Source organism: Staurois parvus, unplaced genomic scaffold (genome assembly GCF_062004578.1).
Source record: "Staurois parvus isolate SC_StPar_1 unplaced genomic scaffold, SC_StPar_1.0 ptg000498l, whole genome shotgun sequence".
NCBI lineage: Eukaryota > Metazoa > Chordata > Amphibia > Anura > Ranidae > Staurois > Staurois parvus.
In genome coordinates, this window is record NW_028318294.1 from 1,592,595 (window position 1) to 1,736,773 (window position 144,179).

Sequence of the window (144,179 nt, forward strand, 5' to 3'; positions counted from 1 at the left end):
CTCTGCCAATCCCTCCACTGGCTTCCAATTGCCCAACGGATAAAATTCAAAACACTAACACTGAGGTATAAAGCCGTTCATAACTCTGCCCCAAATTACATCACCGATCTTGTCTCTAAATATGACCCAAACCGTACTCTCCGCTCCTCGCAAGACCTCCTACTCTCTAGCTCCCTTGTCTCCTCCTCCCATGCTCGTCTCCAGGATTTCTCAAGGGCTTCACCCATCCTCTGGAACTCCCTACCCCAAGCTATCAGGCTATCGCCTACTTTGCTCACCTTTAGGCGCACTCTGAAAACCCATCTCTCCAGGAAAGCCTATCCCGCCCCCCAGCTAATACTAGAATCCACTACTCCTCCTACCACTCCATCCCCTACAGCTAATTACCTCTTGTACCACTATCCCTCCCTCCTAGATTGTAAGCTCCAAGGAGCAGGGCCCTCTAATCCCTCTTGTATTGAACTGTATTGTTATTGTACTGTCTCCCTCCATAATGTAAAGTGCTGAGCAAACTGTTGGCGCTATATAAATCCTGTATAATAATAATAATAATAATAACCTCAGAGCTGTGTCCTCCAGATTGCAGATGTCTAGCAAAACCCGGACACAGGATTGAATGTTCCGATCCAGAGCTGCAGAATCCAGAGAAAGCCCGCACACACCTGTCACCTGTGCCATTAGTGTGCTTACCTCTTACAAAATCTGGCGTAAACTGCCTAATCATACAGTGGCATGGCCTTGCCCTGCCACAATATAGATAGATAGAATTTACAGTTATACATTTTTATTATTGTTTTTTCTATTGCAATTATAAGTTGTATGATGTCAGGTGCATGAAAACGATTTAGCTTATGTGGCACTACACCCTTAGGAGTTGCTGAGTTTGGGGGTCCCCCTATAGTCCTGCACAGCTAGGCAACATACATTTTCCATTCAGACTTAAATCCAGGAGACAGTGACCAGTCCTTGGGCTAGTTTATTTTTAATTTTATTAAGAGGTAAATAACTTGGATGGGGTAAGGGGTGTATGGGATGCCCAAAGGAATGGCAACAGAGGACAAGCTTCCTGGAACTATATACAAGTCTCTTTAGCAGCAAAAATCCTCTTCTGGAGAGCTAGCCAGCATCTCATGTTGTACCACCCCAGAGCCTAGATACTCCTTTATCCAGCTGTTCTGGGGGAATCCCTGGGCAGGAGATCCAGTGCCTGTCACTTTAAAGGTAAGACAGTCCCAGGTAGCAGCTAATCCAGTTGCCCACCAGAGGTTACCTTCGCCTTACTGGCCCAGGAGGTGCAGGTCTACTCAGTCCATGTCCTATGAGCTGCTGGGTCGGTGGCTGCTCTCAGGCCTTCTGCTGGGCCACTCCTTCCCTACTGCATAGGTGGTCTTCGTTCTGGGAGCTGTTGAGGTCCTGAGCTTATCTCCTTCCAAGCTTCCCTGCCTTTAGGCGAGCCCCTTCACATCTGGGCCTCCTCACAGGCTCCTGATCTCCAGCCTCTCACTTCTCCATCTTCCACCTAAACTCTTCTGCTGCTGAGCAGGCTCTCTCACTCATAAGGGCTGTCCTGACCTCATGCCAAGCCTTCTGTTGGGGATTGGCCAGGATCCCTTGAGAGTGTAAACCAGCCCCTCCTCACTCCCTCCCACTGCTTCTAGAATCTTCTCCAAAATTCCAGAGCAAGGGGAAGTTCCAGAGAGTTGGTCTGAAGAGCCTCTCAGCCCTGACCTGAATTTGACCTTGCTCTATTACCACAGGCTGCTACTCAGCCTCTGTCTAACAATTAGACTGTAGCGCCCCCTAGCAACTTAGGCGGGTGCTACACTTATAACAGGTCCAGTCATTCACATCTATATGGCTGAAGCAGGCTCAGTTATGCTGATGGAACACAACTATAGCCAACAGGCATTTAACCACTTCAATGCCGGCCACTTTAACCCCTTCCTACCCAGGACAGTTTTCAGCTCTCTCACACTTTAAATGGCAATTACTCAGTCATGCTACACTGCACCCAAATGACCTTCTGTATCATTTCACACAAGTAGAGCTTTCTTCTGGTGATATTCATTCACCTCTGGACTTTGTATTGTTTGCTGGATCTGGGATGACTGCCTCCTATGAACACTTTTAGTTTGTTCTGTAACTTGCAGAGCCCAGCCCAGCCCTGTAATCCCTGCATTAGCACACAGCTTCCCTCAATAACATCCCCTCCCTAGAACTGGGCCACTCCTTGCCTTGTCATGAGGGTGTATCACACACACCACAGCCACAGCATGGCGCTACACCAACGGCTGGAGATCTGCAAGACACACCGAGCCTGGCACAGGGGCGGGCACAGCCAATGAGCTGAGTACAGGGTGGGGCTAGAACGCTGAGAACTGCAAGAGAGGCGGACGTACATGTGATGGCCCGTAGAAGGCCTTTACTGGCCCCGCCCCGTTCTCTCCAGTCGCCGGATTGTGGCTCCATGGTTTCGGGCTGTGTTTTGACACGTGGGGTGTGGGACGCTCCGTGATGACGTCATGCAGGCTGGTTAGGAAGTCTTGGCTGCTGCTGAGCCGGGGACAGAGGTGTGAGGAGGAGAGGAGAGGAGCCCGGGGTGAGGAGACACAGCCTGTGTGAGAGAGGAGCTCTGCCCGGGACTCTGCTGACTATACAGCGGCCACTGTGAGACTCTGCAACACACTTCTCTGCTTCCTCTGTCTGTCCATTCCTCTGCACAGACCCTCAGCCATAGAGATCTGCAGCCTCCCCAGAGGTCTCCCAGCCTCTCTACAGAGCCCCGGTCTTCTCGGAGATCCCCAGCCTCCTTACAGAGCCCTAGCCTACCCATAGATCCTCCAGCCTCCCCCTACCTGCCCATAGATCCTCCAGCCTCCCCCTACCTGCCCATAGATCCTCCAGCCTCCCCCTACCTGCCCATAGATCCTCCAGCCTCCCCCTACCTGCCCATAGATCCTCCAGCCTCCCCCTACCTGCCCATAGATCCTCCATCCTCCCCTACCTGCCCATAGATCCTGCAGCCTCTCCCATATATCCTCCAGCCTGCCCATAAATCCTCTACCTGCCCATAGATCCTCTAGCCTCCCCTATAGATTCCCCAGCCTGCCCATAGATCCCCCAACATCCCCCATCCTCTCCCATAGATCCCCCAGCCTCTCCCATAGATCCTCTACCTGCCCATAGATCCTCTAGCCCCCCCCTATAGATTCCCCAGCCTGCCCATAGATCCAGCCTCCCCCTACCTGCCCATAGATCCTCCAGCCTCCCCACTACCTGCCCATAGATCCTCCAGCCTCCCCCATAGATCCTCCAGCCTCCTCCTACCTGCCTGCCCATAGATTCCCCTCCTCTCCACAGAGATCCCCCAGGTCACCACAGATCCCCCATCCTCCCCTAGAGATCCCCCATCCTCCCCAGAGAGCCTCCTTACCCAGCCTTTGTGTATGACAGTGGCTGCTCATAGTCTCTGTGCTCTTCCCTATACAACCCGATGGGAAGATCGTTGACACCGCGGGACTTGTATTATTCCTGTGTCTGCTCATTCCTGTACATGTAATGCACAGCCTCCACTTACCTGTACACATCGGCTTTTCCTGCATGCATAGCCCTGTCCATAGCCTGGACTTTACAGTACACCCATCCCTACCCATATCCTGTGCATCAAGCCCCCTCCACCACCTGCTCAGACAGGATGATCCCACTGTCCTAGTGCTGTCAGTCCCTACGTCTGGCCTCTCTCCATTGCACTCATACCACTCCCCATCTGTCCATTCTTATACACAGAGCTCCATTACTCTATATAATGGTCCACGTGTGCTGCACTTCTAATCTTCCTCCGCTGTATATGTGTTGAGAGTCTTCACTTTCACAGTACAGACTACTATAGTTCTGTATCTCCTCGTTCATAGTGACTGTTAATGGTCCAATATTTCTTATACAGCAATCCACCTATCCCCGAGACCAGAGACTGTCTGTAGTTGTAGCTTTACTGATCAGTTCTTCCATAGTGTCCTGTATATGTCTCATAGTCTGCTGTGTTAATATTCTCCCTCTCCATATACATTCCTGTACACAGCTCATTATACAACTTGTCCAAAGGAAAAACTCTCTGCCTGCTTCTGTACAGCTCACTATGCTCATCGTGCCTTTTTATCATCATTCTGTTGTTCCCTGCACAACCTTCCAGTAGTTTGGATTTAGCTCAAAGTGCCTACTACTTACCGGGACACAAAACTCCTCAGAGGCTTACTTTTTTTTTTGCATCTTAGCAGCCTATGATATTGTAATGCTCTGAACATAGAGACCATACATAACACAGAATGCATGTTACTTATGTCCGATCAGTGTTAGTAGCTCAGTATTGCAGTCCATGTACAGGTTAAGTATACGTTGTATGACCACATCACACCCCGACCAAGATAGAACTATACCAATTCTTTGCCCCAGGAATATTAAGTATCTAGTCACCGTCTCATTCTGATTCAGCTTTGCATTTTACGTGCTCCTTTCTTGCACACATTGGTCCAAAATGGCAGATTCAAACTCCTTGACAGTGGTATCTGACCCCCAACATGCCGCCAAGCTTCTCCGAGCTATGAGTTCATTCCGTGAAGAATCTGACTTCTGTGATGCCTTGCTTATTGTGGAAGAGCAAGAAATTCCTGTGCAAAAGAATATTTTGGCAGCTGCTAGTCCCTACATAAGGTAAATAGATTTTTATTTTATTTCAGGTACTTGTATAGCGCTGTCAACTTACACAGCACTTTGCATATATATATATATATATACGGACTGACCATTTGGAAACTCGTGCACTGCCCGAGGGCCCAGGGTCAGTTGGGGGGACCATGAGATGCCCCGGGTACCTTTTTCATGGGTTTTTTTGAGTTTGGGCAAGGACACAGGGGCCCCATGATCCCCTATTGCCCAGGGGCCCCATGAGTTGTCAGTCCGCCCCGATATATATATATATATATATTGTACATTCACATAAGTCCCTAACCTTCAAGGGGCGTACAATCTAAGGTCCTCACATTCATACATACACATACTAGGGCCAGTTTAGACAGGATCCAATTAACCTACCAGCATGTCTTTGGAGTGTGGGAGGAAACCCACGCAGGCACAGGAAGAACATGCAAACTCCAGGCAGGTGGTGCCATGGGTGGGATTTGAACCAGCGACCCTAGTACTGCCAGGCGGAAGCGCTAACCATTAAGCCACTGTTCTGCCCTTTTTTTTTTTTTTTCTTATATGTTAAATATTTGCATATTGTCATCGGGACATTCATAGTCGTATTAAACCCAAAACCTAAATTGTAATATATTGCAGTTTACCAATCATTAGATGTGGTGGCTACATTAGTTTTCTTTCTTAGGCTTTTTTCCCCCCTTTGTTATCACTGGGTGATCTGGCCAGTAACACACCTCCTGTATTAGGATCCTTCACTTTGGATGAAGGAGCACAGAGGGAATCTGTGGACAGCAGCATTGTCAGTCTGGGTGGAGGGGAGTGTTAGATGTGCTAGCAGATTTGGATGCACTAACCAATTGAAGCCAAATTCCCACTTATACTTTATAAGCAGTTATAAGAAACAGTTTTTTTTTTACTTTTTGGGATAAAGGTTTTACATAAATAAGATGACCATTGTAAGCACCTCTGTGATTGGTAAATGGTTTGTTTCATCTCTGTAACTGATACATTCTGCTGGAGAGCTTGTTCTTTTGAAAAACAACAAACTTACTGGCCTAATCACCAGATGAGAATAAAAGAAAGCAAGCCTAAAAAAAGAAGACAAATGCAGTCATCACATCTAGTTGGTAAGCTGCAATATAATACGTTTTTGCTTTTGGGTTTAAAGTGGTTCTAAAGGCTCAAGATTTTTTACCTTCATGTATTAAAAAAAAAACACGTGTGTACCAGCCCCCCCTAACGCTTATCTGAGCCCCATCCCAATCTAGCGATGGCCACGAGAGCCTCGGTTCTCTGGGAACACTCACTCATGATTGGCTGAAGCAGCAGAGGGAGCCGTTGGCTCCTGCTGCTGTCAATCATAGCCAGTGAGCCAATTTGGGGGGCTCGAGCTACGGCTCTGTGTGTGAATGGACACGCAGAGTCGCGGCTCGAGAGCACGCCTGCTCGGGTACCCCCATAACAAGCTGCTTGATGTGGGGGCACCCACCAGGAGGGAGGGACCAGGAGGACCCAAGAAGAGAAGGATCCAAGCCACTTTGTCCAAAACCACTGCACAGAGCAGGTAAGTATGACATGTTTGTTTTTTTAAAACAAGACTTTAGTATCACTTTATTACAACTTTAAAGTGAGTTTTTGGGAAGATGCTATATGAGTAACAAAAGTAAAAAATTGGTGAGATATATATATATATATATATATATATATATATATATATATATATATATATATATATATATCTATATATATATAGATAGATAAGGAGACTACAGGAAGTAAAGTGGTATTTTGTGTGTGGCCTGATCTATAGCCAGGGGCGTCCCTAGGATTGGTGTCACGGGGGTAACACTTGGTGACACCTCCTCTGATCCCCGCAGAATGGATCGTATCTGCGGATTGAGCATAATGTATGGCTCCAATCGCACCACACACAAATCGCATGTGATTTTCACAGGAATGCGGTGCGGTTCCTGTGTGAACCTAGCCTCAATGTCGCATGCATTAGCTGGTGAAGTCAGCCAGAAACAAGTTATCATTGCAGATTGTGTTACACCAATATCTGCTATTACAAAGACTGCATATGTGTCCTATGATACTCCCAGACTGGGTAATCTAAGTAATTCCTTTTAGTGAAGGAGTTAACTCGTAAAACTCAACCTACTATTTTGGCTTACTGCAAGACTATGCATTTTTTAGGGCGGTTCTGTCATTCTGCCCCTTGGGCAATCCCTGGGATATTTAGCATTCTGTCTCAAATTTCAAGCCGTCTTGTCTGTTCTGCTGCCTTATTATGATAAAAGCCTGAACACTTGCATTAAATTGCTGAATTTATTGTTAGTAATTATGTGAAGGTGTGGGTCTATACTGGGCAAAGAATAGTTTTCATGTTGAAAATCAAGATCAGTGTAGGTGCAAGAAACCAATGCAGTGAGCGCACATTGGATAAGGTATGTGCCAACCACATTCACTTACTGATACATCCCTTGGGTCAGTGTTTTGTTTTTTTTATTACCTGTATGATAGAGATTGGAGACTTCCATTTTCTGCTACTTCAGGTATTTATTTGGGTAGTACCTTCCTACTGATATGTGCCAGAAATTTGACTGACCTTTCACATGCTATCTAAATGCCTCGATTCAGCATCACTGTGTAAATGATAAAACACTAGAAGAGCTTGGAATAGGATAGACCAGGGGTGGGCAACTGTGGCTCTCCAGCTGTTGTAGAACTACAAGTCCCATGAGGCATTGCAAAACTGACAGTTACAAGCATGACTCCTAAAGGCAGAGGCATGATGGGACTTGTAGTTCATCAACAGCTGGAGGGCCACAGTTGCCCACCCCTGGGATAGACTATATATATGATACCAAGTGTATGGTGGCCTTTGACCCTTCTGTCTCAATTTAGTAACCAAGGCTGGAAACACCCACTGTCTATCTGAGATAGAATATTCCTCTGGAAATATCATATAAGAGCAAATATGGGTGCTTACAAATGTCACAGTTTAAAAGAAATCCTTCGATTATAGAAATATTGGATCTACCAATGCTGATGTCTGTTTAAAGGTGCAGATGTCACCCTGATCCCTGTTTGGTTACCCACTGAGCCTCTGACCTGGGAAAAGCATCCAGGAGCGAAGATGTGACTTTACAGACTTCTTGCTGCACGCTTGCTCCAGTTCAGTGACATTATAGGCAGTTAAGCTGGGATGCAGATGACAATCCTGGAGCCTGGACCTTTAAAAAAAAAAAAAAACCAAAAACAAATTGGAGATGCCAACTCCCTTATATCTGTCTGTAGAGAACATAATCCCTGGGTTCACATATATCCGGTGCTGCATATCGCATGTGATTCACACAGGAACTGTACCGCATTCTTGTGCAAATCACATACGAATTGTGTGCAGTGCGAATGGAGCCATACATTTAGTATGGCCTAAATCGGACCGCTTGCACACAAAAAAGGTGCAGGACCCTATTTTGGACCGTACTAGAATCAGATTGCATGGGTATTCACACCCATGCAATCCGATTCTGCACATCGCACCGCGTTTTGTGGAGTGATTTTGGAGTGCTGATAACATACATACCCGCAGCGGTTCGCATGAACGGGGGGCGATTCTGATGCGGTGCAGAAATCGCTGCAAATTCTGCACCGTATCAGTGTGAACCCAAGCTTAAGGCCGAGGGGAAAAAAATTAAAGGCATACAGAACCTGGGCAGAGTGTCAGTGTAAACTTGGACCACTGCGTGTTTTTACAATATACATCAATCAGCCATAACATTATGACAAACATCAGGTAAAGTGATTAAGATTGAGTATCTCGCTACAATGGCATCTGAAAGCGGGTGATATATATCAGCCTGCAAGTGAGCATGTTGTCCCCGAAGTTGATGTGTTGAAAGTAGAAAAAAAATGGGCACGATTTAAGTGGTTGTAAAGGCTGAAGGTTTTTTACCTTCATGCATTCTATGCATAAAGGTATAAAACCTTCTGTGTGCAGCAGTGCCCCCTTCCCCCCCCAATACTTACCTGAGCGCCATCGTGATCCAGCGATGTGAATGACAGCCTCAGCTGCCCCAAGTCTCTGCCTGCGACAACAAGCAGGAGCCATTGGCTCCCGCTGCTGTCAATCACAGCCAGTCGGCCAACGAGCAGAGAGAGGGGCGGGGTGAAACTGCGGCTTTGTCGGTGAATGGACACACGGAGCAGCGGGTGTCCCCATAGAAAGTTCCTACAATGGGCATGTGAGCATCGGAACCGGACAATGGAGCAATTGTGTATGTATACATGTGTGTGTGTGTGTGTGTATGTATATGTGTGTGTGTGTGTGTGTGTGTGTGTGTGTGTGTATATATATATATATATGTGTGTGTATATTACATTCACATCAATCCTTAACTCTCAAGGAGTGTACAATCTAAGGTCCCTAACTCACATTCATACATACATATACTAGGGCCAATTTAGACAGGAGCCAATTCACCTACCAGCATGTCTTCAGAATGTGGGAGGAAACCAGAGTACCTGGAGGAAACCCATGCAAGTACAGGGAGAACATGCAAACTCCAGGCAGGTGGTGCTGTGGTTGGAATTTGAACCAACGACCCCAGTACTGCCAGGCAGAAGTGTTAACCATTTAGCCACTGTGCTGCCCCCAGCAATGGAAGAAGATGGCCTGGTCTGATGAATTCAAGAATGGTTTGGGGAACTCAACAATGAATTCAAGATTTTGACTTGACCTCAAAATCCTCCAGATCTCATTCCAATTGAACATCTGAGGGATGTGCTAGAAAAACATGTCAGATCCATGGAGGCCTCACATCGAAACTTGCAAAACTTAAAGGACCTGCTACTGACAGCTTGGTGCCAGATACCATAGCATGCCTTCAGAGCAGAGGCGGACTGACCATTTGGAAACTCGGGCACTGCCCGAGGGCCCGGGGTTAGTAGGGGGCCCCATGAGATGCCCCTGGTACCCTTTTCATAGGCTTTTTTGAGTTTGGGCAAGGACACAGGGGCCCCATGATCCCCTATTGCCCGGGGGCCCCATGAGTTGTCAGTCCGCTCCTGCTTCAGAGGTCTAGTGGTGTCCATGCCTTGACAGGTTTTGGTTGGTGGTCATAATGTTATGGCTGATCAGTGTATTTTATAGTGTGTTTGTTTGTTTTTTTTTCTCCTTGGTCCTTTCTGACTTATAGTTATTCTTGGCGAGCAAATATTTAATATTATTAGTACAGCGCTGCCAACGCTTTGTTTATGTTATGCTCTGTGAATACTCTTCTACCATAGTTGATGATGTTTATTATTATTATATAGTATTTATATAATATGATGTTTAATATGTTTACATGTTGATAGGAATATCAAATACACATGATTTCTACAGACCTGTGTGTACATAAATACATTTTGAAGTTTCTGCCTGGATTGTACAGGGTGTCCCTAAAGGTTGAACACACAGGAGATATCACTATATATTTATAATTAGGGATGCATCGAAATAAGCCCTATCGGCATTTTGCTGATCTAAAAAAAGAACCTATACAGGTGCCAAAAATGTCCTTTTGGCCAGTAATGTAGAGGAGAGGAGATTAAGAGAGTGCCGCTGCATCTTGGTTCCGACCCGGCCCCTTTCTGACTGGGAGAGATGTGGGTTGCGCTGACCCCCTCCTCCTACAGGAGGGAGGCACGGCTACGCAGTGATGCATGTGCAATGTTGGTGGCCGCTTGATGGACCGAGCTGGGCTACTTTTAAGTGTGCTACACGGTGAAGGGTGCAGGCTATGCATGGAACTGGCTAGGCATAAAATGGGTGTTGGGGGGGTCATGATACCCATCCATGCACAGCCTGCGCACCTGACACCTTGACAGTGTCAGGTGTGCAGGCTGTGCATGGGATGGGTGTTAGGTACGCAGGCTGTGCATGGGATGGGTGTTAGGTGCGCAGGCTGTGCATGGGATGGGTGTCACCTACGCACCTGACACCTATCCCATGCACAGCCTGCTCACCTGACACCCTGACAGTGCCAGGTGCGCAGGCTGTGCATGGGATGGGTTTCAGGTGCGCAGGCTGTGCATGGGATGGGTTTCAGGTGCGCAGGCTGTGCATGGGATGGGTTTCAGGTGCGCAGGCTGTGCATGGGATGGGTTTCGGGTGCGCAGGCTGTGCATGGGATGGGTGTCGGGTGCACAGGCTGTGCATGGGATGGGTGTCGGGTGCACAGGCTGTGCATGGGATGGGTGTCGGGTGCACAGGCTGTGCATGGGATGGGTGTCGGGTGCACAGGCTGTGCATGGGATGGGTGTCGGGTGCACAGGCTGTGCATGGGATGGGTGTCGGGTGCACAGGCTGTGCATGGGATGGGTGTCGGGTGCACAGGCTGTGCATGGGATGGGTGTCGGGTGCACAGGCTGTGCATGGGATGGGTGTCGGGTGCACAGGCTGTGCATGGGATGGGTGTCGGGTGCACAGGCTGTGCATGGGATGGGTGTCGGGTGCACAGGCTGTGCATGGGATGGGTGTCGGGTGCACAGGCTGTGCATGGGATGGGTGTCGGGTGCGCACCTGACACCCATCCCATGCACAGCCTGCGCACCTGACACCCTTTAATTTCTTCCCACCAGGCCTATTGTACAATTACGGCCGAGCGGAAACCCTCTGGTGCGATCTTTCACTGGCTGTGTCCATGAGACACAGCCGATGACGGATCACTACACCAGCCCGCTGCCAGTGTTGGTGTCCATTTCGGTTTTCAGCCAAGTGCATCCTGAATTTTCGGTTTTGGCACTAGAATTTTCATTTCGGTGCACCCCTATGTATGATATACCACTATATAAGCTCATCAGGCCTTAACTCCCTTGACTTCTTTTTTTTTTTTTGGGGGGTATGCTAAAGGAGAAGGTGTACTCAATGAAAATCACAGGTATGAATCACCTGAAGGAACACATCATAAACGAATGTGCTCAAAATGATGGAAATGCGGAGTTAACTGCATTGGATTCATGTGAATCTCGCAAAGCGCATGGAACTGTGCATCACAAATGGTAGAAATCACATTGAAGATGTTATTGATTAATATTCCAATGAAATATGTTGTTGAAACATCTATTGCAAGCATGTATTTTGCCTATGTGTCCACACAAACCTAAGAAACGCACAGCAGTCCATTTAACATGATTTCCTATGGGACACATTCACATCTCAGTGTTTTCACCCGATGCGGTTTTTGGAAAGGGTCAGGGACTTTTTTTAAAAGCAAAAAGGTGCATTTTTGGTTCTATAGACTTCAATGGAGACACTGCAGAAAAGCACGTAGTGTTTTTCCTGCGTTTGTGATGCGTTTTTGATACGTGATGCATTTTAATCTGCCTAGCAGCAAGAAAAACATAATCAAAAACGTGGCAAAAACGTTTGCAAAAAGCACTGCAGAAACAGATCAAGCGCAAGCTGCATAGGTGTGAACCTAGCCTTACGGACACTGTATATTAGTGGGGAAACCACTGCTTTGTCTGGGAGGCTGCAGTTAGATCAAAGAAATGAAAAGGGTAATATATACCATTTTGCTTTTTTTTGCTTTTTGCTTTTTTTTTGCTGTGATCTGCACCATTTTTCCACCAAGTACTTCTTCCACCATTTCAGTGTGTTTTGCTATGTCTTGGGATTTGTTCCATTTACACCTTTTTGCCTCCTCACCTGTTGTCCTTATTGTCATGACCCTGTTTCAGTGTATGATTGTCCTCCTAGTAGTCATTTGGGAATGATTAAAGTGTTAGTCCACATAAAACATTTTTTCTCACAGTTCTTTTGCAGACTTTGTTGGTGTGACCATGGCAGGCTTCCAAGCTGCTGACACCTACTGATTTCTTTGCAAAAAAAGGTTTCCCTGTATAGGCTCTACTCTTTCATTTCAGTAAGTGCAGTGGATGTGGCTGGGAAGGCTTAAAGGCCTGTGACTGCTAAAGGCCCAGAAAGGTGAAAGGATTTAGCAGGTGGTTCAATCCACCAATAACTGCACATAACTAAAATCTGTTGATCCCATTTTAGTTGGTTTCAGCAGTTGAATTGGACTTAGCAATGCACTGTACAGAGGTTGTAAACCCTTACATACACCCAGTGAAGTATCTGGCCTCAGGTGACACACAGAGATGAAACAAATCCTACTACATACATTGTACCTGTTTATCTGAAGCCTTCTCTCCTCTACATCTGTTCAAAGTCCGGAGCTTATATATCTTATCTGAGTTTTCAAAAAACATGGCAGAGAGTTTAAAATACAGACTGCAAAGTTCAGTGAGTAGAGCCCTGAGAGCTGATTGGAGGGAATATACCTCCCCCCCCCCCCCCTTCACACAGGAACAGAGCTGAGGCTGTCAATCTGCTGGAGGTCCCTCCCCTGTCATTATTGTTCTCTTAGTGTCAGGAAAACTTGTCAGAAGTGACTCATTCTGATAGAGAATGAAGCAGCAGACAGATATGACACTTAGTGCTCTGGATTTAGACAAACACACACCATAGAGGGATATGCTTTGTTCATATTTCTTGTCTGAGGTTTACAACCACTTTAAAGCGGAGCTCCGCCCAAAAGGAGAAGTTCCTCTTTAAAGACTGGTCCCCCGCTCCCCAATTAGGTTTGGCACCTTTGGGGGGCGGGAGCGGGTACTCCTAATTTGACAAGTACCCACTCCCACTTCCGTTCCGATCACCTAGGCAATCGGAAGGGGAAGGTGTCCACTCTTTCTCCCTCCCTCCCTCCCCGTAGTCTTTTGGGACACGTAACAGGTCCCAGAAGACTACAGGACCATTCAGGAAGCGCAGCGCTACTCGCGCATGCACAGTGGGTACCCGGCTGTGAAGCCACAAGCTGTCACAGCCGGGTGCCCACACTGAAGATGCCGGTGCCCAGGAAGAGAAGACGGCCGGTAAAACAGGCTGCAGGGGACACACCGAGGGACAGGTGAGTGCATGTTTTTTTTAAGTCCGCAGCTACAGTTTTTGTAGCTGCTGACTTTTATTTTTTGACAGCATGAGTGGAACTCCCCTTTTAACTTTTTAGAAGTATGGCATTTGACACTACAGACTTGTTTTTAGAGGGCTTTCATTGATATAATTGATTCAGAGTTTGTCCTGACCAAGGACAAACATGCAGGTCCAATTTCTGGGCATCTCACTGGTTAGGATGATTCTGGGTTAGTAACTTGCCATATATTAAAGCAAAGATAGCGATGAAGACTTTGCTGCATTATTGAGTGTTTCCTTTGCATTTGTTAATGTTGTTGTGTGTGTTTGTTTTCTTTTTTTTTTTTTTTATTTTGCAGAGCCAAACTCAACTACAACCCTCCAAAGTACGATGGGTCCATCTACCGCATTGAGATGGAAGGCATTTCAGTGACAATTATGAAAGAGATACTAGACTACATTTTTAGTGGACAGGTAGTGTGTCTGCTATGATGATTTATTGGCATGGTGGAGACCCTTCATGCAGATAGCAAAGAAAAGGCTCCAAAACTGACAAATCATTAAATGTGGGGTAACAAGTTAGAAGTCAAAATAGGACATGCTAGGATCTCTTTGTATGTTTCGACTTTATGAAAAATGAAACCTGCGTAAGGCTTGGCAACCTTCTGTTACCTCCCTGGGCCTGGCCATTGGCATCTTGGTAACCCAGTAGTTAACTCCCATACAGAAAATTGTGTATTTCTCGGGGGACCAAGGAAGAGTACAGCCTGTCAGAGTGTCTCCTGTCATTGTGTTAAAAAAAAAAAAATCTCTCCCCCCCCCCTCTCTCTCTCTCTCCTCCCCCCCCCCTCTCTCCTCCCCCCCTCTCTCCTCCCCCCCTCTCTCCTCCCCCCCTCTCTCCTCCCCCCCCTCTCTCTCTCCTCTCCTCTCCTCCCCCCTCTCTCTCCTCTCCTCTCCTCCCCCCCTCTCTCTCCTCTCCTCTCCTCCCCCCTCTCTCTCCTCTCCTCTCCTCCCCCCTCTCTCTCCTCTCCTCTCCTCCCCCCTCTCTCTCTCTCCTCTCCTCCCCCCTCTCTCTCCTCTCCTCTCCTCCCCCCTCTCTCTCCTCTCCTCCCCCCTCTCTCTCCTCGCCTCTCCTCCCCCCTCTCTCTCCTCGCCTCTCCTCCCCCCTCTCTCTCCTCTCCTCTCCTCCCCCCTCTCTCTCCTCTCCTCTCCTCCCCCCTCTCTCTCCTCTCCTCTCCTCCCCCCTCTCTCTCCTCTCCCTCTCCTCCCCCCTCTCTCTCCTCTCCTCTCCTCCCCTCTCTCTCCTCTCCTCTCCTCCCCCCTCTCTCTCCTCTCCTCTCCTCCCCCCTCTCTCTCCTCTCCTCTCCTCCCCCTCTCTCTCCTCTCCTCTCTCCTCCCCCCCTCTCTCTCCTCTCCTCTCCTCCCCCCTCTCTCTCCTCTCCTCTCCTCCCCCCTCTCTCTCCTCTCCTCTCCTCCCCCCTCTCTCTCCTCTCCTCTCCTCCCCCCTCTCTCTCCTCTCCTCTCCTCCCCCCTCTCTCTCCTCTCCTCTCCTCCCCCCTCTCTCTCCTCTCCTCTCCTCCCCCCTCTCTCTCCTCTCCTCTCCCCCCCCTCTCTCTCCTCTCCTCTCCTCTCCCCCCTCTCTCTCTCTCTCCTCTCCTCTCCCCCCTCTCTCTCTCTCCTCTCCTCTCCCCCCTCTCTCTCTCTCCTCTCCCCCCTCTCTCTCTCTCCTCTCCCCCCTCTCTCTCTCTCCTCTCCCCCCTCTCTCTCTCTCCTCTCCTCTCCCCCCTCTCTCTCTCTCCTCTCCTCTCCCCCCTCTCTCTCTCTCCTCTCCTCTCCCCCCTCTCTCTCTCTCCTCTCCTCTCCCCCCTCTCTCTCTCTCCTCTCCTCTCCCCCCTCTCTCTCTCTCCTCTCCTCTCCCCCCTCTCTCTCTCTCCTCTCCTCTCCCCCCTCTCTCTCTCTCCTCTCCTCTCCCCCCTCTCTCTCTCTCCTCTCCTCTCCCCCCTCTCTCTCTCTCCTCTCCTCTCCCCCTCCTCTCCCCCCTCTCTCTCTCCTCTCCTCTCCCCCCCCCCTCTCTCTCCTCTCCTCTCCCCCCCCCCTCTCCTCTCCTCTCCCCCCCCCCCCTCTCTCTCTCCTCTCCCCCCCCCTCTCTCTCTCCTCTCCTCTCCCCCCCCCCTCTCTCTCCTCTCCTCTCCCCCCCCTCTCTCTCCTCTCCTCTCCCCCCCCCCTCTCTCTCCTCTCCTCTCCCCCCCCCCCTCTCTCTCCTCTCCTCTCCCTCTCTCTCCTCTCCTCTCCCCTCTCTCTCCTCTCCTTTCCCCCCTCTCCTCTCCCCCCTCTCTCTCTCTCCTCTCCTCTCCCCCCCCTCTCTATCTACAGTTGCAAGAAAAAGTATGTACACCCCTTGGGATTACGTGGAGTTTCGCATGAATTGGGCATAAATTGTGCTCTGAACGTCATCTAAGTCACAACAATAGAAGAACACAGTCTGCTGAACATAATACTACACAAACATTAGATGTTGCCATGGTTTAATTGCACATAACATGTAAACATTCACAGTGCAGGGAGGAAAAAGTATGTGAACCTTTGGACTTAATAACTGGTTGACCCTCCTTTGGCAGCAATAACCTCAACCAAACGTTTCCTGTAGTTGCAGATCAGACCTGCACAACGATCTGGAGTCATTTTGGACCACTCCTCTTCACAAAAAACTGTTTCAGTGTAGCAATATTCTTGGGATGTCTGGTGTGAATCGCTCTCTTAAGGTCACGCCACAGCATTTCAATCGGGTTGAGGTCAGGACTCTGACTGGGCCACTCAAGAAGGCGTATTCTGTGCTGTTGCAGCCATTGTTTTGTTGAATTACTTGTATGCTTTGGGTCATTGTCCTGTTGCATCACCCATCCTCTGCGGAGCTTCAGTTGGCAGACAGATGGTCGTACGTTTTCGTTTTCCTGCAAAATGTCTTGATAAACTCTGGAATTCATTTTCCCATCAATGACAACAATCCGTCCAGGCCCTGAGGTAGCAAAGCAGCCCCAAACCATGATGCTCCCTCCGCCATGTTTTACAGTGGGGATGAGGTTTTGATGTTGGTGTGCTGTGCCTTTATTTCTCCACACATAGTGTTGTGTGTTCTTCCCAAACAACTCAATCTTGGTTTCATCTGTCCACAGTATATTTTGCCAGTAGTGCTGTGGAACATCCAGGTGCTCTTTTGCAAACTTCAAACGTGCTGCAATATTCTTTTTGGACAGCAATGGCTTCCTCCGTGGTGTCCTTCCATGTAATCCATTCTTGTTTAATGTTTTCCTTATTGTAGATGTGTTAACAAAAATGTTAGCATGTGCCAGAGATTTCTGTAGGTCTTTAGCTGACACTCTGGGATTCTTCTTTACCTCATGCAGCATTCTGCGCTGTGCTCTTGCAGTCATTTTTACAGGACGACCACGCCTAGGGAGAGTAGCAACAGTGCTAAACTTTCCCCATTTGTAGACAGTCTGTCTTACCGTGGACACATGAACATCCAGGCTTTTGGAGATACTTTTGTAACCCTTTCCAGCTTCATGCAAGTCAACAGTTCTTGATCGTAGGTCTTCTGAGAGCTCTTTTCTGCGAGGCATGGTTCAGTCAGACAGTGCTTCTTGAAACCAGTAAACCCAAAACAGGTGTGTTTTTTAAGGGCAGGACAGCTGTCAGCAACACATCCAATATCATCACACTGATTGGAGTCAAGGTTGGCTCACTCCTGGCTCCAATTAGCTCTGGGAGAAGTCATTAAGCTAGGGCCTCACATACTTTTTCCTCCCTGCACTGTGAATGTTTACATGTTATGTGCAATTAAACCATGGCAACATCTAATGTTTGTGTAGTATTATGTTCAGCAGACTGTGTTCTTCTATTGTTGTGACATAGATGACGTTCAGAGCACATTTTATGCCCAATTCATGCAAAACTCCACGTAATCCCAAGGGGTTCACATACTTTTTTCTACAATCAATATTATCCAGATCTTTAAATATAACTGCTACTACTACTTAGTCCCACAAGAAGAATAATATGTTTGTTCTTGACCTGCTTTAAGATCTCTTGGAGTTAGTGAAAGACATGGTCTGTGCTCATTCTCTGCTATGCATCGTCATTTTGTAAAACGCTGCGCAAACTGTTGGCTCTATATAAATCCTGTATAATAATGGTGACAGGAAGTTATATAAAAAGAAACTTAAAATAATTGTATTTTCAAACCAAAAACTGAAAAATCAAAGTTTTATCCATGAGGTACATTATACAGGGGTGTTCGATTACTATCGCCCGACGCCCGGAACATGTAGTTCTGGGTGCCAGGCAGGTAGTTTTTTTTCCTACCTTTAGCCCTGCTGCGGGCAACCAGCGGTTTCACCTGTCAGGTGTAAACATTCCACCCCCATATATATGCACGTACAAACATAAAAGCACACGCTGGGGCACCTATGCATTAAAAACGTCAATTGCAATACACATGTCGCATATCGCCACGCACACCAAAATGAGAGCATTCATTTTAGCATGAGACATCCTCCGTAACGCTAAACTGATGACCTATAAGGAGCTTTAAAAGTGTTGACCTATAGAAAATATAGGGTACTGAAGTTCATCGCCATTTCATGAGTGCACACAAATTTAAGGTTTGACAAGCTGGATATCTATTTACTTGATGCAACCTCATCTTTGTATTTTCTACTGAACTTTTGCGGTAATATCATGCGACATAAAAAAGTTGGAACTACCACTATTTTATTCTCTAGGGTCTCTGCTTTCAAAAAATATATCATGTTAGGAGGTTTTATGTGATCTTCAGGCCTAAAATGATTTTTTTAAACTTTGTGCAAAAAATGCAAAAACGGCTCTGACAGCGAAAGGGATAAAGTATAAGCCCTGACCCACCCTTTCCTGAGGAGCAGCCAGTCATGCTCAATACACCGCAAGGTCTCTCCCCTCCCTGCTCGTCCCCAGGTGCGGTGCTGGAGAGAGGCGGGGAGAGGAGATAAACAGCGCAGTGTTAAAAATATTACACGTTTTAAGTCGCCATAAAGCCCCTTTTGTTTTTAAAAGCCGCAGACATCCCTAATATCACCTCCGATTTAAATACAGTTTTTGTTAAAAAAAAATTATCTGGACAAGTAGATTGGGGCCTCAATTTAGTCCCTATACAAGTAGTTTTTTCAAAAATGTTCACACCCCTGATTATACATAATATTTTTCCCCATTGACTCACTTCTAGATACATCTAGTAGTAGTACACCTCTAGGTTGTGGTTTAAAACTCGGTTACTAATTTGTTTTTTAGTGCACATATATGTATATAACTGAAGAGCAAGTTGTTTTTTTTTTTTTTGTTTTTTTATGTTCAGTTAAATGGTTGAACTCCAGCCTTACTGTCTGAGTTGTACAGGCTCATCTTCTCTCCTGTACTGTAAATGCTTATTCCATTTTCACAGTACATTGTGAGCTCACAGCGTGCGTTAGAAGCCACAGTAAGTTAGTCCCCACCCCTTTCATTGGATCTCAGGTCTGTTAGACCTGGAGGCTCAGCTTCACATGTGGGTGTTACCACGGTATTCTGATTTCAGGGTATACAGCACCCTGACTGCTACATAGCAGTATATTTAGTTCTGGATGGAGTTGAGCTTTAGGCCCCATTCACATCTTGCTATTTGGGATCATGGGCAGAATTGCCACAATTCTGCTCAGGATCCAAAATCGCAGCAGAACGCTCGACACGCTTTTGGGTTCCATTATTTTTTAAATGACACCCCAAATGCGATGTGATTCTGCCACAGTCTTTGCATGATGATTGTGGCAAACCAAGTTTTTTTTAAAAATGCTCTACAGTTGACGCTCAAAAAGAAGCATGACCTTCTGCTCGTGCAACAAATGCACATAGGGCAGCCTGTGAAGTAGACAACTCAAGTAAATCCACAAAATCGCAAGTGGGAAGATTTATTCCCACTGCATTAAAGTGTGAATGCAGCCTTGAGGTGACTGACACTCAGGTAACCAAAACACTCAACCACAAAATGAAGAAGAGAATAGAATGTCCTCAATAATTTGGATGTTACTGATTCTGAGAAAACTATCTTCTTACGTCTAAATGTTATATTTCTACTGAAAGCAATATGCTTTGGAGTTATAAAATTGTGTTTTTTATTTTTTTTTTCTCCATGGCTAGATCAGGCTGAGCGAAGAAACCATCCAGGATGTGGTACAAGCAGCAGATCTTTTATTACTTACTGATCTCAAAACCTTGTGCTGCGAGTTCTTGGAGGGCTGCATTACTGCTGAAAACTGCATAGGCATCCGAGACTTTGCATTGCATTACTGCTTGAACCACGTGTATTACCTCGCCACAGAGTACCTGGAAACCCACTTCAGAGATGTCAGCAGCACTGAGGAGTTTTTAGAACTGAACCCAACCAAAGTCAAAGAGATCCTATCCCTGGAGAAGCTAAATGTAGGCAATGAAAAATATGTGTTTGAAGCAGTGTTACGCTGGATTGCCCATGATTCTGAAGTGAGGAAGGTAGGTCCTTTATTTTAAAATATTGACTTTGCAATTCCTTCTTCAGTCACTAGATGTTAACCTCTGTTTTTATTGTGAGTAGCTGCAACTATTTAATTAGGTTAGTGCTGGGTAATATGCATTATAGAAAGGGGGCAGAAGGCGCTTTTTTATTTATTTTCCTCATTGATGTCTGCAATATGCTCAGAAGCACTGTGGCAGCCATTCTGTGACAATTGGCAGTACAGAGCTGAAGGAGGCAGATCTTTATGACAGGGAAATGTTCTCATAGTGCTTGTTTGTCACATTGGAGCACTCCACTGTAAACTGATGTATTTGGCTCCCAGCACTTTTACTGTAGCCATGCCTGATCACAGTAAGAGAATGCAGTCTTCAGCACGATTCCCCAGAAGCATTTGTATGATTGTCGAAAAGGGCAGCATAAAAATTGCATAATTGTTTGGGGAAAGCCCAAAATAATTAGCGTAGTTAAATCTGTATTTCCTGATCATTACAGTGTATGTAAAGCCCAGCAATGAACTTCTCAATGTGCTTCCTCTTGGGCTGTTTAATACCATTGAAAGCATTTTGTTATATCTGTTTGATAAGTGCAAAAACAAACATTTTGATCCTGCCAAAAATGCAGTGGGTTCTAAGTTTCTGAGAACTTTGCATTGTTTTCTTAAGGAGAATTAGTCATCTTACCCAGTTTACCTCTGGACTACAGAATGCCCCCATGCTATATGGATCAGAAGAAGGGAGGTGTTCTGTAGTTTAAAGGATAAGTTCACCTTTCATAACATGTTACCCTCGAGGTACCATGTTACTAAATAGGCAGTCCTCTCAGCTTTCCGAGCCCCCATTGTGACAGCAGGCCAGGGATCTTATTCTTGCACCCGCTGTCACACCACCAGGCCACATCTTTCATTCACAGAATTCTGTGAATGAGGGAAGTACAACTACCGACAGTCATTACAGCTGATGGCTTATAGTTCTAAATGAACTACCAGGGCACTGGTGAGCGTTCTAGTAGTTCATTGATTCTTCCTGTAATTTTAGTAACTGCCCTCCTGTATGAGGTGCAGGCAAACAGGTACAATGATGGCCTGCTGGAGTCTTTCATTGCGCTATCTGCTGATCGCTGGTGCAATGCTTTACTGTCTTCAAATTTAAAAAAAAAAGAGAAAATACTTTTTTTTTTTTTTTTTTTTTACTTGCAAAAAGATGTGTATTATATATATATATGATATTATATCACCTAATAGTGCCTCAGAATCCATGATGTTTAGTTAGATGAGCTGTGTATATGGTAAACACGGAGCATTAGTGGAATCCCTCAGAACGTCGTCATAGTTGTATTACTAGACTGAGTGGTGTTAAAAGTACTCAGAGTGCATTATGACTCCTCTGAGACCATTTTATCTGCGATCTGTCCTTGTTACTTGAGCTCTTGCAGCATTTGTGTAATGTAGCTTTCATTGACTGATCAGTCTGAACTACTAAACTCTTGATGGCATGGTTTGCTTGCTGTATATGAAAAGAACCTTGCCTCCCTTTTTATGCCTGTACTCCTATTAGTTTTATTAGTTCTAGTTGTGGGCAATCGATTTTCACAGATTGTTTGTTTGTGTCATTTGAACTTTGTTAAATACCCAAGTAAGTTAAAGCGGTATTAAACCCAAAATCAAACATTTATTATATTGCAGCTTACTAAGTCTTAGATGTGATGCTGTATTTATTTTTTTCTTTTACAGGCTTGTTCTTTTTCACTCTATAAGCAGATGACTAGGCGTCGGTACATAAGCCAGATTGATATAGCCACTGTAAAGCAGATAGCATAGGACCCTATGTCCCACCTTGTCCTGAATCCCCTTCTAGCACTTTTTCTCCTCAACCTTACTCACCCTGGCCTACCCCTTTCCATCATTGATTTTTTTTTCCAGCCCTCTTATCGGCTAGCTTGGAAAAATGTTTTTTTTTATAAAATTGCATTTTAAAAACTGAGGTTTTAGTTGCACAACATTTTCAAAATATATGTGGAAGCCACACTGCCTCATCAAGGCACCCCTTACATCCTGGTAAGCCCAGGACCCTTTGATAATGTGCATCGCACGAAACACGTCAGGGGGGCTACAGTATCCGGACGTCTGACCACCGCAGGTGGCCATCCTGAGTAGTATCTGGTCAGTGTTTACTTTCATTTTACCTCTACAATTCATGCTGTTACCTTCTGATTCAATAAACTCAGTGTATACGGTATCACGCTATGTGGTGTCCCTTATTGTGCTCTCTTCAATGAGAGTCCCCACTTGCAGAACCTGTTCAAAAAGGGGACCCCAGATGGTGACACGCTTGAGACACGTTTAAGAACTTTGGAGTACCCACCCCGAGTTGCAATTGGCAATTGATGACCGCTACCTGATACTACAGGATAAATCTTCCATGCGTATTTTTGACGCACTTCTGGTGAGTGCGCAATTTTTACCCCAGATTCACCGTGTGGTACACTGGAACTTTATCCCACGCACCCATTAAGATCTATCGGATCCCCACGTTGGGCCTTTATTTTGGGACTTTTCATTTCACTCAATCTCACCTCAGTGTGATCTGATATTTGCATTTGATTTATAATATGTTATTTATGTTATTTTAGCGCTGCACCTTATATATTACAAGAGTTACACACAATGAACATAAAAAAGAACAAAAAACAACACGGGTTCACATGCATTATACCCTCGCAGGGGTGGAGTAGTGTAGAGCTTCACATTCAGCAAAACTTACATATGAAAACATTACATAGAAAATATATATGAAAATCTATCGGAGATGCCTGGATGGTCACCGCTATTACCTGAGGGGTATATGAGGGAATGTAGAATGTCCGCTGTAGTACAAGTTGTGTAATGTATGCCATCCTTGGGACTGGGAGAGTATACGGGGACGCCTTATAAGCTGCTCAGGTTTTCGGAATGTCAAAGGCAGTGGAAGGTTCAGCTAACCATTTGGACCATACTCTGTCATATTTTTTGGGGCAGCTTCTGTGGATATAAGTGTTCTTATAAAGTGGCAAATTATCATTAATTATTTGCTTCCAGAATGTAAGAGATGGAGGTGCATGATTTTTTCCACTGCAATGGCTTTTATAGCATGGAACAAAAGTAGGCTAATCATGGTGCGCTCAGAAAGGAGGAAATCCAGTCTTTGGTAATGTCCATGGGTTCCAGACTTCAGGCAGTCATTGCCAGTAAAGGATTTTCAACAAAATATTAAAAATGAACATTTTATTTATGATTATATTCATTTGTCCAATTACTATTGGTACCTTGAAATACAGGGGATGGCTACTCTTAAGCGCTGTAATTCCTAAACCCTTCCTCCAATTTGGATGGATATACCCTCAAATTAAACCTGAGAGTGTGCACATTCAGCCCATATCCATTATATAACTCTAGCTAGAATATGTTTTGGTTAATACCTGAATAAGCTAAAATTTTGTTAAAACACACACACACACTAAAATGGGTATTGAACACGACACCATTTTTCTAGGTAAACCTATATCTAAAGGTGCTATTGACATGAAATTTTCCATGCATGCAAAGAAACCAAAACAAATTCAGAAATTAGGTTATGTGTAATAAAATGGAATGACACAGAGAAAAAATATTGAACACATGAAGAAAGGGAGGTGCAAAAAGGCATGGAAAGCCAAGACACCAGAAATCTCAGAAGAGTTGTTCAAGACCCAAGGACCATTTGTGGAGAGCTTCAGAAAGACCTAGAATGAGCAAGTACAATTGGTTCAAAGAAAATAAGTAATGCACTTAACTGCCATAGGCTGTATGCACGCTCACCACGCAAGACTCCATTGCTGAAGAAAAAGCATGTTAAAGCTCGTTTAAAGTTTGCTGAACAACTTTTAAAAAAGCCTGTGAAATACTGGGAGAATATAGTCTGGTCAGATGAGACCAAAATTGAACTCTTTGGATGCCATAATACACACCATGTTTGGAGATCAAATGGCACTGCACACCATCCCAACAGTGAAATTTGGAGGTGGGAACATCATGGTGTGGGGTTGTTTTTCAGCATATGATAATGACAAACTTCATTTGAAGGAAGGATGAATGGAAAAATGTACCAAGACATTCTTGATAACAGTCTGCTGCCATCTACCAGGATGATGAAGATGAAACAAGGGTGGACATTTCAGTAAGACAGTGATCACAAACACAAAGCCAATGAAGCTCCATCGGTTTCAAAGAATGGCCCAGCCAATCACCTGACTTGAATCCAACAGAAAATCTATGGAAAGAATTAAAGATCAGAGTTCATAGAAGAGGCCCACAGAACCTTCAAGATTTGAAGACTGTGTGGAAGAATGGGCCAAAATCACACCTGAGCAATGCATGTGACTAGTCTTTTCATACAGGAGATGTCTTGAAGCTGTCTTTACCAACAAAGGATTTTGTATGCCGTATTAAATTTCAGCGTGTTCAGTACTTTTTCCCTGCCATTCCATTTTATTACACATAACTTAATTTCTGAATGTTGTTTGTTTTGGTTTTTGTATGTATGGATTGCATGGGTTGTTACCGACATGAAAATTTCATGTCAAGCACCTTTTTAGATATATTTACAGAGAAAAATGGTGACATGTTCAATACTTATTTTACCAGCTGTATATAAACTGTGTGCACAATTATTAGGCAAGTTGTATTTTTGAGGATTAATTTCATTATTGAACTACTACAGTTCTCTCGGTCAATCCAAAATGTTAGTAAACCTCAAACCTGAATATTTAAAAAAGTAAACGTGAGGTTTTGGCTTTCTTAGGAGAATATCTGTATGCACAATTATTAAGCATCTATTAGTGTGCAGAATTATTTTGCAACTGAATGAAAAACAAAAAATTTTCCTTCTCACTTGTTTGTTTCATCTGTTAAAGTGAGAATAATAACTCAATGTACAAATAAACATTTCTGACATTTCAAAATAAATATTCGTGACCAATATAGCCATTCTTCTTTTCAATAAGAGTCATAAGCCTTCCGTTCATGGAGTCTGTCAGTTTCCTGATCTGTTGACATTCAACTTTTTGTGCAGCAGCAACCACAGCCTCCCAGACACTGTTCAATGAGGTTTACTGTTTTCCTTCACCATAAATTTCCCGTTTTAAGAAGGGCCCACTAGTTCTCAAAGTTTTTATGTCATTTGAGGAAGGGGGCAATGTCATTATTCTTTCATCTTTAACCAATTCAATACTGGGCAATTTTACACCTTCCTGCCCAGGCCAGTTTTCACATTTCAGTGCTCTCACACTTTGACAATTGCGCAGTCATACATCATTGTACCCAAACTAAAATTTTATCATTTTCTTCACACAACTAGAGCTTTCTTTTGATGGTATTTAATCACTGCTGGGGTTTTTATTTTTTGCAAAATTAACAAAAAAAGACCAAAAAGTTTGGAAAAAAACATGTTTTTCTTTTGTTTCTGTTATAAAAGTTTGCAACTAAATAATTGTTCTTCATAAATTTAGGCCAAGATGTATTCTGCTACATGTCTTTGGTGAAAATAACCCAAATTAGGATGTATTATTTAGTTTGTAGGAAAGTTATAGAGTTCACAAACTATGGTATAGATCTAAATATTGATCAATCCTGAAGTACTGACAGCTAATCTAATTTCTTGAGGTCCAAGAATGTCCGAACAGTACAGATATCCCCCAAATGACCCCTTTTTGCAAAGTAGACCAACGTACTTCATAAGAGGCATGGCGAGTTGTTTGAAGTTGTATTTTTTTTTGTCAGAATTTTTTGGAAAATTAAAAAATTAAAAAAATTAGTTTCACTATTTTTTTTTTTTTTTTTTACATACTGTCACCAGTGCAGTACAGCGTCATCATATAACTGGCATGGCGGTGATCAGGGACACTGACTGGTGACAGTATGAAAAAATATATATATATTTTTTTATTTTTTTTATAAAAATATTTTCTTTTTTTTTAAGATTTTTTTTTTCATATTTCACTATGACCAAAGTAGTACAATGTTACCATAGTAACATTGTACTACTTTGGGGAAGTGATCAGTATTTTTTTTTTTTTTTTACACAATTTGCTTTTAGCAAAGAATTACTTTGCTATAAGCAAGCATTTACCTGAATGACATCGATTCATTCAGGGTTTTTTTTTTGTGCTTAGCTGTGATTTGGCCACAGCTAATCACATGACATGTGCATGTGATTAGCTGCGACCATTCACAGCTAGACACTAGTATACAATGGATGGCATGAATGAAGCCATCCATTGTATACAACTGTCATGTGACCTGCTGTGATTGGTCACAGCAGGTCACATGGTACCGGCAACGGGGGCCGATACTCAAATCTGTCATCGGCCGTGTCCGAGGTACACGGCCGGTGACAGATCGCGCCGCTGCGCGGCTCTGCAGGGGCGCAATCTGCGCATGTGTGGGAGGACGCCATATGGCGTCCACCCGGAACGCTGATGACATTTGCCAGCCGCCATTTGGCCATAGGGCGGGCGGCAAATGGTTAAGGCCTTTACTGGCTAGCCACGCAGTGGAGTACTTTGATGCATGCAATGGAGCATTGTCCTGCAAAATATCATGGTCTTCTTGAAAGATGCAGACTTTTTCTTGTACCATTGCTTGAAGAAAGTGTCTTCTAAAAACTGGCAGTAGGTTTGGGAGTTGATTTTGTGTCCATCTTTCAACTAGCTCATCTTTAATAATACCAATACCCCACCTCCACCTTGCTGGTGTCTGAGTCAGAGTGGAGCTCTGTGCCCGTTACAGGCCTTCTATCTGGTCCTTCAAGAGTCGCTCTCATCTTATAAGTCCATAAAACCTTTGAAAAATCTGTCTTCAGATATTTCTTGGCCTAGACTTGATGTTTCAACTTATGTGTCTTGTTCAGTGGTGGTTGGGTTTCAGCCTACCTTACCTTGGCCATGTCTCTGAGCGCTGAGCACCTTGTACTTCTGGGCACTCCAGGTAGTTTGCAGTTCTGGAATATGACAGCACTGGAGGATAATGGGTTCCTGGTAGCTTCAGGTTTGATTCTTCTCAAATCTTTGGCGGTTAATTTGTGTCTTTTTTTTTTTTTTTTTTCTCAACACGTTTCTTGGAACCCTGTTTGCAACAAAACGTTTGGTTGTGTGATCACGCCCCAATATCTTATCAATTTCAAGAGTGCTGCATCCCTCTGAAAGACTTTACAATTGTTGACTTTTCAGAGTCCGTTAAATCTTTGGTCCATTTTGGCTGCGGAAAGGAAGCTGCCTAATAATTATGCACACCTTGATATATGGTGTTGATCTTCTTAGTCCACACCCTCCCTCATTACACAAGTACACATCACCTGATATGCTTAAATTAAATAAGCATTCAAGTTTACAGTACCTTGAAAAAAGTATTCATACCCCTTGACATTTTCCACACTTTGTCATGTTACAACCAAAAAATGTAAATGTACCGTATTTTATTGGGATTTTATATAATAGACCAACACAAAATGGCACATAGTTGTGAAGTGGAAGGAAAATGATAAATGGTTTTCAAATGTTTTTACAAATAAATATCTGAAAAGTGTGGTGTGCATTTGTATTCAGCCGCCTTTCCTCTGATACCCATAACTAAAATCTAGTGGAACCAAGTGCCTTCAGAAGTCACCTAATTAGTAGAGTCTACCTGTGTGTAATTTAATTTCAGTATAAATACTGCTGTTCTGTGAGCCCTCAGGTTTGTTAGAGAACATCAGTGAACAAACAGCATCACGAAGGGCAAGGAACACACCAGACAGGTCAGGGATAAAGTTGTGAAGAATTTTAAAGCAGGGTTAGGTTCTAAAACAAATATCCTAAGCTTTGAACATCACACGGAGCACTGTTCAATCCATCATCCAAAAATGGAAAGAGTATGGCACAACAGCAAACCTACCAAAACATGGCCATCCACCTAAACTGGTAGGCCGGGCAAGGAGAACATTAATCAGACAAGCAGCTGAGACGCCCATGGTAACTCTGGAGGAGCTGCAGAGATCCATAGCTCAGGTGGGAGAATCTGTCCACAGGACAGCGATTAGTGGTGCACTCCACAAATCTGACCTTTCTGGAAGAGTGGCAAGAAGAAAATTGAACTGCAAAATGCTATGTGTAGCAGAAAACTAACATTGCACATCACCCTGAACACACCATCCCCACTGTGAAACATGGTGGTGGCAGCTTCATGTTGTGGGGATGCTTTTCTTCAGCAGGGACAGGCAAGCTGGTCAGAGTTGATGCGAAGATGGATGGAGCCAAATACAGGGCAATCTTAGAAGAAAACCTGTTAGAGTCTGCAAAACACTTGAGACTGAGGCGGAGATTCACCTTCCAGCAGGACAACGACCCTAAACATCCAGCCAGAGCTACAATGGAATGGTTTAGATCAAAGCATATTCATGTGTTAGAATGGCCCAGTCAAAAGTCCAGACCTAAATACAATTTGAGAATCTGTGGCAAGACTTAAACATTGCTGTTCACAGACACTCTCCATCCAATCTGACAGAGCTTGAGCTATTTTGCAAAGAATGGGCAAAAATATCCCTCTTTAGATGTGCAAAGCTTGTAGAGACATCCCCAAAAAGACTTGCAGCTGTAATTGGAGCAAATGGTGGTTCTACAAAGTATTGACTCGGGGGGGGGGGGGGGGGGGCTGAATACAAATTTATCATTTACCTTCTACTTCACAATTATGTGCCACTTTTTGATCGTCTACCACATAAAATTCCAATAACATACATTTATGTTTTTGGTTGTAACATGACAATGTGGAAAATTTCAAGGGGTATGAATACTTCTTCACTGCACTGTATAGAGCTTGGAGTTGGACAATGTGCATAAAAATGATGATTTGATCGAAGCACTCACTTGCCTAATAATTGTATGTGTGTATGTATATGTTTGTATGTGTGTGTGTGTATATATATATATATATATATGTGTGTGTGTGTATATATATATATATATATATATATATATATATATATATATATATATATATATATATATATATATATATATATATATATATATATATGTGTGTGTGTGTGTGTGTGTGTGTGTGTGTGTGTGTGTGTGTGTGTGTGTGTGTGTGTATATATGTGTGTATGTATATGTGTGTATATATATATATATATATATATATATATATATAGGCCAGTATATATGTGTGTGTATAATGTTCTGTTAAATGTGGTAATAGTTACTGGCCTCTGATGAAGCATGAATCCAATTTCCAGTGTTGGCCAACACCTCTGATGAACTAATTGTGACATGAGCTGGTTGAATACGGATTCCTGAGCAAAAACGTTATGCTTCATCACAGACCTCATCCAAAGTATTTCATAGACTATTTTTATCTGTGAAAGCATCAGCTGATGGATGTGGGACTGGCACCATGCCTGCACAGAGAACTGCCATGACAGTGCATTTTTTATTTGTATGCTGAATAAATATTAAAGGGGAATGCCAGCTTTTTTATGTTAACTTCAAACAGTTCAAAATGCCAAACTACCTGACTGCATTGTGCATGACCTTAATGAAATAAACCTACTAAATGAATTTCTGAAGACCAATCTGTATTGTTATCTGCAGCTTTGATATGACACCTGACGGGCACCATCAGATCTGCCCCATATGGGCTACATAAGATTTTCTAACACTACTAAAGCGTTTTTGTCCCTTAATATACTAGCTAATTGGTACTCTGTGACAAAAAAAGAGACAGCTGCAATATATTAAATGCACAGTTGCCACAATAACTGTGCTTTTGGTGCCAAGCAGCTGCAAAAGAGCTGATGAAGAGGAGGAAACCTGTCTCTGAACTTTAAACAAGAAGTATGGTATTTATTTACAAAAAAAAAAAAATCATACTTGCCTTGGTTGATGCAGCATTGGTCCCCCTCCAGCTCCAAGTGTGAGAACTCACTGGAGCGCTGGGTTGTGGAGGGGGAGGGAGCGGTTGGCTCAAGCTCTCAGCATTTTGCTGAGAGGCTGAGCCAGGTGCCGCTCCAGACTCTGGGGCGGATCCCGACTTTAAAGTCAGAGTCTTTCCCCAGCCTGGACCGGTTGAGTGACTTCAGCCTGCTGTCATATGCATCCAGGTCACAGGAGTGCAGAACAAACTGCACTTCTGTGATCCCTAGAAGAAGTACAGCCAAAAGAGCTTTGGCTGTACTTCTCCTTTAAGCAGAAATACACTGTATCTGAGCACCACAAACCAAAAGTGCTCTTAAATTCATTTTTAATATTCAAAGCAAACTCCCCCATCCATCCATGTCTCCATGCTTTTTTTTTTGCTGGGAAATCACTTTGAAAAACACCCCCTTAGCATATCTGGCTGTGGCCATTCTGAATAAAGGCAGATTATTCATGTAGCAGCTACTTACTGGAATCCATCTGTCCTTACTTCAGACATTCAGGCAGGATGGGGTGCTTAGCTTACCTTCCTGAAGACTCCTGGGATGTATGACATAATTTGCCTAAGCCTGGAAACCAGGAAGTACGTTAAGAAATGTAAAAGTATAAAACAAGTAATATGATCTACTTTCCTATCCATTTATTCTGACAGCATACGGATTCAAAATGATCAGTATTGATTGAGAGAGTGAAGTTCCCCTTTACCAGTTTCCGACTGCTCTATAGCCAAAAGACGGCTACAACGTGGTCGACTAGTTCTGAGAGGGGCATCCATGGACGTTCTCCCAGAACCACACACCCCCACATGCCCGATCTGTGATTGCTGTGCCCTTCGGACACAGCTGATCACATGACTAAAGAACGGGCCAATCACAGCCTCTTTTACCATGTGACCAGCTGTGTCCAATCTTATGTATCAGCTGGCTAACCTGGCAGCTTGTTGTCCTGGAGGCCATTGTGAGGCTTTCTTTATGTGCTTCTCCCTCACACCTGGTCATGCAGTGATGACAAGGACTTCTCTTGTGTGGTTGACCCTTGGGCAGATGTGTCATTCACTTGAAGGCTTCAGCAGCCCTGACATACGAAAGAGATAATTGTGCTTCTGTATTGTTTACTTAGGCATTACATTTTAGTACATTTCTGACAGCTAGAAGCCATCTTTGCCTGTACTGTCTTTACCTCTACCATGGTGGTCTCTACTGAAGAAGGAAAATGATTCAGAGAAGGTTTAGCTCTGTAGGAAGACCTGTCGTCCATTCCTTTTCAACAGAGATCATGACTATTACTATTGCAAGCTGTTATTTCCAAAGCTTTTTTTAACCTTAGTTTTATCAAATATGGTAAAACCCATCAGTTTCTGTTTTTGCTTTTCAGGCTTTTGGTGTCTCATTGGGCAGTTTTCCTTCCACCTCCTGTCTCAAAGTCACAGCTGGAAGTAATAGGAGACCTCTCCAAAGTGAGGAAAATCCTCTTACAACTTTCACCAGAAAAGATGACCCTATTAGAGGATTTCTGTTCTATTCCTGTTTGGTGACAGCTTTATTTCCCATCACTCTGTCTTATGAATCTCCTAAGTGAGGTCACTTGAGACAGCTGTTTCGGTATTTTTTCACTTTACTCCACTTTAAACTTGAAATGACTTCAGCTGAATGAAAGGTTTTATAGGATTGAAAAAGAAAGGTGTTTGGCATCCTTGACATGCATATAGACGGCTGAGGGGAGGTGATTTTAGCAACCCAAACTTATCTAGATTACATAGATCCATGCTCCTTTTTTTGTGTGGCTTTTTCCTTTTTGTTAATTATTTTATTTATATAGTTTTAATAAAATGTATTAATTCCTGTGCCATAAAAGGCCCCTTTATCACACAAAAGGTCCTATCAGGTCTGCTTGTCAGTTTTTCAGGCGTACCTTATTGGACAGACTATTCACCCCATGGACCTGCGGGTGTAAAGGAACTTGTGTCAGTTTACACCCGCCTACCTCTGGTCTGATCTGGTCTTCTAAAAAAAAAAAAAGAAGAAAATAAAACACGTAGGGGGATTGATCCCTTTCCGTCTAGGTGTATTGGATTAGAGGGCAGTTGCATGTAAACACATCTGAGTCCGTTTACTCCTGGCATCCTATAGAGTAGAGTGGGTTCTGTCCATGTCTACTCTGCAGAAACTGAGTAGATATTGACCTGTCATCCGCCCATTCAGCTCTGATCAGAAGGGGATCTGCAGACAGATCTCCTGCTGAGCAAAATGGAGTCCAAATAAATGGCCACTGCCCCAATCTATAACTGTCCTTTACAGCAAAGAGCACATGGAAGGGAGACGCATGTCAGACAATAAATGAGAATAATTCCCAGCTCAACTTACTGACCAATCTGCAAGGAACCAAATTGTCCTGTCTAACAGTTTGCATTAAAAACAGGGGTTTAGTTTGCACACATTTGCATGAGCTAAACAGAGTCCAACCCAAGTAAACGGGGCCTAAGGCATTTGTTTTCTGCACATGAACTATATTTGCTGTCTTCTTTGATTATCATTCACTGTAGTTTTTCATTTATGCTAAACTCTCTTCATTCTTCAAGAGCTTTGCGAAGTTCTTCCCGGTACACATTTATCAGCAGAAACTGGATGAACTCGCAGCAAATATATCACTGGCCAAAGACATCTCATACAAAGAACTGTCTTCTTTACCACACGAGGGAGCCAAATAGAACTACTTTTTATAAGTGCCCGTTTGTTTCTGATTGACAGAATCTGTCTGTAGCCAATTTTGGAATAGTCAGAAGTGATTCCCAAAATGTTTTAGCTGCCATTTAGTAGCTTGTTGGCTACACTTCAAAGATTATCTGCTGCACTTATCGAGGAGACTAGATAATGTTATAGGTCAATGAAAACTTTAAAGTACACATCTATCATAACACAAACCTGGAGGATGCCATTTCTGGTCTAAGGATTTCAGTTCAGGAAGGACCAGCTGAATTTCTCTCCGTCCATGGCTATTCCCGCTCGTGAGAAGTGGAGGACTGACTTTTCTCGAACAGGAGTGCTGGAAGTTTTTCATTTGATCAGTGCTGCAGCGCTGATCAGTGTATTCTGATAGCAGAGGAGTCCCTGTTGTCGGAATATAATAGCAGTGTGAAGGATTTCTCTATCCACCTCACTTGTGTGGATGAGGGAATTTTTGGTGTGTGTGTGTGGTTTTTTTTTTTTGGTTTTTTTTTTCTTTTTCTTTTTTGATCAGCGGGCTGATTGAAAAAAAAAAACTGAACAGATTCACCTATCCATACAAACAAGGTGGTTGAAGGAATCCTCCCCGCTGTGTTGTTGTATTGTATTGTGAAAGCAGGAGGCTCCTTCACTGTCAGAATGCGCTGATCAAAAGAAAATTTCCCAACAAGCCAGTTCAAGAGAAGTCTATTAGATCAACTTCTGTGGAACAGGAACAGCGATAGATGGATCAAAATTTTGTCCAGTCCCTGCTGAACCAGTTAAATTTCGATCCATCTATGGCTAGCCCTCCTTTATATCTTTTGCTGCCCATTTCAGTCTCTCTTGTTCTGGCTTCACATCTCTTACTCCTTCCTCTATTCTGGTTTTCCCATTTCTTAAACTGCTCTATGTCCTGTTCTTCACATCTCGTTTGTTTTATTTTAAGTATTTAGCACAGTCAATTAAGGCAGAGATTTACATACTGTACATTCACATGAGCCCCTGCCCTTAAAGAGCTTACAATCCAAGGTCCCTATCTTACATGCATACAGATACTGAGGCCAATTTAGAAAGGAGCCAATTAACCTATTAGCATGTATTTGGCATGTTGCAAGAAACCCCAGACAAGCCCAGGGAGAACATGCAAAAACCATGCAGGTAGTGTCCAGGTTGGGATTTGAACCCTAATGCTGTAAGGCATAAGTGTTAACCATCAAACCATATATTTTTAACAATGAAAACCAGCGCAAACCCACATGATCAATTACATTACTCAGTTTAAAAAAACATTAATGTGCTAATAAAGTAAATTATATATAAAATATATTGATATATAAAAATTTAAAATTATAAGTCCAGTGACAAAAAAGCAAAGTGACAAAAAATCAAAAAAAAATCAAAAAAAACCCCAGAAAATATATATATATATATATATATATATATATATATATATAATTACAGTCCCGTGACAAAATTAAATCAAATTAAATTATAATATATTTTCCATTTGATTCTTCCGTGTTACTGATCCCTTCACCATCCACCAGTGCAGAAATCAACATTAACCGCACTCACCAGATACTGGTGAGTCACACGCCTTTCAGGATTGTTAAGGGCTCCTGGACCCCCTTTACTTTGTCTGAGACCTCCAAGTGCTGTTTCCTCTTATGTCTAGGTACCTCTTCTGCTTACTCCTCTCACCGAATCCCCCAAAGGAAAATCAGGAAGAAGAAAAGACCATAGCGTGATACCGCAGTAACTTCTCCTCAAATTAATCTCTCCAGACCACTCACATTCTTTTGCGGGGTATAGCCCACTTTTTATTCAAAACAACAGCGATTCTCTTCAAGAATGATCCACTTTTCATGTACACCGATTATACAAGGACCCCACAGTTTAGTGTGCAGCAGGATGGCAGACCTCAGCTACAGACTCATCTACTAGGCTAAGATGGCCCCTTGGAACGCACCGCTCGGCATGCGCTCCACTCACTGGAAATGACGTCAGACGACGGACCAGGCAACCGGAAGTGCGTCAACGCGTTTCGCCCCACCCACAGGGCGTTATCAAGACGCTCATTACCACTTCCCAGCCGCTTATAAAGCTTTGGGAGATCCCTCCCACTAATTCCTCTGGCACAAAAACCTGGATACAAGCATGTCAATCACCGCCATCCATCTGCACACCCATGTGGGGTCCCTTTACATCAGAAACCATTACAAGAAATATATTGCTTAAAGGACACATTACTTCAAAAACATACTTTACTTAAAAAACATTCTTTAGATAAAAAATAATACTTTTAATCCTAAGTCTTCAACCACACACACAAGGGAGAAGACCAATAAAAATAAATGCAAGTAAAAATAAATAAAAATAAAAATAAATATAAAAATAAAATAAAATAAAAATAAAAGTAAAAATAAATAAAAATAAAAATAAAAAAATTTTTTAAAATAAAAAAATTTAAATAAAAATAGAAAAAAATATATATAAAAAATAAATAAAAATAAAATAAAATAAAAATAGAAATAAAAATAAATATAAAAATAAAAATATAAAAATAAAAAGAAATAAAAATAAAAATAAAATAAATATAAATCAAAAATAAAATAAAAAAGAAATAAAATAACCTAATTAAAATAAAAACCTAATCATGAACACGCACTACGGACCTATAACTGGATATTACCAATTCGACAAGAAACAGTTTATATCAATATCTACATTCAACCCATTGGGATGCAATGTACCCATTTGATAAATCCACTTCGTTTCATTTTGGGACACATTTATTACCATATTACCTCCCCTCCATGGGGCTTCTACTCTATCTATCCCACAAAATTTCAACGATGCCGGATCTCTATTATGATATCTTCTAAAATGATATGATAAACTATGATGTTTGAATCCCTTCTTTATGTTCCTAATATGTTCTCCCAATCTGGTGGCAAGTTTCCTAGTTGTTCTCCCTATATACTGGAGCTTGCAGGGGCACTCCAGCAGATAGGTCACATGCGTACTATCACATGATATGAATTTATTGATCTTATGGGATCCTCCATTATAACAGGATTGAAAAACCTTTATTTGCTTCTTTTTATCCCCTTTCAGGGTTCTACAAACCAAACACCTCCCACATTTGAAAAAACCAGCCCTATCCAAGAAAGTAACCAATTTTTTAGGTACATCTGGAACATTTTTAACAAGTCTAGACCTTAAAGTAGTCGGTTTTCTATATATAAACAAGGGTTTACTAGGTAACACTTTCCCAAGCGTTTCATCCCTCATCAAAATAGACCAATATTTTTTAATTATGTTTTCAACTAATTTGTAATGCTTAGAATATCCTGTGATAAAAGCCACATCCCCCAACTTGTTTTTACTTGCTTTTTTCTTAAGAAGTTCATCTCTACTAATCTTTTTAACCTGTTCTAATGAAACAGCCAAATTTTCTTCTCTATATCCTTTCTCCCTAAACCTTTGCAATAACACCTCAGCCTGTTCCAAAAAAACACCTTCATCATCACAATTACGTTTGATCCTAATAAGCTGACTCTTAGGGATGGATTTGAGCCAATTTTTATGGTGACAACTAAAACTTGGGATATATCCATTCCTATCTACTTGCTTGAAATATGTCTTAGTGTAGAACCTGTCATCTTTCTTGTAAATTGTCAGATCCAAAAAATCAACTGCCACCTCACTAATATTTTTAGTAAATGATATGTTATAAGAATTAATCCCCATTTCTTGGATAAACTCCTCCAGTGTCTCTCTTGTACCTCTCCAGATTATAAAGATGTCATCGATAAATCTTCTATACACCAGCAACTCTGTGGTTTGTTTCTTAAAAATAGCTTCATTTTCCCACCTACTCATGAACAAGTTAGCCACCGATGGTGCATACTTGGCCCCCATGGCCACGCCTCTTGCTTGCCTGTAATATTTCCCAGAGTACCAAAAGTAGTTATGTGACATAGCTAAATTTAAACTATTAAGTAAAAATTCAGTTTGTTGTGGTTTTAAGCCTGCCTTAGCCTCCAAGGCCCATCTAACAGATCCTAATGCATCCGTATGCCTTATGTTAGTGTACAGGGAATTAACATCCACACTCGCCATCACACATTTCCCCTCTTCCCTTATTCCCTTAATCAGATTAATCAGATCACCACTATCCCTCAGGTACGCTGGAAACATTGGAACTAGAGGTTGTAGAAATTTATCCACATATTCACCCAGTCTACAAAACAATGAATCTATCCCACTAACAATGGGTCTCCCGGGGGGTTTATTAAGATCTTTGTGAATTTTTGGTAATTGGTAGATCACAGGTGTTATTGGAGCAGAGGGTACCAGATATTTAATCTCTTTTTTGTTAAGTATACCTTTTCTACCCCCTTCTTTAACATGTTTTACTAACAGACTCTTATATTTATTGATAGGGTTACCCCTTAACAACTCATATGTTTCAACATCATCTACCAATCTACTTAGTTCTTTATAGTAATCCACCTTGTTTAGTACCACCAGGCCACCACCCTTATCGGCTGGCCTTATAACAATATTTTTATTTTCCTCCAGTCTTTTTATACCAATTTCTAAATCTTGTTTCTTTCTCATAAAGGGAATGGCTAAATCCTCCAGATCATGTTCCACCATTTTTTTAAACGTTTCTACACAACAATTATTAGAGATTTTCGGATTAAACACCGATTTATTCCTCAACTGCGTATGCAGAAAATAATCATCTCCTTTTACACTATTATACCCAAAATTAGTTTTATTCGCCCAATACTTCTTTCAATTTATTTTCCTTACAAACTTATGTATATCAATATAAGTTTCCAGTTTATTCAGTTTTTTGTCCGGTGCGTATTTCAATCCTAATGCTAAAACTTTTAACTCTTCTTCATTTAAAACAGAATCACTCAAATTGAAGATCCCTTGATTTAAGTTGACCTCTTTCTTTTTCCTTGTCCCCCCTCTGCATCCCCTCCTTTTGGCCAGTAGGGTTCTTGTTGGTTCATAGGAGGTCTCCACCCTCCTCCTCCCCTCCTCGGTGGATAAAAAGGTCCACCTCTTCCCCTCATCTGAAAAGACCCTCTTCCTCCTCCCCCTCTCCATGGGGGTCCCCCATACCCCCCCCTCTGAAAATCCTCCCTCATTGGAGGGTAACCATATTCCTGAGGTGCTAGGTTGCCCCAATTGTTAAATGGCTCAAACCTATTATATACTGGCACATTATATTTTGGTGTCCCATTTTGTCCCTTGTTTTTTATGGGGGATTTTCTTGTATCCTGAGGGGATTTATTTTTATTTTTGACCATAGGTGATTTCCCTGTCGTCCTCTCATTTCCTGTTCCTGGTGAGGAGCTCCTAGATTCACTATTAATACTTGTAACATCTTCCTGCCATTTATAAACATTATTATTTTTATAATCCTGCATATCCCGATAATATTTCTTAATTTTCTTTTTCTGTGTATCTTCATCCACTTTTTTAACATATTCCTGAATTTGTTTAACCTTATCTCCAAACTCACTGGAATTATTGAAAGGTGTCATTTTATCTTTTAATTCTTGAATTTTCTCATCCAATATTTTAAGTTTCCTTTTCCTTCTCTGTACAATAAGTTCCATTAGTTTCATTTCCACATTATTAAAAAAAGAAAACCATTCCTCATCCAATTCTTTACTTATCAAACCATCATTTGGTCCCACCTTAACCTTCTAGGCGTGATCCCCTCTTTAATATATTTTTCTAGAGTGACTACATCCCACCATGCTCTAATCTGTTTATCCAATGAATTCTTAAGGTGCCTGAAATCTTTAGTTAAATCCATGTGCTCATAATTCTGTGAAAAAACATCCTCTATATTAACTCTTTTCTGAGATGCAAAATTAAAAATATCCATAGCTGCTAAGTTTCAAAGATGTGATAACACCTCAAATATGTAAAAAAACAAAACCTCAGCGCTCAGGACTTCCTATTTACCATACAAATCCCCGTGAGATGCTGCTGTGCACAGGTACAAAGGACCAAAAACTTTTAACAATGAAAACCAGCGCAAACCCACATGATCAATTACATTACTCAGTTTAAAAAAACATTAATGTGCTAATAAAGTAAACTATATATAAAATATATTGATATATAAAAATTTAAAATTATAAGTCCAGTGACAAAAAAGCAAAGTGACAAAAAATCAAAAAAAATCAAAAAAAACCCCAGAAAATATATATATATATATATATATATATATAATTACAGTCCCGTGACAAAATTAAATCAAATTAAATTATAATATATTTTCCATTTGATTCTTCCGTGTTACTGATCCCTTCACCATCCACCAGTGCAGAAATCAACATTAACCGCACTCAACAGATACTGGTGAGTCACACGCCTTTCAGGATTGTTAAGGGCTCCTGGACCCCCTTTACTTTGTCTGAGACCTCCAAGTGCTGTTTCCTCTTATGTCTAGGTACCTCTTCTGCTTACTCCTCTCACCGAATCCCCCAAAGGAAAATCAGGAAGAAGAAAAGACCATAGCGTGATACCGCAATAACTTCTCCTCAAATTAATCTCTCCAGACCACTCACATTCTTTTGCGGGGTATAGCCCACTTTTTATTCAAAACAACAGCGATTCTCTTCAAGAATGATCCACTTTTCATGTACACCGATTATACAAGGACCCCACAGTTTAGTGTGCAGCAGGATGGCAGACCTCAGCTACAGACTCTTCTACTTAGGCTAAGATGGCCCCTTGGAACGCACCGCTCGGCGTGCGCTCCACTCACCGGAAATGAGTGGAGCGCACGCCGGTGAGTGGAGCGGAATGTCATTTCCGGTGAGTGGAGCGCACGCCGAGCGGTGCGTTCCAAGGGGCCATCTTAGCCTAAGTAGAAGAGTCTGTAGCTGAGGTCTGCCATCCTGCTGCACACTAAACTGTGGGGTCCTTGTATAATCGGTGTACATGAAAAGTGGATCATTCTTGAAGAGAATCGCTGTTGTTTTGAATAAAAAGTGGGCTATACCCCGCAAAAGAATGTGAGTGGTCTGGAGAGATTAATTTGAGGAGAAGTTACTGCGGTATCACGCTATGGTCTTTTCTTCTTCCTGATTTTCCTTTGGGGGATTCGGTGAGAGGAGTAAGCAGAAGAGGTACCTAGACATAAGAGGAAACAGCACTTGGAGGTCTCAGACAAAGTAAAGGGGGTCCAGGAGCCCTTAACAATCCTGAAAGGCGTGTGACTCACCAGTATCTGTTGAGTGCGGTTAATGTTGATTTCTGCACTGGTGGATGGTGAAGGGATCAGTAACACGGAAGAATCAAATGGAAAATATATTATAATTTAATTTGATTTAATTTTGTCACGGGACTGTAATTATATATATATATATATATATATATATATATATATATATATATATATATATATATATATATATATATATATATTTTCTGGGGGTTTTTTTGATTTTTTTTGATTTTTTGTCACTTTGCTTTTTTGTCACTGGACTTATAATTTTAAATTTTTATATATCAATATATTTTATATATAATTTACTTTATTAGCACATTAATGTTTTTTTAAACTGAGTAATGTAATTGATCATGTGGGTTTGCGCTGGTTTTCATTGTTAAAAGTTTTTGGTCCTTTGTACCTGTGCACAGCAGCATCTCACGGGGATTTGTATGGTAAATAGGAAGTCCTGAGCGCTGAGGTTTTGTTTTTTTATACATTTTTTATCAAACCATATATGCTGACCTTCACTTTGCTCTCCACATCTTTTACTCTGCCCTCTTCCCTTCTTTCCCCATTTGTAAATCTCCTCTCCAAGTCTTATTCTTCCCTTTTTGTCTCTTAAAATTTCTTCCATTCTCCTCTCCACACTATTCTACCCCAGTGCTATTCTCCTTTATTAGTAATTTATCATGCATACTGTTAATCTTGTTGTCTTCTTTGCTACTGTATAATTCAATCATGGGGTACGTAGAAAGACATTATAATCCATAGATTGAAGTGCATCACACAGAGGGAACAAGTTACATGGTTAGATTAGATCATATATGACCTTGTCATACTGTAATTCAGCAAATGTTTTTCTCTTTCAAGGCTATTATATACTTCCAGTTTACTAATGGGGTTTTACATGCACACAATTAAAATTGTGTTTTCAGGGCACCACAATGTCTTTTAACTGTTTTATTGTCTAGGGGATTTCAGAGCAGAGATATACTTGCCTAATCCGCCCATCCTCCGGACACAAGACCGGTCCCCACCGGTCCTGCCCCCCCCTGCATGCTAGCAGTCTTGTGAATGGACTGTTCCTGACATCATCACAACCACAGACCAGCTCTGGACATGAGGACAGCAGGAACAGTCCACCACTGGACATGGGGGAACGCAGTTTTCTAGAGGTTAGCAGGATCTGGTAAGTATAGCCTTTTAGTGCGCCTCTAGACAAAACGAGTAGTTAAACCATACAGTGCAGACACAGCCCATTACATGGGGGGAAAACATTTTTTTTTCATGGAGTTCCACTTTAAAGTACCCTAACAGAATTATTTTTGTTACTTCAGGTTTACATGAAGGATGTAAGCTCGGCCTTGTGGGTGAGTGGCTTAGACTCCAGCTACCTCCGTGAACAAATGCTGAATGAGCCACTAGTACGAGAAATGGTCCGAGAGTGCACTAACATTCCCCTGAGCCAGCCTCAGCAAGGAGAGGCTGTCCTGGCCTCCTTCAAGCCCAGAGGTTATTCGGAGTGTATTGTGACAGCAGGTGGAGAGGAACGTGTGTAGGTTACACTTCTATGCAATAAGGCTATTGCTCTGTAATGTACCCCTCCAATGAATGCTACAGCTTTACTGTACTTAATTTTTTGGAATTTTCTTTTTTGTATTAGTTTTTTAGATTCACATGTAAAAAAGATGAACCTGCATTAAAAATACTTTATCGTGTGCTAATGTTTTTAAAAACTTTTTTTTCAATATATAATTTGCAGTTGTGCATGTGAGAAGCTATGTTTGCTTACTACATATTCAGGCTCTGCTTCCTGCTTTGTAGTGCTACACATTGCAAACGTATGTCAGCCAACAATGCACTCCCCATGTAGCTGATAGTCTGTTTGTTAAGTAAGTTTACCTTTTTAAAAAATAATAATTGTGCATCTTTTTGCAGGTAAAAAAAAAATGTGCATTTATTATTTTTTTTACTAGGAGCCTAGAACGCATACCAGAACTGGACTCCTGCAGACCTGTCAGTGTGCCTCTGTGCTGATACCTCATACAGGCAAATAGATACACACTGACAGGAAGAGAGAATGAACTACCACATCGTTCAACAGTGCTGTGGTAGTTCATTGAGAACTGCAAGCCAACAGCTGCAAAGGCTGTCAGGACTTGTAGTGTTTTCATTCACAGAATTCTATGAATGAATGATGCGGGCAGAGCCCCGTACGGCCATGTTTTTTTAAGAGACAGCAAGTAGGGAGAGAAGATCCCTATGCTAGCTATACAGCAGAGCGGAAAATTTTTACATGTTCCACCCAAAGAACAGGTGGAATATGTAACCTTCCCAAAGGTGAACTTCTCCTTTTAAGAAGTAATTTGTCAGTTTAGTGTTTGCTCCTTCTAGTTCGTATTCTGCAAATTTTTATATTTAATAACAATAATATGTAAAAGCAAATGTAAACTATAAAAAGCCACTTAACGATTTTGGAAAGAGTGGCGAGGGGCTAGAGTGTCCCTCTTACGTAGAGTCGTCCTCTCTAATTGATAGTGAGGGAAATGTCTGAATTTTTAGTTGCCACCAGAACAGGAATAGAGGGAAATCTTCCAATGGAGAAACTCGTTCCTATGAGTGTCTCCCTCACATTGGAAATTCAATCTGGTGTGTTTGTTGTCCCTCATTAATAATACAACTGTAGTGAGAGCAATAGTCATCTGGCTCTTATGGTGATCCTCTTGCTTCTTCTGCTGAAGCAAGGTAAGTATGTTCTTCCTAATAATATGGCCTTAGACTAAATGAGCATTTAACCCTTGCAGTTTGCAGAAGTTATGAAGCCCCACTGCAAAGGAGGACATATTTTTTTTTTTTTTTTTTTTATTTTCCTGGAGTGGTGGAGTGGGCTTTAGGACAGGGATCATGACAGATTCACTTTAAAATATTAGACTTCACCTCAGAATAGCAGTAACTAGATTGATATTAAAAATGCTCATATAGGCTACATCTTGGGTTCACCAGAGGATAACACTGTATATGAATTCTAAGTCTGCTGTTGCCTGACACACAGGATTTGTGAATTCCCTGGAGATTCCTCCATTCAAATCAATTGCTAAGGAATTTGTAATACTTATTATAGGAAAGCAGAATAAATAAATAATGTGAAATGTCTGTCCTTTTAAGGTCCCGGAAGCCATTGGCCAATGTTCGTTGTATGTGCCCTCTGTATGATCGGAACAGACAATTATGGATTGAGCTGGCACCACTAAGTACACCCAGAATCAATCATGGGGTTTTATCTGCAGGTAAGTCTCCTCCTCGACGGTCAGTGGAAGTTTATTTTTTAAAGTATAAAATACTGGAGATGAAGGTTTCTGCCCCTGCCTTCTGCATAATGTATTACCTTTTTGAAGCTAGAATGTATCAACAATACAAGTGTTGGCTCCACATCCAGTTCCAAAGTTGCAACAAGCTTTACCTCCGTCCTGAGGAGTGGACACTATATCGACTTCTTCTTCTGTTGTCGTGTAAACATCCCACTTTCATTTGTAAGAAACCTGCTAAGTATTCCCAGGACTTTGAAATCCCACACAGCAGCATTAGTTAGTGCCACATCATACCACAATTTGTGCAAAAATATAAAAGTCCATTTATTAAATAGACATAAAATAGAACATGTACAAGTGCCATTCTTCATGTAGCTCTTCTGCCTTTCTGCAATCCTTTCCGAATTTCTGGGTTGGGTACTATTGGAAGATATTGACAGAGGCTGATGTTTTTCTTGTTCGGATAACTGGTTTTACGTATGTATTGATGTGTACGCTGTGACCTGCAGTAACCTGTCGTGGACAAAAATAAAACCTATGGTATTGGGGTAGGGGGGGCTTGCCTTGCCCTTTTTTTGGGAAGATTTCCTTTTACTTTGGGGTTTTGGGAAATCGCTCAATTCCCCCATCAACACTGACTGTGTTCAATCCCTCCTGCTGAACTATTGTGTTTTCCCAGTGGGGGGGGGGGGGGGGTACAGGGAGTTCTCCCAGCTGGGAGAACACGATGATTATTGCTAAGCAGCTATAGCCGCTGGCAAAAATCACATGGTAGAAATCTGACAAACTGTACCCAAGTTGATCGATGGAACGACTTGGGTACAATCAGCCCACCCATACATGGATCGATTCTCGTCCAGTCCCTGCTGAACTACTGACTGTGTTGATAGGGAAATCCCTCCTGTGGAGCTATTGTGCTTTCACAGAGGGAGGATGCAGGGAGCTGTCTCTGCTGGGAGAACACCGTTATCTCTAGTGGCTATAGCTGCTAGCAATAATCACATGCTAGAAATATGACTTGGTGATTGTACCCAAGTCCATCAACGGATCTGCTTTGGTACAATCAGCCTGCCCATAAACTAAACAAATCTCGGCCAGTCCCTAATGGCATCCCTGGCATCTATATTCTACAAAATGGTTGTCATCTTTGAAAGATTCCTCAGCCATTCATCTTCCAGTAACAACTATACATTTTGGCTTTCACATCACTTTCTTTGCCATTTACAGTGGTCACTAGGATAAACAGAGAGGGTAAACCTCTGGGGTTATATCTTCTGCCCATAGTATATGAAAATATATCTTTGGTAAGTTAGTATATATGCTGTAGGTTTAACAAACACTTATGTGTTGTTGTTCAGTCTGATGTACTCCATACTATTCAAATGAGTATATTCTAGTTAATTTTGCATAATTTTGTCCTGAAATACTGCCAATGAGAGATTAAACCCTGGTTCACACTAGTGCGACTTGTCATGCGATTTGGTTTCATATCACATGACAAGTTGCACCCCATTGTATGTAGTGTAACCGTTCAAATCAGTACAACTCTGACTTTATTTTGCTGCACCAATTTTGTAAAAAGGTTCCTGCACTTTTTTTTGCGATTTCAGGTGCAACTGGCATAGACATCCGTGTATAAAGCGGCCACAGATGTCATCCAAGTTGCAACTGATATCACACTTGCTTGTGGTATTGAAATTGTGTGACTTCAAGTGAAGTTCCATGATTTCAAAGTCAGATCCAGTGTGAACCAGGGCTAAAACCATAAGAGTTGATGCCAAGTATATGCTGAGGTCTGTTTTGCTTTTATGTTGGCAGAGGGTTTCTTGTTTGTTCTTGGGGGACAGAATGAAAATGGCGACACTCTGGGTTCTGGGGAGCAGTATGATCCAGATGCCAATGCATGGAGCCCACTACCACCTATGCTTGAGGTAAGCTATTAGCAGTAATTAGAGTTTCTATTTTTAACATTATCAGGATTTCTCGGATTCAAAAGAACACGTTAAACCTCCAGTAAACAGAAATTTTTTGTCATTAAAAGATTAGCTCCATCCAAAACACTCTTGTGGATTTAGGATTGCGTAGGAAAGTGATTAATGCTCCTGGTGGTGTCTTGGAAGCTAGTACTACTCTACTGTATATATGATATTTTGTCTTATTATGGTGGTGGAGATGTACCAAGTTTAGTTGTCCAGTCACCAGCCCAAGTAAGTTCTCCATATACCAGAAATGTATTGAAAGTTAGATAATCCAGGCCCACTAAGATTGTAGAATGACTAAAGCCAGGTGTAGATGGATCAAACCTTATCCGGTTCAGCAGGGACCAAGTGAGATTCGATCCATCTATGGGCAGGGTGGATGTACTGAAGTCAATCCATTGACCGATTTCAGTACAACCAATTTGTTTCATGCGATCACTGGCGGAACCTATAGCCACTGGCAGTGATCATTTGTGTTCCTTTGCAGGGGAGACTCCTCACAGGCAGAACACAATAGCGATGCGGGGGTGGGGAGCTCCCCTTCAACCCTGACTGTGTTGATTGGGGAATCTTGCGATTTTTTTTGTTTTTTTTTCTATTTTCTGCATTACTAAGTAGTCATTCTTGGCCTCTGGTTGGGGTTCAGAATTATTTCCCTGCCTACACTCTCAGCAAAATTAAAGTGGAGCTCCAGAGAAAATGGTTCATCCCACAGCTAATGAGCTGTTTTATTGTCTAAACGATTTGTAATTTAGCTTTGTGATTTACACGACTCTTTCACATAGTGTGAGAAATTGTGCAATCTTGATTGGGGTGTGGGAATCACAAGACTTGCTGAGCAGAATTACAAAACAGTCCGGTAAAACAGTTGAAATATATTTCAACTGCATGTTTAACTATTTGGCTGGAGTTCTGCTTAAAAGACCTAGTGAGACATTTAGATTCAGCTCCACCGTACCCAAAAGTAGTGGAAGTAAATTAGTTTCATCCCTTCTGCTTCTTGAATTGAGCTCTGCACAAAACATGCCTAGCTTTAATGTAGCAGTCCGGGGTATTTTAAATATCTGAAAAAAAATGGTTAGCATTCTTTTAGGTATATTGACCAACCTTTATTAAAAGCCCAGCTCCAGGCTGACCAAATAAATGAAACCTATTGTATACTTTCCCCTATACTAGTAGAGCAAAATACTCCTCTTCCAGCCATGGTATGGCAGGCTTTCTCCCTGCTGATTCCAGTATTGATGACTGGTCCCACAAAGCACCTGCTTTTCTCCAGTTGTCCCTTCTCACATCTCACTGACATCATCACTTGCAGTACAGGATAAGCCTCTGCATTGTATGCGATGATGTTGAGGGCTTGCTCACATTCCAGGGCATGTGCAAAAAGAGAGAATGGATGGGGGGTGGAGGCAAAGAAAAAGATAAGTATATCCTTTCTAGACCAAAAGAACAATGAATTGTTTACTTAGTGGTTGTAAACCAGTGACTGGCCTCAGGTGATACACAGAGATGAAGCAAAGTTGTGCCTGTTTATCTGCAGCTTCTCTTCTCTATATCCCTTCAAATTGTTGAAGTTATAAAGCTTGTCTGAAAGTTGAGAAAAAAAAGGGCGGAGAGTTGAAATTACACACTGCATAGCTAAGTGATGAGAGCTCTGAGAGTTGATTGGAGGGAAGGGACCCCCCCCCCCTTGTTTATATTTCATGTCTGAGGTTTACAACCACTTTAAACCAATTTGTTTGACCAGAGTTCAACTTTTACAAGAGTTTTCTGCTTCTTTGTGTTATTGTTATACGCTATATAATATATATTAAATAATTTTGATCTGTGTTCTGTAATGTAATCACAGGCCAGTAGACTTGATCCCAAATCATTCTTAGGTCCAAGAAACAGTAGCTGAAAATCTCTGATCCTTTCTCTGATTTGCCCCTTGCTTAGACTACCAATTTTTTTTCCACTAAATGCAGAACATTTATTTATACTCCCAGATCAGTAAACTGTTGTGCATGTATAAGACAATAGTATGTAATAATTATATCTGCTTCGATAGGAAAGGCACAGTTTTGGTGTTGTAGAAATTGACGGTGTAATCTATATTCTGGGAGGAGAGGATGGGGATCGTGAGTTAATCTCTATGGAGTCCTATGACACCTGTACGAAAACCTGGAGCAAGCAGCAAAATATGACTATGGTGCGAAAGGTATGTCTGATATCCTTACTATTTTCAGCATGACTTGTATTTACCCCATTCTAGATGATTGTATGAATATTTTTTTTAAATAGCAAGCAATAAGCAGATTTGTTCTGCAGGCATACAAACTAGGGGCAACACAAGATTTAATCTGCACCCAGGAAGGATATTGTGGCCCTGCACGCTGGAAATATCAGAAAATAGTATAGCAGGGCGGGTAAGATACATAAAGTAAAATAATTTTTTTTTTTCTATTGGAGTCTGCAAAGTATTGCAACCACAATCAGCAGACCAAAGGAGCAGTGCACAGGGTCCTGCAGAATTTCTCCAGCCCTGGGTCCATACAGAGGTAGATACGTTCAGTTATGGAGTGGGAGGAAGTAAACAATGGACTACAAGTGCAGTGATGTCACTGCACTTTTTTCCATTGTGAACAAGTCCCCCAGTGGCAGGTGGGACTTGCAGTTTTTCATTCACAGATCTATTTTATATGTCATCCACTTTTCACTTCTTTTCATACAAATATAACTTAGGTGTGTGGACAATACACCTTTTTTGGTTCCTAGTCTTCCTATTTAGCCATGCTAAAGCATCTAGCTGTACACTTATTTTTTTTTTATAAATCCTATTCAAAAAGGTATTTGAGGAAAGCTTAGTGAGTCAGTCAATAAAGGTAAGCACACAGGTGTGGTGCATAATATGTAACTTGGCAAAAGACTTTGGTTTGACACTTGAATTCCAAACAAATCCTGCAGAATTGTAGTACCTCAAATACGAAACGCAGGAACGGTAGTTCTTCATCAACATGGTAACATTGTGTGAAACATATTTATTATTTCACTAATCTATTTACTAAAGGGTAAGCGTGCTTTTTAGTCAGGACAAGTGGTGAACAAACTTTTGATTGCCCTAAATTGAGATCACCGTACGCATAGGTTTGAGGACTGGGACACAACTGAGAGCATTTTAAGGGGTGGGGACGAGTGGTTTTCTGTGTTTGATGTGTGTTTGGATCACACATCAAACACAGATCATTATAATCTGTTGTCAAATCATTGACCACAATTAAGTAGTACATGTGGAAGTTCAGAGGCTGCATTTGATCTGCTTTGCGTTCCGCTGCCCAGCATTTGTTTGGATGCAGCATGTCCTATTTGAGATGCTCTTGAGCTGGCAAGGCAGGTCAAACACAGCTTCTCTTGGCACACACTGCATTTGCCATTATAATGTATGCCTTTTATGCATGCAATAGCAAAGGCAGCATTTAAAAAGAACGGCTGTCAACCGGAGCCCTAGGATACTATGCAGTGCACAGCCAAGACCTCAAGAGCAGGACATAGTTAAGTATGTTCTTGGCTGCATTTACATTTTATGATTTTAAAAACTTGCTTATAATGTTAATGAGGAGGGTAGGCACAGACAGAAGCAGGTATCCTAATGAATAAATACATACATAAATAAAAACTTTAGCACTAGAGCAGAGCCAGCTAAGAAAAAAAACATTTTTCAACCATAAAGGCTAAGCTCGCTTTTAACGAACAAATAATAAATGGACATAGTTTTTCAAAAAATGTATTTATTTCCCACAGGAGCCTGGAATGCATTGCACTCGTGATCAGTGGGTGCAATGTCAGGCTCCTGCAGACACATCCTCCAGCTTTTTGCTGTACCTCTGTACGATTTTTCATTTAGAAAGCTGTAGGAAGTGTCAATAGACTGCAAGTTTGCTGATCAGCACATTCGTACTCCATTGAGAACTAAAAGCTAGCTGCCATGGTGACAGATGGGATTTGTAGTTTATTCATTCGTAACCTTGCTCATCTGCGCTGATTTTAAATGTCGCTGTGGGGGAGGGGAACACCTAAATATTGGTGTAAAATGTATTATTTTCTAAAGGAGAACTTATCCTTTAATATGGCCACTTAATTTTTGGACCTATGCTACTTAACTCCTTTTGTTCCACTAAAGACTTATAATTATGCTCACAGCACCTGGGGGCCTAAAAACCTGTTACGTAACATACAACATAGTACTCCTCTGAGCATCTTATGTCTTTAAACTAAGCACATAATATAGCCCCCAAGCAACACTGAAAGGCTTTAATTCTTTCCAGAATTCAAGGAATGTTAGATTAAGATTGGGTGTCAGTTTGCTGGTCTTCTTAAAGTGGATGTAAAGACTTAATGGCCATTTCACACTGCTCTGTAGCAGAATCACAATAAAAACGTATATGCATTTTGCCACGATTTTTTCAGATGCGTTTCTGGTGCTTTTTTTTTTTTTTGTGGTTTCTTGCACCTGTGAAAAATGGACATGTGAGTCAAAAAATCACCAAAAACACATGCAACATGCAGGACTTTTCAGAACTCACCCCGCCCGCAGCGCAGTGGTGTGAAGAGTCCCGTAGGATTTAAAAGAAAACCTTTTTCTTGCAAGGTAAAAATGCAGGAAAATCGTATCGGTGTGAAAGGGCCCTTAAGATTTCTTACCTTAATGCATTCTCTGCTCCCCCTAAATACGTACTTGAGCCCGATCTCGATCCAGCACTGTGCCCAAGGACTGCAGTGCTGCTCTCTCTCTCATCACTGGACTTGGAGGCAGCAATGAGAGCCATTGGCTTCTGCTGCTGTCATTTAAATTTAGTGAGGAGAGAGTGAGAGAGACACAGCACCTCTGCTTTCGGACACAGCGGTGGATCAAGATCCAGCACATTGCACAGGGCAGGTAAGTATGACATGTTTGGTATTTTAAATAAAAAATGTTTAACTTTTACAATCACTTTAAATGTTTGTGTGTGTGTCTTTTTATTTTATTACAACTTTTTGGGTATGAGTCTATCAGCATGGCATATTTTGACTTGGCAATATTTGCCCACTTTTGCTTGCAAAAACACTCCAAATCTGTTAGATTGCGAGGGCGTCTCCTGTGCACAGCCCTCTTCAGATCACCCCACAGATTTTCCATTGGAATCAGGTCTGGGCTCTGGCTGGGTCATTCCAAAACTTTAATCTCCTTCAGGTGAAGCCATTCCTTTGTTGATTTGGATGTATGCTTTGGGTTGTTGTCATGCCAAAAGATGAAGTTCCTCTTCATGTTCCGCTTTCTAGCAGAAGCCTGAAGATTTTGTGCCAATACTGACTGGTATTTGGAACTGTTCATAATTCCCTCTACCTTGACTAAGTCGCCAGTTTCAGCAAAAGAAAAACCGCCTCAAAGCATGATGCTGCCACCACCATGCTTCACTATGGGTATGGTGATGTGCAGTGTTGTTTTTGCGCCAAACTTATCTTTTGGAATTATGGCCAAAAAGTTGAACCTTGGTTTCATAAGACCATAACACATTTGCCCACAGACTTTTGGGATACTTTAGATGTGTTTTTTAAAAATTTAGCTGGGCTTGGATGTTTTTTCTTTTTTTAAGAAAAGGCTTCCGTCTTGCCACTCTTCCCCATAGCCCAAACATATGAAGAATACGGGAGATTGTTGTCACATGTGCCACACAGCCAGTACTTGCCAGATATTCCTGCAGCTGCTTTAATGTTGCTGTAGGCCTCTTGGCAGCTTCCCAGACCAGTTTTCTTCTCATCTTTTCATTGATTTTGGAAGTACGTCCACTTCTTGGTAATGTCACTGTTGCGCCATATTTTCTCCACTTGATGACTGTCTTCACTGTGTTCCATGGTATATATAATGCCTTGGAAATTCTTTTGTACCCTTCTCCTGACTGATACTTTTTAACAGTGAGATCACTCTGATGCTTTGGAAGCTCTCTGCGGATCATGGCTTTTGCTGTAGGATTTGACTAAGAAAAGACCTACTAGAACAGCTGGACTTTATTTCGGGTTAATCAGAGGCACTTTAAACGATGGCAGGTGTCTACTGACTCCTATTTAACTGCTTCAGCGCCGCCGTATAGCAGAAATACTGCTACAGGGCAGCACGGGTGCGCAAAATCACGTGTATGTATACGCGTTTCGTGCTCCCGTGGTTTTCACAAGCTGGGGGGGGGGGGCACCCACGCCTCCATCGACCCATGGGTGCCGTGACTTGATCCCCAAGGGATCAATCATCCGATTTAGGCCAGGAATGGTCAGCCTAAGTCGGATGATCTATACCTGCCCTATCAGAGATCTTCCTGTACCTGTGTTTATAGTTACACAGGTACAGGAAGTGATGACATCTTCTCTCTCTGGGCACATTCCATACCAGAGAGAGAAGAATCAAGACACAGTGAGTAAAAGCAGCACACTTTTCACAGAACACTTTAGGACACATTTAACCCCTTGATCACCCCCCTCTGTTAACCCCTTCACTGCCCTGTCACCAGTGTCATTAGTACAGTGTACAGATTTTTTGCTGATCACTGTATGTGTCGCTGGCGACTTCAGATAGCATTCGCTTCAGTTAGCACCCCTCCCAGATAGCATCAGATTGCCCCGTCAGTACACCAGTAATCACATTTAATCCATTGATTGCAAGGAACACGCTCACATACACAATAAACCTCCATTGCTAGTATAGTGTCTGAACAGACCAATATCTTTGATCAGATCAGCACTATACCAGCGTTCACATTAGTATAGTGTTCCCAAAAATGCAGCGTTAGCGGGATTAGTTCTGGCACCTGCCAGCACCTGCGTTTTAGCCCCTACCCTTACCCCCCCCCCTTCTCCCCCAGCAAGTGCAGTGTCAGTAGATCACTGTCACTTGATGCATTATACACAAAACTGCAGTGTTCGCAGAATCAGGCCTGATCTCTGTTAGCACTTGCTGGTGAATTTTTTTTGTAGCGGTTTAAGCAGTCCCTGACAGCCAGGTGCTCTTTTTCTCGTGAGGCGCACTAGGTATGTGTACATTTAGTGGCCAAAATGTCAATGAAAAGGTACTCTAGTGAAGAGGCCTACAGGATTCTGAGCATGTCAGATGAGAGCAAAGGGGAAAACTTCCTGACTCAATCAGCCTCAGAATACGAACCTGTAGACATTAGCGGCACCCTAACAGATAGCTCAGATGATGGAGAGGAGGTCCCTGCTAAGATCAGGCAACCCTTGACCCCGTTCCCAGGTTGCTCAGATGTTACAGTCGCATGATGACTCTCATATGCAGCAGAGTGGCAGTACTAGTGCCGCTCTACCTTTTGGTGAACAGGTGAGCACGAGCGGCCTAGTACATTCTGATCTTTCACATACCAGCACTGCAGTATCACTTTGTGATGTGACGAGTCCCATAAGTGCAGTACAAGCTGGTGCGGTGGAGAGCACAAGTATTGTCCTGCAACTACCAAGAATTCCCACACAGGCCCGTAGAGCCCCTAGTATCCTTCCGGACCTGCTTGAAAATCCAAATTGGCAGACCACAAATTCTGTAGCACCCGTACTTCCCCCATTCACTGCCCAACCCGGAATTCAGGTGGAAGCAGCAAATTTAAATACTCCCCTTGATTATTTTTTTAGCTGTTTTTCACGGAAGATCTGTATGCATGGATTGTGGATGAAAGCAATTTATATGCACAACAGTTTATCGCTGCCAACCTAAATTCAAACCTTGCCAGACCATTTGTATGGAAATCCATTAGTTTTTTTGAATTTAAAGTTTTTTTGTTTTTTGGGCCTAACCCTCAACATGGGCATTACTAAAAATAAATGAATTTCGGTTGTATTGGTCCACAGACCCAATTCATCATATGCCCATGTTCTCTGCTGCCATGGCCAAGCATAGATATGAGAGTATAATGCGTTTTATGCATTTCAATGACAACACACTTTGTTGTCCTCCGAGCTGTCCCTGAATTTGATGAGCTCCACAAAATTCGGCCCCTCGTAAATCACCTTAACCAAACATTTATAGATGTCTGTATTCCCCAGCAAAACATCTGCGTTGATGAGTGCCTCATTAATTTTTCTGGCCACCTTGCATTCAAACAATTTTATATAAGACCTGTGAGAGGGCAACAGGCTATACATAAGTTTTGAATTTATGAGGGAAAAGATAGTCGTGGGGAGCAGTGGCAAGATAGTTTGGGACTTGGTGTCATCCTTTCTCCATATGGGGTACCACTTATACATGGACAATTTTTATTCAAGTGTGCCACTATTTAAACATTTGTACAATCTTGGAACTGGCGCATGTGGCACCGTGCGACCCAATCGCCAGGTATTCCCCCAACAGCTTGTAAATATCCGTCTTAGGGGAAAAAAAACCTGCTTGAGAAATGAGGAAATTGCTTGCAGTGAAGTGGAATGACAAACGGAATGTTTTCGTCCTGTCTTCTATTCACGCAGACATGACCATCCAAATTGCTGGTGTTGTTGAGAAGCCCCTCTGTGTCCACAACTATAACCTTTACATGGGAGGGGTGGACTTCAGCGACCAGATGATGAAGCCGTACTTAGTTTTCCGAAAAGCCAGACGCTGGTACAAAAATGTCTGTTTATTTCAATTGGCTCTATATAATGCTTTTGTGCTTTACAAAGCAACTGAAAGAAGTGGATCCTTCCTAAAATTCCAGGAAGAGATCATCACAGCCCTTTTGTATCCAGAAGGTGCTGTGGCACAAACCCCCAACCCAGATGCAGTTAGCCGACTGCATGAGAGGCATTTTCCTGATGCCATTCCTGGTACCCCAACCCAAAGAACACCCCAAAAAAGAAGTGTCTGTAGCAGACATGGAATTAGGCGTAACACATGCTTTTTTTGTCCCTCCTGTCCTGGCCAACCTGGTCTCTGCCTCAAGGACTGCTTCTGTTGCTGCCACACACTAGTGGAGTATTTAGTACAGGGCACAGCACAGTTCAGGGCACATATTTACACAGGGTCTTGAAAAATGTTAGGTAGTCAGAAGAAAGGACATAAATTTCATTTATGTACATCATTGCATATCAGCGTAATTGTCAGTTAAACTAGTGTAGCGCTGTATCGCAAAAAATGGTGTAAGTTGCAGTACCTATACCATACTTTGTAGATGCTATAACTTTCACACAAAGCAATCAACATACACTTATTGGGATTTTTTTTTTTTTTAACAAAAACATGTAGCAGAATACATTTTGGCTTAAATTTATGGCTAACTTTGAGTTTACTATATATTTTTTTCAAAATTTTGTCTTTTTTTTTGTTTATAGTGCAAAAAATAAAAAGCACACAGGTGATCAAATACCACAGAAAGAAAGCTCTATTTGTATGAAAAAAAGGACATCAATTTTGTTTGGTTACCTCACTGCATGACCGCGCAATTACCAGTTGAAATAGTGCAGCACCGAATAGCAAAAAAAAAGGCCTGGTCAGGAAGGGGGGGGTCAGGAAGGATTTATGCAACAACATTATTTTAGTTTTTTTTTATGTCCCCCCCCCCCCCCCCCCCCCCCAAAAAAAAAAAATTCAGTTTGTTTTTCAATTGAGTTTTTCAGTTTATAGGTCACATTAAAGGGGGAAAAGTTCTGAAATTATTTGTCTAATTTTTTTACATCACAGGAACATGACATTTTAATGTGGGTGTGTAGACGTTTTATATCCACCGTGTATGTACTATGTGTGTGAGATATAGATACACACACACACACACACACACACTCTCACTCTCACACACACACACTCACACTGAAAATGGGCTTTTTTCAGCACGTGATCTGTGCTGATCCTCTGCTGAGCAGTGCAGGCAGATGACAGTCCTGTGTCTGCTCAATTTATGCAGAGTGGACATGGACACAGCCTGCTTAGCTCTGTGGGCAGTCGGTCAGGTGTAAATGGACCAGCTGTCCAACTACCCTCTGGTCTACCTAGATGGAGGGGGGCGGATCCCCTTCCAATTCTTCTTCCTTTTTTTTTTTTTTTTTGCGGAACATGTCGGATTGGAGGTTGGTGGGTGTAAACGGACATAAATCCGTTTGCACCCGCCAGTGCATAGGGATACATGGACTATCCGATCAGGTCCGCCTGAAAAACTGACATGCAGACCTGATCAGATGCATGTGAAAGGGGCCTAATTCTAAAGGACTTGGAAAGAGTGTAGTATGAGTAGTCACTGAAGAACTGTTCAAAACGAGCATCAATCCTTTTTTTTTTACAGACTACAGTGTTTCAAACTACCATCTGTAGACATGGGCTATGCATTTAAAAAAAGTTTGCAACTTTTTATCCAGATGTGTTGACATTTGTTGGTTAATCGTAGATTGGCTGCTATGCCTCAATGAAGAAGAAAATCTATGCAATGGGAGGAGGATCGTATGGAAAACTTTTTGAGTCCGTTGAGTGTTATGATCCCAAAACACAGCAGTGGACAGCAATATGCCCCCTGAAAGAAAGAAGGTGAGAGGGCAAGCTGCTTGTGATTTTATGGAGAAACTCTTCCTGTTATCTACATTGTCTCCAACTTGTATTTATTTTCTCTGCAGGTTCGGGGCAGTAGCATGTGGGGTTGGTATGGAACTTTATGTCTTTGGTGGAGTCAGAAGTCGGGAAAATGAACAAAACAGTGAAATGGTGGCTTGTAAATCCGAATTCTACCATGATGACTTTAAAAGGTACACTTTGATGTTTAGAAGGTCATTCCTCTTAAAACTGTATTGTAAGGCAGTGGCGGATAGGGTTGTGGACCGTGTACGTGTGTCTTGCAAGCTGTATACAGGATTAATAGCCATCTACAAGCTTTGCAAGCTGCATCCACCCTAAGCTTGCTAGTTACGATCTACATATTACGTATGCTTTGTCCCAGTGATCCCCTAACTGCTGACCTTTGGCTTATATCAGTGTGGGTAATAGTGATAAAGGCAAGCACGGTTATCCCACTAACACCAATGATGAGTTGCCATTTCTTATACTGACACCAACAGTGAGGACTAATCAACCCTTTGGCTCCAAAGATAGGACACTATTCCTTCCACTGACAACAACAATGGGGCACTACTTTTTTCACTTCCACAGACCACCAATCCTGTGGCATTGTTTACAACACTGATACTGGGGAATTTTTCTCTCTCGGGGGCCACAGTCTAGCCCCTCTAAAGTATGAAGGACAGTAAGCTCACCCTTTAAGGACATTAGGAGACCCCTGCTTTGTCATATACTGGATTGCTTCAACATTGGGCTCTTGTAAGACTACAGTGTATACAGTTAAAGGGTGGAATGTCTATCCTCCGATATCTACACATCAGATTTATTTGCAAAAAATATACTTTGCGCAGATACATAAGAATATAACTAAGCGTGAACCAGCAAATTTTGCTAAGCAATTTTGCGCTCATTTTTGAGTCATGTATGATGTACACTAAGGCTAGGTGCACACTTTTGCGGGTTTGTGGCATGACATTCCATTCATTTGAAAGAGCTGCTGTGCCTGAGTTTCACACAGAAAAAGGTCCTTGCAGCATTTTGAAAATGTGGCTGCAGGGAAAATGCAGGGCGGTTTTGCACCATGCAATTTCCCTGTGGTTCCTGTCCCTGCAAACATGCTGCATTGATAGATGTCGTTAACACGCAAATGACAGCCACACATGTTTTTAAAGAACAGTGCGTTTTAGTTGCGGGTGCGGGAACAGGTGCGGTACCTGCAATAGTGTGAACCGGATATCGTATGTACTCTCCAACGCCTCAGGATATGCACAGCCAAAAGGGAAGCCAAGGGTACCAGGACAGCAACAACCAAAGGAAATGCTCCAGGGGTGCAGCCCTCCTCAGACGGGGAAATCAGCCACTGGATAGAGAGAAAACAGGTGGCGCACACACCTAGTGCATTATCCAAGGTTTATTGTAGGAGTGAAATAATAAAAACATACTCAGACGAAGCATGTATCTAAAAAGCATAGAAAAATGACAATGGCCACAACGGCGGGCAAGGTGTTCTCACTGTCAGTGCGGTCAAATGGCTGACGCGTTGACGCGTCAAAAGAACCTCGCTGTTGATGCCTCAGGCGAGAGCGAGGCTCTTACTGTCCATACACCATACATCAGCATCAGTGGTTGGTCATCAGCTCTGAGGAAAGGGATTCGTCCCCGAAACGCGTCAGCCATTTGACCGCACTGACTGTGAGAACACCTTGTCCGCCGTTGTGGCCATTGTCATTTTTCTATGCTTTTTAGATACATGCTTCGTCTGTGAGTATGTTTTTATTATTTCATTCCTGCAATAGTGTGAACCTAGCCTAATATGTGAGCAGATTTTGGGGAAGTATTTTAAATACCTTGGCCAAGTTATTATAAGTAGAATTTGTACATGCAACAAATTATGTAACTCGGTGTTATAAGCTTTTTTTTTTTTTTTTTTTTTTTTTTGGCATATTTTGGAATTTGACACCCTAAGTGGTTGACTGAGTCTCAATCAGCTTTTGTTTTATCTCCTTTTTTTTGTTTTTAATGAGTGCAAACAGTCCTCTCTTTAACACTCTGGTATAGTTTAAATTTTTCAGTGCATGTTTGTTTTTTTGCAGATGGATCTATCTAAATGACCAGAATCTGTGTATTCCAACAAGCTCTTCCTTTGTCTATGGAGCAGTGCCTATTGGTGCAAGTATATATGTCATTGGAGACCTTGACACAGGTAGTTAACATTATACATTTAAACTGGCTATATACTAGCTGATGGGGGCTGCTGTTTCAAAGGTTGTTGGTCAGGCTAGTTAAGTATTTCTTTGTCTATTGATAATTGTTACTGCTGAGTAGAGCCAATGTGATGACACTTGAGCCTGGTGGTTGGACGCTCGGGAATGGGTGCTGCATTATGGACATTGTCACAATCTCCTCCATATCTAGAAGTACTGGGTATTTCTCATGTGGTATGAAAGCAGATTAGTGTAGCTTGGGAGTGAAGAGCTGGTGAGTACTGGCTCCTTATGGGCAATGTACAAGAGAACTTTTGGATGTGTGAGGACAGAACTATGAGAGCTGTCATTGCTGAACTGGATTTAAAAAGTTCTGTTTGGTGGTCTGGTCTATCATCCTGATCTTGGGCACACTACCCTATGCGCCATTGAGCTGGGTGTTGGATGAACGTTCAATGGCCTATTCCAGGTCTGTGACACCAGGCTGGCACTCTCTCTGTGTGGGACGACACCACATCATGAATGATCTTTCAGCTTAGAGGAGGGGCTGCAGAGGGGAGGAAGAAAGGACAGAGGATCCATCATCCTCTCACTGCAATGGTCACCTTGCCACTGCCAGATGCAGTTCGACCGTGGCACTGATTTTGTCTTTAATATTGGTACTGGTGGCATCTTATTTGCACATTAAAAGACATTTAGCAGTTTCATGTTTTGTTGATTTAATATTTCTACTGTGTTTAAAACATTTTATTTATATTATTTATTATTTTTTTTTTGGGGGGGGGGCACACGTATCTGGTATTGCCTAGGGTGCAAAATAGTCTAGCATTGGCCCAAGTGACACACAAGGTGGTGAACTGAGGAGCTCTGCGTGGCATCTGAAAGTACACATAATCCTGTCTAGGTGCCTGCTTTTCAGCATCACAGTTATTGCAGGTTTAAGGTGAGCATGGGTCCTCTTTAAAGTAGAAGTATGGCCAAAGCTATTTTGGCTATACTTCTATGGATCACAGGAATGCACTTCATTCTGCACTTTTATGACCCATTTTCAGCTGACAGTGGGTTAAAGCCTGCTGTCGGATGACTTCACTCAAACAGGTAAGGCTCTAGAGAGATCCCGACTTTAAAGTCAGGATTCATCCAGATGCCAGGACTGACAGCTGGCTCAGCCTCTCAGCGAGCCACTACTGCCCTTTCCACAGCTCAGCACTCCAGTGGGTGCTGGAGTGGCAGAGCAGAGAGCCAGTGACTGAAGTCAACTGATCTCTGCTCACGGAAGACCATGAGCTGAGAGATCAGCAGTGTTTGATCACTCAGTTCTCGGTCTTAGAAGCAGCAGGAGACAGATGCAGTATCAGATCGATGCTGGATCCACCTAGTATAAATGTTGTTGTGGGGTTTTTTTTTTTTTCTGCAAACCTATGCTTCTCCTTCATGTTTAAAACCGCTTATTGAGAAATTAAGTGCAAGGTACACACATAATGTAAGCCAATATAAACAGGCCAATAATGAGCATTCGAAAAAAAAAGGGGGGGAAAGTACAGGGGGTAAATGGTTCTAAAGATCTTAAGTGCCAAGTATACTGGGGAGCACCAGAAAAATTATAGCAGTTTGGGTAGTAAGACAGTTTTAATCAAATTGATCCTCCCCATGACACCTAGCTGGAGCCTTGCCCAGACTTGAGTCTTTTGTTTTATTAGGGTAAACAAGGGTTCAATATTTAAGGAGATATAGTCCTGAATGGATTGGGAAACCTGCACCCCAACATAGCGGACTGAGGCAACCCTGGCAAGAGGTACGTTTTCCTACGTTTGCAATTGATGGAAAGTGCTCAAGGGATAGTATTTGGGCTTTATCACAATTAATGCGTAAGCCTAAGGGGCCCCTAGTTGATTAGTGGTATTTCAGGCAGAAGCAAGGGAAGTTCCTGGATCCTCCAAGTGTAGTATAGTGTCATCAGTGTACATGCCAGCTGTTTCCACCAAGTGATCAGACCGGAGGCTGTGAACCCTGGGATTGGATCTGAGGGATATAGCCGGAGGTTCTGCTGAGGGCATAAAGTAACAGAGAAAGGAGACAACCCTGTCAAATGGTCAGATACCCAGCCATTAACCGAAACTCGGGTGACTGATATAACAATTGTGCCCATTTAATACATTTGGGGTCAAAGCCAAAGTGTTTCAAACATTCCCAGAGTTATCCCCATTCCACCGAATCAAATGCTTTGGCGGCGTTTAGTACCACCACCACCCTTGTGCCAATGACATTGTGTGATGCCTGCATATTCATGAATAGCCGCCTGATGTTAATGGCTGTGTTTTTGCCGGGCATAAAGCCTGTTTGGGCAGGGTGAACTAAAGGTAGTATAACTTGATTAAGACGGGAGGCCAATATCTTTGCCAGAATCTTGACATCCACTTGCAGTAAGGAGATGAGACAGTAAGGTTCAGGAGAAGAGAGGTCCTTGCTTGGTTTTGAGAAACATTAATCATAGCTTCTCGCATGGTAGAGGGCAAGGTAGCAGTTTTAAATGTCATTGTACAGTTCAAGTAGTTGCGGAAGGATGGCATCGGCAAACAGTGCCTTGAAAAAATATTCATTCCCCTTGAAATTTTCCACATTTTGTCATGTTGCAACCAAAAACGTACATTTATTTTATTGGGATTTCTATGTGATAAACCGACACAAAGTGGCACATAATTGTGAAAGTAAAATGATAAATGGTTTTCAACATTTTTTACAAATAAATATCTAAAAAGTGTGGCGTGTATTTGTATTCAGCCCCCCTGAGTCAATGCTTTGTAGAACCGCCTTTCACTGCAATTACAGCTGCAAGTCTTTTTGGGGATGTCTCTATCAGCTTTGCACATCTAGCGTGAAATTTGTGCCCATTCTTGCCCATTCATTCCCAGTGTTGGGAATGGGTAAATGATTCTTCCAGTGAACGCAGCTGGGTAATAGCAGTTTTGACAACCAATTTGCATGAGGACTTCAGGCAGGAAATCTGAAGGGTAAGCAATATTCGAGCATGAAGTTTAAATGCTTCCTTTACTACCCCTGGGGAAGCAGTATTCAAAAAAAAAAAAAAGTGTTTCCATTTCATGGTTAGCACCTCTGGGTCTCCCAAAGCTGTCAACCAAAAGGGATTCAAAAGCCAAATGGGCCTTGTTGAAGTTGGGCCCAAAGCCAAAAGCACCCAACATGGGAAACGGTAAGATAAAATTCTAGAGCTGAAGCGCACGCTTTCTAGCAAAGGTACGGGAGAGGAGAATAAAATCTATGCGGGACATAGAAGAATGTGCAGCGGAAAAACAGGAGTAGACTCCTTCGGAGCGATGTTTAAAGGACTAGGACCATATTGAAGTCACCTTGCCATGCCACAGGTGTGGCCAGGTGTTTGTGCCATAAAGGCCAGGCCTTCGTTGATCACCACAAAATTATAGGGGGGGGGAATGTATCAGGCAATAATATGTAAAGGGCGACCAATATATACAGGCTTGTAGAAAACCAAATCTGCCACGTGGGTCAGATCGATACTCCTCAAGAGTTGGGAGAATTAGTAGCGTGATAAGACCATCTTACCTAGGGGCATTTAAGGACTAATTGGAGATGGCTGGTAACATGAGTTTCAACTAGAACAACAATGTCTGCCTGTTGGGTTTTAAAGTGGAGCTCCACCCAAAAGGGGAAGTTCCGCTTTAAGGACTACTCCCCCGCTCCCCATTAAGGATTGGCACCTTTTGGGGGGCGGGTACCCGAATTTGACAGGTACCCGTTCCCACTTCCGGTCCGATCGCCTAGGCGATCGGAAGTGGAAGGTGTCCTCCCTCCCTTACCGTAGTCATCTGGGACACGTGACAGGTCCCAGAAGACTACAGGACCATTCATGAAGCGCAGCGCTACTTGCGCATGCGCAGTGGGTACCCAGTTGTGAAGCTGCAAGCTATCACAGCCGGGTGCGCACAATGAAGATGCCGGCCTCCTGGCATACAGGACGGCCGGTGAAACGGGCTGGGGGGACACAATGCAGGACCCAGGGACGGGTAAGTGGCTGTTTTTTTAAAAGTCAGCAGCTACAGTTTTTGTAGCTGCTGACTTTTATTTTTTGACAGTGTGAGTGGAACTCCACTTTAAGGAGCGGTAATGCTGCAGAGCACTTTATTTTGTCAGAGAGACTGTGGACAATCTACTGAGAAATTTTAAGGGGACCTTTCCCAAACGGAAAAGAATGTGTTTACGTAAATAGGCACCAGACCCACGTGGTAGACCAGGACATGGTACATTGATACAGATATAAATCCATAGCAGACAGTGTGAAAACCAGCAGTAAAACAACTGGCAAAAAATAAACTGTGAGATAGGTGTACATTGCAATGAAAAATAAACCACAACCCACCCCCGATCCTGCTCTTGACCTCCCCAACATGGCCAGCGCATAAATCCCATGAACTGTAACATAGAACACACATTGTAAAAGCAACAATATCTGGTTGCGGGATCCATCCTATACGTCTGTTTTAAACCTCAGTGAGCTTCCTTTTCTTCACATTGCTGCTATCCTGTATATGCGGGTTTTTTTAAAGAAAAGAATAGTGAGAGCAGTTATTTTGTACAGAGTATTCAGTATTCTTTAGTTATTTCTATTTAGTTATTATTTCAATTTAGTTATACAAATGTTTTTTATATACTGTATAGTTTAGGATTGAGTAGGGAAGATTGTCACATTTTGTTTTTAATATCTTGGTCCTATTGAAGAGATTTCCCCTCTTAGCTGTCACAGAAGCACCTTTCAAAATGCAAAGATATCCTCTTTATTCTTCTTACAGTGATAACTAAAATTTCAGATTCCCCATCGCTTTCTGTTTAGATTACCAAAATGGATAGAAAGGGTGAATCTCCCTAGTGGGGACACAGACAGCAATAAACACATGACAGAGGATTCAGCACTCACTCTATCCAAAACTTTAAACTGAAAGTTTTGGCTTTAATTCTACTTTTATGTAATAACACCTGCTAGTCTGTATTATAATATTTTGACTATATTGTTTTCTCTGTTAGGTACAAGTTATGACTATGTGAGAGAATTTAAGAGGAGCACGGGCACCTGGCATCACACCAAACCTTTATTCCCTTCTGACCTCAGACGCACAGGCTGTGCTGCATTGCGTATCGCCAATTGTCGCCTTTTCCGGCTGCAGCTTCAGCAGGGACTCTTCCGCATCCGAGTCACACCCTCATGAGAGGCTTTGGTCATCCAGCCTTGTGGCCAGCCACTTTACTATATAAAACAGCAGGCTGATGCTAAAGCATACCAAGGAATATATCACCTTGCAGCCTCCATATACATCCGGTGTGTACTGGAGGCCTGTAAAGCACCGTTTACATTTGTCCGATCAGAGAAAAAAAAAATCTATATTTGAGAAAGTCACAAACACTAAATATCAGGGTGTTGGGATCAACATATTAGGTATGTGTATATTTTACATTGCTTTATGCTTCTGGGGGTTTGAGACTTAATACCTAAGCATGAGGCAATGTACCAAAATAAAAAGCTTTAATATGCAAATTATCAAGAGAAAATATTTTCACACTACAAAGGGCAATCTAATGTTAAAGTGTTTGTTACTCATGTGTGCCTGCCTTAAAACATAGCATTTTATTTACTTTATTTTTTTACCACCTGCTTAACATTCCCAGGTGACACGTGCAATGGATCAAAATAATTTTATTTGGTTTTAATGAATAATTTTTATTCAGTATTCAGCCAATTCTTCCAGTTCTGTTTTAGATATGTTCTTATTGAGAGGATTTTAATTTACTAAACGGTTTACAATTTTGTCTTCACTTGTCTTTTTTTTTTTTTCTTTTTTGCACAAAAAGTATTTTTGGTGGGTTTGTTAATATCCATTTCTGGTACTAAGCTAGTTTGATATTGTCAGACAGGGCAACAAAATGTGTTTCTTGCTACTTTTGTTCTCTGGTGCTTTTATAGGCTTCAGATTTATCAGTTGTGCCAAATTTAGACTATTTAACTTTGGCTTGCTGTCTTGAGGGAAATTGTGGATGCACAATAGAACTTTTCTATGATGTGCAAAGGCACATCAATCAAGCTATTTTAGTGCACTGCTTATTTTTTTCCAAAATGTTTTTTGTTTTTTTTTTAAGAACATGCAGTTTACATTTTTTTAATATTTTGAAAGGTACATAACTAGCAATTTTTGTGCAATTTTAGGTTTAAAGCATAGAATTTCTGCATTTTAGTTTGAATATTTTACTCATATAGCACTGAACTATTCCTCGATGTTTTGCAAAGAGCACAGAACACATGACATCATTGTCTGCTCCTGAATTAAATCAGAACCCAATGTCTCCTAGTCAAACAGAAGGTAGGGCCTATTTTGGTAGCCTGTGAAAGTGGTTGTAAACCTCAGACTTGAATTCTGTCCTCTGCCTCATTCTTCTGCTATCCGCATGAGTGACTGCTGATGAGTTTTCCTGATACCAAGAAAAATGGTGACAGGAGGGCACAATCTGTGATTGACAGTCTCAGCTCTTGTTGTGTGTGCTGTGTGAAAGTGGTTGTGTCCCTTCCCTCCAATCAGCTCTCAAAGTGTACTCGGCTTTCTGCCCCTGCTTTGCAGATCCTATAATCCAATAAAAGGTGCAGCGCTTAAAACATAAAGTATATCAAACTGATCCAATTGTCCAAATACATGACAAATTAGTCATGCATATATATATATAGAACTGAGAGATCCTGTATAAATTCTGCACTTTGAATGGATGTAGGGGACAGAATGTTGTAGATAAACGGATACAACTTATGTAGGAGGATTTTTTTAATCTCTGTGGATCACCTGAGGCTGGTCACTGCACTGGGTAAATGTAATGGTTTACAACCACTTTAACTCGGCAATATATTTTTTGGATTGTGGAAGAAAATCAGACCAGTAAACACTCACGCATGGAAAGAGCCTACAAACTTCTTGCAATTGGTATTCCCAGTGGGGTTCAAACCCAAGGTTGATTGGGCTTCAAGGTGGAAACCCATAAACTGGTTTGGCCTACACGTAAGCTCACATTAAACCAAACTGAGAAACTACTTCCCACTGTCCTAGTTACTAAGGACATCCTAATAAAATATATCATCGAATACCCATGATTCAGTAGTAGTACTGTTTATTCACCAGTAGGTGGTAGCAATATGTTTTGTTAAGATCTATTCAGTAGACAGTACTGTTGTCTTCTGTGTCTGCAATTCACAGGAGTAAGCGAAATGTTGACACTTTTCACTGGGCACAGCTGATACTTAAAAGCCTGTAAAAGCAAAGAGAACAAGATCCATGATGCATATTATTTGCAAAGGGACTAATTGATGTGTTTTTTTTTTCTGCAAAACAGAATGGTTCTTTGAAAATAAAAAAAATATGGCTCTTGTATGTGTTTGTTTGTTTCTTTAAAAAACTGATGCGTATTTAAACGTAGCGTATAGCACAGAGTCGCCTTATAACAGGTATGTATGTTTCCTTTAATCACATATCCCAAGGAGAGGGGGAGAGAGGAAAAGAGGCTCTCCCTCCCCCCCTCTCTCCCCCCCCCCTCTCCCCCCCTCTCCCCCCCCTCTCTCCCCCCCTCTCCCCCCCCTCTCTCCCCCCCTCTCTCTCCCCCTCTCTCCCCCCCTCTCCCCCCCCTCTCCCCCCCTCTCTCCCCCCTCCCCCCCCTCTCTCCCCCCCTCTCTCCCCCCCTCTCTCCCCTCTCTCCCCCCCTCCCCCTCTCCCCCCCTCCCCCTCTCCCCCCCTCCCCCTCTCCCCCCTCCCCCTCTCCCCCTCTCCCCCTCTCCCCTCTCCCCCTCTCTCCCCCTCTCTCCCCCCCCTCCCCCCCCTCTCCCCCCCCCCTCTCCCCCCCTCTCCCCCCTCTCTCTCCCCCCTCTCTCTCCCCCCTCTCTCTCCCCCCTCTCTCTCCCCCCTCTCTCTCCCCCCTCTCTCTCCCCCCTCTCTCTCCCCCCTCTCTCTCTCTCTCTCTCTCCCCCCCCTCTCTCTCTCTCTCTCTCCCCCCCCTCTCTCTCTCTCTCTCCCCCCCCCCTCTCTCTCTCTCTCTCCCCCCCTCTCTCTCTCTCTCTCTCTCCCCCCCCCTCTCTCTCTCTCTCTCTCCCCCCCCCCTCTCTCTCTCTCTCTCTCTCCCCCCCCCTCTCTCTCTCTCTCTCTCTCCCCCCCCCTCTCTCTCTCTCTCTCTCTCCCCCCCCCTCTCTCTCATTTTTTTTTTCTTGTATGGATGTAGTTTTTTCATTGCTTTGGTGTGGAATATGTATACAGATTGTGAGTTTTCACTTCACTTGTTGCATTCATTTTTACTGCTCATTGACAGCCAGAGATAGTCAGGCTCCTAGTATTTTTAAAAGGAGGTCACCAATAGCATGCGATTTTCCTTTTATTACAGGTTTCCCTTAAATTGTATATCAGGGCAATAAAAAAAAATTCTATACTATATAATCATACATCTCTGCAGATGTCCTGATGTTTATTCCTTTAAAAACACTCAGTTCCTGTTGATCTGCCATAAATCCAGTGTACTGCTCACTTTGTTAGACTGATAATACAGTTCTTTTTTTTTCTGCTCTGTATTCCCAGCCAGTGTTGGCAATCCTGCCGACTGATCTACATATCTTGACTTATAGTTAAGTGAGTTGAGTTAATAGCTTTATTAATAAAATGCAAACTGTCCACTCATGAAATTAAAATAGAAAAGGCCAGTACTCAACACTCCCCAGCATTGGCACCTCTGTGTTCTCACACTTGTAGTCCTGGATAGCAGCGCTGTTATATGGAGGAAGACCAGAGCTCTGTACATGGGCACAGTGTGTTGTGGGGAATCTCCTGGATGATGTCACATCTGGGAACAGTAGTGTTGGCTACGCGTTTTGAAGAACTTTTTTTTCGTCAAACTGCTCCATTCATGTCCCCACAACCACAATCTTCTGGTGCGGCTAAAATTAATAGAACTAAGGGGCTGTCATCAAGCATCTCCGACTATGCCTGCCCTCTGCCCAGATGCTCCATTCATAGATGTTACTGCACCTTCTATGAATGAAACACAATGGGGAATATTTACTAAAATTGGAGAGTGCAAAATCTGGTGCAGCTGTGCATAGAAACCAATTAACTTTCAGGTTATATTGAACAACTTTAGAAATTGATTGGCTACTATGCACCAGATCAGATGCTGAGTGCACCAGTTTTAGTAAATTATCCCTAATATTCACTGCTCAAAAAAATTAAAGGAACACTTTTTAATATAGTATTAAGTCAAATAAATGCCTGGGATATTGATCTGGTTGATTAAGTAGCAGAGGGGGTTGTTAATCAGTTTCAGCTGCTTTGGTGTTAATGAAAGTAACAGCTGCACTAGATGGGCAACAATGAGACAACCCCCAAACCAGGAATCCATTTTACAGGTGGAGGCCACTGAAATTTTTTTTCCGTATTCGTTTTTTTTCCTCACTGTTTTTCACTAGTTTTGCATTTGGCTAGGGTCAGTGTCACTACTGGTAGCATGAGGCGATACCTGGACCCTACAGAGGTTGCACAGGCAGTCCAACTCCTCCAGGATGACACATCAATACATGCCATTGCCAGAAGGTTTGCTGTGTCTCCCAGTAAAGTGTCAAGAGCATAAAGGAGATTCCAGTAGACAGGCAGTTACTCTAGGAGAGCTGGACAGGGCTGTAGAAGGTCCCTAACCCATCAGCAAGACCGGTATCTGCTCCTTTGTGCAAGGAGGAACAGGATGAGCACTGCCAGAGCCCTACAAAATGATCTCCAGCAAGTTACTGGTGTGAATGTGTCTGACCAATCAGAAATAGACTTCATGAGGGTGGCCTGAGGGCCTGACGTCCTGTAGTGGGCCCTGTGCCCACTGCCTGGCACCATAGAGCTCAATTGGCATTTGCCATTGAACACCAGAATTGACAAGTCCACCACTGTCACCCTGTGCTTTTCACAGATGAGAGCAGGTTCACCCTGAGCACATGTAACAGACGTGAAAGGGTCTGGAGAAGCTGTGGAGAACGTTATGATGCATGTAACATCGTTCAGCATGACTGGTTTTTGGTGGTGGGTCATTTCATTAACACCAAAGTAGCTGAAACTGATTAACAACCCCCCTCTGCTACTTAACCACTTGCCGTCCGGCTGCTGTATATAAACGGCCAGACAGTGGCAGTCCAGGGGCGGGTTGCCGTTCATAAACGGCATCTGCCATTTTGGACTGTGCACGCTCCCTGGGAATGCGCAGCACCGTGATCCGGTGCCCGCTGTGTCCTCTGGACACAGTGGAACACCTATCGTCATACGGGACCTCTGTGCGAAGTCCCGATCATGTGATTACTGATTGGCCAATCAGTGATCACATGCAGAGTAGTAAGCAAGGTGTCACTTCTGACATCATTACTTACTACTAGAGAAATCTGTGAATGATCACAGAGGTCACATGGTACAAGGCTATTCACAACAGCCTTGTACCATGTGACAAGCTGAGACCAATCACAGCTCACACAGTAGTTCTCAATGGCTGCAAGAATGCAGGCAGAGAGAAGGAAAAATGATTGCTTTTATAGCCTTTATGGGTGTAAAAGCAATCGGTGTAAAAAAAAAAATTTCAACACCCCCCCACAAGTAGTACAGTGTCACCATGGTGACAATGTGCTGCTAGGGTGACCATATGTAGAAAAATAAAAATGTAAAAAAAATTATTTTTGGTTATAAACTAATTTGGGTTATTTTCTTTTTACTGAAAAGATAACTGAATACATTTTGGCCAAGATTTATGATGAAATATTATTTATTTGCAAAATGTTATAAGAAAACCCCTTTTTCAAAATTTTTTGGACTTTCATTTACAGTGAGGAACAGAAGTATTTGAACACCCTGTGATTTTGCAAGTTCTCCCACTTTGAAATCATGGAGGGGTCTGAAATTCACATTGTAGATGCATTCCCACTCTGAGAGACAGAATTTAAAAAAAAAATCAGGAAATCACATTGTATGATTTTTAAAGAATTTATTTGTCTTGCACTGCTGAACATAAGTATTTGAACACCTAAGAAACGGCAAGAATTCTGGCTCTCAAAGACCTGTTACTGTGCCTTTAAAAAGTCCACCTCTACTCCACTCATTAATCTAACTTAGTAGCACCTGTCTGAGCTCTTTAAAGACACCTGTCCACCCCACAGTCAGTCAGAAACCAACTACTACCGTGGGCAAGACCAAAAAGCTGTCAAAAGACACCAGAGACAAAATTGTGGACCTCCACAAGGCTGGAAAGGGCTACGGGGCAATTGCCAAGCAGCTTGGTGAAAATAGATCAACTGTTGGAGCAATCGTACGAAAATGGAAGAGGCTAAAGGCGACTGTCAGTCTCCCTCGGACTGGGGCTCCATGCAAGATCTTATCAGTGATACCCCACGAGGTGAGAACGGTGAGGAATCAGCCCAGAACTACAAGGGAGGAGATGGTCAATGACATGAAGAGAGCTGGGACCACAGTTTCAAAGGTCACTGTCGGTAGAACACTTTGGAGGGAGCTGAAACTCTGTGTTGCTCAGCGACAGCCCCAAAACCTGACAGATCTAGAGGAGATCTGTGTGGAGGAGTGGGCCAAAATCCCTGTTGCAGTGTGTGCAAACCTGGTCAAGATCTACAGGAAACGTTTGACCTCTGTAATTGCAAACAAAGGCTTCTGTACCAAATATTAACACTGATTTTCTCAGGTGTTCAAATACTTATGTTCAGCAGTGCATGACAAATTCTTTAAAAATAATACAATGTGATTTCCTGATTTTTTTTTTTTTTTAAATTCTGTCTGAGTGGGAATGCACCTACAATGTGAATTTCAGACCCCTCCATGGTTTCTAAGTGGTAGAACTTGCAAAATCGCAGGGTGTTCAAATACTTCTGTTCCTCACTGTATATAGCAAAATACTGGTGAATAAATACCACCAAAATAAAGCTTTATCTGTCTAAAAACAAATGCTAAAAAAATTACAGTGTTGCATGACCGCGCAATTGTCATTCAAAGTGTGATAACGCTGAAAGCTGAAAATTGGCCTGGACAGGAAGGGGGTAAAAGTGTCCGGGCTTGAAGTGGTTAACTGACCAGATCAATATCCCAGGGGTTTTAATTGATTTGATGCTATACTCTGATTAAAAAATGTTCGTTTAATTTTTTTGAGCAGTTTATTTTTCCCCATTGAGATCTGATGTGTTTTCAAAGTGTTCCTTTTAATTTTTTTGAGCAGTGTATGAATGGATGGGGTGGACTTCTCAATCATCATCCTGTCCTCCATTTATAGATTGCATTTTATTCATAGAAGCTGCTTCTATGAATGGAGCAGCTGGAAGGAAAGGGCAGGCAGAGTAAGACTCTTAGTTAAGAGCCCCTTCTATTAACCCATGCTGCACGGGGAGATTACAGTGGTGGGGGTTGGAGGCATTGATGGAGGAGGATCCTCACCACACAGAAGAGGCATGAACTTCAAAGGACTCATCCTCCTTAGTATAAGTGATGTACCTTGTGTTGATTTTTGTGTTTATTTTGGCTGCACTTGGGCTGCAAAAAGTGCATCTAACCAAGAGTTGATTGCCATAACGAAACACGAGACATATATCATATACATCCTGAGGTCATCACAGAGGACAAGGGGACACTCTTTACATCTGGAGGAAAAAAAATGTAATCTCCAAACACGGAAAGGTTTCTTCATAGGGAGAGCTGTAAAAATGTGAAATAGATTCCCTCAAGAGTTGGTTCTGGCCAGCTCAGTGAATTGCATTAACCTCCCTAGCAGTATTCCCGAGTGTAGCTCGGGGTAAAGTTTCAGTACCAAAAGCGGTAACCCCGAGCTACACTCGGGCTTACCATGCGGTGCTGCTCAGGGATTCCCTACAGCGCTTACCTTGTCCTTCGCTCCCGCGATGCGTCCCCTGCAGCGTCCCCGGCCATCTCCTCCGGCCGATGCCGGCATCCAGCTCCCGTGTTCCTGTCCCTGTGACGTCGGGACGTACGGGCGCCGGAACCGGCGGCAAATTTGAAATTTTTTTAAAAAATTCAAAAATTAAAAAATGATTATTACATAGTAAAACATTGTTGTTTCAAAACATTTCACATACATTTTGTCCCTACTGCTTTGTCCTGTGCCCTGCCTGCATTTTAACTGATCTTTTTGCCTGGAAACTTAGAAAAGTCCATGGCGTCCAAAAAGCGTCCCTTTGGAGTTTATTTACTAAAGCTGGAGAGTCCAAAATCAGACTCCCTTCTGCATAGAAACCATTCAGCTTCCAGGTTTCATTGCCAAAGCTTCATTGAACAAACTGAGGTTAGAAGCTGATTGGTTTCTATGCAGAAGGGAGTCTGATTTTGGACTCTCCAGCTTTGGTAAATAAACCCCTTTATGTCAAAAGCAGTTTTAGACCAGCTAGAGAACAGCAATAGTAAATCAGAACCACTTGCAGAATTGAGTGATAATGATTCGTGGGGAAATTCGCCATCAGATACTGAAAATGATTCTGCGACTTTGCTCAGCGATGTGCGAACTTGGCGCTATATTTCAAATTTCAGTGTTTTTGGTTTGATTATATTATTGAATTAAATTTATTATATTATTTTTTATGATTATTTATTAAATTATAATTTATGATTTTGTGTTTCAAGTTTAATCATACCCGGGATGTTTACTAGACTCTTGTTCGGACAGATTTCAGTGAGTTATTCCTAAATTACAGGCCTACAATAAAGAAAAATACATATTTCCATGCAAAAAAATGGTACCGCTTTCAGCACCAAAAATCTGAAATAATCATACCCCTAGGGAGGTTAAAAAAGTCCTGGATTCTTTCTTAGATACACAGAATATAACTGGATACTAACATTTATAGGTAAAGTTGATCCAGGGAATATCCGATTGCCTCTCAGGAAATCGGGAAGGAATTTTTTTTCCCTGCAGGAGCAAAGTGGATCATGCTTTGCTGTTTTTTTTTTGCCTTCCTCTGGATCAACTGTGGGTATGGGATTATAGCTTTTTTAATTGAACTGGATGGATGTTTGTCTTTTTTCAGCCAGACTAACTATGTAACTATATTTCACCAGGACGTGACACTGCATGTTAAATCTATAACTACAAACCCAAGTGCTGTCTACATCCAGTGTCTGCCAGCAGATGACACATTCAGCAAAGCATTGTCATTTCCATAGAAGACTTCATTGATACCATCCATTATAAGTCAAACAATTGTGGAAAAAGAATAGCAGATTCTAGGGTGGTGATTTTTTTCTTTTAACATACCTGTACTGTGTTACACAATGTCAGGGCATGTTTTATCACAGATCCACTCCCCTCTGACATGATTTATTTTACCTGTAAAAGGCAGCATAGAACTTGCATAGCTGCATTCTTGTTTGAGATACGCGTAGTACTGGTTTCTCTAAAGCCTGGGGGGAACTTTTTTGTGTTGTACACAACATTTGATATTTAAAGTGCACCTTTGGCTTTGTAGCAGACATTGTGCTGCTAATGTAGTTAACACAAACAGGCACTTCTGTTTGTATTAACTACATTAGCACAGTTCTGACCTTTTCAGTGTCTTTAGGAAGGGTAGTGTGAAGTCATGCCTCTACCTGTAAGGGCAAAAATGACAGGCTGACAGCTGTGTTTTTCCAACCTTGTTGGAAGCACCCTGTGCGCATAGTCAGCTCCATAAAGACATGGTTTGAGTTTGGGGTGGAAGAACTCAAGTGGCTTACATAGAACCCTGACCCCTGACCTGGCAAGCGAGGTCCTTTTGGGATGAATTGAAAAAGCAGTGGTGAGCCAGGTCCCCTCATCCAACATCGAAACTGAACTCACAAATGCTATTTTGGGTGAATGGGCACAAGGAAGGGCCAGCTCTGTATTAACCACTTCCAGACCGGACACTTTTACCCCCTTCCTGACCAGGGCAATTTTCAGCTTTCAGCGCTATCACACTTTGAATGACAATTTCGCGGTCATGCAACACTGTACCCAAATTAATTTTTTACCATTTTTTTGAGACAGATAAAGCTTTATTTTGGTGGTATTTATTCACCGCTGGGATTTTTATTTTTTTTTGCTATGTAAATGAAAATGTCCAAAAATTTTGAAAAAAAGTGTTTTTTTTATAACATTTTGCAAATAATATTTCATCATAAATCTTTGCCAAAATTTATTCAGTTATCTTTTTAGTAAAAAAAAAAAAATCCAAATTAGTTTATAACCAAAAATTATAATTTTTATTTTATATTTTTTTTATATTATTATTTATTTATTTTTTTTACATACTGTCACCCTAGCAGTACAGTGTCACCATGGTGACACTGTACTACTTGTGGGGGGTGATGATTTTTTTTTGCTTTTACATCCTATATGGGTGTAAAAGCAATCATTTCTCTTTCTCTCTGTGTGCATTCTTGCACTCATTGAGAACTACTAAGTGAGCTGTGATTGGTCACAGCTTGTCACATGGTACAAGGCTGTTGTGAATAGGCTTGTACCATGTGACCTCTGTGATCATTCACAGATTTCACATGTAGTAAGCAATGATGTCACAAGTGACATCTTGCTTACTGCTTTGCATGTGATTACTGATTGGCCAATCAGTGATCACATGATCGGGACTTCGTAAAGAGGTCCCGTCCGACGATCGGTGTTTCACTGTGTCCGGAGGACACAGTGGGCACCGGATCGCTGTGCTGCGCGCTCCCAGGGAGCACGCACAAGCAGGGTGCGGGGAGGCCATTTATAAACAGCCACCCGACCCTGCACTGCCACCGTCCGGCCGTTTATATGCAACGGCCGGTCGGGAAGTGGTTAATACATGTTTTTTTTTAATAGAATACATGAAGTGACAGTCAGCTGATCACAAATAGCGGGCAATATAGTGTACCTTTCGGTCTATATTTGGGCTCCCCCAGTACCTTAGTTCTCAGCAAACTCTTATATAATAAGACCCTGAAGAAGTCATGTGGTAGCGTGACTCAACGCGTCGGACTAGAGAATGGTGGCGTCATTATGGAAGGACGGTAGTCGCCATCTTTGAACTCCCTGAATGTATACCTTAACTATGGGATTACACAGTACATGCCTGATGGGTCTGTGACCGTTTTAAAGTGTGAGTAGCCTTTTGGCATTGTGGATTTCCTTAATAAATTTAAAAATAATACACTATGGAAGTTCTCTCTTTGGCTTCTTTCATATGAGCCATTGAAGATTCCCTTAAAGGTGTTTGACCATTTAGTGATTGATTACAGTGGGAGCTGACCCTGTGTCCAGCCAGAGGGAGAGATCCATCCTGCCCGGGATCATCCGGTGATACATTATGCTCTATGACTCCTTGAGGTCAAATATTTGAGGTGAGCGCACACCAGATGGTGACGGATAGATTAGCACAAGCTTTGAGCATGCAAATTATATATGGTTGAAGCTTTGAAATCTAGCACTTTGCATTTATCCTTGGGACTTTGCGATATATAATTTTATTTATATATATAATAGCAATAATATATATACATACACTCATATATATATATACAGTGTGTGTGTATATATATATATAATATTGCTATTGTCACGGTGTATGATTTGGGCACTGTTGATTTCACTTTAAGTGTCTCCATGTCACATTTATGCATTCACATTTTTTCTCTATTTGTTTGCATCATGGCACACTCCATACATATTTGTATTAAATTGTTTTTATTCACATCTTTTTTATTGATCCTATACAGTGTCACACCAATAATTGTACCAAGTTAGTTTTATTCACATTTTATTATTGATTTTTGCCATTTATTTTAAGTATATCACAGTATACACAGCGCTACACCATTTTCCTTATCAGTTTGTTATATAATAATACTACTACTACTATATATTTTGACTCTTGCTGATGGTGTCAAAATCTAGACTGATCTTTCCCTTAAAATAGTATTAAACCCTCCTTGTAATATTGCTCTTTGCATCAAGCACCTCACTTAGCTAATATACATTCACCTTCCACTTCATTTGGTACACCTGTTCAATTGCTTGGTAACAAAAATTGCTAATCTGCCAATCACAAGGTGGCAACTCAATGCATTTAGGCATCTAGATGTGGTGAAGACGACTTGCTGAAGTTCAAACCGAGCATCAATCGGGGAAATAAGGTGATTTAAGTAACTTTGAACCTGGCATGATTGTTGGTGCCAGAGGGGCTGGACCAGGGGTGGACTGACCATTTGGAAACTCGGGCACTGCCCGAGGGCCCAGGGTCAGTAGGGGGCCCCATGAGATGCCCCTGGTACCTTTTTCATAGGCTTTTTTGAGTTTGGGCAAGGACACAGGGGCCCCATGATCCCCTATTGCACGGGGGCCCCATGAGTTGTTAGTCCGCCCCTACGTACGTCATGTTGACTCCAGGGAGCCCCTGTAAAACAAAGGAGTTACCCTATAGGGGGACACTCCACACAGCAAAATTGCAAAAAGTTGATTATTCAGTAACACATGCAAAAAAAGAGGGACAGGAAATAATTGTCATATAAAGTATGCTGCTAAATGTTTTCTTTTTTTTTTTTTAATGGAAGGTTTAAAGTATATGTAAATCCTCATCTTGAAAAACAACCCATCCAGTTTAAAGCAAAAATGAAAGGCAAAACATTTGTGTATAGATATAAAAACATTATTTAAAAAAAAAAAAAAAAAAAAAAAAGGGGGGGGAGGGAATTTATAAGTAACCACAAAACCCCCTATTCTCAGCTGCATAGAGAGGTGAAGGTGGAGAATTAGCAATACCCTGATTTTCTCAGTGAATGGCTGTGCTGGGACAAGTCTAATCATTGGAGGAAAGCAGGCTGAGTTCTCAGCACAGCGAGGAAAATGACCATGCTGTGCTCTCATGTCTAGTATGGTCAGTTTTTATTAGGAAAGCAGACAGATTGGAAGGATCACCAGGGATTTCCCATAAAGATACTTTTTCATTCAAGTACATGGTATTTATTTATTTCAGGTACTTATATAGCGCTGTCAATTTACACAGCACTTTACATATATATTGTACATTTACATCAGTCCCTAACCCTCAAGGGGCGTACAATCTAAGGTCCCTAACTTACATTCATTCATACACACAGTAGGGACAATTTAGACAGGATCCAATTAACCTACCAGCATGTCTTTGGAGTGTAGGAGGAAACCAGAGCAAACCCAAACAAGCACAGGGAGAACATGCAAACTCCATGCAGGAGACGCCATGGTCGGGAATCAAACCCATGACCCATTTACTGCAAGGGCAGACGTGCTAACCACTAAGCCACTGTGCCGCCCATGGTATCAGTCATATTTCAGAATATGAAATGTTGGGTTTTCATGTCCTTTAAAGTTGAACTTTAGTCAGAAAATTAATGTCTATACTGTGTAAAATGGAGTAACACACTGTCATCCTGCTCTGCACGTGCTCAGTTGCTCTCTTATTTTTAGGCACTGCAGAATAGAGACTACTCTGCTGACAAGCCTTAAAGCAGAATAAAACCATACCTCCCAACTTGCTGAGATGGGAATGAGGGACACCTATTACCAAACCTATGTTGGCCTTGGACACACCCCCTGCCATGCCCCCTTTAAAAAAGAATTCTACAAAAAAATGATTGGTTAAACCCACAAGTGCTTGTTTACCACCACCAGTCCTTTATATTGGCTTTTGGAATTTACAAATACAGCATTTTAGAAACTGGATGAAAAGTTTAGCACTGGGAAACACTTTTTGATCGATCAGTAATACATTTTATATACAACTATATAGATCAGACCAAAATGAGGGACAAATGAGGAGGAACCGAGGGACTTTGCTCCAAAACAGGGACAGTCCCTTCAAAATCAGAGACAGGTGGGAGCTGTGATTAAACCCTCCTATCCGTTACAGCCACGTAAGCTGCTTCTGTTTGATCTGCAACTTCCATGGTGCTGCATATGCAATCAGTTATAACACCAGCCATTTGATGGTTTGGTTGGGGACACAAGCAAAAGTGACAGTTAGCAATATATTTATTTATTTCAGGTACTTATATAGCGCCGTCAATTTACGCAGTGCTTTACATATATATTGTACATTCACATCAGTCCCTAACCCTCAAGGGGCGTACAATCTAAGGCCCCTAACTTACATTCATACATACACATACTAGGGCCAATTTAGACAGGATCCAATTAGCCTACCAGCATGTCTTTGGAGTGTGGGAGGAAACCGGAGGACCTGGAGGAAACCCACGCAGGCACAGGGAGAAAATGCAAACTCCAGACCAGGGGCGGACTGATAACTCATGGGGCCCCCGGGCAATATGGGATCATGGGGCCCCTGTGTCCTTGCCCAAACTCAAAAAAGCTTATGAAAAAGGTACCAGGGGCATCTCATGGGGCCCCCTACTGACCCTGGGCCCTCGGGCACTGCCTGAGTTTCCAAATGGTCAGTCCGCCCCTGCTCCAGACAGGTGGTGCCGTGGCTGGGATTAGAACCAATGACCCTGGTACAATCCCGGCATTCCATGTAACTGTTCTTTTTTTTTTTAAACTGTTAAATTAATGGATTTAGCTCCGCTGTATGATTTACTGCTGCTCAGGGTCTCTGGACTTCAGCAAAATGGAAGCCTCCAGCAAGAAGAAACAGGAGCAATGATGGAGGCAACTTACAGAACACGCTAATTGTGGTAGCATAATTATTAATGTGGAACAAATGTTTCTTGCTAAAGAAATACATTTTTTTATCAAGTTGTTAAGGGTAAAGTTCTGCTTTAATACCAATTCAACAATGATTGATGTGGGAGGGGCCAACTCTCAATGCTATCAGTAAGGTGTGAATTTTTTTTTTTTCATTCTTAGATTGTAAGCTCCAATGAGCAGGGCCCTCTGGTCTCCCCTGTATTAATTTGCATTGTAATTGTACTGTCTGCCCTTGTGCTGCATAAACTGTTGGCTCTATACAAATCCTGTATAATAATAATAATGTAATAATAATATCATGGAACTTTTTTTGAGCATCCTACAGGGGCGGACTGACAACTCATGGGGCCCCCGGGCAATAGGGGATCATGGGGCCCCTGTGTCCTTGCCCAAACTCAAAAATGCCTATGAAAAAGGTACCAGGGGCATCTCATGGGGCCCCCTACTGACCCCGGGCCCTCGGGCAGTCTCCAAATGGTCAGTCCGCCCCTGGCATCCTGGCATTTCAAGAACTCTGGGTGCTTGAGAAGACATCTAAAGGTATGAGCATGGTAGTGTTGCAGTCTGTTTAGTATTGTTATGTTCAGTCTCTGGGGCTGAGATCTTCATCCTGTGGTCACCACCGAGTGGTTCATATATCTGGGACAAGTAGGCAGGATTGGAAATCAACATTTCCCATCAATGGCTGCATGCTGAGCTTAAAGAAGAAGGGAAGGTTACTAACTAATGACAGTAATGTCAAAAACTGTTCATAATAATTAGCAAACCGTCAATACATTTTTTTTAGTCACATGATTTGGGTTCTGAGCAACTTGGTAAGAGTTGATGACGGTAAGGAAGTCCTAGAGTAGTGATGTCATCCTACTGCTGCCCAGGCTCTGCTTGTTGTCGGAAAGAGATGCCATCTACCACCAGCTGCAGGAGCTGCCCAGGACCCTGAGCTGTTCAATTCACTAACCACCATGCAAGATATGATTAAAAAAAGAAAAAAAAATGTATTACATCATTTATTCACATTTTGTAATAGCAAATCCATTTTGCTAAAGCTCAAAATAGAACTCAATTTTCTATGTAAAGTTAAGAATAATTAGCTAAATCCATCAGAGCTGATGAGGAGGGCATTGCCCTTGAAACGCGTAAACTACGCCCGTGTGGATATGCATTGTTTTTGCATTGGGATTGGATTGAATTTATACTCAAAACTTTTTTTCACTTTTGAGCGTACATTGCATTTCAAGTTCCTTTACAATAAAGTGATCTTAAGATAATGCACTAGGCTGGTGTGCCCTCTCTTTTTGTCTTTGTATCAGAAATAAAAACTGGATAGAGGATTGAACCCCTCCCTTTGTTCACAATTAAAAAATAAACGTACTGGCTTCTGTTGCACTTTAATGCTACTTCTGCAACATTCCCCTAAAGTTTTCCCCAGGGGCGGACTGACAACTCATGGGGCCCCTGGGCAATAGGGGGATCATGGGGCCCCTGTGTCCTTGCCCACACTCACAAAAGCCTATGAAAGGTACCAGGGGCATCTCATGGGGCCCCCTACTGACCTCGGGCCCTCAGGCAGTGCCCGAGTGCCCAAATGGTCAGTCCGCCTCTGGTTTTCCCTGTAGATCAGTGGTCTCCAAACTGCAGCCCTTTGCTTGCTTTCATCTGGCTCTTGGGCCATTATTTCCCTCACTGTTCGCAATGGTGGAGTATCGTTCCTGCCCCTGACACCTACAATGGGACACTATTCCTTCCACTGACACCAATTATGGAGCACTATTCCTTCCAGTGACACCAACGCTGGGGCGCTATTCCTTCCACTGACACCAACGATGGGGCACTATTCCTTCCACTGACACCAATGATGGAGTACTATTCCTTCCACTGACACCAAAGCTGGGACGCTATTCCTTCCACTGACACCAATGAAGGGGACAATTTTTACTCCCACTGACACCAATGATGGGGCACTATTCCTTCCACTGACACCAACGAAGGGGACACTGTTTACTCCCACTGACACTAACAATGGGGCACCATTTCTTCCATTGACACCAACAAAGGGGACACTGTTTACTCCCACTGACACCAACGATGGGGCACTATTCCTTCCACTGACACCAACGATGGGGCACTATTCCATTGACACCAACGATGGAGCACTACTTTCACTGACACCAATGATGGGGCACTATTCCTCCCACTGACACCAGTGATGGGGCACTACTCCTTCCACTGACACCAACGATGGGGCACTACTTCCACTGACACCAACGATGGGGCACTATTCCTTTCACTGACACCAACGAAGGGGACACTGTTTACTCCCACTGACACCAAGACATTTTCTACTCCAGCTGGCCACATTCTGGCCCTCCTAAAGTTTGAAAGACAGTAAACTGGCCCTTTGTTTAGAAAGTTTGGAGACCCCCTGCTATAAATGGTCAAAGCTGAGCTCCAGCCTCACCTTCAGTCTTGCTCAGTTGTACAGACTCCTCTCCTGTACTGAAAATGCTTACTCTGATTGCACACTGTGAGCTTATGACAGTGTGCATTAGGAACTGCAGAAAGTCAGATCGTTGCTCTTATTTCCTAGCTAAATGTCCAGCATCATCTAGCTTTTTGTGTTTAGCGTGATTGTCTGTGGTCGTCGCCTTTCATTCAGATTTCACTTCTTTTAACCGCATGCCGCCCAGCCACTGTAGAAATACGGCGGCACTGGCAGGCAAAACCATGTTTTAAAACGTGTGTTTTGTAAACAAATAGGGGGCGCGTGCGAGGTGCGCCGCCGCCCTATCTGTCCCGCTGATCACCGCCGCGGATGTCAGTCGCCGGGTCACAGCCAGTCCTTAGCGGCTGTTTCCCGGCGAACGGCGGTAAACAGTGACAGACAGCACAGCTGCAGTAGCTGTGCTGTCTGTCACTTCCTTGTCAGCTCGAGGAAGAGCTGATCGAGACAGAAGAGTTTCTCTCTCCCGATCAGCAGTGTCCCGTGCAGTACACACCCCCGCCCCCTAGTAAAACACTCCCCTCACACAGATAACCCTTCCCTGAAAAATAAAGTTAACCCCTTCCTCCCCATTGCCATTAGTACAGTGTCAGTGTTTTTCTTTTTGCACTGATCACTGTATTAGTGTTTTTGGGGATGTCAGTGAACCCCAAGTCAGTACTCCCCAATGTCAGAATGTCCGCCGCAGTCCCGCCATAAGTCACTGATTGCCGCCATAATTCACTTATCGCTGCCATTATTAGTATAAAAAAAAAACTAAAAATCCCAGTATCTTTCCCGCCATTTGTAAACGCTATAACTTTCACGTAAACCAACTAATTTACACGTATTGTGTTTTTTTTTAGAAAAGACGTCGCAGAATGCATTTTGGCAGAAATTTATGACTAAATTTGATTTTTGCATTTTTTTTTTCACTGGACATGTTTTATAGCAAAAAGTCCAAAATATTGTTTTTTTTTTCCCTCAAAATTGTCAGCCTTTTTTTTATAGCGCAAAAAATAAAAACCGCACAGGCAATCAAATACCACCAAAAGAAAGCTCAATTTGTGGGGAAAAAAGGATGTAAATTTCATTTATGTACCGTATTGCATGACCGCGCAATTGTCCGTTAAACTAGCGCAGTGCTGTATAGCAGAAAAATGGCGTAAGTTGCAGTATTTATACCATAGTTTGTAGACGCTATAACTTCCACACAAAGCAATCAATATACACTTATTGGGATTTTTTTTACCAAAAACATGTAGCAGAATACATTTTGGCCTAAATTTATAACCAACTTTGAGTTTACTATATATTTTTTATAGCTGAAAGTAAAAAATATTGTTTTTCTTCAAAATTTTTGGCCTTTTTTTGTTTATAGCGTGAAAAATAAAAAGCGCACAGATGATCAAATACCACCGAAAGAAAGCTCTATTTGTGTGAAAAAAAGGACGTAAATTTCGTTTGGGTGCAGCATTGCATGACCGCGCAATTATCAGTTGAATTAGTGCAGCGCCGAGTAGCAAAAAGAGGCCTGGTCATTAAGGGGGGTAAATCCTCTGGAGCTCAAGTGGTTAAATATGGAGGCTCAGCATGACATGTAGGCAGGGGCGGACTGACCATTTGGAAACTCGGGCACTGTCCGAGGGCCCGGGGTCAGTAGGGGGCCCCATGAGATGCCCCTGGTACCTTTTTCATAGGCTTTTTTGAGTTTGGGCAAGGACAGAGGGGCCCCATGATCCCCTATTGCCCGGGAGCCCCATGAGTTGTCAGTCCGCCCCTGCATGTAGGTGTTACCTAGGGTGGTCTGCATCCAATTTCGGTCTACCTAGGAACGCCCAAATCCTCCAGACTTGACATATGGCCATCAGGGCATTCTAATATTTACATAACGCCAGCCAAATGCTTGCATCATGGCTGAAGGCTTTCGAAAGGAGTACTGAGACAGGGTGCTGATTTCATTAGCAGGTTGATGAGGACGGAGGCGAGGGTCACTTGTATAATTGTATGATCACTGTCTACATGGAAGATAATATTGTCATATACTTTCCATTCCTTCATTCCCATCTTTTCCTTTTACCTTGTGTTAATGCATTTAAGTTTTGTAGTTCCCTATTCTGGACCAGCTCCTCATTTTGCTTTGTTTGACACTGTGCCAGATTGTATAACAAATAAATTCCATGGAATTACAAAAGGTTGGAAACAGACGGGAGGCAGCAGCATACAGCTCCGTGTTCCCAGAGGCCTGTTCATTGTTTCTGCAGAGGGCTGAGAAGCAACAAAATGTTTCTTTAACCCGAACACCATACAATGCAGTCTTTCAGTAAGAGCTGGGCTGAGAGGCATCTGTAGGTAGTCTTCTAACACTTTCTTTTTACACCATTTTATGATGCATGGTGTACTTGTACTTTTGGGGTTTTATGAAACACACTTATGTCCTATTTATTGGACCTATACACCTGAAGTTAATGCAGTGATTGTTAACTTATGAGCTAAATGGGGCCTCAAATGCAGCCCCAGACATCACTAAAGGTGATATAATGTTCAGTATCTGTAATACTTGAGAGGACTGTCAGAAACTGCAGACCTAATAGAGGAAATGAGGGTCAGGGAGTGTGGACAGGATCAGGGGCGGACTGACAACTCATGGGGCCCCCGGGCAATAGGGGATCATGGGGCCCCTGTGTCCTTGCCCAAACTCAAAAAAGCCTATGAAAAAGGTACCAGGGGCATCTCATGGGGCCCCCTACTGACACTGGGCCCTCGGGCAGTGCCCGAGTTTCCAAATGGTCAGTCTACCCCTGGACAGGATACATTTTTGGATGCGGATATGCTACAGAAGACAATACAAAGTTAGGAACGTGTTACATGAAGGTAGTGGAGATCAATGCTATTACCCTAATCCAGGGGTCAGCAACCAGTAGATCATGAACAGGTATCTAGTATATCGTGGTCTGGGCTTGCTAACCCACCATCCCATGCAGGCAGGGACGGACTGACCATTTGGGAACTCGGGCACTGTCCGAGGGCCCGGGGTCAGTAGGGGGCCCCATGAGATGCTCCTTGGTACCTTTCATAGGCTTTTTTGGGTGTGGTTTGAGTGTGGGCGAGGACACAGGGGCTCCATGATCCTCTATTGACCGGGGGCCCCATGAGTTGTCAGTCTGCCCCTGCATGTAGGGGTGTATTTACCATAAGGCAAACAAGACATTTGCCTAGGGTGGCATTTTTCAGGGGGGGCAGCAGCATTTTTCAGGGGTGCAGAGCTGTCCCCCAAAAGAAGGAAAGGAAGAAGGTACACACACAACACAGGGACCAGGTGGGATCTTAGAGAGGCTGCAGGCTGCTTGATAGTGTATGCAGAGCCTGACTGTTGTTCCCAGGGATGTCCAGAGCTGTGAAGGCGAGTGTCTTACAGTATCTCTTGTCGGGGTGGGGGTTGCAAGTGTATGGGGGGTGGTGGTAGTGGAAGGCTCTCTCGCGTGGGGGTGGGGGCTGGGGTGTTCGTCAATGGGGGGAGCCAATTTTTGTATTGCCTAGGGCAGCACAAAACCTAAATACACCACTGATCCCATGGCATCAGAGTACAATGTAGAGGGACTGTAATGTTGGAGCTGTAGTAGGGAGCAAAAGCTGCATAAGTCAATGCCTCCTCTGTAGTGTTGGCTCCTGTCCCATGTGGAGTGATAACAACTGCACTCCACCTCTTATCCCAGCTAGAGGTCTCCAGAGTGGTGCCAGCCAGGAGCATATTTACCACAAGGCAAACAAGGCATTTGCCTAGGGCAGCATTTTTTAGGGGGGCAGCACTGCTCCCTGGAAGAAGGGACATATGCAGCATGGGGATCTGAGAGAGGCTGCGGGCTGCTTGATGGTGTATGCAGAGCCCTACTGTCATTCCCGGGGATGTCCAGAGCTGTAAAGGTGAGTGTCTCTCTGTTGGGGAAGGGGGTGTTAGTGAAAGGCTCTCTTGGGTGTGGGGGGGGGGGTGATGGGGAAGGGGTGTTGTTAGTCACTGTGAGGCTCTGTCCGTGGGAGGGGGGGAAGGGGGTCTGGTGTTGGTCGGTGTCAGGCTCTCTACGCTGGGGAGGAGGGACGTCCAATTTTTGTGTTGCCTGGGGCAGCACAAAACCTAAATACACCACTGGTGCCAAGAAGAGACGTTCAGGTCAGTGTGAAGCAATACACTGAGCATAATAGTATAAGGCTGCTTTCATGCTGATGTGCTGCGGTTTGCCCACACCGTAGGTGCAGTGCAGTGCACCTCCAGCTTTCCTGCGGGTTCACTGTGCTTAGCATAGACTTCTATTACATCCGGCGGGTTTTGGTGCTCTTTCTGAAGGTGCACCAAAACTCCTGAATGCAAGCGATCCAAGTGTGTTTGACAGGTGGTGAGGAGGCAATTTGTTGTCTCCTCACCACCTGATTTAAACGCATGATTGCTGTGAAACGCGTACAAATGCGAGATGGTAGTACAGCAATTAGAGGCTTAAATCGGGTGTGAGGAGGCGACACTGTGCCTGGTGATCTAGTCCGATGTTGTTCAGGTAGATCTCCACCTCTTTAACCTCCCTGGCGGTATGATTATTTCAGATTTTTGGTGCTGAAAGCGGTACCATTTTTTGCATGGAAATATGTAGTTTTTTATTGTAGGCTGTAATTTTTAGGAATAACTCACTGAAATCTGTCTGAACAAGAGTCTAGTAAACATCCCGGGTATGATAAAACTTGAAACACGAAATCATAAATTATAATTGAATTAATAATCATAAAAAATAATAATATAATAATAATAAATTTAATTCAATAATATAATCAAACCAAAAACACTGAAATTTGAAATACAGAGGCAAATTCGCACATCGCTGAGCAAAGTCGCAAAATCGTTTTCAGTGTCTGATGACGAATTTCCCCACGAATCATTATCACTCAATTCTGCAAGTGGTTCTAATTTACTATCGCTGTTCTCTAGCTGGTCTAAAACCACTTTTGACATAAAGGGACGCTTTTTGGACGCCATGGACTTTTCTAAGTTTCCAGGCAGAAAGAACAGTCAAAATGTAGGCAGGCCACAGGACAAAGCAGTAGGAACAAAATATATGTTAAAGGCATTGAAACAGCAATGTTTTACTATATAATAATCATTTTTTAAAAAATGACATTTTTTAAAAATTTCAAATTTGCCGCCGGTTCCGGCGCCCGTACGCCCCGACATCACAGGGACCGGAACACGGAAGCCGGCATCGGCCGGAGGAAATGGCCGGGGACGCTGCAGGGGACACATCGCGGGAGTGAAGGACAAGGTAAGTGCTGCAGGGACTCCCTATGCAGCGCTGCATGGTAAGCCCGTGTGTAGCTCGGGGTTACCGCTCTTGGTACTGAAATTTTACCCCGAGCTACACTCGGGAATACCGCCAGGGGGGTTAAGGTAGCCTACCCCTGCCCTAATCAGTGTTCCCACTATAGGTTGCTGAAGTCCAAGGGCTGCACAAAGGTCAGGCGTAACCATAAGGTGGCTTAGGCAGCCTCCCTAGGGCACAAGGATTAGGGGGGTAAAATCTGGAACCCCAGCCACTTGCTGGGGATTCGGATTTTTAACTTGCTGCAGATATGTGGTTTTAACACACTCCCAGCCGCTATAACAGCCGGGAGTGTGAGTACTTTAGAAAAGCCACCTTTTGGCTTTCAATATGGAAGTGATACAAGCAGCTGTGAAGCTGCTGATTACTTCCACAACCGCCGCAATGCGCTGGCCCCCACCACCACCATATTTACCAGGTTCCACTGTCCCACCTGCGGGCCCAGTGCAGTCATGATGGGAGTCACTAGGAAGGGAGCCAGGAGCTCAGTGGAAAACCATCCACTGGGCTTGCCTTCGGTGCACAGTCCAGGAAATGATGGAAGTGCATGAGGTCAGTTCCTGGTCCTAAGCTGTCATTCACCCGGATCATTGCCCGGTGAAGCGGCTGATTATTATTATTATTATAATACAGGATTTATATAGCGCCAACAGTTTGCTCAGCGCTTTACATTATAGTGGGGGTCAATACAGTAACAATACAGTTCAATACAAGAGGGATTTGAGGGCCCTGCTCCTTGGAGCTTACAATCTAGGAGGGAGGGGTGAATGGTACAATAGGTAATAACTGTGGGGAATGGAGTGGTTGGAAGAGTAGAGGATTCCAGAATTAGCAGAGGATGGGATAGGCTTCCCTGAAGAGAAGAGTTTTCAGTGATAGTCTGATAGATTGGGGTAGGGAGTTCCAGAGGATGGGTGACGCCCTGGAGAAGTCTTGGAGATGAGCATGGGAGGAGGAGATAAGGGAGCTGGAGAGTAAGAGGTCTTGCGAGGAGCAGAGTATACGGTTTGGGTGATATTTAGAGATAAGATCGATGATGTAATTTGGGGCAGAGTTATAAATGGCTTTATATGTCATTGTTAATGTTTTGAATTTTATCCGTTGGGCAATGTGAAGCCAGTGGAGGGATTGGCAGAGAGGGGTGGCAGATACAGAACGGTTAGTAAGGTGGATGAGTCTGGCAGCAGCATTCATGATAGACTGAAGAGGGGATAGCCTGGGATGAGGTCGGCCAATGAGGAGGGAGTTACAGTAGTCGAGGCGAGAGATAACAAGGGAGTGAATAAGTTGCTTAGAACGGTCGTATCTTGGAGATGTTGCGGAGGTGAAGTCTACATGATTTTGTCAGCAATTGGATCTGGGGCTGGAAGGACAGATGGGAGTCTAGGAGTACACCTAGTACCCTGGCATGAGGGGATGGACTGAGGATGGTGTTAGCGATATTTATGTATGGCTGATAGAACATTATTTGCTGCAGTGGAGTACATAGAAGACAGCCAGGGTTTAAAGAGAACCTGTCACCTATATGTTATCACATAGGGGCTAAAAAAAAAATACATTTAAACAAAAGTTTTAAATATTTAAATAAACACATGGCAAAAATTCACCTTCGCCTGCATAGGCTAAAATCCTTTCACCGGACGTGTCCGCACATCATGTAGCAAAGAGCCGTATGGAGCCCTCAGGCCGCAGGTTGGGCACCAGGAAGTTAAAGTGCATCCGTACTTTTCTAAGGGCAAACCAATAGATCACCTTAGAGGTTCTGAGCTGTGGATGTGTGCCCAAAAAGATGGCAAAGGAGTGGTCACTAGTATTTCCAGTGGTTTTAAGGCAGCTGATCTTTTCCCCATTACTGATTTACCATGCCTTGTTTTTCACTGTCTCTGTGTGGAGGCAGCCATCTTGATAGAGGAAAGGCATTTTGTTTCCTTAGGTTAGTGCTACCCCCCGATGACTGGCAAGGTAATATGCTTAGCAAGAGAGGTGGAGGAAGCACATATTCACAGAACAAATAAGGCAGAAGCAGGGAGATCCTTGCACTGTGGGTTCTCAGATACACCTTCCTCTTCAGCAAGGAGAACAGTGAGCTGCACAGTAGTGACTTCACAGGATCTCACTCCAAATTCCCTTAGACTAACAGTCAGAGGCAGCAGTTGTCTTAGATCTCACACTGTAGATATGCAGTTATGAGGCTATAGGCAGAGGAAAGTCACAATTTTGGAACAAAATGTTGGTTTTTCAGGGTACTACTTAGGCACAATAAATAGTTCTAGATGTTTGTTATACAGTATCAAATCTTCACTGTACATCTGTACATACTTACCTTTTGTCCTCCCCTGAGCCATTTTAGGCAAAAGGCATATACAAGGGCTTCCTCTTGTCACAATCCAAAGCTTCCACGAGGCTGAGGATTCTCCCGTGGCTCCATGTGACCGTACTGGGTGCCTGAATAGCTGGTTAACAAGTGTTGCCACATGAGAGGTTAAGGATTGAATAAAATGATTTCCACACCCAGAAGTATCAAGCAAGGCTAGCCTGTTGCAGAGACACTATCTGTAAATGTACAGTCCCTCAACTGTATATTACCCTTTGTTTATAGTCTCCCTTACTGAAGACGCCGGCACCTGCACCCACAGCCAGTCGAAGAACTGGCTCCAGTGAGGACATCATCGTTGTATCCGTGGACAGGTAAGTGCATTCACTTCATACAGGGCTGCTGTTAGTAAACTATTTTGCGCCCTAGGCAAGACCCCCCCCCCCCCCAAAAAAAAGAAAGAAAATTTAACCAGTAGTAAATAATAAGTCAACAAATAATAAAACTGCTAAATTTCTTTTAATTTGCAAAAATAAGTGCCATAAGATGCCACCCACACCAATATTGAAGACAAAATTATTCCCCCGGACGGACAGTATCTGTGGCTGGCAGTGGCAGGGTGACAGTTGCACCGAGCGGAGGATGACGGATCCACACTGACAGATCCCAGGCTGGAATTCCTCTAGTGGCAGAAAATAGTAGTGAGGAAAATCTTTGAATTAAAGCTGATTATTGCAGCAAAAGCTGGCTTTGTTATTTCATCTATTAGTGGACTGTTATTTTTTATCTTGTTTCTTTACGCTGGAGCTCTGCTTTAGGCCTCATTCATATGGCCATAAAAATCTTTTTGATGGTGTTACCCCCTCCCCTCAATGGAAATTACATACAGAAAATGCAGTGAAATATATCCTTAAAGTGATACTAAACCCAGGACCCTGCATTCACTATATCTGGTCTCCCCGGACCCTGCATTCACTATATCTGGTCTCCCCGGACCCTGCATTCACTATATCTGGTCTCCCCGGACCCTGCATTCACTATATCTGGTCTCCCCGGACCCTGCATTCACGATATCTGGTCTCCCCGGACCCTGCATTCACTATACCTGGTCTCCCCGGACCCTGCATTCACTATATCTGGTCTCCCCGTACCCTGCATTCACGATATCTGGTCTCCCCGGATCCTGCCTTCACTATATCTGGTCTCCCAGCACTCTGCGTTCACTATATCTGGTCTCCCCGGACCCTGCATTCACTATATCTGGTCTCCCAGCACCCTGCGTTCACTATATCTGGTCTCCCCAGACCCTGCATTCACTATATCTGCTCTCCCAGGACCCTGCGTTCACTATATCTGGTCTCCCAGGACCCTGCATTCACTATATCTGCTCTCCCAGGACCCTGCGTTCACTATATCTAGTCTCCCCGGACCCTGCATTCACTATATCTGCTCTCCCAGGACCCTGCGTTCACTATATCTGGTCTCCCAGGACCCTGCATTCACTATATCTGCTCTCCCAGGACCCTGCGTTCACTATATCTGGTCTCCCAGGACCCTGCATTCACTATATCTGCTCTCCCAGGACCCTGCATTCCCTATATCTGGTCTCCCCAGACCCTGCATTCACTATATCTGGTCTCCCACAGTATACAGAACATGGAAATGCAATTATTTTAGTAAATATAAACTGCTAAATACCTTTTCTCATCAGCAGTTAGAGCAGTCTTGTGACTTCTAACAGTGTCCAGCAGAACACTGGTTAAAGCTTGTAGGGAGAGTTTTCCTAGGAGGATGCAGAACACGTGACCCTCTGGACAGTGCTGATTGGCCCTGTGCTGATCACATGCACCCTCCCAAGAAAACAAAAACCTCTCTAGCAATACACACCAAACTGAACATGTTCAGTGTCTCCACACAATATGTCTTATCAGGAGATAAGTGGGGGACACTGGAAGAAGGGGAGGATCAGAGAAGTCAGGATCAAATAGCCTTTTTACACAATGCAGAGGATTAACCCCTTAGGTTCCGCAGTGAGTATAACAAGCATGCTTTACTGCATATACAGACTGATTTTACTGTTGTTGGTTTAGTAACACTTTAAGAAAAAGCATAGCCACACATTATAAAGTATATTAAAAATGCATGCATCTTTAGGCACAAAACTGTTATTGGGCCCTTATAGGGACATGGGAAGGGGATACTGCAGAGCTCAGTGCGTGCCCGAAACACCAGGTATCTGTAGGTGCCCCACGCTTACCTGTTGATTCTGCCAAAAGTCTTGTTGACTGATGACAGCAGAGAACACAGGACGTTATCAGTTACATTGTTCTCAGCTCTCTTTGTGAACTATAGTACACCTGACCCTATTTTAGGGTGAACACTAGAGATGGAGGTGTTCTGTAGTCCTTCCCTAGGGTGACAACAGTGCTCCTCCTTTAGATGCAGTACAGTAAGTGAGCATCGTCATACTAGGACAGCAATATCACTGGATGAACATAAAAGGGAAAAAAAAGAACCAATGGAGTCACCATATCAAAGGACTGGTAAGCCGTGATAATTTACATTTTTGTTTTTGGGTTTATGTTTTAATGGCAGTATACCCATTGCTACAGTAAGGCTACATTCACACTGTCAATTTAGACCAGTGCAAATTGTAGCTGCAGGAATCTTCCAATTCCTGCTGCCGCTCTTTGTATCTAGGTGCAGCCAGGGGCGGACTGACAACTCATGGGGCCCCCGGGCAATATGGAATCATGGGGCCCCTGTTTCCTTGCCCAAACTCAAAAAAGCCTATAAAAAAGGTACCAGGGGCATCTCATGGGGCCCCCTACTGACCTTGGGCCCTCGGGCAGTGCCAGAGTGCTCGATTGGTCAGTCCGCTCCTGGGTGCAGCCGATGGCCCCCTTCACTATAACGATGGGTTACCGGCAGCTGTACGTACAAAGTGCATCCAGCAACCATCACTGCAGGTAATCTCTGGCTGTGCAGAGAGCTGTGGCCGTCGGTGACCTGTTAGTATAGTGAAGAGGGCCAGTGGCAGTACCTAGCCATTCAAACCCACAGCAGGATTCAAAAGATTCCTGCTGCTCCAATTTGCACCAGCTTAAATCGCCGGTGGGAATGTAGCCTTAAGGTGGGAACAACACAAATAGAAAATTGACCGATTGGTCATCCGACGACCAAGAGGCGTTCGTTCATTGGTCAAAATCTTGGCCCACATTAACCAATCTAGAAAAAATTGTTCGTCGGGCAATACGTAGTGTTGACGTCTTCCGTACAAGTGGAAGTGATGTAGTGTGCGTGTGACCTTGTAGCCACGCCCTTCCGGCCAGAACGAGCGATATACACAACAATGACCAGCAATGAGTATAATATCGTTTATTACATGACCTATATACATAAATAGTGATACATAAAATATAATCTGCAGAATTCTGCTTTCATCATCTCATTAGGCCAATCTACTTTTAACATTTGGATTTTTCGTTCGTGTTTACGAAGATTCCTTGTACATAGACATCCGGGTCATCTTCTGTTTCCGCTCATACGTGATAGCGCTTGATAGATTTTTTTCGCACGACCATCATACCACCGCATAGAAAATCAGTTGTTCGTATGTGAAAAGACATTTTTCACTGTTCACCTGGATTTTTTCGTTCACAATATTGTTATCGGTTTAAACATCCTGCTCATCAACGAAGAGAAAATCGTTCGATCAGTGGTTCCACAAAATTTTTCATACGATTTTCTTATCGTGTGTATGGGGTATTAGTGTTTTTTTGCGATCAGCTATTTTACCCCAAGGTTGCTCAATGACGATGTGATCCATGAAGATCCTCCACCCTTTGGTGTAGTTTATTCAAGTGATGTTCGACATAGAGTGAAATATTTTCTTTCTCTTTTATTGAAAAAGGGGAGTGATTATCCAATCGCCACAGAAACTTATGTCAACAAAACTAGAACCAAAGTATACCACCAACCGCACACAAAGAATCTGCTGTGACAAAGGATCCAGAATTACAATTCAATAGTTCATTATATACAAGCTGTTCCAAAATACACAGGGCTGTGGTAAGTAAACACGTGAGAGAAGCAAAGTGAAATGATATTAAACATGGGCCTGGCAGGAGTGCTCTTATCTTTGGTAAAGATCTCTCACATACTACAAACCAACCCTGAAGAAACTACTACTATAATCCTACAACTCTTTTTACATTCAATAATAGTTAACCCCAGAGAGGCCTCCTTTTTTTCATATTAAAACCTAACTCTGGGCAGCAGAAAAAAATATCCATACTATTGCCCCCTGAACTACAAGGGTTACATGAATTCTCTGCTTGGATGCATCTTGGTAGAGGAAAGGGATTTTTTCCTTAGGTTAGTGCTGCCCCCTGATAACTGGTGAAGCAATGATCTTAACAAGAGAGTTGGAAGTACAGATTCACAAAATGAATAAAACAGAAGCAGGGAGATCCTTGCACTGCTGGTCCTCAGATACAGCTTCCTCTTCAGCAAGGAGAACAGTGAGTTGCACAGCAGAGACTTCACAGAATCTCACTCCAAATTCCCTTAGACTAGCAGTCAGAGGCAGCCATTGTCTTAGATCTCACACTCCAGATATACAGTTTTGAGGCTGTAGGCAAAGGAGATGCATTATTTTTTCATGAGGAATTTGAAAGAAAATTTTTATTTTTTTTCATGGTATTACTTAGGCACAATAAATACTTCTAGACGTTCCTTATACAATACCAACCCTTCTTTTTTTATTTTTTAGTTTGGGTCAACTTCAACCAATGCCATCCCATCATCTGCACATATAGTACCTACCTTTTGCCCTTTCTGAGCCATGCAGCCACTCTAGGCAAAAGTAAGAAGTTAATTTGTGACTCTGATGTTACAAGGGCTTCCTTTCGTCATAATGCAGAGCTTTCACGAGGCTGAGGAATCTCCTGTGGTCAGTATAAGCACCTATTACAGCCAGATTCCAAGACCTAATGGAAGGGGAGCCTTGAGCCCCCGGAAACGCATTAGCTTTGCCTTGTGACTTTTTACCAAGAATAATAAACTTTTACTTGACTTAGCTGTGGTGCTCTAATCCTTTTACACGTTGCTTGAACTTTCCCAGGAACCTCTTGGATACCCCATATAACAGATGTAGGACTACCCCCTTAGGGGTTGCTGATGAATTTGGATCCCCCTAAAGTCCTGCACAGCCATTAATTTATCATTGTTCCACACAAGCTCTCATCTGTAGACAGAAATCAGTCCTTGAGCCATTTATCTTGTTATTTTATTGAGGGGATTAGAACTTGGATAGAATAAGGGGGGATATAGGATGTCCAAGAGAACCGAACCTGAACTATTCACAGCTGCTTTATTCTGACGCAGTCTCTGTTGGAGTGCTAGCCAGCAGCTCCACTTGCACCCTTCCACACCCTAGATGAACTCCTCTTCACCCAGAAATCTGGAGGCTTTCTTCATGAGCAGGGGATCTGGCTCCTGTTCCTTTAACTGGGTAACAGTCACTAGCGGGGGGCTAATCTGGTTTCCCACCAGAGTGCTCCTTCCCCTATCCATCCAGGGGTTGCAGGTGCGCTCACTCAGATCCTCTCCTGTACCGCTTGCAGATTGGCTACTGCTACCAGACCTATCAGCTGGGCTGCTCCTTCCCTGCCATACAGGGGGGTGGCCTGCAGAGTCTCTCAGCCCTGAACAGAATTTGACCCCTCTGGCTATCTCACCTGAGCTGCTAGTCCGCTCATAGCTAACCATTGGGGTCTAGCTCCCCCTAGCTAAACTAGGAGGGTACTACACAGATGTCATTGTAAATAGGGACAGCAAGTGCATGCCCACATCCAGGGGCATCAGTAAGCAGAGACGTGGACTGCCTGATACGGGGATAAGGAATAAGGTACCTTGAAAAAAAAAAGTATTTCTTGCAGTGAGATTGCAGCCAGCAATAGATCAATAATGGAAATGATCTGTTTCTGCACAGCTGCATGGGGTGTCTGGATCAGGTCTCCACTGACCAGATTCAGACCTCCAATGAAGCAAAAAGTGCATAAAAACAAATAAGTCATGAACACAAAATAAATAAAGATTGTGTGTGTGTCTTTCTTTATAATATTACTTTCTAAAATAAATCCCCTGATCATAAAAATGAAATGTTTGCAAACTTTGTGGAAAATCCAACTGATATCTATGGGTGGGGCTGTTATTTGGTCATTTGTAACCTAATTAGAAAGCTGTTGTTAAACAAATGGCAAGGGAAGTCTGGAACTTCCATGAAAGCATGTATCAGTGAAGGAAGGAATAGTATCTTTGCCTACACAGAAGTATCAGCTCTCCCTACCAGGCCTGGCACACACTGACAATATGGCTGCTGTGAGCTCGCTCTTTTAACCGCTTCCCAACCGCTCTATAGCAGAGCTACAGGGCAGCAGGCCTGCGCAAAATCATGTGATTTTTTTTCATTTCCGGGTATGGGGCACACGCGCTGCCCTACCTGTGCCGCCATTGGCTGACTCAGCTGTCGATCACCGGGTCCTGGCCAGAGATTCCCTGCCGGCACCATGCGATCGCCGAGGAACAGGGGAGAGGTCTGTATGTAAACAATGCAGATCTCGCCCGTCAGGTCCAGCATGCTGCTTTGTATTGCTCTGCATAGCAGAGCAATACAAAGCAGCATGCATACATACCAGCTCCTTTTTTCCCCTGAATGAACACAGTGAGTGATCAGTACTGATTACTCACTGTATTCATTCATAATTGAAGCATGGTAAACTTTGTTTTCTTTGGGGGGGACCTGTCAGGTTGGCTGTGTGGGGCCCTTTGGTTTTTACCAGCAGCCCTGACTGCATTTCAGTACTAATACAGGAATGCTAAAATGGGCTTTAACGGAACCTGTTGCTTTGCTCTACAAGAGCAAAGTTCTAAAACACAGGACTGTCCTTGTCATTCTGGGACAATTGGCAGCTGTGATTAAGACTGAATTCATTGGTGAACGGGATTTTTTTTTTATTGCACGGCAGAAAAAAAGCATGTTTCCCCATTCTATTATTCTTTCTCTGTACAGATACAGTAGATAACCAGAAATTGCCTTTTACTTCTTCTCTTTGCTTATCTAAACTTCCCAGACAAGTTTGCTTATGAGTTTATCTTTAAACAATGGCGTCAAAGATTGTAGTTGTTGGTAAATCCTGCTGTTCCATTCACTTGCGTAGAGCTGAGGCCTGTCCTTTTCATACGGTATTAGAATGTACGTCATGCTCACATGGATAAACAGGAGAGTTTTGCTTAACATAAATTGAATTCTATCTCTAGCCTATGAAATTATTGTTCTGTGAAATCTATTAATTTATAGAAACATATATATTCAGATATACTCTTAGATTGTAAGCTCATGCTAATGAGCAGGGCCCTCTGATTCCTACTGTATTGTAAATGTACTATCGGTCCTCATGTTGTAAAGTGCTGCATAAACTGTTGGTGCTATATAAATCCTGTATTATAATAATAATCATAATAATAATAATAATAATATACAGTGCCTATAAAACAAGTTTACCCCCTTGGAAGTTTTGTGGCTAAATGGTTAGCACTTCCGCCTAGCAGCACTAGGGTCATTGGTTCAAATCCCAGCCATGACACTACCTGCCTGGAGTATGCATGTTCTCCCTGTGCCTGTGTGGGCTTCCTCCGGGTACTCTGGTTTCCTCCGACACTCCAAAGACATGCTGATAGGTAAATTGATTCCTGTCTAAATTGGCCCTAGTATGTGTATGTATGAATGTGAGTTAATAACCTTAGATTGTAAGCTCTTTGGGAATTATGGGAATGTGCAGTATATGTGTAAAGCACTGTGTAAATTGCCAGAGCTGTAAAGGTACCTGTGGTAATAATAATTTTCCTAGAACATTGAATTAGGCTAGGTTCACATCTATGCGGGTGTGGGACTGGGTGTAAATCGCATATGTTCCTGCACCCGCATCAAAAACGAATCAAATTTGAATGAATGGGTCGCTGTACCTATACAGACGCAGCAGCAGGGAACTGCATCAGTGTGAACCTAGTCTAGTCTTAGAAAGGATTTAACCTCCCTGGCGGTATTCCTGAGTGTGGCTCAGGGTTCATTTTCAGTACCAAAAGCGGTAACCCCCAGCTACACTCGAGATTACACTGTAGTGTAACCAGGGGCGGACTGACAACTCATGGGGCCCCCAGGCAATAAGGGATCATGGGGCCCCTGTGTCCTTGCCCAAACTCAAAAAAGCCTATGAAAAAGGTACCAGGGGCATCTCATGGGGCCACCTACTGACCCCAGGGGATCATGGGGCTCCTGTGTCCTTGCCCAAACTCAAAAAAGCCTATGAAAAATGTACCAGGGGCATCTCATGGGGCCCCCTACTGACCCCGGGACCTCGGGCAGTGCCCGAGTTTCCAAATGGTCAGTCTGCCCCTGAGTGTAACTTACTTTGTCCTGCGATCCCCCAATGTCCTCTGGTCGTGTCCTCCGGCCGATGCTGGCATCCGTCTTCCGGGTTCCCTTCCCTGCGTGCGCTGCGACGCAGGGGGGCAGAATCGGCGGGAGATTCAAAAAAGTTAAAACATGACATACACACAATACATTGTAATCTGTTAGGATTACATTACTGTACCAAACCATTTCACCTCAGTTTTGTCCCTATTATTATTATTATACAGTATTTATAAAGCGCCAACAGTTCGCTCAGCTCTGTACATTACAAAGGGGGACAGAACATTCGACAGTACAGTAACAATACAATGCGATACACGAGGGGTTCGAGGGCCCTGCCCTTTCGAGCTTACAACCTAGGAGTGTTTTGTCCTGTGCCCTGCCTGCACTTTTACCGTTCTTTCTGCCTGGAAACCTGAGAAAGTCCATGGCATCCAAAAAGCGTCCCTTTAGGTCAAAAGCGGTTTTAGACCGGCTAGAAAATAGCGATAGTAAATTAGAACTACTTGCAGAACTGAGCGATAGTGGTTCGTGGGGAAATTCGTCATCAGACACTGAAAGTGACGACAGCGACGATTCTGCGACTGAGCTCAGTGATGTGTGAAGTTGGTGCTCTATTTCAAATTTCACTGTTTTTGGTTTGATTACATTATTGAATTAAAATTATTATTATTTATAATTATTTATTATATTATAATTTATGATTTTGTGTTTCAAACTTTATCATACCCGGGATGTATACTAGACTCTTGTTTGGACAGATTTATGTGAGTTATTCCTAAGAATTACAGGCCTACAATATAAAACAACAAATTTTCATGCAAAATAATGTACTGCTTTGACATTCAAAAATATTAACATAATTAGACTGCCAGGGAGGTTAATAATGTTTCTCCAGTCTCAGCCATTGGGAAGTATAACTCCTTCAGAGTGGTCATATGTCTCTTGGTGGCTTCTTTCACCAGTCTCCTCCTTGCACTCACATCTGGAAGGCTGCCATATTGATTATTCGATGCAGATTTATAGCTGTGCTGTACCCTTATTACAGATTGCCACGTACTAAATAGAAGTCTGAAATGATGAGGTTGGCCTCTTGTATCTACAGCTCAGGCCCCACTGAGAGTGAAACAGATAGTGCCAAAAGACAGGAGGAACATGAATACCGGTGGAAGTTGATATTAGAACCTGGAGCTGGTGATGTAGACCTGGAAGACCTAGCAGAACTTCAGAGCTGGAACAGCAGTGCTCTAGGATGAACCAAACATGTTTGAAGAGGAACTCCGAATGTACTGCAGGTTCAGGAGGTTTGACTTGTCAGAGCTCCGAGTGAGCTTGTGGCAGGAACACACACAGCTCCTGGCCACCGCCATATTGGATGTGACCCCAGAGTTGTCATTAGAGAGACACCCTATAGTATTCCCCTTTGTTGCTACCCTGGCACCTACATAACAGAGGGGCAGAGGACATGGCCAGCATAGACAGTATTTTGGCACTCTCAGAAAAAGAGAGGGCTATGACATCCAAGGAGCCCATTTCCAAGCAACTTTAAAGGCAGAAGGAAATTTTATTAAAAAATCAGTTGTGGAAAGAGAAAAGATTGCTGAACTGAACTAACTTGGAGAGGGACAAAAAATTGGTGGTTTTAATCAGGGTTTTGTAGTACAACAGGCAGGACTGACAACACTGGTTGGGATTTCAAAGCAGCCCAAACTCAAATTAGGAGCTCCTGCGATTTCTAGGAGATCAATGGGTATTTTTTAGCATTTGTAAGGGATAAAACATGGGGAAATGAGCATACATTGGAGTGATGTACTGATCTTTTTTTATTTTGCCCTGATATACTTTATATTTTAATAAACTTTTTATCAGCTTGCTGCAGAACTTAGTTCATGTATCATCTGAGTTCTTTGGATCCTACATCTGTAACTGGTGTTACAGGCAGTGTACCCAGGCATGCGAAATCAGATCTAAAGATGTGGTCTTTGTGCTATGAAATGAATAATCTTTACAATTAAACTACATTTTGTAAACATATACCCAGTGCTTTTTTTCAGCGAGAACGTGGGGGAATGCAGTTCCAGCACCTCCAGCACTGAAAGTATGTAATGGCAAGGGGTGCTGGGGTGTGCTGGAGGATCTGTTGCTGCTGGGGAGTCTATTGCCACTGAAGGGCATCTACTTTTGCATGGTGGTCTATTATTGCTGGGGAGGTTTATGGCTGCTGGTGGGGGATCTATTGTTGATGGGGGTCAATTGTTGCTGGAAGGGAGAGGTCTATTGGCTATTGTTGCTGGCTGCTAAAGAGTCTATCGGTGCTGGCTGCTGGGAGATCTGTTGTAGCAGCTGGGGATTTATTGTTGCTAGGGTGGTATTTTGTTTTGTAGGTCCATTGTTGCTGGAGGAATCAATTGTTGCCGGGGGGGGGGGGCTAATGCTTCTGGCTGTGGAGGATATATTTTGTGGCTTTTTTGTTCTCATTAACAAATTCCTTACTTTTTTATTTAGCACCACAAAATGATACTTGGCTCTGAGTCTAAAAGGAGTGGTACTGGAAGGTGGGTAGGGGGTGGAATCAAGTGAAGGTGCTCGGAGGTGGGTAGGGGGTGGAGCCAAGTGAAGGTGCTTGGAGGTGGGTAGGGGGTGGAGCCAAGTAAAGGTGCTCGGAGGTGGGTAGGGGGTGGGGCCAAGTAAAGGTGCTCGGGGGTGGGTAGGGGGTGGAGCCAAGTGAAGGTGCTCGGAGGTGAGTAGGGGGGTGCGGAGCTAAGAAATGGCTCAGAAGGGAGGAGTTCCTGCACCTATTTTTTGAGAAAAAAAAGCCCTGCATGTACTTAGAACAAAAGATCCTTATTCTCTGCTGTATAATACAGTGCTTGATTTGGATGGACAAATCAAGTTTGCTTCTCATCTTATCTATGCGGTGCACTACTGGTATTCTACCCTGTACACATTCTAACCTTTTTGGAATCTTTCCAGATCCCTGGTGTTATAGCTGAGCAGTTTGCTTGCCAGGTAAGGAGTAAAACTTTCACCTAAGACATTTTAACATATATTTTTACATATATTTGTAAATGCATTTGAAAAATGTAGATTTGTATTTTTAAAGACATACAGTATGTTTGAAATTTATTTTTAAAAATATTTTTCATTTTGTAATAAAAACGCATTTCAACATGCAGTATATATATATATATATATATATATATATATATATATATATATATATATTTTTTTTTTTATTTATTGAAATATATTTTGAAATATATTGAATATGGCCAAATTTGTATTTCATATATATGTAAATATATTTGGGAAGAATATTTTTAAAATATATTTTATATTTTTCTTCCATATGGGTGACTACTGAGACAAAGTAGGGACAGAGATGAGGGGGGTGCTACAGCTGCAGGAGAGGTGCGATGGCCACATAAAATGGACTGGTGGGCCAGGTTCGGCCCACGTTATGTTTGACCCATGTGATCTAGGGGAAGAATAGTCAATGGCACCATACTTCCTAGGGTTGGGGAAGTTTAAGAACAACTCTTCAGAGGCTGAGGATACTCCAGTACATTTCATCCTCCAGGTCTACGTAACAGTACATTACACCAGTGTTTCTCAACCTTTTTTCAGTCAAGGCACCCTTTAAAGTTATGCACAGTCTTGAGGCATCCCTTTCTAAAATGTGAAAAACAATTCTAATAGTTTTATATAATGCAGCAGCATCCACACATGTAGGACACTCAACTTTAGAGATGATTTATTCTTCCAAAGCAAATACACTTTTGCACACTGGTACTGACTAGTATTCCAATGTTTCCCTTCTCCCAGTTTTTATCCATCACTGAGCTAATGTGACCCCAACACTAATGTTAAGAGGCAGGGGAGGCATATTAAAAATCTTCAGGAAAGGGGGGCGGAGCCTAACTATGGCGGCGGCGGAGAGCTCGTGGTAGGAGCTCCCGCACGAGGCCCCTCCGACCTACCCCCCCTTGGACCTCAACATTCCCCCCATGGAGATGGAGCACTAGAAGGCAGAGACCTTCCTTGACCGGGGGACTTACTGGCTCCTGTGGCTACCCGCGGTGAGGGGAGTTGAGAGCGGAGACCGGTGGAGAGAGGCGGGGACGCTGAGCCTGGACGCCGAGCCTGGTTGCCGGGAAACAGGGAGGCGCGGCTGGGACACGTGACCGGCCGCGGTGCATCCCTGGGAGGCAAGGTAGCCGGCCGCCCGGCCGGAGGCTGACAGAGAGCAGGAGAGATCCCCGTTCTGTCGGACGACCTGCTATCCCTGGAGCCTTGGCAGGGGATCAATGGTGAGCCTGCCCAACAATCCAACAAAGTAGAAGAGTGTGGAGGAAAGTCCTGGAGGGTCCCCCTGAAAGGAAGAGAGCTGATCTATCGAGAGAGATGGAGAGTGGAGCCTGAAGCTGTCTCACAAGAAGCGCAGGAAGGGTGAGTGAGTCTGGCGGTGGCCCCAAATATTAAAAAAAAAAAACTGTATAGAGCTGGGAGAAAGAGAAAAGGGGGGGACCCCCAGAGAATAATAATAAAAATAAGGAGAAGAGCGCAAGGTGTAGCCAAAAGGCGTACAGAAAGGTGGGAAGACAGAGCTGGGAATTCTACCTCTATATCTTATCAGTATCCCTGTTTCTGTAAAGTATAAGTCTATGAGAAGAAAATAAAAGTTACAGAAGAAATGAAAAATAAAAGTACAAAAGGAACCGGGCCTAAGGGGACCCAAATTGGGACAATTAAAAAGTATACATCCCAGGGAAATGTGACCCCAGAAAGGCCCCAGAGCAGAAATGATAGAGAGTCTAATTTAAGTATGCAAAATAGTCCTAAACAATCACTGGAATTGGATATCAGTAATCAGCAAATATCAGAGACAGAAAAAGACCTACAAATCCCAAATAAAAAAGAGATGACAGAAATGTTTAAAGATCTGGAGAGAACAATAAAGCAAGAAATGGTAAATATTCGGATTGACCTGGGGCAGCTGTTGTTAAGGGTGGAAGAAACGGAGCAGAAAGTTGAAAATCAGAACCAGATTATTTCCGAATTAGAGAAGAGGATAATTAATATGGAAAAAACTCAGGAAAAATTGCAGTACAAGGCGGAAATCCAAGAGAATAGAGAAAGAAGGAGAAACATAAGGATAAGAGGGATACCGGAAAGTTTAAAAGGAGAAATATTGGAAGAGATGGTCTGCAAAATTCTGAACTATATAATGGAAAATTCTGAAATGGAAAGGACTAATATAGAAAGAATCTCTAGAAATGGGAAACTCCAGGGAAATTATGAGAAGGACAGGTCGAGAGACATACTTGTAAAATTCTATGAAGTACAGCAAAGGGAAAGACTCTGGAGGAAAACTAAGGGAAAATCAGCTATAAAGTATGGAGAAATGGATATTCAAATATATGCGGACTTGTCACTAGAGACTCTCCGGAGGAGGAGAACTTTGAGGCCTTTGCTGGAGCAGATGAAAAAACAGAAGGTGCAATATAGATGGGGAGTTCCGGAGAGTTTAATAGGATGGAAAAATGGAATAACAGCCCAATTGAGGTTCCCAGAGGACTTGAGAAATTTTTGTGATAGACTTGAAATGCAGAAAATTGAAATAAACGGTTGGGAAGAAGATTCTGGGGGAAATAGATTAAAAAGAGAAGAGGGGTGGAGGCGGGTGGAGGGGGGGGGGAGGAGGGACGGGGAGGGTGAGTGAAGAGGAGAGAAGTTTTTTTTTTTTTTTTTTCTCTCTATCCTTGCTCCCATCCCCTTGCCTTTTTTTTCTCCCTTGTCCCTTCAGCCTGACTCCTTTCTTTTCCTTTCTCAGAAAGTACAAGTAGAGAGGAGGTCAAGGGGGGGATTTGGAGGGAGGGGAGGCCATCCATTGGAGGAGTAAAGCCCTGAGGATTAAGTCAAAGGTGGATACTGCCTCCACAGATGACGGTTAGGCAAAGTGAAGGCCTAAAAAGAGGGGGGGGGAGGGGGGAGGAGGGAAGGGAGGGAGAGGGAGTAGATTGAGGGGCGCATGGAGAGAGGGGGGGAGGGAAAAGGGGAGAGAAAAGGGTAGAGGGATAAAAACGCTCCATAGGAATAAGAAAGAAGACGGAAAGGAGGAAGAAGGAGACGGTAGAAAAAGAGTAAGATGGAAGAAATCCAATATATAACCTATAATGTAAAAGGGTTAAGTTGTCCAGGAAAGAGATTCAGGTTATTTAAAGAACTCCAACATAGAAAATCCTCAGTGGTATTCCTGCAGGAAACACATCTAGAGATGGAGTCGAAGGTTAGACTGAGGACTAGATATTTTCCAACATGGTTCTATGCGGATTCATCAACTAAAAGAGCAAAAGGAGTTGCTATAGGATTCGCAAAGAATATAAGGTTTGAGCTGGAGGAGAGATTAACAGATCTGGAGGGAAGGTTTTTGTTTTTGAGAGCTAAATTACAGGGAATTGAGTGTACAATAGCAAACATATACAGCCCAAATAAGAAGCCGGAGAGGTTTATGAGAGAAGTGTTGAGGAGATTGATGGATTTTAAAAGTGGATGCCTGATAGTAGCGGGCGACCTAAACATCTGTATGGACCCACGGATGGACACCACTTCCTCTGTGAGGAGGGAGGAAAGCAAATCTTTGAGAATGTTAAAGAAATTGATGCATGAGTGTCAGCTGGTAGACATCTGGAGAATTAGGAATATGAAGGAGAGAGATTATACTTTCTTTTCGCACGTTCATGAGACTTATTCTAGACTAGATTATATATTAGTAGAACATCGAATGATAGAGCTGGTAGTAGAAGTAAAAATTGAAGGAGGTACCCTGTCGGATCACGCCCCAGTTGCAATGAGGTTGAGATGGGGTGGAGAAAGGAGAGAGGGTTATGTATGGCGGTTGAATAAGGCACTTCTCATGGAGGAAGAGATTGGTCAAAGAATTGAGAGGGAAATTAAATGTTTTTTTGGAGAGAATGAAACAGAGGGTGTCTCGGTTGCAACGGTGTGGGAAGCTCATAAAGTTTATATCAGAGGTCTACTCATTGCAATGGGAGCAAAAAAGAAAAAAGAAAGAAGAGAAAAGATAAATAGATTATTAAATGAAATATATGATCTTGAACAAGTGCATAAAAGGGAAAGATCTAAGGAGATAATGCAGATGTTAATAAAGAAGAAAGAAGAATTAGAGAATGTAATGGAGGAGGAAAAAAGAAGAATCTTTAATAAAATAACAAGTGAAAGATATAGATGGGGAGACAGGCCGGGAAAGTATTTAATGAGAACTTTAAGAAAAAAGAATATAAATATATTATAAATAGAAACTATATAGAGAAAATAAGAAATCCCAAGGGGGAATTTGTACATTCAACCAAGGATATTGCTAGAACATTTAAAGAATATTATAATGAGCTGTATATTATTATACCCCAGGATACGTTTAAGAAAATCGAAACAGTAAATTAGAGGGGAAAGAAAGAAATACCTAGAGGAGGCAGGCCTACCGAAAATTAGAGAAACACAACTGAACTCTTTAGAGACAGAAATAACTTCAGAGGAAATAAAAATAGCATTAGAAAGCATGACGGGAGGGAAAAGCCCAGGTCCGGATGGATATACGGCCAAATACTATAAAAAATATAAAGAGCTTTTAATACCTAAAATGAAGACCTATATGAATGCCTTGGGGAATGGGATGGAGATGAGGGGAGAGTCTTTACAGGCGAATATAGTATTGATACAGAAGAAGGATAAAGACCCCTCGCAATGTGCGAGTTACCGCCCAATAGCACTGCTGAATGTAGACACTAAAATATATGCAAAGGTTCTGGCAAATAGACTGAAAGAGCTGATGCCTGAGTGGATACATGGAGATCAGGTGGGGTTTGTCTTGGGAAGAGAGGGTAGAGATAATGCTTTGAGATCATTGTTGCTTATACAGGAGGGCAAAAAAGGGAAAACCCCAATGATACTGATGTCGATAGACGCTGAGAAGGCATTCGACAGAGTGAGTTGGGGTTTTATGATGGATACTCTGGAAGCATTAGGAATGGGAGATAGAATGAGAGGGTGGATTAGTGAGTTGTACAGAGGGCATACCGCTACCATAATGGTAAATGGAGGAAGATCAGAGTACTTTAAGATGTCAAATGGTACAAGACAGGGATGCCCATTGTCTCCATTGCTATATGTGTTATCACTGGAGCCCTTGCTGTCCATGATTAGGAGGAATATAGACATAAAAGGAATAAAGATAGGTGATAGAGAACACAAGGTAGTGGCTTATGCGGACGATCTGATGTTTTATGTAGGAAACCCTAGAACATCACTTCCAAATTTAATGAAAGCATTGAGGGAGTACGGAGACCTGTCAAACCTAAAAATTAACCCGACAAAGACCAAAATCTTAAACATAAATCTTAAAAATAGTGAAAAAGAAAAACTACAAGAGGAATTCCCTTTCCTTTGGAGAGATAAAGAATTAAAATATCTAGGAATAAAACTATCAGCCTCAAATAAGAACCTTTATAAAGCCAATTATATAACGCTATTAAATGAAATCAAGGAGGAGGTGAGAAGAGTGGGAAATGGAAATCCATCGTGGATAGGTCGCATAAACTTGCTAAAGATGGTAATAGTCCCCAAATTATTATATAAATTTCAAATGATCCCAATCAAACTCCCAGAGGCATATTTTAAAGAACTGAGGAAAATGATAATAAAATGCATATGGAGGAATAAAAAGCCTAGAATAGCTTATGAAACGCTGACCAGAAGCAAAGAAAGAGGAGGATTGGGGGTACCAGATTTTAGGAGATATTACAAAGCAGGGATTATTGCAAGAATCTTTGACTGGATTCATAATCCGGAGAAAATTTGGGTTAAAATTGAGAAAGCACTGAGTGGAAAAAGTTTGAGTAATAGTATCTGGGTCCCTGCACAATATAGAGAATTAGAGGAGAGCACAAGCACGTACACTCTTAATGTTTTAAAAGAATGGGATTTATTGCACAGACAAAAGGGGTGGGTTTTTAATTCACAACTAATGCCACTTAGGAACACAAAATATTTCATCCCGGGAAAAGATAGTATAGCAGGGGAATGGATAATAAAACAGGAGGCGCAATTGAGAGATATAATGGTAGGAGAGGAAATGGGGTCATATAAGGATATGGAGGAAAGAAAGGGTGAAGTCTTTAATAAGATGGATAGACTAAGATATTACCAACTGAAGAATTTCTTTGAAAGCCTTCCAAAACCAATAAGAACTAGAAAAGACTGGAATCCATTTGAGAGAATCTTTGAGTCACGGGGAAATGGTAGACACGGTACGGCAAAAATACACAAGATATTAATGGAACTTGATATAGACACAAAATTAATGCACATAGAGAAATGGGAAAGAGATATGGGAAGAAAAATAGAGGAGGAGGAGAAGAAGACGATGTTCACATTAATTCACGAAAATATTAGTATGAGAGAAGTGGAAATAAACTATAAGTGTTTGAATAGATGGCACATTACCCCCTATCTGGAGCACAAGATGAATACAGAAATCTCACAGATGTGTTGGAGAGGTTGTGGAGAGGTGGGCACGTGGTATCATGTGTGGTGGGAGTGTTCAGAAATACAGGTGTTCTGGCGGAGGATAGTTTATTTGATAGGGAAAATCACAAAAATCAATATAGGATTAGATCCAGAAGTATGTCTCCTCCATATCTCAGAACTCTCAGTGAAAACATATAAGAGTTCTGGGATATGGCATTACTTGACCGCAGCGAAGAGTCTGATACCCAGGTTCTGGAAGAAAAGAGAGGTGCCAACTGAGGAGGATTGGATGGCTAGAGTAAATCAGATCTCAGGGACAGAAAGATTGTATTACACGCACGAGGACAAGCTGGAGTTATATAATAAAAAATGGAAAGGCTGGGAAGAATACAGAGAAAAGGTGAAATATATGAAGAGATAATATTCCTGGAAGTTGGCTTAGAACTGAGATTTAGAAACAACAGAATAATATGGAGTTAACGAGAGTAAAAAGAATGTTGAGCGTGGGAGGGGTTGGAGGAGATGGGGGGGTGGAGGGGGGGGGGGAGGGCAAGGAAAGAAAGTCATATACAGGGATAATTTATGTAAGAAGAGAAACCATTTGGGATAATTATTTTAATAGAAATGTTGTTATGTTTTGTATATGAATTGGAAAAATTTAATAAATATTTATAATAAAAAAAAAAAAGAGGCAGGGGAGGGTCAAACTAGGATGCTGTGCAGGCAGCCGACATCTTCCCTATCAACTGATGATGTCATTGGTTGTCAGGATGCCGGCGGCTAGAAGGTCGTAATGGTGCCCAATGAAAACCTGTGGCTTTGTGTAACCAAAATGTATTCTTGTTCCACTTGCTGGCTTGTATACAAGTTTTGGGCAATTTTAGTCATTTTGCCAAGGCACCCCTGAAGAAACCCCAAGGCGCCCCAGAGTGCCTGGGCACCCTGGTTGAGAAAGGCTGAATTACACCACAGTTTACACACTTTGCGCCCTCTTACCAAGGAACTACAGTCACAAAGGGAGCAGGCCACATAGGGAACTCCTTACATACCGGGCTTTTGTTTGCTTGCTTTTCCTCCCCATATAAGTTAATGTAAATGCAAAAGCAGTCAAAAGGCAAATCAAGGCAACATAGAAGCAAGTCAAAGCACATGAAAGCATAGTGCACTTGAAATGATGCACGCATGCAACAATCTCCTTCCTAATAGATATCCCTTGAGCATTTTGTTGGAAGAGGAGATCTACAGTACATGGCTACTGGGGACAGTCTGGCGACAGGAGAAATGTACATTTATTATCCAGGTGAAGTCTGCTACTTGCCACGGTCTCCTCCCGGTCACATCCACCAATCAGTGGCTGCCAACTAAAAGTCTCCACAAGCCCCTAGATTATCATCCTGCCTTTGAAAACACATCATTTGATTATGTTGACACATTTTCTCCTTGTGCTGATGTGATTTATATTTGTCTTGAACGACAGGTTGCAAATGCAAGAAACAGTTTGTATTCTACAGAATCCAGATGATTAAAATGACCTTTTGCATCACCATGGAGACTGGGACTTTTTTTTATTTTAGCAGAGATCAAATGTGTTGCATATACAGAGCAGCTGAGAAGGGAACAGATATGTAATGGGGAATAATGCAGAAGGGCAATACATTGCTTCCACAGGTATACACAAGAGCCGGAGTACACAGAACAGCGGAGAACTACAACAAGCCCTGGCCACTTTACCCGTGTGTCTCTCTCCTTATACAAAAGGCAGTCGGGATTATCTAAATAGGACATCACACACCATCTATCCTGAAATGCAACGTACTTGTGTTATAAAGCTCCAACAGTATATAAATTAATCTAGGCCAGGGGTCTCCAAACTTTCTAAACAAAGGGCCAGTTTACTGTCCTTTAGACTTTAGGGGGGCTGCACTGTGTCCTGTGGGAGTAAACGATGCACGATTTTTGCTATTAGGGGGAGAAATAGTTGGTGGTATCAGTGGGAGGAATTGTGCCCCGTCGTTGGTGTCAATGGCAGGAATAATGCCTCATTGTTGGTGTCAGTGGCAGGAATAATGCCTCAAAGGCAAGATAAAAGTAAGCAAAGGGCCACAGTTTGAAGGCCACTGATCTAGGTAAAAATTATCCTAAATTGTAAAGACACTAGACCTTTGGATTTACTTTATGACATTCTGGATAAAAAAAAAAGAAAGGGCCAGTTTACTGTCCTTTAGACTTTAGGGGGGCTGTAATGTGTCCTGTGGGAGCAAATGATGCTCAATTTTTGGTATTAGGGGGAGAAATAATTAGTGGTGTCAGTGGGAGGAATTGTGCCCCATCGTTGGTGTCAATGGGAGGAATTGTGCCCCATCGTTGGTGTCAGTGGGAGGAATTGTGCCCCATCATTGGTGTCAGTGGGAGGAAAAGTGCCTCATTGTTGGTTTCAGTGGCAGGAATTGTGCCTCATTGTTGATATCGGTGGGAGGAATTGTGCCCCATCGTTGGTGTCAGTGAGAGGAATTGTGCCCCATCATTGGTGTCAGTGGCAGGAAGAGTGCCTCATTGTTGGAGTCAGTGGCAGGAATAATGCCTCATCGTTGGTGTCAGTGGCAGGAATAGTGCCTCATTGTTGGTATCAGTGGCAGGAATAATGCCTCAAGGGCAAGATAAAGGCAAGCAAAGGGCCACAGTTTGAAGACCACTGATCTAGGTAAAAATTATCCTGAATTGTAAAGACACTAGACCTTCGGGTTTACTTTATGACATTCTGGATAAAAAAATAGGGTAATCTCTCTAGCAGATAGTAGGCACCATATCATCCTAAATCTCACTTTACATTCACAAACAAGTAATGCAGTATATAAAATTTAGGATTAACAGTACTCTTTCTGTGTGGGTGAATGATCTAATGTGTGAATAAGCAGACACAGCTCAAGATGCCCCAGGAGTCAGTCCTATGAAGTACTGTATGTAAAGGGGCCTCAGCACCGCTCTAGCTACACCCTCAACACCCAATGTGTTGTAGTGGAAACACATCCTTGCATGATGTCTCTAAGTCACTAACTTCCCTGGATGCTCTGGTTTATCAGGCAACTACACTGAAAATAAAAACAAGAGTGTAAGAGTCTATTAGACAATCTGGGGCAAGCAAACCCAAGAATAAGGATAAACCACAAAGGCAGTCGCACCTCCATCTGTAGGCCAAACTTTGACAACTGTTCCGCTGGATTGTTTTCTTTTTCTTCTGGGTGTTGGTGCCAACCTACACCTTTCCTTTCACAAATGGGGCTTCCTTTTTTATTCCGCATTCTATGCACTGAAGCTTAAACTGTATAAGTGGAAGTCTTCTCAGTCACCCACAGTCCATCAGTGGAGAACAACAGTGAACCAGGTGCTCCCTCTATAAAAAATTGATCCATATGGGTCGTAACTGTCCTAACAAATTCCAGAAGATATAGGGTCCTTGGGTGGAGGCTCCAGGGTTGTCCTTAAGAATGGTTGGTGGCTACCCCTTCTTCCTTTTTATTTTACACATTGAAGTACTTTTGGAACTGAAGGGGTGTTCTTATTAAAGGGCTGTAGCAGGACTCTGGTTTCTGTTTACCAACATGGGGCTTCTCCTCTCGCTTACCTTCAGCTGCCTCCTGTTCTCCATTTTTGAGGAACCTCTTTCTTCTTTAGCTCATTGCCTTTTTACCATTTTTATATGTTTAGAAAAACTTTGACAGTTCTATATAAAGTAAAAATGTTTGCTTACTCAAATTCTCGCATTAGCAAGACCTCATCTTCAAAAAGCAGTTAAGTTTTGGATACCAGTTAGAACTGGAAAGACTTTAGAGAAGGGCACAAAGGCAACTTTTGCAGCTGGAGAAAAGGAGCTTACACCTTTGCATTCAAAAAGGGTTCATTACTTTAAAGCCTTATTCACATGGACAAACCAGCCTTGGTGTGGGAAATATACTGTGGAAATCTGTGGCAGGGACCTCAGCGGTTAGAAAGCCTGTACATCAAGCAGTTACATGAGGTTAGAGATGAGCATCCCAAGGCGTGGAAAAATTGCCGCAAACACCTGCGCTCCGGCCATAGATCTCTGCAGTATACTTGCCGCTAAAGGCATAAAACAAAAACAGGCACAAATATTTATAGGAAATAACATTGTAGACTGTTGATCCAAGGAGTTATCTGATTGCATTTAGAGATCAGGGAGTAGTTTTTCCCTATTGGACCATGCTTTACAAAGCTTTTTACCTTCATAGGGATCAACTGTAGGTTTATGAGGATACCAACTTATTTTAACTTGATGGGTATGTGTCTTGTTTTGACCTATGTTACTAACAGAAAGAAGTCAAACTGCAAGTGTAACGAGCCATTAAACCTGGACTTTGTTCATACTCCCCCTACCACTCATTCAATTGCAATGACCAAGGAAAAAAGGCCAGCAGTAAGTTGCTCTAATTGGAGCTTACATGGGGCTGAAGACTATTTCCCCGCCTGGTGCTGGGGTGGGGACATCTAGTTATTAAAAAAAATTTAAAAAATGGCCCAAATACTAACCTAAAACTGTTGTCATGCGACTGTGTCCCAATTCTTCTTTCTCCTGGATTTCAGAGTGTGAGGGTTCTTCTTCAGGTGCTCATGTCGCTGTCAGGTGAGGTGGACTCCTCTCATTGGGTCCTATGGCGGGTGCTTTACTTAATTAAAAATTAGGTGCTGAGAAGGGTAAGAAGAGGGAGGGGAAATGTTTTTTTTCTTTTTTAAAAGCTGGAATTGGGCTTTAACTGATCACAAAATAACAGTTTCCACTATGCCCAGAACTTTTGCAAACAATAATTAATTTTTAAAATACATCCAAAGCTGGCCACATATGTACCCTTCTGATTGCACAACTCCTATACATTTATCACCATTAAATAGTTCCAAAGGGACTTCCCAATTGGATATACTGTAAATTGAAATGAATAAATTTGGTAGCCACTCACACTACATAATTGCGTCAAATTCTAACGCTGACCACACACCATATTCTACAAATAGTAGAGTGACAGAATGTTTTAGAGAGAAAACATCCGGTGGTGGACTGTTCCTGCCGTCCTCATGTCCAGAGCCGGTCTATGAGTTTGATGACATCAGGAAGATTTCATTCACAAGACTGCTGGCATGCAGGGGAGCAGGAACAGCAGGGACCGATCTTGCACTGGGAGGTACAGCAGATTAAGTATGTAAATCTCCACTCTGCAATCCCCTAGATAAAAACGAGCAGTTGACTCATGTAGTGCAGGCACAGCCCCACTGCATGGGATTTTTTTCCCTGGAATTCTTTTTTAAAAAATATACAAGAAAAGGCCTTTTTTGAGTGCACTCTGAAGTTAGAAAATGTTGGGAGAGGCTTGTTGTGTCCCTACAATAGCTATATTAACACAAATGCAAGGGAGGTGAAGAAACTTACTGATCTTCACACACAGTGTGCTCGGGCCCATAAGAAACAATGGAACTGCATTTAGATCTGTAAAAACAACAAAGTACTGATAAAACGCTGCTTTTCTTTTCAATGTTTCTTTTGTAAAAAGAGATAGAAGTACAATGTACAGGCAGATGCCCAAATGCTTGGTAATCAACGTATCAACAAAATATCAAGCGTGTCAGGGCAATACAAACAAGATCAGTAGCATACGGTCAGTAATGCAAGACGATGATACGAGCAGTGGCCACTGGGCCAGTATGACAAAATGGCCTTGGTATCTACCATGGCATCAATTCCTTATGGAAGAACTAGCTTCCAAAAACAAAAGGGATAAGAGAGAAAGAGAGAGAGAAGAAAGATTCCCCCGCAAATGGGGAAAGGAAGGTAGGAGGAGGTAAAGGAAAGGGGGATAAGGGGGTAAAGGAGGGGGAGCGGGAGTGTGACGCAGGGGGTATCCAGTCCACTAGTAGACCTCTTACACAGCTATCAGGCTCGCCAAGGAAATCGTTGGGTGTCAGTATGTGAGCCATGAGCTCCAAACTTATAGGAGTTTGCCATGAGTGTTAGTAAGAATACTGGTCAGTTATTCATTAATAAAGATGCCATCTAAGTATGATTCAACTTCTGAGAAATGGGTAAATTGCCTCTTCCATGCTTTAGCGATTGTGAGCTTAGCAGCTAGGGGTTGTTTGGGGGTTTGAAATGCAGTAATGAGCGGCATTCCTAGTAGGGTACGCAATATTGATAAGACTCTGGACCAAAAACAACCCAACAAAGGACAGGTCTACCAGGTATGTAGAACATCACCAGTGGTCTGGCATCCTTGAAAGCAGCCTGAGTGGCCAGAGAAAACATGCTAATCTGGATGGGACCATATACCATCTGGTCATCACTTTTTAGGCTGATTCAAGTGTGGTAACATTAATGGTGCAGGAGGCAGTGGAGAACCAAACGACCTGCCAATCCAGAGTTGTGAGCTTTCAAATCGGAGGAATCCCACCAAGTCACATAGGCATGGGCTGTCGACATGGGTGTTAAACTGAGAATATACCAAGGAGATAATCTTATGGGGCAGTTGGGCGCGGTAGCAGATATGCTCAAAGGCAGGGAGTGTTGCGAAGGATCCTTATCCTTAATGAAACCAGAAATCCAGTGTCTCATCTGGGTGTACCAAAAGAGTTTAATTGCTGGAGATTTAAATTGTTCTCGAATTGTCTGCCCACAGAGAATGGAGCCCTTCTCCAAGAAGGAGTAGACAGTATTAAAACTGTGTGTGTTCCAAAAACGGAAAGCTAATGGAGAGTCAAGACCTGTCGGGAAGAGAGGATTGGCAGTCAGGGGGAGGAAAGGGAGGAAAGGGGAAAGTAAGTTGCTTGAGTATTTATCTCATTTCCAAAATGTTTAGTGTATGTTTGAGAGGGCTCAATGCAGAAGGGCGTGAGGGAGGAGGTGTCCATGGTAAAGATTGTAGATTGACAGGGGTGCAAAAATTTGCCTCTTATGCAGGCCATACATGGGTCGAATTCCGAACAAATTTTCTTTAGAAAATTGGAAATTTTGTGCGTTTTGTAATGCCACCATTGATTTAGAAATTCAAACAACCAAGCCTTTAATTTCACCTCATGTTGCTACAGAAAATAATTTTTGTGGCCAAGAATTTTCTTTTCTTTCCAGGTCACAGCTCATGTTCATTTCTTTTCTTTTATATTTCTCGCATGATTCTCCCATCATTGATACGAAATTCATTCGTATTTTAAAAAATTTCCAACATGCCCAACCACTCAAATTCGATAGTCACACGAAAAGCGACCATTTCTGTGACCCACTAATGGTGTGAAATTCGAACGAAAATTCTTAGAAAAGGTTTTTGTAAGAAAATTCTTTCGGAATTCGACCCGTGTATGGCCGGCTTAAGTCTACCCACTGGGGAGCCTCCTTAGCTGCATATAAGGCTATTGGGGGAGTATTCTGAGCTGCTTGATAATATTTTGTAAGGTTCGTAATGCCTAGGCTTTTCTGGCATCGGAGAATATACAGTACATTGTGCGCTGAGGGATTCGAGGTCGGTGAGAGTGCCATATGAAAGATATGATATGGTTTTGAAAGGATGCAAAAAAAAATTTTTTTTTGCAGCCATTTATATAAGGACCAGTTCACATTGGAACACACACATTTCAATGCATTCCCACGTGTTCAGGTTTTGGCAGCCCATTCATTTCAATGGGCTGCCAAATATACTGGAATGTAGAATCACGAGTGCAAGCGCTATTTTTTTTCAGATCGCGACAAACCAAATTGCATGGTTCTGTGGTACCATGCGGTCTGGTGGACACAACATACTGCGTTTACAAGATGCATTTCGGGTACAATCAGTTAGCACCTGTGCGTCATCCCACAAAAGAAGAGCGTCCATGTGCGGTGCCAGAAATGTCTTCTTTTTTTAAGCTTGTTTTCTTTATTTTCGCCTGGTGATTATGCCATAACACACTTCCTGTCCTAGGATGACAACTCTTACACCCTTCTGTATCAGGACAACAGAATCAATGTAGGCCTTTGGGACCACTCCCCTCTACTATTGTCCATAACAGAATGGTGTGGCTATGTAGTCCTCAGAGAGCTGAGTACAATGTAACTGATATCAGTCGGTTATCGGATAACAAGGTTTCTGGCACGAGCAACAGGCAGGGGTGGACTGACAACTCATGGGGCCCCCGGGCAATAGGGGATCATGGGGCCCCTGTGTCCTTGCCCAAACTCAAAAAAGTCTATGAAAAAGGTACCAGGGGCATCTCATGGGGCCCCCTACTGACCCCGGGCCCTCGGGCAGTGCCCGAGTTTCCAAATGGTCAGTCCGTCCCTGGGAACAGGTATATTTGATCTTCTCAAACCAATAACAAAATGCTTTCAGTAGTATATTTAACAGACCAGAAGAGACTAAATAAAATCCTTTATTTTTAGGGCTTACATATACTTTAATCTTTTACATATACTTTAATCTTTTCCACTTCGTTTTTTTCCTGGTTTACTGTTAAAGTGACACTAAACTCTGGTTTTAAAAAAAAAGTTCCATTAAAGTATATATTCTTAACTCAAAAAGTACATTCTATTGTTTTCAAACGCCTCTAAATCTCCTTCTTTTTGCTGTGATCTGACTTCTTGTTAGAAGGAGACTTCATTCATTCTCTATGGTCTCATGTAGTATGTAGAACTGTAGCCACCCTCTCTTGCTCACCTCTGAGATGCAGTATGGGATTTGTAGTGTGCATAGAGCTGTACACATGACCGCAACTAAGGTGCACTGCTTGTACTAAAAAAACAGAAGTGAGGGGGGAAAGGAGGGGAGCTCATAGAGGACATTACAGGGAGGCAAAAAAAAAACAGTAAGAAACAATTTCATGAAAAATAGATTACAGGGTCATTAAGTAGTGGATGTGTATGGAGAATAAAGATATCATTTTGTTTCACTTTAAATTGGCAGGTCCTCTGTTTGCTTCTTTGGGAAGTTGCTGACTGAGCAGCACAGTAGCTAAATGGTTAGCACTTCTGCCTGGCAGTACTACAGTTGCTGGTTCAAATCCTAACCATGGCACCCCCTCCCTGGAATTTGCATGTTGTGCCTGTGTGGGCTTCCTCAGGGTACTCCAGTTTCCTCCCACACTCCAAAGATATGGAAGGTTGGTTAACTGGGTCCTGTCTAAATTGGCCCTAGTATGTGTATGTATGAATGCAAGTTAGGGACCTTAGATTGTACACCCCTTGAGGGTTAGGGACTGAACTGAACATAACAAGAAGCACACAGCTAAGTAAAAAAAATATTTTTTTTTTACTATTTTGGGCTAGTTTTCCTTTGATAATAAAAAAAAATCAGCAGATATCCATTACCATTTACTACCAAATGAAATCCCAATTTGTCCTGAAAAAGACAAGGTATAATTCACCTGGATGTACAAAGTAGTTGTGATGATATGGACAGTTTTACTAATACATGTCAACATTGCAAAATTGTGCTTAGGCATTTAGATTTATTTTACCCTTAGGCGTGAAGGGGTTAAAGGCACCATGCTATATTTTTTGCTAGTCCACATTTTTGTACATAGTTGCTAATAAGTTCGTCCTCAACTTCTGCAGTTTCTTGGGCCCCATCCAAGTTGTTAACCCCTTAACAAAAACAACTAAAACCAGATAAAGGACTGTTTACAGACTCTGAAGGTACCAGTGTGGAGAATTCGTGTTGAATGGCTGTGCAGAGCATAGGTGGACCCAAAAAATCCAGCTTCCCTTAGTAGTGTTACATTACTGTGTCCATTCGGAGATTTGTATACATCCGAATCTCCAAAAATAAAATTTTCATCCAAAAAAAACAAATCAGAATGAAACAAAACGCACATCTACACGAGTACATTTGTCCGGAAGGGCAATTTTAGAACATTTATAGCTAACATTTGTGTGTCGGTCCATACTAAGCCATAAATCAGGATTTTGGATCTAGTGGATTATCAGTTTAAAACTAGCAAAAAAGAAGAAATGGTCACAACAGCAGGGGGGCAATGTGCAATACAAAACAAAAAGTTCCCAGCACCAGCTGACCAGAATAGAAAAAAAGTAAGTACTGTTTTAACTACTCGCATTAAAAGCAGAAGTTTGTGTCGCAATCATTTGCAAATACATGACATGCCAAGGAACCTCTGTAAAGTGTGTTCTCTAAACTCAAAACTATCTAAGTTCCCATCTATGGAACATACAGTGTGTAGCAATCCATAAACAGAGAGCAACTCTCTGCTCTTTAAACATAACTGCAAGTTTTGTGTTACTTTAAATAGTTTGTTTGGGCCAAGATGTCCTAAACAAACTATTTCTATTATTAGGAAATGCAGCCGCTGTCTGCGGTGTATAAACTGTATGTATAGTCAACTACATACAGTATACAGTGCCAGAACAAAATCGTGGTGGGCTAAACACTGCTCAGCCATTTACAGACGTCTTGTATTTTTATGAATGAATACAAAGCCTCCTGTCATCCTCCCACCTCAGCCAATCAGAGGAGGCATTGCATTCACTCATAAAAATACAAGGCATCTTGTGAGTAGCTAAGTAGTGTTTAGCCTGACAGACTGCATATAGCTGATGCTACATACAGTTTATACACAGCTGCCACATTTCTGATCATGGATAAAAGTAACATAAAACCTGGAGTTAGGTTTTAAAGTAGTTGTAAACCCTTACATATACACAGTGAAGTATCTGGCCTCAGGTGATACAGAGAGATAAAACAAATCCTCCTACATATGTTGTACCTGTTTATCTGCAGTCTTCTCTTCTCTATGTAGCACCCTCCTAGTTAGCTAGGGGAGCTAGAATCTAATTGTCAGAGAGGAGGGCTGAGTAGCAGCCTGGGTGTTTTAGTCAAGAGGTTAAATTTGTATCAGGGCTGAGAGGCTCTGTAGGCCAGCCCCCCTGAAATTCCCCCCTGCTCTAGAGCTTTGAAGGAAGGGCTAGAGGCAGTGAGTGGATTTTAGGAGTGGCTGGCTTGTACTCTTAAGGGTTCCTGGCCAATCCCCAACAGCAGGCTTGGAAAGGGGCTAGAACAACCCTTAAAGTTAAGAGAGCTTCCTCAGAAGGAGAGGAGGGAAAGGAGGGAGGAAATGGATAAGAGAGGTCGAGGTGCAGGAGCCTAGAAGGGAGCCCAGCTGGAAGAGGCTTGCCTTTAGGAGTGATGCACTGGCCCACTGAGAGAGGACCACCTGGCAGCAGGGAAGGAGCAACCCAGCTTATTTTTTATTTATTTCAGGTACTTATATAGCGCCATCAATTTACACAGTGCTTTACATATATATAGTACATTCACATCAGTCCCTAACCCTCAAGGGGCGTACAATCTAAGGTCCCTAACTTACATTCATATATATCCATATTAGGGCCAATTTAGACAGGATCCAATTAACCTACCAGCATGTCTTTGGAATGTGGGAGGAAACTGGAGTACCCAGAGGAAACCCACGCAGGAACAGGGAGAACATGCAAACTCCAGGCAGGTGATGCCGTGGTTGGGATTCGAACCAACAACCCTACTACTGCCAGACGGAAAAGCTAACCACTTAGCCACTAAACCCAGAACCATGTATTCGCTATATCTGGTCTCCCACGGTACACAAAACATGGAAACGCAATTATTTTAGTAAATATAAACTGCTAAATACCTTTTCTCATCAGCAGTTAGAGCAGTCCTGTGACTTCAGCAGAGCGTTGGTTAAAGCTTGTAGGAGTTTTCTTTCTGCTCTAGGAGGATGTGAAAGTCTTGACCCTCTGTCTGGACAGTGCTGATTGGCCCTGTGCTGATCACATGCACTCTCCAAAGAAAAAAAAAACCTCTCTAGCAATAAACACTAAGCTGAGCATGTGACTATGGATTCAGTCTGTACCAGGTGGTCATTTCAACAAGAGAAGGGGCAGAAAAGAAAGGATCAAACAGCTTTTTTATAAAATGCAGAGGATTAACCCCCTAGGATCCACAGTGAGTATAACAAACATGCTTTACTGCATATACAGACCGATTTTACCATTGTGGGTTTAGTAACACTTCAACGTATTGGTAGCAGCCATCAACCCAACACTAGCGCAGGAGAAGGACTCTGTGAGCACAACGACACCCCCTGGGCCAGAAAGGGGAGTGAGCATTTGGTTGCGAAACCTAACTTATTCAGCAGCTGTGACTATTGCCCTTCTAGTAGTAACTACTGGATCCCCTGTCCAGGAATTCCTGCATACAGCCAGATTGAGGAGCATCTGGGGTTGGTACATTGGGAGATGCTGGCTAGTTCTCCAGCAGAGGATTTTTGTGTATAGGGCTTGTAATATGGTTTCAGGAGGTTTGTCCTCAGTTGCCATTCCCTTGGGCATCCCATACACCCCTTACCCTATCCAAGTTTTAAACCCCTAATAAAATTTCAAAACAGAGCTTAAGGACTGATTTCTGTTCCCTGGTACAAGTCTGAATTGGAAAATGCATGTTGCCTGGCTGTGCAGGAGTATAAGGGGACCCAAATCTTCAGCGACTCCTAGGGGGGTAGTGCTAAATCTACACCTGTTGATATTGTTAAATTTGTAAAACTTGTAGAGCTGTTAAAAAAGCGGGGTGGAGAGCTGAAATTACACCCTGCAGAGCTCAGTGAGGAGAGCTCTGAGAGCTGATTGGAGGGAAGGGACACCCCCCCCCCTTCATATAGCTCATAGGAACCTACCTGAGGCTGTCATTCTGACAGAGCTCCCTCGCCTGTCACCATTTTCTCTTGTCAAGAAAAATTGTCAGAAGTGGTTCATGCTGATAGCAGAGGAACAAAGCAGCAGGCATAAATGACATTTAGTGCTCTTAATTGAGACAAGAACAGACTATAGAGGGATATGATTTGTTCATATTTCATGTTTGAGGGTTACAACCACTTTAAAAGTACAGCAATACACGCCAATAGTTTGCTCAGTGCTTTACAATATAAAGGGAGACAATACAGAGGGTTAGGAGGGCCATAGTAAACTGTGTTTATGTCAGGTTGGCTGTATAGGGCCCCGTGATTTCTAACAGCAGCCCCTGCTAGAAATGCTGCTACCTCACTGATTTCCAGACATTGCAGATATTGGAACAAACAGATTTATTTATTTCAGGTACTTATATAGCACCGTCAATTTATGCAGCGCTTTACATATACAGTATGTTGTACATCCAGTACTGCCAGGCAGAAGTGCGGCAGGCGCAGCACCCTTTGGTGACTTGTGCGCTGTGGCATTAGAAAAATTATGTAATTGCTGTTTCTTTGTTTGATTAGACTGACTTTACTCTGTAATTCCTCCAATTCCGCTCTATGGATGCAGTAGGTTTAAAGAGCACACCGAATACTTTAGTTAACTTCTTTAATAACTTCAATATTCTTCATATAACAGCTTACAATGGCTTGTTTCTTTCATATTACAATGGTTTAATTTGTATTACATTGGGTTGATTCAATAGCTTATCTCGATAGATTCGATTGGATTATGATTACTCTACAGTGACTTGATTCGTAAGTTCGTAAGTTCGGTGGAACTACAAGTAAACACATACAACAGTTTTTACATACAGATCTACCTGCATTACTAAACAACAGAGGAACACACAAGTGCATTAAATACCTATTTGGCCTTCTCTGCTTCCATAAAGCTTCTCTGACTGGAACTTTGTCTGTTTCCTCTTCTGTCTGGTGAGCATGTGTCTCTAGAAAATCCTAGCAGGGAGTTTTACACAGGCATAAATGTGAAACTGGCTGGGATTGGTTAAGGCTCTGTACAGTGTGAGGCTGTCTGTGATTGGCTCACCTTTAACTAACTCTTAAAGGCATATTTTCCTTTTCTGCTTCTGCTAACACAATGAATATAGAAATGTCATATAACAATCAAAGACATAAATTACAGCAATGATTCTGCTTTTGGCTTTAACATATGCACATATACACTGTACTGAGGTTATTGGCAGGTTTGGTATACACATATATGTGAACCATATTAGCAACCTAGGACTGGTCTTAGCTGGCCAGCTACAAGAAGTGCTAACCATTTAGCCACTGTGCTGCCCATATGGATCTGGAACACCCGCTCTCCCATTGCATGCAATGGTTCATCAAACCAGGACTTAGGTTTTACATCCTATGCCGATGTTCGAATTAGCGGAATAAAACGGCTGCATGCAGCAGTATATTACATACTCGGGAGTGTGGTATACCTGCAATCATGTTTTAGGGGTCACCAGAAAAGTTAGAGCAGGGGTCTCCAAACTTTTCAAACAAAGGGCCAGTTTATGGTCCTTCAAACTTTAAGAGGGCCGGAGTGTGGCCAGTGGGGGTAGAAAATGTTTCAGGCCCAGCATCCATGAGAATAAACATGGTCTCAGGTCAGTAGGAGGAAGAGTAGTGGCCCATCATTGGTATTAATGGCAGGAATAGTACCACATAAGTGTTATCAATAGTGACCCATTGTTGGTGTCAGTGGGAGGAATACTGCTTCATATCATTGGGAGGAACAGTGCCCCTAGGGCTGGATAAAGGCTAGAAAAGGGTCACATCTGGCCCTCGGGCCGCAGTTTGGAGACCCCAGGTATAGAGCCTTTTCTTTTTGTTTTTTGTAAGTGACCCTTAGTGACAAAGTCACTTTAATGATAAATCCACAGTATTTATTATTACACACACCATGAATGGAGCGTTTAACCTTCATTTGTCATCTGCTTGTTGTTGCATTTGCCCTTTCCACTTCCACAGTATATCTAATGTAAATCTTCACAGACAAACCCAAGCAATTATGTTTAGATTTTTCATAAATATGCCACAAAATAGTTTCCAAAGAAGGATCTTGTTTTTCTTTTTGTGTTGTGTGAGTAATGAACGTTTTGCTCTATAATCACAGGTGGTTCTCTGAAATTCTTATTTCCTATAATCTCAAGATCTTCGAGGTCACAGAGGATGTGTTGAAATATGTGTACTGTACATGGCTTGTGCCCTCAGCTGTACACGCGTGTGTATGTGTGTGTGTGTGTGAGACTTCTTACCAATGTACAGTGTGCCGACATGTTCATAAGCAATGCACTAACTCATATCTGATAAGAGGTTATCTTGACTTTCAAGATGATCTCTAAGAGCCAATTCATGGAAAATGATCTGACAGTGAAAGCAAATCGACATCACAATATGATGGGCACATGATGACCAGGGCTTTTTTACAGTGGGAACGCAGTTCTGGCACCTCCAGCACTGAATGTATGTAATGGCAAGGAGGCTGGAGGGTCTATTGATGCTGGATGCTGGGTAATCTATTGTCACTGGAGGGGATTTATTTGTGCATGGTGGTCTATTGTTGCTGTGGAGGTCTAATGTTGCCGGAAGGGATCTACTGTTGAGGGAGGAGTCTGTTGTTGCTTGCTGATGGGAGATCTGTTCTTGCTGCTGGTATTGTATTGTTGTGAAGAGGGGCGGACTGACAACTCATGGGGCCCCCAGGCAATAGGGAATCATGGGGCCCCTGTGTCCTTGCCCAAACTCAAAAAAGCCTATGAAAAAGGTACCAGGGGCATCTCATGGGGCCCCCTACTGACCCCGGGCCCTCGGGCAGTGCCAGAGTTTCCAAATGGTCAGTCTGCCCCTGGTTGTGAAACAATGAAACAGACAAAACATAAAATTAATCAAAAATAATTATACACAAATCATAAATTCTGTGGTTATAAAATAAATGTCCAAAACCACCAAAATGAAAAAAAAAAAATTAATATATTTTTTATTTGATAACAAACTGGAGGAGGGGCGAAAGGTGTCAGTCAGACATACTTCTGGTTTCCTATGTTGAGCGTGTGATGTCATATCCGATGCTACCAGTTTGGTTTACTTTCTGGAATCCGTTTTACACTGGGAAGTCTGTTTTGGAGGATTTTGTCAATTGGAAACTTCTTTTAAGTTATAATGTGAGTAGATTGAGCACAATTTATTCAATTAAAAGTCTTTGCAATATTGCTCTATTGGTTCTCCTTTGTCTTCCTATATAACACATTGTGATGAGGGGAAATCCCTTTTGAAGTTGGATGTAAGGAAGCTCTTGTATATGGAGGAGGCTATGGAGAGGAAATTTTCTGTGGGAATTGGAGGATAATATTGTATCCATAAAGTGCAATTTATTCTTATCTCTGGTGAGTGCGAAATACATCAGTATTCACAGGAAGGTATGGATCCGTGGAGTCTTTTCTCTGTATTACACTTATCCTAAAAAAAAAATTTGGAGCACTCTTTACATGTTTAAAGGGGACTTTCTTTGTTTTTGGTTTCATCACTTTTTGTATTTGGACACAAATTTTATATTTTTTTAATTTTGGTGCTTTTGGACATTTATTTTATAACCACAGAATTTATTATGATTTGTGCATAATTACTTTTGATTAATTTTATGTTTTGCCCTGTTTTATTGTTTCACTGATTTTTTGATTTTTATCAATCCTTTTGATTCCTATCAAGGCACAGCAGCATTCACTTTCACATTTTTCACATAGTTCTTGTGGCGCAGGTTATTTTTGTTTTATAGTATTCTGTTGTTGCTAGGGTGGGATTTTATTGTGGGGTCCATTGTTGCTGGGGGAATCTATTTTCGCTGGGGGGCTGTTGTTGCTGGAGGGGGCTATTGTTGTTGGCTGCAGGCAGGAGCGGACTGACAACTCATGGGACCCCCGGGCAATAGGGGATCATGGGGCCCCTGTGTCCTTTCCCAAACTCAAAAAAGCCTATGAAAAAGGTACCAGAAGCATCTCATGTGGCCCCTTACTGACCCCGGGCCCTCGGGCAGTGCCCGAGTTTCCAAATGGTCAGTCCGCCCCCGGCTGCAGGGGATCTGTTTTACTGCTTTTCTCGTTATCATTAACAAATTCCATACAAAATAATACTTGGCTCTGTATTCTATAAAAGGAGCGGTACTGGGAGGTGGGTAGCGGTGGAACCGAGGGACTGTGCTTGGAGATGAGTAGAAGGGGGGGTCAAGGGGGATAGAAACAACTCAGAAGAAATCCCCGCACCTATTCTCTGTGAAAAAAAGCCCTGATGATGACTATCCCATGACCATTATTCTAAGATATCACAGGTGAGGTCAATGCGTGTACTGCTAAGGTTGTTGAAGAAACACCAACACCAAATGTCACTCAATTCATCTGTAGAACAGCAATACATGTAGTGCACCCCCTAAGGAGCTTCTGGTGAAATTGGTCCTATTTCCCCCTTAGAGCACACACATCATTTTTTGCACTCTTCCACTGGCTCCAAAGAACAGTCTAGTTGTTTCTTTTTGGGTTTTTACTGGGAAAGATGAGCTTGGATAGACGTGGGGAGCATTGGATACCCTGATAAACTGTAAAACTGAACAACTTGAGGACTTCTCCACCTCTGACTGCACTGCATAAAAATGAATGTCCCACATGATCTCTATGATGTTGGTGTTCTGTATTTCTTCCAGAGTTAAAAGCTACACACAGTCACTACTCTTCAGCACTAGGGTCATCTACTCACATAGCCAGAGGATCATTGGTTGTCTCCTGATGATATCCACCAGGTGAGGGTGATGTAGATTCATGCCACCATGGGACAGCTGAACTCTTTCCCACCAACTTCCTCCCGGCTCACTCCAATGAGCTCCTCCACACTTGACTTGATTCCCAGATGCAACACTGCACACTGCTGCTCTGGCCTCAGACTATTTAAGGGGTCTGTCACCACCTACTAGGCACACCTTGCCAGGGATTGGCTAGAGTCCCATAATTATTCAGCCTGCATGCCCTGTTCTTCTCCCACTATGATTCTAGAATCCTCTAGAAGACAGGGGGAATAGCAAAGCAGCAGTCTGAACAGACCTAAATAATCGACCCCTGCTCCTCCTCCAACTAAATTTACCTAGCAACATACTCTACACTAGGAAGGTGCTTATTTTTTTCCTATTAGGATGGGGGGAGTTTGCTCTCTCAAATTATAAGATTGTTTGGTGTTGCTAGGACTGTGGTCTGGTCTCTTATCATCTTTGGTGCACAGCCGTGGGCTTTTCCAGTCGTGTGCATGCCTCTGCATCGTAAAAAAATATAAATATATGCTGCGCTCCTCCTTTTAGTGAAACAATCTAGAATAAATACATTAAATAAAATAATTCATATTTCCATTAAACTGTGATATATACTGTATACAATAAAATGTGATCAAAACACTAAAATGTGACATCCAGTGATAAATGTATACAAATAATAAATCTCTGTGAATAAGTGATCAAAACAGATAAAAATGTGACTTCCAGTGCTCCACATATACAGATAATAAGTCTTTGTGCAAGAATCGTGACACTTCCCCAGTGATTCAAATTTATAATTAATTCCAGGTGACTTCCTTAGTGAGATTAGGATGTACGCTCACCTCCAGAATAGCCTATGATAGGCTAATAGCGCTTTTGTTCACTTTATAGGAACTTTTAATGATGTGTGTTGCACCATATGAGGAATGGTGAATCCCTCTTAGCCGGCTCCCCGTCTCCTATCCCTGCTGGGATTTTACTTTCTTGTTGCTTCTCCCCTGCTATATTCTTTGCATATGCCCTCAGTGGAAAGAAATTCCAGAAATAGTGCTTTATCCTTTTTAAAAAATGACTCTTTAACCTCCTTAGCGGTAATCCCGAGTGTAGCTCGGGGTAAAATTTCTATACCAAGAGCGGTAACCCCAAGCTACACTCGGGCTTACCATGCGGCGTTGCTCTGGGGGTCCCTGCAGCATTTACCTTGTCCTTCGCTCCCGCGATGTGTCCCCTGCAGCGTCCCTGGCCATCTCCTCCGGCCGTTGCCGGCATCCGGCTTCTGTGTTCCGGTCCCTGTGACGTCGGGACGTACGGGCGCCGGAACCGGCGGCAAATTTGAAATTTTTAAAAAATGTCATTTTTGCTGTCATTGCTGTTTCAATGCATTTCAGATATATTTTGTCCCTACTGCTTTGTCCTGTGCTCTGCCTGCATTTTGAATGTTCTTTCTGCCTGGAAACTTAGAAAAGTCCATGGCGTCCAAAAAGCTTCCCTTTACGTCAAAAGCGGTTTTAGAACAGCGATAGTAAATCAGAACCACTTGCAGAATTGAGTGATAATGATTCGTGGGGAAATTCGTCATCAGACACTGAAAACGATTTTGCGACTTTGCTCAGCGATGTGCGAATTTGCCTCTGTATTTCAAATTTCAGTGTTTTTGGTTTGATTATATTATTGAATTAAATTTATTATTATTATATTATTATTTTTTATGATTATTTATTAAATTATAATTTATGATTTCGTGTTTCAAATTTTATCATACCCGGAATGTTTAATAGACTCTTGTTCAGACAGATTTCAGTGAGTTATTCCTAAAAATTACAGGCCTACAATAAAAAACTACATATTTCCATGCAAACAAATGGTACCGCTTTCAGCACAAAAAATCGGAAAGAATCATACCGCCAAGGAGGTCAATAAGGTACCCAAATGTACTCACATATATAAAAAAGTATAAAACCACTTATATAGTAACAATGTAGCGTCTTCAGCACGCCATATACCGCCAGTCTGATGTGAACCTGTCGTCCTCGAATGGCCAGTGACGTCATAGCCCTTCCCCATGCATGTACATGCCTCTGCATCCTGCCTCCTACCTGCCAAGTACAGTGCAGTAAGAGACAATCAGCAGATCACAACACAACTTTCCTACAGTGGCAAATTAAACATGGTGGGCGGCAGTACCCTAGACACTTTGGGGGGGTTTGGACCCCTTTTTACCCCCATAACTACATCCCAGGAGATACCAGTGTCTGCTAAGTTGATATTCATTTAAAGTGCATGTCCAGCCAAAACCTTTTTCTTGGTTCTGAATAGTGAAAAGGGATTAAACTTTTTTTGTTTTTTTCTTCCAGTTGGCACTTCATTACAGTTATTTCCCCTCACTTCCTGTCTTGCTGACATTTTACCAGACAGAAAGTGAGATGAAATCTGTAATAAGAACACAGATAGAAACAAAGTTTTTTTTTTTTTTTACTACAGTTGAAGACTAGAACCCCAGATAGATTTGTTTTTCTGTCTGTCTTCCATTTGCAGATTTTTCCTCACTGTTGAAACTGTTGTCAGCAGGACAGGAAGTGATGGGGAAATCTGTCTACAGGGCCCCAGATAACAGTAAAAATCTGACAGGAGTTCTTATCCTTCTCACTCTATTTTAAGCTAGAAAAAATGTTTTTAGCTTGACAAGCACTTTAAAGGAGAATGTACAGTGGTATATCTGTTTAGACTCCTGATATTTCACCAAAGGCCCCCCAACAGGGCAGTTAAAAAAAATTAACAAAATTAATTAATAAATAAAAAAATAAAATTCCAAAATAAGAGTAAAAAAAATTAAATTCTAAAAAAATAGTTTGAAAAAAAAATAAGGATTCTTTCAAATGTGCTTTGCTTTCTTCAGAGAGTATTGGGAGGCATATTGCGGCCTCACCACCTGCTTTAAACCCACATTAGTGTACCGCAACTCCATCAGAGTCCCCCTTATATCAACTGTCCCCATCAGAGTGCCCCCTTACATCAACTGTCCCCATCAGAGTGTCCCCTTACATCAACTGTCTCCATCAGAGTGCCCCCTATATCAATTGTCTCCATCAGAGTGCCCCCTATATCAACTGTCTCCATCAGAGTCCCCCCTTACATCAACTGTCTCAATCAGAGTGCCCCCTATATCAATTGTCTCCATCAGAGTGCCCCCTTATATGAACTGTCTCCATCAGAGTCCCCCCTTACATCAACTTTGTCTATCAGAGTGCCCCCTTACATCAATTGTCTCCATAAGAGCCTCCCCTTACATCAACTTCCTCCATTAGAGTGCCCCCTTTCATCAACTCTAGAAATTCTGAGGACCCTCTGCACACTGGTATATACCCTTTCAAGCAGACTATGCAATAAATAGGGATATTTTGTTCACATATATTGCAATACATGCTTAAGCTGGCCAACTGCGTCAAAGTAATCCCGCTATGGCCACTGACTGGCTACTGACCCAACAATACAACAAACAAGAGATCCCTGTGCTCAAATCTCTTGTTTGTTGTATTGTTGGGTCAGTAGCCAGACCTGAACCTTGTAGCTCTCCCCATTGTGTCTTTTCCCCTATGTTAGCATTGTGTCCACAGTAGCACTTGCGCAGGCAGAGCAGAGTAGCACTGGCCGTAGAGGGATTACTTTGACTGAGTTGGTCAGCTTAAGTATGTATTGCAATATGCGTGAACTAAATATCCCTATTTATTGCATAGTCTGCTGGAAAGGGTATATACCAGTGTGCAGAGGGTCCTCAGAATTTCTAGTGTTAATATGTGGTTACACCCCTTTAGCACCTGATGGATAAATGCATGCACTAGATGTTGGGATTTGAGCACAGGGATCTCTTGTTTGTTGCCTTACATCAACTGTCTCCATCAGAGTATCCCCTTACATCAACTGTCCCCATCAGAGTGCCCCCTTACATCAACTGGCGCCATCAGAGTGCCCCCTTATATCAACTATCTCCATCAGAGTGCCCTGTTATATCAACTGTCTCCATCAGAGTGCCCCCTTACATTAACTGTCTCCATCAGAGTGCCCCCTTACATAAACTGTCTCCATCAGAGTGCCCCCTTACATCAACTGTCTCCATCAGAGTGCCCCCTTACATCAACTGTCTCCATCAGAGTACCCCCTTATATCAACTGTCCCCATCAGAGTGCCCCCTTAAATCAACTGTCCCCCTCAGAGTGCCTCCTTACATCAACTGTCTCCATCAGAGTACCCCCTTATATCAACCTTCTCCATCAGATTGCCCCCTTATATCAACTGTCTCCATCAGAGTGCCCCCTTACATCAACTGTCTCCATCAGAGTGCCCCCTTACATCAACTGTCTCCATCAGAGTACCCCCTTAAATCAACTGTCCCCATCAGAGTTCCCCCTTACATCAACCGCTCCTATTAGAGTGCACCCTAACATCAATTGTTCCTATCAAGTCTCATGAATTAGTGAATGTACTCTCAGAGATTTGGGGGTCACAACTAAAATCTGGGGTGTGGGGCACCCCCCCCCCGATCTAAGCCCGCTCTCTAGGGCCTTTCGGACCAAGGTATCTTAGTGCCAATAAGAGCTACCTTACTGCATTGGAAGATGGGACTTGCAGTCTTCATTCACAATCTCCTGTGAATAAATTACACCGATTAAAAAAATAATAATAATAATAATAATAAGAGAATTGTGTAAGAGGGGGGAAATTTGTGGGTAGGGAGCTTTTAATGTCTCTTTTCTGCATCCCATGTAAGGCATTTTCAGGCCACCAAAGGCTTGACCTATTTTCATGATGTAAGTGGAACCCCCCTTTAACAGTATGTATCTTGGGCAATTGTGGAACACGAACCTGCCCCCCCAAAATATTTATACCAGTGAGCCTCCCAGGAAGTGCAGTGGAAGCGGTGTAAATCTTACTGCCATGCATTATGTTCTGTTTCCAATAATACAAGCTGTACTAGTCTCCAGCTCTTCACAAACAATAATACATCTTGGAGATTGCGTCCATGCTGACTCACGCTTCTCCGCTGTTATTTTCTATTTAGCTGAACTGGAGAGGAAGCCGTGTTTTCCCCCCACATGCTTTCAGCAGAGGGCAGAAGGATGAGAATGTGGTAATGTTCTTCTTGGGCACAATTATTTAGAGCGCTTTGTTCTACGCTCACATTGATGCGATATGATCATCGTAATCTTCACAGCTGTACAAAAAAAAAAAAAATGCGATCAGTTGTTACATGGAAACAAACGTGATTTTGTTCTGTGCTGCCTTTTCACTCTGATGATGTTATCAAAGGACTGCGTGTACGTCTTTGTTAACTGACATAAGGGACGCTATTATCTAAATATTGAAAAATGTAATACATACATCGTACAAAGATAAAAAAAAAAGCCGTATTTCCTACCATAAAGCACACCGTGCTCTCCATCTCAGATCCGACTGTTTGTGCCAAGTATCAACTATTTCCAACAAACACTATCATACTATAGTATCATAGACACCACAGTACAAGAGTCTGCTTTATTTAACCCCCCTGGCAGTATTCCCGAGTGTAGCTCGGGGTAAAGGTTCAGTACCAAAAGCGGTAACCCCGAGCTACACTCGGGCTTACCATGTGGCGCTGCTCCGGGATCCCTCGGTCACTTACCTTGTCCTGCGCTCCCGCGATGTCCCCCCTGCAGTGTCCCTGGCAATGTCCTCCGGCGGATTCCGGCATCTGTCACCTGGGTTCTGTCCCCTGCAAGCGTCTGGACGTACAGGGGACAGAAAATTTGAAAATGACATATTGTGACATTCACTCAATACACTAAAATCACATAGTAAAACATTACTGTATCAAACCATTTCACATACATTTTGTCCCGAGTGCTTTGTCCTGTGCCCTGCCTGCATTTTTACCGTTCATACTGCCTGGAAACTGAGAAACGTCCATGGCGTCCAAAAAGCGTCCCTTTAGGTCAAAAGCGGGTTTAGACCAGCTAGAGAACAGCGATAGTAAATCAGAACCACTTGCAGAATTGAGTGATAATGATTCGTGGGGAAATTCGTCATCAGACACTGAAAACGATTTTGCGATTTTGCTCAGTGATGTGCGAACTTGGTGCTATATTTCAAATTTCAGTGTTTTTGGTTTGATTATATTATTGAAATAAATTTATTATTATTATAATATTATTTTTTATGATTATTTATTAAATTATAATTTATGATTTCGTGTTTCAAATTGTAACATACCCGGAATGTTTACTAGACTCTTGTTCAGACAGATTTCAGTGAGTTATTCCTAAATTACAGGCCTACAATAAAAAAAATACATATTTCCATGCAAAAAAATGTACCGCTTTGAGCACAGAAATATGGACATAATCAGACCGCTAGGGAGGTTAAAGTGCTGATAACCGCCAAAAACAAAAATGTAAAATATTGCTCGATCCTTGAAGAATTCTGGGTAAGGCATCTTTTACTATGTCGCACTACCCCTGCAGGGGCTGCTAGATGATGCTTGTCTCAGGTTGTTACGCTGACCTTGCAAGCTTTCCAACTGTTCTGACACTCTTGGGGGGATTTACTAAAACTGAAATGTGGAATGTCTGGTGCAGCTCTGCATAAAAACCAATCAGCTTCCAGGTTTTATCACCAAAGCTTAATTGAACAAGCTGAATTTAGAAGCTGATTGGCTACCATCCACAACTGCATTAGATTCTAAGTGCTCCAGTTGTAGTAAATCAACCCCTCTAGGTCAGCTTTTTTGAACCTGGTGCCGCAGCACCCTGGGGTGCCATCATAGGTTGCAAGGGGTGCCGCAGCTGTCACGTTAAACCAAGCTCCCCTATCCTCAGTCGAATTGTAAATCGGCACTGAGAGAGCCCGATCAGACTGTAACAGGGGCGGACTGACCATTTGGAAACTCGGGCACTGCCGAGGGCCTGGGGTCAGTAGGGGGCCCCATGAGATGCCCCAGGTACCTTTTTCATAGGCTTTTTTGAGTTTGGGCAAGGACACAGGGGCCCCATGATCCCCTATTGCCCGGGGGCTCCATGAGTTGAGTTGTCAGTCCGCCCCTGGACCTCACACAGAGGTCCTGTACAACGATCAGTGTTCTGCTGTGTCCTCCGGACACAGCGGGCACCGGATCGTAGTACTGAACGCTCCCACGTTTATAAATGGCCACCCGCCCCTGCACTGCTCCCGTTCGGCCGTTTATATACATGGTCCGGATGGGAAGTGGTTAAAGGGCCATGAGATGCCGGCGCAAAGGGGTTAAACACAGAAATAATGCTCAGCAGCTTAGTGATAAAGAATATTAGCACAGAATCTGATAAAAGCAAGAGACACAATTCTTTAGCAGACGTTGTTGTATTGAACGCTGCAAGACCGGGCCTCAAGTCACAGTTGAATAGTCCGCACAATCTCAAGGAGAACATAAAATTAGCGATCTCTAAGTAAAACACCAGGTGCTTAAGTAATAATATGACAGCAATGTCAATGTATATCTATCTTAACAGGTTAGATGCAGATAAAGGTAAACACCAAAGTGCAACAGCTCCCTCTGGACCACTAATGCGAGTAAAATATCACTGAAATACCCTGTTGGTTTAGTAATGACATTCAAGGGTAGAGTACTTCACTAACTGGATGAATAGTGTTTCATGATCTGTATAGGAGACAGTTCCAGTTTTGGGGTAGTTGTCTTCTGCTAGCAATGTTGGGGCCCATAGACGATGTTGGACATGTATAGGCCAATAATGTTAAGCAGGTGAACAAATGAAGTATGAGTAGCAAAGTATAATGATGTCTGCATGTAGTGCCTCTAAGCAGTAGAATGGCAGAAAGAGGTTGGGCATCTGCCCACTCACCAATCCTGATATGGATGCAGCCTCTGTGAAAATAAAATGTGCTGTGCAGGCTCCTGCGTCTCAGCTGAGAGATGGTCACTCAGCAGGCTGTCAGTACAGCAAAAGTAGCTGCAGGACCTTGGAGATGGACTGGGAGAGATTTGGAGTGAAGATGAAGAGCTTTGGCACCCAGTCTAGTGATCTGTGATACAGCTAGGCAGATCCACTGTCTGGAATGCCACTGTAACCAGCTAGCCTGCAAGGATCCACCGGGACTGTGTACAGGGCGGCAGCCTCCAACCGTCCTCTCTGATGTCCTGAGCCAAGGGAGCTCGCTCGCCATTCACAGTCACATATATAGGTCCTTTCACAATTCTCTTGGGTAGGTCAGCTTCCTGGGATGTGTAATTCAAAGAGCACAGAGAAATACAATGTGGGGTGGCAGCAGGACTACAGGTCCCAAGATCCTCTGCGCTATGATTCACTACCTCATCCAATCAGAGAATGCTTTGCATTCAGAGAAAAAATTCAAAGTGTTCCCTGAATGGCTCCTATGGCAAATGAGCGACCTCTTATGTTTGCCGCCCCAAGGAACATGTCCCAGTGCAAACATTTTTTTATAAATTCCATTTGGCCATGAGCAGTGATTTTTTTAAAGCATTTACAATTACAAAGGAAACTAGTTTGGACAAATTACATTTTCCTTCTGGCTTCTATTTAAAAACAAAATGGCGCACACACCCCTCTAAGCCCGGTTTCACAGTATGCAATGCAGGACACAGCATGAAATTTGCACAGGAATCACACCACATTCCTGTGCGAATTACATGCAAATGTCTGTGTGGTGTGATTTGAGCCATACACTTTGTATGGTTCAAATCGCATCGCATCTGCACCAAAAAGGTGCAGGACCCTTTTTAAAATCCATACCTGAATCGCATTGCATGGGTGTTCTCACCCATGTGATGCAATTTCTGACAATTGGATTGCGTTTTACGATCTGTTTCGGGGTGTCATTTATCATTGACACCCGCACCAGATCACATGAATGTGATACGATTGCAATGCGGTGTAGGAAACGCACAGGATTCGCATCATTTCCCGCACCTCATTGGTGTGTACTGGGTCTTAAGGTCCCCAAGGGGAAAAAACAATTTAAACATATCTTTTTCCTTCCTTGTGAATGTCACTTTATCCTCTAGCATTTATGAAAAAAACAATGTGTAGAGTTCCCCCAAAATGCATACCAGACCTTTGAAGTAAGTATGGATTTTAAGGGGCTACCTCATGCAAAAATACAAAAATAAAAAAATAAATTGTGAACTCCTCTGGGAAATTCATGTCTGACTCAAAGGGGTTTATTTAGTAAAGATGAGGAGTGCAAAATCAGGCTCACTTCTGCATGAAACCAATCAGCTTCCAGGTTGTATTGTCAAAGCTTAAAGCATTATTAAACCCAGGACCCTGCATTCACTATATCTGGTTTCCCCGGACCCTGCATTCACTATATCTGGTCTTCTAGGACCCTGCATTCACTATATCTGGTCTCCTCGGACCCCGCATTCACTATATCTGGTCTCTCTGGACCCTGCATTCACTATATCTGGTCTCCCCGGACCCTGCATTCACTATATCTGGTCTCCCTGGACCCTGCATTCACTATATCTGGTCTCCCAGGACCCTGCATTCACTATGTCTGGTCTCCCCAGACCCTGCATTCACTATATCTGGTCTCCCCAGACCCTGCATTCACTATATCTGGTCTCTCAGGACCCTGCATTCACTATATCTGGTCTCCCCGGACCCTGCATTCACTATATCTGGTCTCCCAGGACCCTGCATTCACTATATCTGGTCTCCCAGGACCCTGCATTCACTATATCTGGTCTCCCAGGACCCTGCATTCACTATATCTGGTCTCCCACAGTACACACAACATGGAAATACAATTATCTTTTGTAAATATAAACTGCTAAATACCTTTTATCATCAGCAGTTAGAGCAGTCATGTGGCTTCTATCTGTGTCCAGCAGAGCACTGGTTAAAGCTTGTAGTAGGAATTTTCATTCTCCTCTGATTGTCCTATGAGGCTGTTCCTCTGTCTGGACAGTGCTGATTGGCCATGTGCTGATCACATGCACCCTCCCAAGAAAAAGAAAAAACTCTTTAGCAATACACACCAAACTGAGCATGTGTAGCTTGCCCCCAAGGCTCTGTTTTATCAGCAGATGGATTGGGGACAGTAGAAGGGGAGGATCATAGAAGACAGGTTCAAACAGCCTTTTTACACAATGCAGAGGATTAACACTTTAGGTTCCACAGTGAGTATAGCAAGCATGATTTACTGCATATACAGACTGATTTTAGGTTTAGTAACTCTTTAATTAAACAAGCTGAGGTTAGAAGCTGGTTGGTTTCTATGCAGATGTGAGCCTGATTTTACACTCTCCAGCTTTAGTAAATAAACCCTAAGGGTCTGGTGTGCATTCTAAGGGGGACTGTACACAAATGTATTTATTTTTTTGGCTGTATTGGATTGCTTTTTGGATTAAGTTTTACTAAACCCACAACAGTAAAATCAGTCTGTATATGCAGTAAAGCATGCTTGTTATACTCACTGTGGAACCTAAGGGGTTAATCCTCTGCATTGTGTAAAAAGGCCATTTGATCCTGTCTTCTCTGCTCCTCCTCTTTTTCAAACATCCACATCTTATCTCCTGGTAAGACAGACTTTACCCGTAGCCATTCTGCACATGCTCAGTTCAGTGTGTATTGCTAGAGAGGTTTTTCTTTTTCTTGGGAGAGTGTATGTGATCAGCACAGGGCCAATCAGCACTGTCCAGACAGAGGTCAGGGGTTTTGCATCCTCCTAGAGCAGAATGAAAACTCCTCCTACAAGCTTTAACCAGTGCTTGGCTGAACACTGATAGAAGTCCCAAGACTGCTCTAACTGCTGATGAGAAATGGAATTTAGCAGTTTATATTTACTAAAATAATTGCATTTCCATGTTCTGTGTACTGTGGGAGACCAGATATAGTGAATGCAGGGTCCTGGGTTTAGTAACACTTTAATTACATTTGGCTGCATGCACAGTAATCCCAGGGGCTGTAGCTCCCAGCAATTAAATAGGATGTTCCCCAGATCTCATCCGTTCAGCAGCAGGGGCCGGGGATCAACTGGGGACTCTGTACTTATTTTTGGGAGCAGGTCCCTGATGCTGAACTGATGGGGCCCAGAGAGCTTTTATTTAGTTACTGGGACCTGTGGCTGGTGGGATTACTGTGTTTGTTATTTAAAGGGATGGACTGTCAGGGTGGAAGGGGTTTTGGCAGTATGGGGCACCATGATTTCTAATGGGGCAGGGGATGAGAGAATGCAAGAAAAAAACGTTACAATATGGAATCCACAACTGCCTATCTGCTCAAATGGTCTGTCATCTGTGCTGTAGCATTTTTAATCCTGTACAATTGTTTTCCAGTCTTTTCACACCTTCTGCGGTGATTCCCATTGGTTTAGAAATGTTCACCTGTGCAGACTAACTTGCTACTTACTCAAATAACTAGACACTAGATGGCAGTATTACTTTGAAAAGTATATTAAAGCGATATTAAACGCAAACATTTATTATATCGCAGCTTCCAAATTCCTAGATGTGATGGCTGCATTTGTTTTCTTTTAAGGCTTTCTTTCCTTTATCTTCAGCTGGTGATCCTGCCAGTAAGGCCCCTTTTACACGAGTGGTCTGGTCAGGTTCCCCTATCTGTTTTTCAGTGGGACCCACCATTCAACTCTTTTTGGCAGGCGGATGTAAATGGATTTGTGTCCGTTGACACCTGGCTACTTCTGATCCGATCAGGCAAAAACATACGGAAGGGGGGATCCTTTCCCCTCTGGAGGGCAGTCGGGTGTAAACGGACAGTCATTCCATTTACAGCCGGCTGCCCCTACATGTGCATAGGCGGAGTGATCATGGACCTGTCATCTGGCCGCTCTGCTCTGCTCAGCTCTGCTCAGTAGGGGATCAACAGACAGATCCTTTGCTGAGCAAAATGGATTCGGCCCATGTAAAAGGGGCCAAGTCTGCTGTTTTTTTAAAAAAAAAGCTGTCTTGCAGATTGCATCAGTTACAGGAAGGAAACAAATAATTTAACACTGACAGGGGTGCCTACAATGATCAGCGTTTATTTATTTATGTAAACCAAGGACTTTTTTGCAGAAGAATGCTGTTCCAGCACTGAATGTATGTAATGGCAAGGGGTGCTGGCAGGGGCGGACTGACCATATGCAGAGCCATACAAAGCAGCGTGCTGGTGCTGACAGGGGACAGATCTGTATTATTTACATACAGACCTCTTCCCCGTCAGTGATATTCGGCGATCACCAGGTGCCGGCGGGGAATCACCAGCCAAGACCCGGTGATCAACAGCTGAAGCCATCCGGAAATGCAAAATCACAGATATTTACGTAATTTTGCGCAGCCGTGTCGCCCTGTAGCAGTATTTCTGCTACAGAGTGGCGGGCAAGCGGTTAACATTTGGCCTGACACACATCTGAAAATGTCAAACCCATCACCTGCCCGGTTAGTAGCGCTCAGATGACAAATCGCATTGTTAATATTTCCTGTTCAAGGGGGAAAAAACTTCTTTTAAATGACAGCAAAGTTGAACTTAAGTGTAGCAACCTCTTGTTAATGCGGTAAAACACCCAATACAGCGATGTGACTGCTTATGTCATACATTCTTACACAAGCTGTCCTGCTGCCGGATGAATTTATATGTCTCTTTCAAGGTTACTCAACTATGTCTTGTCAACACAAACAGGGAAACGAAAAATGGTATTCGTAACAAAAGGCCTTCTAAGTGTGTAATAATGATTTGTAACTGAAGCTAACATTCCAGCATACATTGCTCTTGTCCAGCACGTGGGCTAACCAAGAGAAACCCACGAGAGTCTTCCATCCAGGTGTAGCGCTGACCCCCAGAGGAGTCGCTGATGTATGTGTAGCGCTACGCCCATGGGAGCCGCATGAATACTGTCCAGGTTTCCCCACAAACTTTGCCCCGCAGCCAGGCACATAGGCTCATTCACGTTTCTCTAACCTCTTGCCAACCGCGCTATAGCCAAAAGACGGCTACAGCGCGGCCACCTAGTTCTGAGAGGGCGCCCATGGACTCCTCCCAGAATCACACCCACTGCGCACCCCCCCCAGGGCACAATATGTAACCGCTGTGTCTTTCGGACACAGCTGATGACGGACCGAGGTAAAGGGCCAATCAGAGCAGCCTTCTACCATGTGATCAGCTGTGTCCAATCACAGCTGATCACAGTGTAAACTGGAAATGCTGGTTATCAGCAGTCCTCTCCTGACAAGCCGGTAAGTGGCGTTCCTCAGAAGGAACATTTACACTGATCATCAGGGCACTGATGATCAGTGTAGTCCCATCATTGCTGGCTAATAGTGCCATCAATGCTTGCTATTAGCGCCCATCAATGATTGCTATTAGTGACCATCAGTGCCTGCTATCAGTGCTAGCTATAAGTGCCCATCAGTGCTGGCTGTCAGTGCTTGCTTTCAGTGCTAGCTATAAGTGCCCATCAGTGCTGGCTGTCAGTGCTTGCTTTCAGTGCTAGCTATAAGTGCCCATCAGTGCTGGCTATCAGTGCTTGCTTTCAGTGCTAGCTATAAGTGCCCATCAGTGCTGGCTGTCAGTGCCTTCTCAGCGCTGGCTTTCAGTGCTGGCTATCAGTGCCCATCAGTGCTGGCTATCATTGCCCATCAGTGATGCCTATCAGTTCCCATCAGTGCAGCCTATTAATGCCCATCAGTGCCCCCTATCAGTGCCACATATCACTGCCCATCAGTGCTAGTACCCTAATCCCATATGATGCTGACTCTTCTGGAAATGCCTAACTCTCTGAAACTCCAAGACTGAAGAAGGAGGATTTATTTGGACTATACACCCGATGAGGTTCCACAAAAAACAGCAGAGTAACAAAATAAATCAATTTTGTACAATACAACAGATCAATGTGCAGACCAAGTCATGCTAGACCCACTCCCACCTAAATTCTAAAAACCGGGAGGGGGTCCTAACTAAAGGTGATAGAGGCCAATAGGTCCTAGAGTTTCTCCAAAAGCCCTTCCACTGGCCAGTGTGGTATTCAAGTTTGGGGCCCAGAGTCCTGCATTGGAGCGCTCAGGAATGTTTGTATCCCGCAATAATGGGTGTTGAGTGGGGTACACACAGGGGCGGACTGACAACTCATGGGGCCCCCTGGGCAGTAGGGGATCATGGGGCCCCTGTGTCCTTGTCCACACCCAAAAAAGCCTATGAAAAAGCCTATGAAAGGTACCCGGGGCATCTCATGGGGCCCCCTACTGACCCCGGGCCCTCGGGCAGTGCCCGAGTGCTTGAATGGTCAGTCCGCCCCTGGGTACACACTATGAGAACATTGGATGAACAATAGTGCGATTTTCCATGAAGGTGGATATTATGATGTAACCGACAATGTTATTAACTTGTATGAAAATTCTCAAACGACAAAGACAGATGTTCCTCCTTGTGTACGATTTCTATGTTCGTTGCCAACTTCTTTGGGGTCATTCTTTGCTTCTGATCATGTGCGTTTATTTGCGTACGATTACAGTACACATTGAGTGAAAATCAGATGTGGTGTTCACGCATGATAAAAATTTTCTAGTTTGCACCATCATTTTTTTTCCCCTCCAAACAGTCATAACGGCTTGTCAAAAGCACTATCTTAGTGATCAGATAATCGACCGATCGTTCCTCATACAGAATTTTTATTCTGATTTTCTTATAGCGTGTACCCAGCTTAAGTTCCCTACCTAGGTCCCAAGTTAGAATGGTGCTGACCCTTTAAAAGAAGCCTAGGGAGATTGTGGTCGGTGGCTTCTCACTACTATACAGTCCATTATGAAGCCTCCCTGGCAGGGGCGGACTGACCATTGGGGAACTCGGGCACTGCCCGAGGGCCCGGGGTCAGTAGGGGGCCCCATGAGATGTCCCTGGTACCTTTCATAGGCTTTTTTGGGTGTGGTTTGAGTGTGGGCGAGGACACAGGGGCCCCATGATCCCCTATTGCCCGGGGGCCCCATGAGTTGTCAGTCCGCCCCTGCTCCCTGGTGTTCAGAACCTGTGGTGTTGACAGTAACTCTGGATTTTTTCTGACAATCACAAAAACAGAGAAGCCTCTCCTCCAACCAGACCTCTCCAATGGCTGTGGCCTCCATGCGAATGCAGCTGCTCAGTCCCATTCCGACACCTTGGCAACCTCTGGCAACAGCAGCATCTATGACTTAGCAGCACTGCGACAGTCACCTCTCACTCTACATGTAAGACTTCCCAACGCCCTTGCTTTTCCTTCTTTTTCCTACTCTTCCCCTGCAGCTCAGCTTCTGGGACTTGTAGTCCCACACAGTTCTTCCTGGGCAAGGTCTGCTTCTCCTGGGACTACAGCTCCCACTAATGCTTTCATCCAGCGGTCTTTTCTCTTCCTGGATGTTGCTGCAGTCAATCAGCATCCTCCTAGGATCCTCCTGGGAGGTGTGCAGAGCAGGGGCGGACTGACCATTTGGAAACTCGGGCACTGCCCGAGGGCCCGGGGTCAGCAGGGGGCCCCATGAGATGCCCCTGGTACCTTTTTCATAGACTTTTTTGAGTTTGGGCAAGAACACAGGGGCCCCATGATCCCCTTTTGCCCTGGGGCCCCATGAGTTGTCAGTCCGTCCCTGGTGCAGAGCTAACAATGGCCAGCTGCTAGTCAAAAAAATCCCCTGGCTGGTTGGTAGGGATGGGTCCTGCTCCTTGCCTGTATTTACGGACATAGTGCTTCAGCCTTCCTCTACTTCTCAGCACCTTCCATCAAGCAGGGAGGAGAGAAAAAAATATCCATTTGCAGTTTAGCCCTCATGCACACTTGACGTTTTGATAACGCTGGTAATGTTAGTTGTGTCATGTTAAAAACGTGAGTGTTTCAGCTTTTTTAGCGTTTTTGCCACATTTAGCAGTGTTTTCACAGATCTTTCCAGGTTTGCATGTTTTAGCTTTTTTTTTAACAAAAAAAAATATTTTGGGGGGTAAAAAACCATCCAAAAACACTAGTTTGCAGTGGTTTACCACGTTTTGCCGCTTTTTCAACATTAGAGCCTTTTTACAGCTAAAAAAACTCCTCTAGTTCTGGGGGTTTTTTCAGCCAAAAAACATTGATTACAGTCTATGTGCATGCTGGGGGGTTTACTAGCTGGTAAAAAAAGTCAAAAGCCCAAAACAACAGCTGTAAAACGTCAAGTGTGCATGAGGACTTATTCTCAGCACTGCTGGGCAGGATTTAAAGAGCCCAGTCCAATGCTAACCAGGGTAAAGAGCCTGAATATAGACATTTCATGTGCTGGCTATTGTATTCAGACAGCGAACAAAGTAGTGTACACCCCCAATATACTCAGCACATAGCTCCATTTACCATGTAGGCTAAGGACGATAAACTGGTCTTATGTATGGTGTGGGCCACCTCCACCCGCATCACAACTAAAGCCAAAAAAATGTTCATTTTGGATGGAGTAGGTTAGGGCTCATGTACACTGCAGCTGATAAGCTCACGTTTAGGAGCTGTTCAGTGTTTTTTTCAGCAGCCTCTGAACTCTCCCTAATGTTTTCCTATGTGTCCATGTACACATCTTCGTTTACAGGCATTTGATTTTACAGTCGTTTTTTTGAACGCAGAAAACTTGCGTTCAGCAGTCGCTTTTATCAGCGTTTCAAATGCAAAACGCTTGTAAACGCGGCTAAACACGGCAAATCGCGTTTATGTTTGAATTTTTTTTTTAACTCTTTCAGTTTCCAATGCTGTCCAGAGCCTTTTTTCATCATGAAAAATGCATGCAAAGCGTTTTCAAGGTACCTCAGATGGACAAAACACTGAGCACAGGATGTTCCTACCAAGCTTGTCACACTTTTTAATGACCAATTCACACCTCAGACCTCTCCCACCCTTGGAAACAAAAGATATGTTAATGACCATTCACACCTCATATTCCTCATTAAGACCCCCTGCCAGGTGGCCTTAATGACTCACTCCACCAGACACCTTTCCCACCCTTGGAAACAAAAGAAATATTAATGAGCAACTCACACCTAAGCTAATCTCAACACATACTTCTGTCTCTGCTTCTACTCTCTGTATTTCTCTGAAACAGTCTGAAATAGTTAATAATTTGCCACTTTTCAGTGCATTCTGGGCATTTGGGAGGTTCTCCTGTGCTTATCTTTAAAAACGCTTCTAACCGCAAGCACGCATAACTCATTATGCAAACGCAGCTAAACAGATGTTTTCTAACCTATGTTTTCCAGCAGTCAGCTTCCCTCATTCAGAAGTGTCCCGTGTACATGGGGTCTTTGATTTAATACCACTCTATCCAAACCAGTTTTCTCCCCGTCTGTGTCTCATTGGGGAGATCTTGTTTCACTTCCTGTTCTGCTGAGTCAAAAGGAAGCTATGAAAGGATTTCTTTCTAATGTGAAGGATATCTCCTCTTATCACAGGAACAGGAACAAGTTTTATTAGTAGATTTTTCCTCTATTCCTTTTCTGTGACAATGCTACATTTTGGATTTATTCTCACTTTCATTCTTGGTGACATTGGCTGCCAGGGCAGTAAGGAAGGGTAACTCTTCCTAACGGGGACAGCAATAAAAGACTAATGATAGTGTTGAATGTTATAGTAAATCTGTGCTTTGCTGAGGCAGGACAAGGTAAGAGGTTAACTTTTATGACATTTAGGCAGCACAGTGGCTAAATGGTTAACACTTTCACGTGGCAGTACTAGGGTCATTGGTTCAAATCCCAGCCACGGCACCTCCTGCCTGAAGTTTGCATGTTTTCCCTGTGCCTGTGTGGGTTTCCTCCCACACTCCAAAGACATGCTGGTAGGTTAATTGGATCCTGTCTAAATTGGCCCTAGTATGTATGTGAGTTAGGGACCTTATATTGTACACCCCTTAAGGGTTAGGGACTGATGTGAATGTACAATATATATGTAAAGTGCTGTGTAAATTGACAGCGCTATATAAGTACCTGGAATAAATAATGACATCCCCGTCGGTTGCACATACTTACCCTGACCCACTGCTTTTTTTCAGCTGCTCAAGGAGAAGAAAGTTTTGACACTGAGCTTACATAATGCTGAAGACTCTTGATCCCATGTGACAGAGCTGGATGCCTGAGTAGACAATTACCAAGCACCACGTTGCCACATGGGAGGAAGGGGAGCGTGTCCCATTTTCTGAAGAACCCAGTGTGTCCAATCTCCTGAAGTACCCGGTATTTTTCTTTAAACCTGGTGGCCGATCTGGACAGTGAGGGAGCAAAAGGTAGGTCTGTATCCACCGTTGTTGCCCGGCATTGGCAAAGCATAGGTTTTCTTTAAAGAGGAATTTCTTTCCCAACCAACCTTTTTTTTTACATTCAGATATTTGTTGGCAACTAGTCATATGTACTCGACCCTTGTCCAAATAAGCCATTATTTGTAGTATAAACATGCACATTTACATATAGTGACTGTACATGCTTTTGTTTTTGGAGTGGAGAGGAATACTCTATAACATGTCTGGCTTTTCAGTCGAAAGCAATGGTAATCAACTAAAAAATAATCCAACCTTGCCAATCAACTCTCTTCCAAGAACACTTGGACAAGAGTGCATGTTATGGTCATGGCCAATCAACTCTCTTCCAAGAAGACTTGGACAAGGGTGCCTGTTATGGACATGGCCAAGCAACTCTCTTCCCAGAAGACTTGGACAAGGGTACCTGTTATGGTCATGGCCAATCAACTCTTTTCAAAGAAGACTTGGACAAGGGATGCCTGTCATGGTCATGGCCAATGAAATTTCTTCCAAGAAGACTTGGACAAGGGATGCTTCTCCTGGTCATGGCCAATAAACTCTCTTCAAAGAAGACTTGGATAAGGGATGCCTGTCATGATCATGGCCAATGAAATTTCTTCCAAGAAGACTTGGACAAGGGATGCCTCACATGGTCATGGCCAATAAACTCTCTTCAAAGAAGACTTGGACAAGGGATGCCTCTCATAGTCATGGCCAATCAAATTTCTTCCAAGAAGACTTGGACAAGGGATGCCTCTCATGGTCATGGTCATGGCCAATAAACTCTCTTCAAAGAAGACTTGGACAAGGGATGCCTGTCATGGTCAGGGCCAATCAAATTTCTTCCAAGAAGACTTGGACAAGGGATGCCTCTCATGGTCATGGCCAATAAACTCTCTTCAAAGAAGACTTGGACAGGGAATGCCTGTCATTGTCATGGCCAATCAAATTTCTTCCAAGAAGACTTGGACAAGGGATGCCTGTCATGGTCATGGCCAATCAAATTTCTTCCAGGAAGGCTTGGACAAGGGATGCCTGTCATGGTCATGGCCAATCAACTATTTTCAAAGAATACTTGGACAAGGGGTGCCTGTCATGGTCATGGCCAATGAAATTTCTTCCAAGAAGACTTGGAAAGGGATGCCTCTCTTGGTCATGGCCAATAAACTCTCATCAAAGAAAACTTGGACAAGGGATGCCTGCCATGGTCATAGCCAATCAATTCTCTTCCAAGAAGACTAAGGTAACGGATGTCTGTCATGGACAAAGACACTTCCTACTATGACTATAAACAGCTGGATTTGGTGAAAGCTCTTTAATGCCTATAGGTTCATTACCCTGCACAAAGCTGACTTCTGGTTTAGGAACCCAACTGCAAATTTCTAAATGTGTCTTCTACTGTGCCTTACATGGATTGAAATAGAGCAACAGGTTAAACATTGAAATGAAATTGATACTAAATATCAAATTTTGTGCAGGTATATTTTTTAGGCTTGTTGGCCTGACATGGATTGAACAAGTGAGTACAGTGCAACAAGCTTCATCTTGTTTGCATCATTGTCCCTTTGATTTTTATCTGTTCAGCATGTTCATTTGCAAGAATATTCATTTAAAAGTGGTTTGTAGAATTGTAAATCTGACCAAAGACAGTAGGGAATGGTCCAGGCATACAGTACATGCAGGGATCTTTCGTAATGTTTCATCCCTAAACAGACACACTCTCATTTGTCTAACATCTAGATTTTTCACGATTCAATGTAAAATCCATGTCCTAACTACCTTTATCATATTGATAATAGGCAAATGTTACATTGCCTGGTCCTGATTGCTAATAAACATTTACTTATAAATAGCAAACCACTTATTTTATCTATGACTCACCATTGATTTTATTGGTGACTCACTATTGATATAAATGGAGGACCCGCTATGCTTGATTCTACTCATCTAATCACTGCACACGTAACACCTGGTCAATGAGATTTAGAGAAACAAATCCTCGTTTGCATGAGCTGGTATTTTCCCACTGCACTAGCTGTCAGGAAACTTTATAAAATGAAGAATGGTTGATGGTCAATGAACATGGGCTCAACCTCTTTTTATAAATACACTGCCGATATCAGGTTGGAACAAGATATATGGCTAAAAGGAGAAGTCTGAAATGGTCTGGAACCCATGGATACGCTGTATGCAGTTCCCTGTTTGAAATGGAGGATGGGGGTAGAATGGGTCCTGTGCCAAGAGGCGGGCTGATTTTCCCCCTGTGTCTCTTCCTTGCTTTTCTGATTTCTACTTTCACTAA

The 144,179-nt window shown here is 42.9% G+C and overlaps 1 protein-coding gene across 3 annotated transcripts; it reads left to right on the forward strand.

The window, feature by feature from the left end:
• The first annotated feature begins 2,507 nt into the window (after positions 1-2,507).
• On the forward strand, positions 2,508-65,588 carry GAN (gigaxonin). Of its 3 annotated transcripts, none has more exons than XM_089689799.1 (11): positions 2,508-4,707; positions 14,014-14,128; positions 19,859-20,209; positions 41,477-41,694; positions 43,305-43,426; positions 45,266-45,378; positions 47,477-47,626; positions 55,785-55,921; positions 56,008-56,136; positions 58,039-58,148; positions 63,208-65,588. In XM_089689799.1, exons 1-11 carry the CDS (start codon positions 4,532-4,534, stop codon positions 63,387-63,389), a joined length of 1,803 nt encoding a protein of 600 aa, XP_089545925.1. In that variant the 5' UTR covers positions 2,508-4,531; the 3' UTR covers positions 63,390-65,588. The 3 variants fall into 3 exon arrangements, with proteins under 3 accessions (XP_089545925.1, XP_089545927.1, XP_089545926.1); XM_089689801.1 differs by having other exon boundaries at positions 2,520-2,667; XM_089689800.1 differs by lacking the exon at positions 2,508-4,707 and adding an exon at positions 7,122-7,142.
• The last annotated feature ends 78,591 nt before the right edge of the window (positions 65,589-144,179 follow it).

Excerpts from the sequence above, each read along its gene's own strand:
- GAN (XM_089689799.1), top strand. The coding sequence starts at position 4,532 with ATGGCAGATTCAAACTCCTTGACAGTGGTATCTGACCCCCAACATGCC. Across the intron at positions 14,129-19,858 it reads ACTACATTTTTAGTGGACAG|ATCAGGCTGAGCGAAGAAAC; the intron begins GTAGTGTGTCTG and ends CTCCATGGCTAG. Across the intron at positions 56,137-58,038 it reads TACCATGATGACTTTAAAAG|ATGGATCTATCTAAATGACC; the intron begins GTACACTTTGAT and ends GTTTTTTTGCAG.